The 144,179-nt window shown below is 48.0% G+C and overlaps 1 protein-coding gene across 2 annotated transcripts; it reads left to right on the top strand.

The window, feature by feature from the left end:
* Positions 1–39,760: 39,760 nt before the first annotated feature.
* LOC146822379 (uncharacterized) lies at positions 39,761–115,872 on the top strand. Of its 2 annotated transcripts, none has more exons than XM_085613466.1 (3): positions 39,761–39,818; positions 113,316–114,724; positions 114,809–115,872. In XM_085613466.1, the coding sequence occupies exon 2, from the start codon at positions 113,731–113,733 to the stop codon at positions 114,664–114,666; it is 936 nt and encodes a 311-aa protein (XP_085469592.1). In that variant the 5' UTR covers positions 39,761–39,818; positions 113,316–113,730; the 3' UTR covers positions 114,667–114,724; positions 114,809–115,872. The 2 variants fall into 2 exon arrangements, with proteins under 2 accessions (XP_085469592.1, XP_085469593.1); XM_085613467.1 differs by lacking the exon at positions 39,761–39,818 and adding an exon at positions 96,942–96,984.
* The last annotated feature ends 28,307 nt before the right edge of the window (positions 115,873–144,179 follow it).

The raw sequence follows: 144,179 nt of genomic DNA, 5'->3' as shown, positions 1-144,179 counted from the left end.
AAAATAAAATAAATAATGATATATTTTATTTATTTGTAATTATTATTAATTAATTGTTATTAGTTAGTTAAATATAGTAAATATAAATAATTGATTATTGTATTTTATTTGTTGTTATTGCTAATTAATGTATTGTTAATTAATAATTAATAGGTGAATATTTGTAATTTCGTAGTTAATATGTATTAATTAGTGAATTAATAACTATATTAATTATAAAGAATGTATTATTAATTGTAAATAAGAGATAAATTGATATTTAAATCTATTGTGTATTTTGTATGTGTAGTGTGTTGTGTGTTAAAGGGGGAATAGTGTGGGATGTAATTTAAATTTATTTATTTAAATATTTATTTTACATAATTGGTATTTAATAATAATTATTTTTTTAAAACATTGTTAACATGCAATTTTTTTATAACAAATTATTGAATTGGTTATAATGTTCATAGAATCACTATGCTATCTAGTGCTTTCCCAACTGTTTTACTATCTGGAGTGGGAATAGTAATTTTTACCCCTACGCTATCCAGCGCTTTCCCTACTGTTGCACTCTCTGGAGTTGGAATAGTAATTTTTACCCCTACGCTATCCAGCGCTTTCCCTACTGTTGCACTCTTTGGAGTTGGAATAGTAATTTTTACCCCTACGCTATCCAGCGCTTTCCCTACTGTTGCACTCTCTGGAGTTGGAATAGTAATTTTTACCCCTACGCTATCCAACACTTTCCCTACTATTGCACTCTCTGGAGTTGGAATAGTAATTTTTACCCTTACGCTATCCAACACTTTCCCTACTATTGCATTCTCTGGAGTGGGAATAGTAAATTTTACCCTTACGCTATCCAACACTTTCCCTACTATTGCACTCTCTGGAGTTGGAATAGTAATTTTTACCCCTACGCTATCCAACGTTTTCCCTACTGTTGCACTCTTTGGAGTTGGAATAGTTATTTTTACCACTACGCTATCCAACGTTTTCTATACTGTTGCACTCTCTGGAGTGTGAATAGTAAATTTTACCCTTACGCTATCCAACACTTTCCCTACTATTGCACTCTCTGGAGTGGGAATAGTAGATTTTACCCTTACGCTATCCAACACTTTCCCTACTATTGCACTCTCTGGAGTTGGAATAGTAATTTTTACCCCTACGCTATCCAATGTTTTCCCTACTGTTGCACTCTTTGGAGTTGGAATAGTTATTTGTACCCCTACGCTATCCAACGTTTTCCCTACTGTTGCTCTGTCTGGAGTGGGAATAGTAATTTTTACCCTTACGCTATCCAACACTTTCCCTACTATTGCACTCTCTGGAGTGGGAATAGTAATTTTTACCATTACGCTATCCAACACTTTCCCTACTATTGCACTCTCTGGAGTTGGAATAGTAATTTTTACCCCTACGCTATCCAACGCTTTCCCTACTGTTGCACTCTTTGGAGTTGGAATAGTAATTTTTACCCCTACGCTATCCAATGTTTTCCCTACTGTTGCACTCTCGGGAGTTGGAATAGTTATTTTTACCCCTACGCTATCCAACATTTTCCTTACTGTTGTTTTTGTTGAAGTTGGACTAGTAGTTTTATTGTGTCTGATATTAAATATGTTTTGTAATATTTTAGCTATTGTAATATATAATTAATAATACAAATTATTCAAATTAAAATTATTGATTATTATTTGCTATATGTAATTATTTAATATTTATTAATGTTATTGTTTTATGTGTATAGATGTATTGGTAATTTAAATAAATATTTAATAATTTATATGTTACAGAAATTATTATTAAAAGTAATTATTAAGTAAGTGTATATATTATATATTATATATATATGTTTCATTAAAGTTTCATTTAATTATATATATTTATTATACATTTTACATATTATACAATATATTTAATTATGTTTCTTTGATTTATAAGTATTATTTGGTTTATTTTACATATATTTTTAAACTAAAAAAAAAACGATATTTTTGAATTACGATATTTTTGACATCGATATTAAATTATCGATATTTTTGTACTTACCATGTTGTAGATAGGATGTCGATATTCTTGACCACGATATTTTTGTTGCGATATTTTTGTAGGTCGAATTTTTGTCTTTCGAAATTATGTCATACAATCGTTAGAAAGAGAACGTCTAAGTGATGGGTGTCAATAAGTAGTTGAATTTCGTTAGCGTGCTTTGGCAGTGATCTGACGTTAAGAAGACCTCCCAGGAGCAGACCCCTACTGGCGAAGTCATGCAATGGAAAGGCGGTGTCAGTAAAAGTAAGCTGACCTTCGTGCGCATACTCTCTGAGATTGAGCAAGGTCTCACGAGTATAAAGCGGGGGCCTCGTGGGGATCTGAGCAGAGTGGTCCGCGCTAGTCGCGCTCTTGTCGCGGACGAGCGCAGACGAGCTTGCCTTAAGCGCGCCTTCGGCGCGCCATCGTCGCGCCCGTTTGGGCTCGTCCGCTGCGCTTCCGGCCAAGACTCATGATTTATGGTAGATGCTCTGGGCGCTGGAGGGGGGGCGTGGCCAACCGAGGTGGGCGTGTCTCGTGGCTCCCTCGAGCAGGAAATGGCAGCAGAAGCGAGCGTTTTCAGCCGGAACAGCGTTCAATCTGCTGCTCGGCGAAAATATAGGTAGGTGCCAGGGGTCGGTGCAAGGGTTTTTAAAAACACAGTATCACAGTATATTAAAAATGAAGAATTACAATTCACAGCTCCCGGCTGTCCGCCTCAGGAGGTATTTAATCTAGCAATGCAGCGCTAGTAATCAGCGCGCACTATTTGTACCTGTGAGGGGGGGCGTGGCCAACCGAGGTGGGCGTGTCTCGTGGCTCCCTCGAGCAGGAAATGGCGGCAGAAGCGAGCGTTTTCGGCCGGAACAGCGTTCAATCTGCTGCTCGGCGAAAATATAGGTAGGTGCCAGGGGTCGGTGCAAGGGTTTTTAAAAACACAGTATCACAGTATATTAAAAATGAAGAATTACAATTCACAGCTCCCGGCTGTCCGCCTCAGGAGGTATTTAATCTAGCATTATTGTCATCCTCCTCATCCTCATCCTGGTGGTCTGTGTTCACCAGAGTCTGGTCAGCATTAGAGTTAGGGTCAGGGGAGTTTCCACCCCTAGACCCACCCTCAGGTGCTGCCTCACCCACACTGTCTAAATCATCAGGCCCACTAGGTCCTGTGATATCATCCCGTTTCAGTATATTTATGAGATGCTGGGTGGATGAACTTTGCCTGTCTTCAGCTTCCTAATGGAACATAAGGCCCTAAGCTGAGCAAAGGTGAGATCCTCATATTTATAGGGAAGGAGCTCACTGGATCCTGGTAGGCACCCACTGGTTCCTGGCTGGTTAGACATTACTAATGTGGTGTGGTGGATTGCACTACCTACACTAGTGTGGCCTACTAATCTCTCTTGAGTTGTAGAAAGGGTGTGCTATCCCTTAACACACAACTCTACGTTAAGTAGAACTTACTGTAGCTAAACTTGATATTATATGTACCTCAGGTACCTTTAGTGGTTTTCAGTTGATCAATTCAATTCAGATTATCTGGTAAAACAATAGCAAGCTGGAATCCCACACGCTGCACACCAATGTGAGAAGGTGACCTGATATATACTGTCCACTAGCTCTAGTGGGCACCTTGTATCAGTCCAAACAACCCCTTATGGTGATAGGTTAAAGACAACTTTTATTGAAAGCTATCCAAGTGGTAGCTATGGAGAGCAGCCTTCAGGCTAAGTCTTGAAGGAATGTAAAGCAGCTTGTTTTACCAGTCTATAATCTCTTGAATGATCAAATGAAAAGACAACCACACCAGGTATATATTCAAAATATATGTATTTAAGATAAAACACACCCCTCTAGTCTCTTTATGAGACTGGAGTTCAAAGTACTTAGTTTACAAGTCAGCAATTATCACTAATAGCACAAATACATGTTTGGGCCCTAGGGGCATACCAAACCATATACCAAAAAAGTGGTATAAGTACCACGACTGGAATAGACACTAGGCCTATAGCTTCTAGAATCGCTGGGACCCCAAGGAACCACCCAAGGTAGTGACACAGGTGACCCACGGGGACTGTACACAGTGTGAGAACACAACCCGGGTTCCCGTTATCGTCTATGGGCAATGTCGCGGTTGAATATTTAAAGTTTAGCGACACTTAGGATCAAGTCAGGACCAAACCGTTTTGGACTTAAGAAGTTCTAGGGCTAGCACCCACAGGAGCAAAGGAGTACTCGAGTTACCTCACCCAGGGAAGCCGGGTGCATAGGTGTCTTTTGATGTCGGGTCGCGTCGTCGATTTCAATGGGAGCCAGCATGAACTGCTGCTGCCGTGAAGAGGAGAAGTGTCCGCAGAGATCCAAGCCTGGATCTGGGATGGAAGGAACCTGAAATCAGCGGGGACAGAGTCTGGGTCACTTGCCAGTGACCTAGGGCATGATGGACCAATGCCCACAGATGTCGGGTGCTTCAGGTAAGTTGATGGGTGTCTTGACTCTTCAGCCACGAGGTCCAGGAGGCGTCGACGAAGTCCATGAGCCATATTCGAGCTGTCCCACGAAGTGCTGCGGTATCGGCGACCAGAATGGTCCCAACAAGCCTTGGTAGCGGCAAGTCACTGGAATTCAGAGAATGGACTGCGGTGCAAACCAGCAAGGTCTGAGGGACTCACCTTGTGAAGGAAAGTCAGGGCATGTCTGAAGCAACCAGGAATGCCCAATCAGAAAAGGAGTTGCCTTCGTGGGGACCTGCTTGCCAACGGGCTAGTGATCGCGAAGGAGCCTCAAGCGGTCGCACTTAAAGCAGGCCCACGGGTCACTCGTGGAGTCGAGGCCAACAATCTTTGGTGTAGGAGGTGATCAAGGATGGGGCTACTCGGAGCCCAAAGCACAACTTTAAGGAGGACCACAAAGATAGTGTTGCTGCAAAAGTTCACGGTGTACAGGGGTCACGGTTCCAAGTCACCCACGGTAGCCACTGGCCTCAGCTTTACTGTGGACTCAGGGTAGCCTCGGGGAAGTCTGGAAATACACCTCTGGTGATGCAAAGACTTCGGCGTCCGGCGTGAGCTTCAGTGATGCAGACCGGCCAGTTGCTTCTTTGGTGCCTGCCAAGCAGGGTAGTCACTCCTTGACCCCAAGGGACATTTCTTCAGTCTTCTAGTCAGGATAGAACATCGAAGGTCCAGGATATCTGTAGCAGAGTTTCGTCCATGGTAATATGAAGTCCTAGGGACTGGATTCCTATACTTATAGTAAGTTTAGGGGATGGACTAACTCTAAGGCCCCACCTATGGGTGGGCCTGGAAAGAGGGGTGGTCACACCCATTTCCTTTGTCCAGTTTCGCGCCAGAGTAGGGGCAGGTAGCCCCTGCAACCGGTTTGAACTGGAGTATGCACAGGGACACCAAGTGTGCCCCCAGTGCAGGACTTCAAAACACCAGAGAGTGCTCCCCCCCAGCCCCAATCCACATCAGCCCGTCTGGGGAGGTGGGGACACCTTCCCTCGACAGGAAACCTATTGTCCAGGCCTCCCCTGCCGGAGTTTCGGTCAGCAGCAGGAGGCCAGACCCGTGTCTGTGGCAGAGGCATCCATTTTGTGATGCCAGGGCTCAGGAAAGTCCTACCGGGTTTGACCAGTGTGAACATGTCTCTCCCTCTAGAAGGGTGGAATGCTACCCCCATCGCCAGACCTGGCGGGGGGCGGGGGTAGTATTCCAAAGCTTTTGAAACCAAACACGACATGTTTTGATGCAGCCATTCCAAAGTTAGCATTTACTGCGAGGTTATAATGCACTTAAGAGTATATGGTATGGCTGTATCACAGAACAGCCATAAGGAAGTATTTCTGAAAGCTGCAGAGGGGCTCAGCTCATGCTTGGGCACCCTCTCACATAAAACCAAGCACTCTGCCTTTAGGATTGTCAAGGCCTGCAATAGGAGTAGCTTATAGGTTTATATGTGTCTGTATATAGGGGTGGATATAGGTAGCCTATACCACTGTAAGGGGTGCAAGCACATCCTTACGCAGGCTGAAGAAGCAGACCTGTGGTGCCATTTTGGAGTGCTTCCCAGGGGTGGCATAATATATGCTGCAGCCCCTGGTAGGCCTCTGAGGTACCTATGCCCTAGGTACGTAGTATACGATATACTAGGGGCTTATAAGGCACTCCAGAATCCAATTAGATATGTACCTAATGTACATGGATACCATTTCCGAGAGGAAGCAGCTAGGCTGTGGTCCTGATTAGCAGGGCCACAACCAGACTAAGGTAAAAAAACAGTGAAACACCAGCAAAAAGTGGGGGTCCCATGTGAAGCAGATCCTTCTCTCTTACAGCATCGCAGCCATCGTAGCTGACGCTTTGCACCGCATCAAGAAAAGCGCCTGGCATCCTTGGAGAAGCGTTCCGCCGTCGGAGCAGTTGTCGTCGCATCGAGTAAAGGGGTGTCGGCAATGCAGCATCGGATCTAGCAGTAGCGTCTCGCAACGTCGGAAAGAGTGTTGCTGCCAAGGCCGCTGTCGTCTCATCGCGTAAAGTGTGTCGCCGCTGCAGCTGTAGCATCTAATTGAGTCTTCTTGCAACATCGGAGAAGCGTGCCGCATCTAGAAGATCTTCACGTCTTTATTTCTTTGCACCAAAATCTTCAACGCATCAACATCGTTGCAACACTTTCGTTGCCCTGCATGTCGCATCTAAAAGGTACATTGACTTAAAGTGTCGCATTTAAGAACTAAAGAGAACTAAGCAAAATTCAACCATCTAAAGTAGCAGTATTGTGTATTTTTTGTCGTTTAATGTTCTTGTGGTAAATCTATATAAAGAATACTTATTTTTTATATAAAACCTGTGTGGTGTCCATCTGTAGTGTTGTCACATGGTTACTGTATGTGTTCACAAATGCTTTACACACTGCCTCTGAGATAAGCCTGTCTGCTTGTGCCAAGCTACTAAGGGGGTGAGCAGGGGTTATTTTAGGAGTGTACCCCCTTACCCTGAGTAGAGGCGAGGGTCCCTATTTGTCACAAGTGCATACATGTGCCAACTACAGACCCCCAATTCTAGCACTACCTCTAATGCTGACCAGACTGGTGACAATGACCAGACTCTGGTGAACCCAGCTCTCCTGGATGATGATGAGGAGGATGACAATAATACTCCTTCCTTTATTCCTCCAGGTAGACCTGAAAGTAGGGCTAGAAGGGATAGATCTGTGCCAAGGGGATCTGTCCAGTCCAACTCCTCTATAGGGACCTCTGTCGCTTCACACAGAGGGAGGGAAACCTCCCAGAAGCGGAGAGAGAGACTGCTGAAGTATGAGCAAGACAAGTTCAACCTCAGAAAGCAGCAGATGGCCTTAAATAGGGAAGCCCTAGAGCTCTACAGAGCTAGTAAAAAGGAGGGACTAGAGTCCCTTCGTGGCAGCAATTTCGCTAGAGATAGGGGGAGGTCTTATGACCATAGAAACCTAAGTAAGATTGTCCCTCCCTACCAGAGTAGGGATGACATCCACAAATGGGTAACTGCCTTGGAGAGGGCCTGTAAAGTACAGAAGGTCCCTCAAGGTCAGTGGGCAGCAATCTTATGGCTCTCCTTTGCAGACAAAGGTAGATACAAGCTCCTCACTGTAAGAGAAGAGGATGCTGATGATTACAAGGTCTTGAAGAGCGCTCTGATTGATGGGTTTGGCCTAACCACTGAACAGTATAGGTTGAAGTTCAGAGACACCCAAAAAGCTCAGACTCAAGACTGGGTAGACTTTGTTGATTGTGCTACTAAGGCTCTGAAAGGTTGGATACATGGCAGCAAAGTGCATGACTTTACAGGATTGTACAATTTGATTTTGAGGGAGCAGATCCTTAGCAATTGTCAAAACCAGCTTTTACATCAGTACCTGGTGGACTCTGTCTGATTTGACCTCTCCCAAGGAATTGGGAAAGAAGGCAGACAAATGGGTCTGAACCAGGATAAGGCCTAAACATCAGGTTGGTGACCAGAATAAAGATTCTACCAAGCCCCAAGAGAAAGGGGGGGATAAATCTAAGGATAAGTCGACTACAGGGCCCCAAAAGTCCTCTTCTGGGAGTCGATCCCAAACTCCTTCCTCTCCTGAAAAGAAACCATATTGCCATGTCTGTAAAAAGCCTGGGCACTGGAAAACTGATCCCAGTTGCCCCAGGATTGGCAATAAATAAAATGTTCCTCCAACAAATGCTACCATTCCCCCTGGTACTACTAGTAGTAATCCCCCCAGGTGGTAGTAATGTACCCAAAAAGGTAAATGCATTCTCATGGGGAACAGAGGTGGGCCCTAGTATAGACAGGCCTCCCTCACAGGCCCCCTCAGTCTGTGATGGTGGCATGGGATTTGCCACTTTTACCATAGGTTCCAATACTTTGGGCAGGTACAGCCTGGAGCCAATAATCAATGGTCAGAAAGCTGTGGCCTATAGGGACACTGGGGCTAGTTTCACCATGGGGATAGAGAAACTAGTTCCCCCTTAGCAGCTTTTACCTGACTTTAGTTATCAGGTGACCAACATAGATGGTGTCAGCACAGATCATCCCATGGCCCTAGTCAATCTCAGCTGGGGAGGGGTCACAGGCCCAAAGAGAGTGGCAGTTTTCCCAAACTTGCCTGACGATTGCCTAATGGACAATGATCTGGAAATTTCTGCTGGGCTGAAGTTGAACACTAAGCCCATCTGAGAATGCTGGGCATACCTGAGAAGGGTAGGGAGGCTGTGATGGCCACAGCCGAACCCCGGAAGCCGTTTGGAGTGATGGAGCCTGAAATAATGGCCCACTCTCCTCCACAAGAGAGCACAAGGGTTGAAGAAAAGTCTTCTTACCCCCAGACAATAAGTAAGGGTCAGACTCCTCAGGGAACTTATCCTACCCCTTGTGAAGGAACTGCCCCAGAGGTAGTCAGGCCTGGCCTGGCAAAACTCCTGATAGCAGTGGACCCTTCCAAGGTGGTACCCAGTGTGGAGCAGGTAACCTGCCCTTCTCTACCCTGCCTCAGTCAGCCCAGAGCTGCAGAGGTCAGAAAGGTCACTGGACCCCAAAGGGCCCCCTGTCCAGAGGAACCCCCCCATCAGCAGATTAGGGGCTCCCATACTAGTAGCCCTAGCCAGGGAAAAAGTTCTCAACCCACTGAGGGATCCCCATTACCATTGTATAGGGACCTCCCCCATCAGGACTCTGTTAATCAAGGGCAAACATGGGACCCCAAGGTTCCAAACCTGCCCAGCCCCTCCAGTGTTCCATCCAAAGGGACCCAACCCCCAGCTGTAGGCAGCCAGAGGTTGACCCTTAAAGCAAAGAACAACTCAGTCATGGAAAGTAAAGCATCCATGGTGACAAGTGATCTGAGGAAGCTGAGGCCAACTTTATTAGGGCCTCACTTCTCTACTCAGACACCTCACCAGCCTTCTACTTTGCCAAAACACACCACAGGTAGTAATTCTCCATGGTGGAGATCGTCTGATGCCCTTAGGGTGAGGAATAGCTTAGGGGACCATAAGACATGGGGCAACCATGCTAGTGCAGGTGCTTCCTTATATGGCCACTTAGTCAATAAAGGCTCAACTGGCCAAGGTTAGCCTTATCTCCTTTCATTTGGGGGGGGGGGGGTATGTAGGAAGGTGGAATCTGACTGTATGGTTGTCCCCACTTTTGCCTGGTGTTTTGCTGGTTTATGACTTAGTTGGACTGGGATCCTGCTATCCAGGGCCCCAGTCTATCTGCTTTCTCTGTAAAATAGTTTCCATATACATTAGGTACATTTCTAATCGGATTCTGGAGTGCCATATAAGCCCCTAGTATATGGTATACTATGTACCAAGGGCATAGGTACCCCAGCACCCCTTACAGTGGTATAGGCTACCTATATCACTACCATTGCACACACATATAAAACCTATAAGTCACTCCTATGGCAGGCCTTAACAATCCTGAAGGCAGAGTGCTTGGTTTTTATGTGAGGGGGTGCCCCTGCATGAGCAGAGCCCCTCTGCAGCGTTCGGAGTATCTCCTCTGATGCTGCTTGTGGTGCAGCCTGACCATTAAACTCTTAAGTGCATTATAACCTCGCGGTAAATGCTAACTTTGGGATGGCTGCACGGAAACGCTTTGGAATACTACCCGCCCCCCCCCCGCCAGTTCTGGCAGCGGGAGTAGCATTCCACCCTTCTAGAGGGAGAGACATGTTCACACTGGTCTAACCCGGTAGGACTTTCCTGAGCCCTGGCATCACAAAATGGATGCCTCTGTCACAGACACGGGTCTGGCCTCCTGCTGCTGACCGAAACTCCGGCAGGGGAGGCCTGGACAATAAGTTTTCTGTCCCAGGGAGGTGTAACCACCTCCCCAGACAGGCAGATGTGTATTGGGGCTGGACGGGAGCACTCTCTGGTGCTTTGAAGTCCTGCACTGGGGGCACACTTGGTGTCCCTGTGCATAGCCCAGTTCAAACCGGTTGCAGGGGCTACCTGCCCCAGCTTTGGCGTGAAACTGGACAAAGGAAATGAGTGTAACCACCCCTCTTTCCAAACCCTCCCATAGGTGGGTCCCTAGAGTATGTCCAACCCCCAAACTTAGTATAAGTATGGGAACTCAGTCCTTGTGACTTTAGATTACCCTGGACGAAACTCTGCAAAATATATCCTGGACCTTCAACATTCTATCCTGACTAGAAGACTGAAGAAATCTCCCTTGGGGTCAAGGAGTGACTCCCCTGCTTGGCAGGCACCAAAGATGCAACTGACCAGTCTGCATCGCTGAAGCTCCTGCCGGACGCTGAAGTCTTTGCATCTCCAGAGGTGGATTTCCACACTTGCTCGAGGCTACCCTGAGTCCCCAGCAAAGCTGAAGCCCGTGGCTATCGTGGGTGACGTGGAACCGTGACCCCTGAACACCGTGAACTTTTGCAGCAACACTATCTTCCTGGTCCTCCTTGAAGTTGTGCTTTGTGTTGTATATGCTTTTACTCATGTTAGTGTGATTTCCGCGAGCGTGTTCCTTTCATGCTCGCGGAGATCACGTTGAGTGTTATGACTTGATTGCGAGATTCGGGTGTGGGCGGTTGAAGAACGGGAGTGGGGATTGATGTAACGAACTTGCCTGGGTGAAGCTGGATTAAAGTTTGCTCTGAACTACGTGAAATCATCTTTCTGTTTATTGCTACTTGGATATTGTGAGATACCTTTTCCCACATTGGCGACGAGAGGGCACGGATTCGCCCAATCGAGCACCATAAGAGACATTTAAAAAAAAAAAAAAGAAAAAGAGGGAAGGACAAGAGAAAAGGCACCGGAGCGTTTTGTCACCGCTGTTTTTTTTTCCGGATGTTGCGTCCTGCCTAACAACATTCCCTCCTTCATTTTTGCACAAAGGAGTATTTTTTTAATTTTTTTTGTTCGTTTTGTCGATTGGGACTCTGCATACAACATTATTTATTATCTACTTTCTTTCTTCTTTATGTTTGCGCTTCTCCAAGTCACGGAAGATTTATGGTGTAAAGCGTTCTGAAACGAGGAGGACCGCATGAACAAACATCGTTTTTGCGTAGAGATCAAGGAATTAGTAAGGAGTTAGTGACAGAAGAGGATTCGGAAATTACCCAAGTGTTGAAAGTTGGAACACTGCCATGTCTTGTTTTTCTTGGAACCGGCATCGGAGTTCTTTCCACTTTCATAACACGGAATAGAATCCTTGGGCTCGTCATCTCCAAGCGTCAACTTCAAGAGTTCTTAGTACGCATGCACGTCATTCTGCCTTATGTGAATGTACGTGCCCTCGCATCATCAATGAAAACCTTTGACCCTACGTGCCTCCTATTTGAACAAACCTTGTGAGTTATTTTTTTAATCAAATCGTCCAGCACTCAAACATTCACACCAAGAATTAAACATTGTGCGCACGCAAAGGAAACGTTCAGCAACGCGCATAACGCGTGTTGCAAGGTACCCTATTAATTATCAATCGGAAATAATTATTTCATTGAAACTTCGCATTGTTTTTTTTTATTTCTTTCTTTTCTCTCATTTCTTCACTTATTTCTATTTCGATTTTTTTTTTGTTTGTTTCTATTTTCCCTCATTTCATCTTCATCTACTAATACCAATTGATACTGGAGTAAATACAACAGTATTTAAACGTGGATAAACGTCATATGTAAAAGGGCATCAGTCATACTCTGATATTTAATGGCAATTAGTTTATATTATTGCCATTGCCACACAACATGTCAGGCATTGTACCTCCTCCTTCTTTCCTTACGTCATCAGGTGATCCTCCTATGCCATGGGAGGTATGGGAACCTGTGTTTTTGGCTTTCGTTGAAGTACTTGAAGGTGAGGCTTGTGAACCTGAAAGGAAATTATCCTTGCTAAAACATTGCCTTGGAGGGTTTGGTTTGAAAGAATTCAAGACTTTACCTGCTTTAATCAGTCCTGGGAGAATTAATGTATACCAGTATGCTTCTTCACAATTAAATCTTCGGTTCGGAAAAAAAAAGAATGTTGTACTGGAAAGATTCATTTTCTATTCACGTAAACAACGTCCAGATGAATCAATCGAAGACTATGTCTCAGCTCTCAGGTCACTTGCTTCCTCTTGTGATTTTGAACGCATTTCTTACGAACAGGTTTTGAGAGACCGAATTTTAATTCATACCAATAGCAAAAAAGTTCAGGAAAAATTGTGGTCTACCGCTGATTTATCATTAAATGCTGCCATTGATATAGCAAAATCCATCGAACATTCCGAGGAATTCGTAAAAGAAATTAGAGGAAATGAAAAAGGAGACGTGTTCAGCATCAACAAAGAATCTAAAGACCATGATAAACAAAAGAAAACCTTTAATCAAAGGGCTGATTATGTAAACAGAACTGAGAGTAAACATAAAAGTTTGAATGCGAGTGTTGAAAGACGCAATCCACCTTTACTTTGTTTTAGATGTGGTAACAACAACCATCTAGCGAATTTTAAAGGGTGTCCAGCTATTGATAGAGTATGTTCAAAATGCAATAAAAAGGGTCATTTCAGTAAGTGTTGTAAAACTATTGTTAGGAAGGTAAATTATATACAGTGTTCAGAAGATGATCATACTTCCTATTGTAATGATGAAAATGATATCAATACAGTGATTAACATTTGCAGTGATGATGGCATATCTAAATTTCCTTCTTGTTTCATCAATGTTGATGGAATAAGTTTAAAATTTTTAGTGGATTCCTGCGCTTGGTATTCCATCATCTCCTCAAACGTCTTCTATGAAAATTGGCCGAACAGATCCTTAATCCATCCTGATTTATCTCCTGGGGGTTACACTGGGCACAAGAGTGATCTAATTGGTTATTTTAATGCAAATTTAAAGTTCTCCGGCCACAATACCTTTAGTAAAATCTATGTGGCGAAGTCTGGGAAATCACTTCTGGGGTGGCCACACCAACACTAACTGGGCATCAGACTTGATCCCAGGGCCAATCCTCCTGTTTTCGCTATTGATCCTGTTTCTCATTATGACCCTATTTCAGTTGATAAATTAATTAGAGAATTTCCAGAAGTCTTCAGTGGAAAACTTGGGAAATATGAAGGGTTTGAGTATGTTATTAAACTTCATGAAAACACTACCCCCATTCGCCACAAGGTAAGGAATGTCCCACTTTCCTACAGGGATAAGCTGAAAGTTATGTTAAAAAACCTTTGCAATGAAGGCATCATAGAACCCATAGAATCTTCCCCGTGGGTTTCTCCCATAGTTATTTCGGTAAAATCTTCAGGGGAACTTCGGCTGTGTGTTGACTTGCGCAGTCTGCATCGTGCAATTTGGGTTGATGCACACCCTCTTCCCAATTTGCATGAAATGGTCTCCAGTTTAGCTGATGCACAGGTTTTTTCTAGCATTGATTTAGCAGGCGCGTATCATCAAGTTGTTCTTTCCGAGGATTCCAAGAACTTTACAGCATTTATCACTCCTGAAGGGCTTTTCAGATATCGCCGCATGCCGTTTGGTTTAGCCAGCGCTGCATCAGTTTTTCAGAGACTGATGAAAGAAACTCTAGCGGGATTATATGGCGCTATAGCATTCCAGGACAACATTTTGGTTTACGGCAAAAATGATGAAGAGCATGACCGTAATCTGTACAATGTAATAGCTGCATTGGCAGTAAAAGGTCTTACCCTTCGTTTGGATAAATGCAAAATTAAAGTAAGGGAAGTAGAATATTTAGGACACAAGATTAGTGCGAAGGGCATCAAACCAAAACAGAAACATATTGAAAGTATCATCAAGGCCCCTTTACCTACCTCGAAAGAACAATTAGTTGCTTTTCTGGGTCTAACTGAATTTTATGCAAAGTTCATTCCAAATTACTCCGTTAAGGCTGACCCTTTCAGGTGGCTACTTAAAAAAAATGCAAAATTCATGTGGTCAAGTGACATGACTGAAGCATTTGAAAATCTGAAGAAATTCATTATAAATGCACCTTGTTTGAAACCTTTTGTTCCTGGAAAAAAATGCATAGTTATGGTTGACGCTAGTAATTTGGGCCTTGGTGGAGTATTGCTACAAAAAGATAATTGCAATGAGTGGATTGTTGCTTATGCCTCTAGAGCGTTGAGAGATGCCGAAAGAAACTATTATCGAAAGAGAACTACTTGCTTGGGTATGGGGAGCAGAACATTTTAGAAGTTTTTTGTGGGGTACTGAATTCATTATCAAAACCGACCACAAACCCCTTGTATTTTTGATGTCCCCTGGTGGAGGTCGGTCTATGTCAGCACGGTTAGCCAGATTATCATCGAGATTACAATCTTTTCATTTCAGCATAGAATATGTTCAAGGGAAAGCGAATATGCACGCTGACTGCATGTCAAGGTTACCTATTGAGAGTGACAAAAATCATCAAGATGATGATTGTGAAGTGGCCTTCACCACTTATAAGATGTATGGATTTCTGAGATGGAAAAAGATATTGAATTAAAAACTGTTAGAAAGTACATTGTGCAAGGTTGGCCTGCATTAAGGAAATTGTCAGGTGATATGATGAGTTTCTCAAAAATTCACGATGAATTAGCGATTGAAAACGAGTTAGTTATGAGAGAGGATAAAATAATTCCACCTTTTGGACTTAGAGATAATATAATGGAAATTGGTCATGAGGGACATCTCGGGATTTCTTTCACTAGAAGACGTATCAGGGAAGCATTTTGGTGGCCTGGGATAGATTCTTCTGTTGAGCATTTTGTACGCAAGTGTAGGTATTGCTCTAGTAGTGATAAATCAGCTGTTCTCTTGCGTGTGGAATCTCATCCTGTTGACTGTCCTGTTGGTCCATGGAGGAAATTAGGTTTTGACATTATTGGTCCCTTTCAAGTTCTGCCAAAAGATAAGTGTTTCGGGATTGTTCTCATTGACTACTTTTCAAAATGGCCTGAGGTCAAGATGGTTAGAGAAGTCACCTCACAAAGTGTAATTGAGTTCTTAGATAAAATCTTTTGCAGGGAAAGGATTCCTCAAGAAATAGTTACGATAATGGACCTCAATTCATTAGCAAGGAGATAGAATCATTTTTTGAAAAATACAGCATATACCATAAGAGAATAGCTGTGTTCCACCCAGAGGCAAATGGGCAAGTGGAACGTTTCAATCGTGTGGTGAAGGAAGCAATCCAACTTTCGATTAAAGGAGGTCTTAATTGGAACAATGCTTTACAATCAATGTTACTTGCATATAGGACATCTCCAAATTCAGTTACTTTAGCTAGTCCGTTTGAACTTTTGAGAGGACGGAGGCCAAGTACCAAATTAGTTCCGTGGTGGTTAAAAAAAGGTTTGGTCGACAATAAATTAACAGTTATTGTCTATGATGCCGTTAAACAAAGAGTAAATATGTACAAAAAAAAAACGAAACACGTGATGGATAAAAAGAGAGGTTCTAGCAGTAAAATAAAAATTGTTATGGGTGATCTTGTTCGTTTGAGGAGAAAATAAAATGTTCCAAAAGGTTCACAGTGTCGGTCAGACCCAAAGAGAGTTACTGAAGTTTTCAAGAATGCAGTAAGAATAGAAGGAGGAAGCGTTTGGAATTTGAACAGGGTCACTCTGTTCAAAGGGGTTTCTAACTTGCTCAAGAATGCTAGCAAAAGCACATGTTCAGATATTGATCACAATGTCACTTCCAATGAACAGTTTCCTGGTTGTTCCAATTGGCACAGTGAAGCTCGAGCAAAACGTGAGCGTCACTATCCTGAGAGATTCAAATACTATGTTATAGACAAGCAATATTGTAAAAAAAATAAAAAATAAAAAATAAAAAATTAAATAAAGAGGGAAGATGTGTTGTATATGCTTTTACTCATGTTAGTGTGATTTCCGCAAGCATGTTCCTTTCATGCTCGCGGAGATCACGTCGAGTGTTGTGACTTGATTGCGGGATTCGGGTGTGGGCAGTTGAGGAACGGGAGTGGGGATTGATGTAACAAACTTGCCTGGGTGAAGCTGGATTAAAGTTTGCTCTGAACTACGTGATCGCATCTTTCTGTTTATTGCTACTTGGATATTGTGAGATACCTTTTCCCACACTTTGGGCTCCGAGAAGCCCCAGCCTTGAGCACCTCCTGCACTGAAGATTTCTGGCCTCCACTCCACGAGTGACCCGTGGGCCAGTTTCAAGGGCGACTGCTCGAGGCTCCTTCGCGATCGCTAGCCCGTTGGCTAGTAGGTCCCCACAAAGGCAACTCCTCTTCTAATTGGGCTTCCCTGGTTGCTCCAGACGTGCCCGGACTTACCTTTGCTGGGTGAGTCCCTCAGACCTTGCTGGTCTGCACCGCAGTACTTTCTCTGCTTTCCAGTGACTTGCCGTTGCCAAGGCTTCTTGGTTCCAATCTGGTCGCCGATATGGCAGCACTCGACAGACTTCGTGGGACAGCTCGAATCCAGCTCCTGGTCATCATCAGTGCCTTCTGGACCTTGTGGCTGAAGAGTCAAGACACCCATCAACTCACCTGAAGCACCCGACATCTATGGGCATTGCTCCATCCTGCCATCGGTCACTGGCTAGTGACCCAGACTCTGTCACCTCTGCTTTCAGGTTCCTTCCATCCAAGATCCAGGCTTGGACATCTTCGGACACTTCTCCTCTTTACGGCAGCAGCACTTCTTCCCCAGCTTCCATTGTAATCGACAACGCGACCCGACACCAAAAGACACCTATGCACCCGGCTTCCCTGGGTGAGGTAACTCGGGTACTCCGGTGCTCCCGTCGGTGCTAGCCCTAGAACTCCTTAAGTCCAAAAGGGTTTGGTCCTGACTCGATCCTAAGTGTCCCTAATCTTTAAATTTCCAACCGCGACATTGCCCATAGAAGCTAACGGGAACCCGCGGTTGTGTTCTCACACTGTGTACAGTACCCGTGGGTCCCCTGTGTCACTACCTTGGGTGGTTCCTTGGGGTCGCAGCGATTCTACAGACTCTAGGCCTTGTGTCTATTCCAGTTGTGGTTCTTATACCACTTTTTTGGTATATGGTTTGGTATGCCCGTAGGGCCCAAACGTGTATTTGTGCTATTACTGATAATTGCTAACTTGTAAATTAAGTACTTCCAACTCCAGTCTCATAAAGAGACTAGAGGGGTGTGTGTTATACTAAATACATATATTTTGAATATATACCTGGTGTGGTTGTCCTTTCATTTGATCATTCAAGAGATTATAGACTGGTAAAACAAGCTGCTTTACATTCCTTCAAGACTTAGCCTGAAGGCTGCTCTCCATAGCTACCACTAGGATAGCTTTCAATAAAGATTGTCTTTAACCAATTCATCATAAGGGGTTGTTTGGACTCATACAAAGTGCCCACTAGAACTAGTGGACAGCATATACCAGGCCACCTTCTCACAGTAGTGATATAGGTAGCCTATACCACTGTAAGAAGTGCAAGCACACCCTTACCCAGGTTGCAGTAGCAGACCTGTGGTGTCATTTTGGAGTGCTTCCCAGGGATGGCATAATACATGCTTCAGCCCCTGGTAGGCCTCTGAGGTACCTATGCCCTAGGTACATAGTATACCATATACTAGGGGCTTATAAGGCACTCCAAAATCCAATTAGAAATGTACCTAATGTACATGGAAACCATTTTAGAGAGGAAGTAGCTAGGCTGGGGTCCTGATTAGCAGGGCCACTGCCAGACTAAGGTCGAAAAACAGTGAAACACCAGCAAAAAGTGGGGGTACCCATGTGAAGCAGATCCTACTCTCCTACACACATTAATGTTATTAAAAACCTTAACTGAAAGTACAGAGAAACGCCAGTAAGAACAGGGCACTCTGCAGCCAGCCAGCACATGACTGTGGCTCCTGTAACACTACACAACATTCGGAATAACATAGAATTGCAGATGTAAAACAAAAAATAATGCTAATTTTCTTCTAATTCTTTTATGTAGTATGGTGGACGTGATGAAGACATTTCATAATGGAAAAGGCTGAGTTCTTAATGTAAAAAATATATTTTATTTAAGTTTCACTTGTCTTTGATTTTAAAGTGTAGGCACTGTTATTGTATATGCTGTCTAAAGTGAACTCTGCCTGTACCTTACATTTGGACACTGCGCACACAGATGCTGACCAGACATGACGGCCACGACGGGCTGAGCCAGGCGATCGCTACAATAATCTTCAAACTGGGGCCACACTGGGGGATCACAGGGGTGCAGACTGAGTAAGGTCTGCTGTTAGGGAGGGACGGATGGGTGGAGATTGAGGAAGGTCTGGTTTTAGGGTCGGACGGGTGCAGACTGAGGAAGGTCTGCTCGAAGACTCGGACGGGTGCTGACTGAGGAAGGGCTGCTCTTAGGCATGGACGGGTGCAGACTGAGGAAGGGCTGCTCTTAGGCATGGATGGGTGCAGACTGAGGAAGGGTTGCTCTTAGGCTCGGATGGGTGCAGACTGAGGAAGGGCTGCTCTTAGGCGTGGACGGGTTTTGACTGAGGAAGGTTTGCTCTTAGGCTCGGATGGGTGCAGACTGAGGAAGGGCTGCTCTCAGGCTCGGATGGGTGCAGACTGAGAAAGGGCTGCTCTCAGGCTCGGACGGGTGCAGACTGAGGATGGGCTGCTCTCAGGCTCGGACGGGTGCAGACTGGGGAAGATCTGCCCTCAGGCTCGAACGGGTGCAGACTGAGGACGGTCTGCTCTTCGGCTCGGACGGATACAGACTGAGGAAGGTCTGCTCTCAGGCTCGGATGGGTGCAGACTGAGGAAGGTCTGCTCTTTGGCTCGGACGGGTGCAGACTAAGGAAGAGCTGTTCTTAGGCTCGGACGGGTGCAGACTGAGGAAGATCTGCTCTTAGGCTTGGATGGGTTCAGACTGAGGAAGGGTTGCTCTTAGGCTCGGACGGGTGCAGACTGAGGAAGGGATGCTCTCAGGCTCGACGGGCTGAGCCAGGCGATCGCTACAATAATCTTCAAACTGGGGCCACACTGGGGGATCACAGGGGTGCAGACTGAGTAAGGTCTGCTGTTAGGGAGGGACGGACGGGTGGAGACTGAGGAAGGTCTGCTCGAAGACTCGGACGGGTGCTGACTGAGGAAGGGCTGCTCTTAGGCATGGACGGGTGCAGACTGAGGAAGGGCTGCTCTTAGGCATGGATGGGTGCAGACTGAGGAAGGGTTGCTCTTAGGCTCGGACGGGTGCAGACTGAGGAAGGGATGCTCTTAGGCTCGGATGGGTGCAGACTGAGGAAGGGCTGCTCTCAGGCTCGGATGGGTGCAGACTGAGAAAGGGCTGCTCTCAGGCTCGGATGGGTGCAGACTGAGGATGGGCTGCTCTCAGGCTCGGACGGGTGCAGACTGGGGAAGATCTGCCCTCAGGCTCGAACGGGTGCAGACTGAGGACGGTCTGCTCTTCGGCTCGGACGGATACAGACTGAGGAAGGTCTGCTCTCAGGCTCGGATGGGTGCAGACTGAGGAAGGTCTGCTCTTTGGCTCGGACGGGTGCAGACTAAGGAAGAGCTGTTCTTAGGCTCGACGGGTGCAGACTGAGGAAGATCTGCTCTTAGGCTTGGATGGGTTCAGACTGAGGAAGGTCTGGTCTTAGGCTCGAACGGGTGCAGACTGAGGAAGGTCTGCTCTTAGGCCCGGAAAGGGAAGACTGGGGAAAGTCTACTCTTAGGCTCGGACGGGTGCAAACTGAGGAATATCTGCCCTTAGCCTCAGACGGATGCAGACTGAGGAAGGTCTGCTCTTAGACTCGGACAGGTGCAGACTAAGGAAGGTCTGCTCGGATGGGTGCAGACTGAGGAAGGTCTGCTTGGACTTATGCAGACTGAGGAAGGTCTGCTCTTAGGCTCGGACGGGTGCAGACTGAGGAAGGTCTGCTCTTAGGCTCGGACGGGTGGAGACTGAGGAAGGTCTGCTTGGCCTCCACGCCACGAGTGACCCGTGGGCCAGTTTCTAGTGCGACCGCTTGAGGCTCCTTCGCGATCGCTAGCCCGTTGGCTAGTAGGTCCCCACAAAGGCAACTCCTCTTCTGATTGGGCTTTCCTGGTTGCTCCAGATGTGCCCTGACTTACCCTCAGTGGGTGAGTCCCCCAGACCTTGCTGGTCTGCACCGCCGTCCTTGCTCTGATTCCAAGTAACTTGCCATTGCCAAGGCTTGTTGGGTCTAATCTGGTCACCGACACAGCAGCACTCAACAGACTTCGTGGGATAGCTCGAATCCAGCTCCTGGTCATCATCGGCGCCTCCTGGACCTCATGGCTGAAGAGTCAAAACACCTGTCAACTCACCTGAAGCACCCGACATCTGTGGGCATTGGTCAATCTGGTCACTGGTAAGTGACCCAGACTCCGTCCCCTCTGCTTTCAGGTTCCTTCCATCCTAGATCCAGGCTTGGATCACTTCGGACACTTTTCCTCTTCACGGCAGCAGCACTTCTTCGCCAGCTTCCATTGAAATCGACGACGCGACCTGACACCAAAAGACACCTATGTACCCGGGGGAACAACCTTTACAACGCAACTTTTACAACGCACTACCTTTACAACGCATTTTTTACAACGCATAATCCATTACAACGCATGACATTACAACGCATGACACTACAACGCATTTTTAAAAACTACCTTTACAACGCATTCCATTACAACGCATACTACCATTACAACGCATACCATTACAACGCATAATATTACACTACACTATCCAACACTTACCCTACTGTTGCACCCCCTGGAGTTAGAATAGTAATTTTTACCCCTATACTATCCAACACTTACCCTACTGATGCACCCCCTGGAGTTAGAATAGTAATTTTTACCCCTATACTATCCAACACTTACCCTACTGATGCACCCCCTGGAGTTAGAATAGTAATTTTTACCCCTATACTATCCAACACTTACCCTACTGTTGCACCCCCTGGAGTTAGAATAGTAATTTTTACCCCTATACTATCCAACACTTACCCTACTGTTGCACCCCCTGGAGTTAGAATAGTAATTTTTACCCCTATACTATCCAACACTTACCCTACTGTTGCACCCCCTGGAGTTAGAATAGTAATTGTTACCCCTATTCTATCCAACACTTACCCTACTGTTGCACCCCCTGGAGTTAGAATAGTAATTTTTACCCCTATACTATCCAACACTTACCCTACTGTTGCACCCCCTGGAGTTAGAATAGTAATTTTTACCCCTATACTATCCAACAATTACCCTACTGTTGCACCCCCTGGAGTTAGAATAGTAATTTTTACCCCTATACTATCCAACACTTACCCTACTGTTGCACCCCCTGGAGTTAGAATAGTAATTTTTACCCCTATACTATCCAACACTTACACCACTGTTGCACCCCCTGGAGTTAGAATAGTAATTTTTACCCCTATACTATCCAACACTTACCCTACTGTTGCACCCCCTGGAGTTAGAATAGTAATTGTTACCCCTATTCTATCCAACACTTACCCTACTGTTGCACCCCCTGGAGTTAGAATAGTAATTTTTACCCCTATACTATCCAACACTTACCCTACTGTTGCACCCCCTGGAGTTAGAATAGTAATTTTTACCCCTATACTATCCAACAATTACCCTACTGTTGCACCCCCTGGAGTTAGAATAGTAATTTTTACCCCTATACTATCCAACACTTACCCTACTGTTGCACCCCCTGGAGTTAGAATAGTAATTTTTACCCCTATACTATCCAACACTTACACCACTGTTGCACCCCCTGGAGTTAGAATAGTAATTTTTACCCCTATACTATCCAACACTTACCCTACTGTTGCACCCCCTGGAGTTAAGAAAAGTAACTTTTACCCCTATACTATCTAATACTTACCTTAAATGTAATTTAATATTATGCGTTGTAATGGAAATGCGTTGTAAAGGTATTTTTTAAAAATGCGTTGTAGTGTCATGCGTTGTAATGTCATGCGTTGTAATGGATTATGCGTTGTAAAAAATGCGTTGTAAGTGCATGCGTTGTAAAAGTGTGCGTTGTAACGTCATACATCCATGTACCCGGCTTCCCTGTGTGAGGTAACACGAGTACTCCAGTGCTCCCGTGGGTGCTAGCCCTAGAACTTCCTAAATTCAAAAGGGTTTGGTCCTGACTCATTTCTAAGTGTCCCTAATCTTTAAATTTCCAACTGCGACATTGCCCATAGAAGTTAACGGGAACCCGCGGCTGTGTTTACACACTGCACATGGCCCCCGTGGGTCTCCTGTGTCACTACCTTGGGTGGTTCCTTGGGGTCCCAGCGATTCTACAGGCTCTAGGCCTTGTGTCTAGTTCAGTCGTGGTTCTTATACCACTTTATTGGTATATGGTTTGGTATGCCCCTTGGGCCCAAGCGTGTATTTGTGCTATTACTGTTGATTAATGACTTGTAATTTAAGTACTTCGCACTCCAGCCTCATAAAGAGACTAGAGGGGTGTGTTTTATCTTCAATACATATATTTTAAATATATACCTGGTGTGGTTGTCCTTTCATTTGGTCATTCAAGAGATTATAGACTGGTAAAACAATCTGCTTTACATTCCTTCAAGACTTAGCCTGAAGGCTTCTCTCTATAGCTACCACTAGGATAGCTTTCAATAAAAGTTGTCTTTAACCTATTCACCATAAGGCGTTATTTGGACTAATACAAGGTGCCCACTATAAGTAGTGGACAGCATATATCAGGCCAACTTCTCACATCGGTGTGCAGCGGTGGGATTCCAGCTTGCTATTGTTTTACCAGATAATCTCAATTGAATTGATCAACTGAAAACCACCAAAGGTAACTTACGTACATATAATATCAAGTTTAGTATACAGTAAGTTCTACTGAACTTAGAGTTGTGTGTTAAGGGATAGCACACCCTTTCTTCAACTCAAGAGAGTTTAGTAGGCCTCACTAGTGTAGGTAGTGCAATACACCACACCACATTAGTAATGTCTATTCAGCCAGGAACCAGCGGGTCTCTGCCAGATGCCAGTGATCTTCTCCCCTATAGATATGAGGATCTCTCCTTTGCACAGCTTAGGGCCTTATGTTCCATTAGGAAGCTGAAGACAGGCAAAAGCCCAACCACCCAGCATCTCATAAAGATACTCAAGCTGGATGATCTCCCAGGTCCTAGTGGGCTTGGGGGAGTAGGCAGAGTTGGTGGGACAGCAGCTGAGGGTGGGCCTAGGGGTGGAAACTCCCTGACCCCACCTCTAATGCTGACCAGACTGATGACAATGATCAGGATCTGGTGAACCCAGCTCCCCTGGATGAGGATGACGAGGATGACAACAATGCTCCCCTCTTTGTTCCTCCAGGAAGAGTTGAAATAGGGCTAGAAGGGATAGGTCTCTCTCAAGGGGATCTGTCCAGTCTACCTCATCTGTAGGGACCTCTGTTTCTTCTCATAGAGGGAGGGAAACTTCCCAGGAGAGGAGAGAGAGACTGCTGAAGTATGAGCAAGACAAGTTCAACCTCAGAAAGCCGCAGATGGCCTTAGATAGGGAAGCCCTAGAGCTCTACAGAGCTCTGGAAAACAGGGACTTACAATATGCTCTCCCACAATTGGATCACACAGCCCCCTAGCAGGGTTAACCAAACTATCCTTCACCTTACCATCCAGTGCCTCACACACGTACTCCACACCACTCTCCTGAGACTGGCAAGACAGTATCTGACTGCCTCTGTCACCCAACCCACACTCTTCTGGGCGGTCTTCACACTCACCCACCAGGACTTCAGTTTTGGGGGAACCCCTCTCCCTGCACCTCTCATCTAGAGCCAGTAGAGTGTCCCTCCCACCACTAGGACTATGAACCCCTGCGCCAGTTACCCTATTCCCTTCAGGGATACTGTGCACTACTGGAGCTACTTCATGCCCTTGAACCTCCTGGTGTATGTCAACCCCCTCCTTCAAGTCAGGTGCCACATCTCTGGGTGTGCGTACTACTCTTTCAGCACTATAAAATTCAATATTGCTGCCACCAGAGGGAGAGCGGTCTAAACTCTTGGCCTCGAGATCCAACTCCCTCATTTTTACTTCATGCTCCATGGCCAGCCTTTGTTGTTCAATTTCCATTCTCAGTTTTGCCATCTCCACTTCATGTGCTCTTGCAGCCCTCCTGTCGGCCATCTCCTCTGGCGACAGGCCACTGCCAGGCTTAGAAGCACCGTCTGGGGGTGTCACCTCCCGTGCATTCTCTGGGAACTTTGATTCGTGCCAGGCTCTCAGCGCTTTTATGTACTGATCCTTGTTTGTTAATCCAGCTTGCTTAATTCTGTACTTGGAGAGATATCCTTTCAAAACTTTGTTTGTGCACTTCCTCAGTGCCTCCTGTTCCCAATCTATGTCATCAATTCCAGAGAGTATCGAGGACGCTCCGCCTCCGTTGACTGAGCTAGGCATGGCTTCTTAAAGTGGAGAATCTTCTTTAGCAAACTGTCAATCAATCTGTGGCTGCGTTATGGGTCTGCTCTCGCTACGTGGTGATCGATAATTCACTGTATGTAAATCATAAATGCAAATTCGAAATCCCACCGCTGTCACCAATGTTAGAATGGGGAACCCCTGGTTGGCACGAGTGTTTACGTGTGACAAGCAGTGGTCCCTTCTTCTAGTCAGGGCAAGAGAATCACTCCTTCAGAACAACCCCTGCTCACCCTATAGGTAGTGTGGCGCGAGCAGTCAGGGCTAAACTTCAGGGCGTTACGTCAGTTAAGCATTTATGAGCACACCCAGTAAATCACCAGATCCCCCACAAATGGACGCCAGGCGTAAATTGTATCAAAAAGATGTATACTTTATATAAAAGCTTCTCTGTTGCAGACTTAGTACTTCGTAGCGCTCTTTCAGATCTGTCCAGCTACGGTGACACACAGCGCGCCCGAGGTACAGTGATACGGGGAAATAAGAACGGTGCGGACCCCGAGTCCGTGAGAGAGTTCACTGTACCTTGGATCGTGCGGCGGGCTGGACGCGTCTTTGGTGGGGGTGCAGGTTCTGCACCTCCAGGGACTCCGGATCTGGAATCAGCGGGCTGCTTTCGGGAGACAGGCGCGGCCCAGGGCCTCCGGCACGGATGGTGTGGGAGGTCACTTCGGGGGGCGGTGCGGTCTGAATCTTGCTGGGAGGCGAAGCGGGGCGGTCGGATACGTTACGACATACGGGCGGCCGTCCGGGGCTTTGAACTCGCAGTCCGAGCAGAAATCCGGCGGGAGGGCGAGAGGGCACCAAGCACACTCCAGTAGCAGGCGGGTGACAGGGAAGCGGGGCGGCCAGACTCGAGGGGTCAAGAGCGACTCAGGCAGAGCGGGGCTCTCGGCGAGTGGAGGCGGCAAGGCTTCTGGGTGCCATGGCCCTTGGAGGGAGCGAAGGGTGCGCAGAGCACTCCGGCGGGAGAAAGCACACGGCTCGATCTTCAGACGAGCGGAGACACGGCGAACCCACTGGTCCTGGGGTTCAATTCAGGGGGCAAGCTCAATCAAGCCCTTGGAGATTGTTGAAACAAAGTGCAAGGTCTCTTTTAGTCCTTTCCTCTCCTTTCTCAGCAAGGCACCCACTGCAGGCCAATCCCCCAGGTTAGGGAAAGTTACTCCTCCTTCAGCTTCTTCCAGGTCCTTCTAGTCGGGCAGAGTTTCTTCGTGGTTCAATCAGGATCTGATTTCTTAGGAGCAGGGCTCCGACATTTATACCAAGTTTCTTTTGTCTTTACAGGCCAGGGGGGCCTTTACATAATCCCAGCCCAGTTCCATTCAGTCAGGAGCACTTTGTTGTTGGGATTCTGGCTTCTTCTTTCAGCAGGCAGGGCAGAGACATCAGACGCTCCCCAGGGGGTGGAGCCAGCATTGTGGGGGCCGAGCACTGTCCTATTCAGAGTCAAGGTGCACTCCTCCCATCCATCCTGGTGTAATCTTTCTATTCACCACCTGGCAGCCCCAGCCTGTCTCCTGGAACTTCCCAGCCCTGTCACTCAAGCTATACACAAAGAAGATAGCCCTCCCCTCCAGAGGCGGGCTGAGATGGTTAGGCACGCAAAGGCTAACTTTCTAAAAGTCGCTTTTGCAAACCCAGGACATTAAAATAACCTTTACTAAAAGATGTACTTTATTATCCCGAGTTTAGGCATACTAAACATGACTTTTCTAACATGCTTCCTGAGCCTGCTAGTATTATAGAGTGTTATAATCTAGCAGCCCATTCTGGCCTATGGAGAGCAGGTAGCCTTCAATAGTGAAAGACGAAAATGGCTGTAATTCACTATTAAGACATGTCACGCACATCAGTGCATGTCTTACCTTATTCCTACAATGCACCCTGCCTGTGGGCCTACCAGAGGGGTGACTAAGATGTAGTTAAGGGAAGGTTTTAGGGACTGGCAAGTGGGGACACTTGCGCAGTCAGCGCGACAGTACCAGACTGCACGCAGGTTCTGCAATGGCAGACCTTAGACACATTTTACCAGGCTGCTTCTGTGGGTGGCACAACCAGTGCTGCAAGCCCACTAGCAGCATTTGGATATACAAGCCCTGGGCACCCCTGGTGCACTCTACTAGGGACTGATAGTAAACCAAATATGCCAAACATGGAAGTCAATTCACATAATACATTTTACCATAGGGAGAGCATATGCACCTTAGCACTGATCAGCAGTGGTAAGGTGCCCAGAGTCATAAAACAGCCAACAACAGGTCAGAGAAAATACAGGAGGAAGGCAAAAAGTTTAGGGATGACCCTGCGAAAAGGGCCAAGTCCAACAAAACCTAAGTAAGATTGTCCCTCCCTATCAGAGTGGGGATGACATCCACAAATGGATACCTGCCTTGGAGAGGGCCTGTAAAGTACAGAAGGTCCCTCAAGGTCAGAGGGCAGCAATCTTATGGCTCTCCTTTACAGACAAAGATAGAGACAAGCTCCGCACTGTAAGAGAAGAGGATGCTGATGATTACCAGGTCTTGAAAAGTGCACTGATAGATGGGTTTGGCCTAACCGCTGAGCAACACAGGTTAAAGTTCAGAGATACCCAAAAAGCACAAAATCAAGACTGGGTTGACTTTGTTGACTGTTCTGCTAAGGCTCTGGAAGGTTGGTTATTGGGCAGTAAGGTGTGTGACTTCAAAGGATTGTACAATCTGAAAAGGAGGGAGCATATTCTTAATAACTGTCAAAATCAGCTGTTGCACCAGTTCCTGGTAGACTCTGATCCAACCTCTCCCCAAGAATTGAGAAAGAAGGCTGACAAATTGGTCAGAACCAGGGTGAGGCAGAAGGTACAGAACCAAGTTGGTGACCCAAAGAAGCAGAATTCTAAGAACTCTGACAAGGGTGGGGACAAGGGTAAATACCAGAAGTCCTCTCAAGGGCCCCAAAAATCTTCTTCCAACAGTCTAACAAGAGAAAAGGCCAAAAGAAACCTTGGTGCAAAATGTCCAGAATAAGGGTGTAGTAGGGTTGACCCTGGGTTCTGAGATGGACTCTGGCCTAGTCAGAGTTCCAACTCAGGCTGTGCTTGTCAGTGATGGGGGTATGGATATGTCCCCCTTTGTGAGTCACAGTAACCTGGGCAAATACAGACAACAGCCTTTAATTAATGGAGTAGACGCTTGGGCATTCAGGGACACAGGAGCAAGTGTCACAATGGTGACAAAAGATCTTGTGGATCCTGGGCAGATTATACTTGGTGAAATGTGCCAAGTGACCAATGCTAGCAATGTCAGAACAGAACATTCTCTGGCAGTTGTTAACTTCTCCTGGGGAGGGGTAACTGGCCTTAAGAAGGCTGTGGTAAGTGCAGACCTACCAGTGCAGTGCTTGCTTGGCAATGATCTAGAGACTTCGGCTTGGGCTGAAGTGGAGCTCAGGACACATGCAGAAATGTTAGGGATCCCTGCACATGTCTTTGCTGTGACTAGGTCACAGGCCAAAATGTCTAAAGCTGGACGGTGTAGGAGAGTAGGATCTGCTTCACATGGGTACCCCCACTTTTTGCTGGTGTTTCACTGTTTTTCGTCCTTAGTCTGGCTGTGGCCCTGGTAATCAGGACCACTGCCTAGCTGCTTTCTCTCTAAAATGGTTTCCATGTACATTAGGTACATATCTAATTGGATTCTGGAGTGCCTTATAAGCCCCTAGTATATGGTATACTATATACCTAGGGCATAGGTACCTCAGAGGCCTACCAGGGGAAGAAGCATGTATTATGCCACCCCTGGGAAGCACTCCAAAATGTCACCACAGGTCTGCTACTGCAGCCTGGGTAAGGTGGTGGCTGCACCCCTTACTGTGGTATAGGCTACCTATATCACTACCATTGCAAACACATATAAAACCTATAAGTCACTCCTATGGCAGGCCTTAACAATCCTGAAGGCAGAGTGCTTTGTTTTTATGTGAGAGGGTGCCCCTGCATGAGCAGAGCCCCTCTGCAGCGTTCGGAGTACCTCCTCTGATGCTGTTTGTGGTGCAGCCTGGCCATATACTCTTAAGTGCATTATAACCTCATGGTAAATGCTAACTTTGGGATGGCTGCACGGAAACGTGTTGTGTTTGGTGTGAAACGCTTTGGAATACTACCCCCCGCCAGTTCTGGTGGCAGGGGTAGTATTCCACCCTTCTAGAGGGAGAGACATGTTCACACTGGTCTACCTGGTTAAGACTTTCTAAAGCCCTGGCATCACAAAATGGATGCCACTGCCACAGACTGCTGCTGACCGAAACTCCGGCAGGGGAGGCCTGGACAATAGGTTTCCTGTCCAGACAGGCAGATGTGTATTGGGTCTGGGCGGGAGCACTCTCTTGTGCTTTGAAGTCCTGCACTGGGGGCACACTTGGTGTCCCTGTGCATAGTCCAGTTCAAACCGGTTGCATTGGCTACCTGCCCCTGCTCTGGTGCAAAACTGGACAAAGGAAATGGGTGTAACCACCCCTCTTTCCAAACCCTCCCATAGGTGGGTCCCTAGAGTATGTCCAACCCCCAAACTTAGTATAAGTATGGGAACCCAGTCCTTGCGACTTTAGATTACCCTGGACAAAACTCTGCAATATATATCCTGGACCTTCGACATTCTACTTCAACTAGAAGACTGAAGAAATGTCCCTTGGTGTCAAGGAGTGACTCCCCTGCTTGGCAGGCACAAAAGAAGCAACTGACCGGTCTGCATCGCTGAAGCTCCCGCCGGACACCGAAGTCTTTGCATCACCAGAGGTGGATTTCCAGACTTCCCCGAGGCTACCCAGAGTCCAGAGCAAAGCTGAGGCCCGTGGCTATCGTGGGTGACGTGGAACCGTGACCCCTGGACCCCGTGATCTTTTGCAGCTCCAGCATGTTCCTGGTCTCCCTCGGACATGTGTTTTGGGCTCCTAGTAGCCCCAGCCTTGAGCATCTCCTGCAGCGAAGATTGCTGGCCTCCACACCACGAGTGACCCGTGGGCCAGTTTCGGTGCAACCGCTCGAGGCTCCTTCGCGATCGCTTGCTCGTTGGCTAGTAGGTCCCCACAAAGGCAACTCCTCTTCTGATTGGGCTTTCCTGGTTGCTCCAGACGTGCCCCGACTTACCCTCACTGGGTGAATCCCCCAGACCTTTGCTGGTCTGAACCGACGCCCGTTCTCTGATTCCAAGTGACTTGCCGTTGCCAAGGCTTGTTGGGTCTAATCTGGTCACCGACACCGCAGCACTTGACAGACTTTGTGTGCAGCTGGAATCCAGCTCCTGGACCTCGTGGCTGAAGAGTCAAGACACCCGTCAACTCACCTGAAGCCCCCGGCATCTGTGGGCATTGGTCTATCCTGCCCTTGGTTACTGGTAAGTGACCCAGACTCTGTCCCCTCTGCATTCAGGTTCCTTTCATCCTAGATCTAGGCTTGGATCGCTTCGGACACTTCTCCTCTTCACGGCAGCAGCACTTCTTTGCCATCTCCCAATGAAATCGACGACGCGACCCAACACCAAAAGACACCTATGCACCCGGCTTCCCTGGGTGAGGTAACACGAGTACTCCGGTGCTCCCGTGGGTGCTAGCCCTAGAACTTCCTAAGTCCAAAAGGGTTTGGTCCTGACTCAATTCTAAGTGTCCCTAATTTTTAAATTTCCAACTGTGACATTGCTCAAAGAAGGTAACGGGAACCCGCGGCTGTGTTCACACACTGCACACGGCCCCCGTGGGTCCCCTGTGTCACTACCTTGGGTGGTTCCTTGGGGTCCCAGCGATTCTACAGGCTCTAGGCCTTGTGTCTAGTTCAGTTGTGGTTCTTATACCACTTTATTGGTATTTGGTTTGGAACGCCCCTATGGCCCAAACGTGTATTTGTGCTAATATTGTTGATTACTGACTTGTGACTGAAGTTCTTCGAACTCCAGCCTCATAAAGAGACTAGAGGGGTGTGTTTTATCTTAAATACATATATTTTAAATATCTACCTGGTGTGGTTGTCCTTTCATTTGATCATTCAAGAGATTATAGACTGGTAAAACAATCTGCTTTACATTCCTTTAAGACTTAGCCAGAAGGCTGCTCTCCACAGCTACCACTAGGATAGCTTTCAATAAAGGTTGTCTTTAACCTATCACCATAAGGGGTTGTTTGGACTGATACAAGGTGCCCACGAGAACTGGTGGACAGCATATATCAGGCCAATCTCTCACAATGTGCACTCTGGTATTGTTGCCAGCATGGAACTGGTGGAGCAGGTAAAACAACATTTTGTATACCTTCTCTATTTTGCATGATATAATACTAATTACGTAACTTTCTAACTATTAACGTGTATTAATTGTTTGCCATGGTCTAATTAATCAACCTCACACCTTAATAAACACGAATTTCACGCAGGACTAATTGCAAATTGCATGGCAAATTATCCTAATGAATAACTGTGGTACGCATATTAACGGTAGATTGTGTTGATATAGAAAATTGCATGGTTTATATTGCTTTTGTGATGTTTTGCGTGCCTGCTGGGATGAAATGGTAAGTATTATTGCTTTAAATGTTGCTATAAGCTAGGAAAATACTAATATATAAAGGGATTAGTGTGGGTTTAAACATTAGAATCTTCATTTCCGTATATTAATTATTCTTTATGTTTGTTTCGCTTAAGTTGGTATTCGGGCCTACTAGGCCGCAACATCCAAAATGGAGTTTGGAAGTGGCCACCGTTGTGTGAGCGCGATGTCTACTGCGCAGACTCGGATGGCACTGAAGATCTCCAGGCGTTCTTTGACCGAGTCACAGTGTTGCTCGTCAAGGATAGGAACGTGGAGGACTGCCAAAGCCCGACTAGTGTGGCTGACAGAGAAGACAAAGGACACCTGTCTCTAACAGCCGAAATATTGATACTTCGGACCCTTTCGCATGAGAACTGTCCCAACCTTGGGATGACATCTTCAGTAGAGCATGAGAAACAAGGAACTTTGTGAATACTGTCTGAAATTGCAAATTTTGATGGCTTGGCCGATCAGAGCCATTTCCAATGTAGCAAATGTAGCATGTTACCCAAAATTCATTATAAAAGGGGGTTACTAGAAGGGTTGGGTGGTTGCGTTCCAGGAGTGTGATCCGAATCCCGGTGACCGATTTGCTTGCACGAGTGCTGGGTCCCCGGAGATCTTTGGGACTGCGTCGTGCTGAGCGAAATAACTTTTTCCCGGACTGATTGGGGTTGTAGCCTGCATTCGATTGGAGGGTTACATCGGAAGAGATTTGATTTTTGCAGGGCTAATAGGTTGTGGGAGAATGGTCGCCAAAATCAGAGATTAGGTCAATATAATTGTCATACTGATTTATGCCAATGTTATTAAGATTTTGATTGATTATAATGACGATCATGCCAATGAAGGTGAATTGATTAGATAAACCAAACATTTATTAATAGAGAACGAGTTTGTGATTCTGTAAAGGGTATTAATTAAAGATTCTGAGACTTTAAATGTGTTTTAGCTGGTTCTAAATCACCATCAACCAGTCCAACTAATTGGTCCATCGACCAAGTGGTGGAGTGCCTTGATGTTAAGGTTAGGATTCTAGAAGTGCAGATGTATAATATGTAAATACTGTAAATATTTCTTTCTATAGGTAATAAGGTACCCCCACATGTCCAGCGCTTCTCTTCCTCCTGTGTCCAGATTCGAGTGAGACGTATGAGTGTTGGTGTTATGGGCCCTCCAATGGATGCGTGCGTGAATGAGTTAGTGTGTCCAGATTCGAGTGAGATGTGTGAGTGTTGGTGTTATGGGCCCACCAATGGATGCGTGCGTGAATGAGTTAGTGTGTCCAGATTCGAGTGAGACGTATGAGTGTTGGTGTTATGGGCCCTCCAATGGATGCGTGCGTGAATGAGTTAGTGTGTCCAGATTCGAGTGAGATGTGTGAGTGTTGGTGTTATGGGCCCACCAATGGATGCGTGCGTGAATGAGTTAGTGTGTCCAGATTCGAGTGAGACGTATGAGTGTTGGTGTTATGGGCCCACCAATGGATGCGTGCGTGAATGAGTTAATGTGTCCAGATTCGAGTGAGACGTATGAGTGTTGGTGTTATGGGCCCACCAATGGATGCGTGCCCTGAATGAGTTAGTGTGTGGAGATTCGAGTGAGACGTGTGAGTGTTGGTGTTATGGGCCCACCAATGGATGCGTGCGTGAATGAGTTAATGTGTCCAGATTCGAGTGAGACGTGTGAGTGTTGGTGTTATGGGCCCACCAATGGATGCGTGCGTGAATGAGTTAGTGTGTGCAGATTCGAGTGAGACATATGAGTGTTGGTGTTATGGGCCCCACCATTGGATGCGTGCGTGAATGAGTTAATGTGTGCAGATTCGAGTGAGACGTATGAGTGTTGGTGTTATGGGCCCTCCAATGGATGCGTGTGTGAATGAGTTAGTGTGTGCAGATTCGAGTGAGACGTATGAGTGTTGGTGTTATGGGCCCCACCAATGGATGCGTGCGTGAATGAGTTAGTGTGTGCAGATTTGAGTGAGACGTATGAGTGTTGGTGTTATGGGCCCCACCAATGGATGAGTGCGTGAATGAGTTAGTGTGATGACGGGTCTGTGACGCAGGGAGGATATGCAAATGTACCCTTTCCCGCTGGAGCAGAAGCTAAGACTTCCTGCCAGTAACAAGTGGCCTGTCTGGGGTCCATGTGTCAGGATGGTTTGCGTCCTTCCATTTCAGGAGTGTAGCAGCAGTTTTACCATCTTTTTAGAGTTTCTTGCTGCTCAGATGGGTCTAATTTCTAATATTTATATGTTACAATCGTCTTCATTGCTCGGTTTTGCTCGCAAGAAAGTGTCACTCGTAGTCATTGAAATGTCACTCACAATTGCACTGAAATTATGAAAATGTCACACACAGCAACCTGAACCCTTGGCAGCTATGATTTACAGTCTGTAATCACAGCGCCAATGCTTGTTTGTATCCTCTTCTCACAGCCAGGAGTATTGGACTGTCCGTGGCAGAGCTGCAGCTGTGAGAGGGTAAAATATCCGCATCGGGAGCGCTCTCTGGGGGCTGTTTTCAGCTTTTCTTGTCTCTGTTCCCCCCGAGCAGCCGCCGAACATATCTCTGTTTCTCTTTTAGAAATGACCCGGGCTCACGCACGCCTGTCAATCAGAGAGTGAGGGAGGCTGGGGCGTGTTAGATCTGCCTTAATGTATCTTTAATGACACCTCAACGCTAATTCCTGAATTGTTTTTTAATAAAGACAAACTTTTTGTAGGCTCCGCCTCTTACCCTCCGTCCTGAAACCTGTTACCCGAAACGGGTTGGGGTGATTGGAAGGTGTGCTGAGGCTGCCCCCGTCTGACCCCTCCCCATGCCACACTCTGACATCACTGGTAATGGCAGGGTGGGGCGACCACATAAGCCCTGGATGCTGTAGTGTCGCGATAGCATCCCTGACGTGACACGCGATGGCGTGCGCATCAGGTCACGTAGATTCAGCCCCAATAAATATGACGTCACGCATGCACGTCGGCAGAAGCGCCACGGCAGCGGAGACGGAGCCATCACCACCACACTTGTCCCGAGTCTTTATTCGACCACGTGTGTCTGGCCTGCACAGCAAGGGTCTCTAGCAATAGCCCGACGACACCACAAAGTGGCGACGAGGGTGGGCGTACCCTCGCTCCTGCTCCGCGCGTTCGGTTGGTGTGGCGGCCGGTGAGCGGTCCTCGCTCGCGGTGCTCGTGCCCCGCCGGAACGCGCGCTGCTGTCCCCGCGTCCCAGGCCTGCAGAGGACATGCGTGGAAGCGCCGGAGCGCTCCCTTTTGGCTGAGTGTTCGCGCTGGGGCCGTCTCCTGCATCGGCGCCCCAGCGCGCTACAGTGACCTCGCGTGCCCCGCCCCCTGGCGTGTGGAGCGCGGAGCGCCCTTCGCACCCTGCCTCCTGCCTGCAGCTGCTGGGAATACTGGTGGGCGTTGCCTCTTGCCGCCAACAAGTCGTGTAGTCGTGGGGAAACACCACACACCACCTGGGTCACGTGCTGCCAGAAGGGTAAGATCTGTTGCCCATGCCTGCATGAGAAGCCCTCAGTCACGAAGGGCACAGCGCTGCCTGGTCCCCATAGCCCTGCTATCCCGGAGGTCCCCAAGGGAGTCTCACACAGCGCAAGGGGGAAGGTCCTGCCACCCACGTGGGAGCCATATCTGAGAGCCCTCATTGTCAAGGGGCGGAGGAGGTCTCGCCCAGCGCAAGAGCACACGTGAGCAGGAGGTCCCGCCCAGCGCAAGCCGCACACGTGCGACATGGCGACCATCCCGCCAATAGAGCCATTCTCTGTCGAGGGGTCCCCATCAACGGTAGCGGCCCGATGGAGAGACTGGGAGGACAGAGTGCGCATCTTCTTCGAGGCCACGAAGGTCCACAGAGATCAAAAACGCGCAATGATAATTCACTTAGGTGGGAAGGAGATTCACAACATAGTAAAGACGCTTGCGGAAGCCACCCCCAAGACGCACACGACGCTAATAGCGGCGCTCAACGAATACTTCGAGCCAATGGCAAACCGCGACTATGAACGCTTCATATTTCGCCAAGCGCGCCAACTGCCGGAGGAGTCGCTCGACAAATTCTACGCTCGTCTAAAGAACCTAGCGGCCACCTGCGGGTTTCGGGATGAGACGGAGGAGATAAGAGGCCAGATAATACAAGGATGTGCGTCCGTCAAGCTGAGGGAAAGGATCTTGGAGGAATCCGGTAAGCCCCTAGCTGATATCCTGACGATGGGCCGAACAAAGGAACTGTCCAAAGCGCACGCTGCGCACATGGAAGCGGCCCTACAGGTGCCAGTAAAGACCGAGCCGGTCAACGCAGTGGCAGTCAAGCCCAAACAGAGGTGGCCCCGACGAGGACCAGGCCCGGCCGCTCAAGAACAACCAAAGTCCTGTGGGTACTGCGGTGGCTCGCCTCACACCCCGTCTGAGTGTCCAGCGCGAGGGAGTAAGTGCAGGGGGTGTGGACGCTTCAACCACTTTGAGAAAGTGTGCCGGTCGAAGAAATTCCGAAAGCCCCGCCAAGCCGTCAACACGGTTGAGGAAGGAGGCCCGGGAGCTAGTGACATGGACGATGATGAAGAGGAGGAAAAGGTCATACACCGGGTACACATGATAGGCACGGCGGCCCGCCGGACTAGGAGACTGCCGCAATGCAGCATCCGAGTAGGGTCACAGGAAGTCACGACGGTGGTAGACACAGGAGCCAGCATCAACATCATGGCCGCCGCGATGCACAAATCCATGCGCCCACAGCCCGCACTCCAGCCCTCGACGATCACGGTGTTCGCCTATGGACAGGAGGAACCGTTAAAGGTACGAGGAAAGTTCAGGACGGTGATATCCCATGGGACGCGGTCAATCACGTCGAATGTCTATGTTACCGAAGACGGGCAAGGCATGCTCCTGGGCTGTCGGGCGGCAGAAGATCTGGGAGTGGTAACGTTCGCGTTTGGGGTACACCAAGAATCAGTACACCACACCTTGGAGGAGTTCGAGGAAATCTTTCACGGGATAGGCAAGTTCCGGGGCAAAGAGGTTCACCTACATATCGATCCCACTGTCCAGCCAATAGTCCTCCGGCATCGCCGCATAGCATTCCACCTCAGGCCACTGGTGGAAGCTGAATTGAAGAAGCTAGAGGCGGCGGGGATCATCGAGAAAGTGTCCGGACCGACCCCGTGGGTGTCGCCAATTGTCGTGGCGAAGAAACCCAAGCAGCCAGGCGCTGTCAGAATATGCGTAGACATGAGGCTCCCCAATGCCGCCATCAAAAGGGAGCGACACATCACCCCGACCATCGATGACATCGTCGGGGAGATGGCAGGCGCCAAATGGTTCTCAAAGCTGGACTTACGCTCTGGGTATCACCAACTAGTTCTGGACGAAGCGTCCCGGAACATAACCACGTTCTCCACACATGTAGGTCTGAGGCGGTACACAAGGCTGAGCTTCGGGGTGTCGAGCGCTGCGGAAGTATTCCAGAACGTAATACAAGAGCTCATCGCAGGAATCCCCGGAGCGATCAACGTCAGCGATGACATCATGGTACATGCCACAACCGTGGCGGAACACAATGAGAGGCTGGTGCAGGTGCTACGACGCATACGAGACGCAGGTCTTACCCTACATCGGGAGAAGTGCGAGTTCCTGTGCCGGAAGATCCAGTTCTTCGGCTACACCTTCTCGGCAGATGGTGTCAACCCGGATCCGGACAAGGTTAAAGATATCAAGGAAGCGGCCGCCCCTGCCAACGTCACGGAGGTGAGGAGCTTTCTAGGAATGGTGAACTACTGTGGCAGGTTCATCAAGGATCTGGCGAACCTCACGGCGCCACTGAGGGAGCTCACAAAAGAGTCCACCCCCTGGACATGGAACAGTGACCAGAATCGAGCGTTCGAGGAAATCAAACAGGCACTCTCAGAAGCCACGACGCTGGCCTTCTTCGACCCGGCCAAGCTGACGCAAATCGCCGTCGATGCCGGTCCAGTCGGGCTGGGCGCGGTCCTGCTACAACGGAAGACAAGTGCCGAGGAATGGATCCCGGTGGCATTCGCCAGCCGGTCACTCACTGAGACGGAGCAGAGATACTCCCAGATAGAAAAAGAGGCGATCGCCATTCATTGGGGGTGTCGTCACTTCCACCTGTATGTCTACGGCAAACCCTTTGTTGTGACTACAGATCACAAGCCACTGGTATCTCTGTTTGCGGGCACGTCCACTAAGCCGCCGCCAAGAATCGAGAAATGGATGTTGCAACTGCAGGACTATAACTGCAAGATTGAGTACCAGCCGGGTGCCCGGAACCCGGCAGACTATCTATCTCGCCACCCTCGCACAGCAACTCCAAAAGAAATGAAGGAAGCGGCAGAAACAGAAGAATACGTCCGCTGCATCACGGCGTGGTCATGTCCCCGGCCAGTGTCCATGGCCAGCCTGTCTCAGGCCACCAGCGAAGATGAGTGCCTACAAAGAGCAAGAGTGGCGGTCCGAGACAACAGCTGGACCCGCACCAGAGAGGAGTGGAAAAGCCTGACGCCTCGGGCGAAGCAAATAATGGAGAGCCCGTACCATGTAAGAACGGAACTGACGGAAGACGATACAGGATGTTTGTTGAGAGGCCACCGGCTAGTCATCCCGACGTCCCTCACCCAGAGAGTGGTGGATCTGGCCCACATTGGTCACCAAGGCATGGTCAAGACTAAGTCCAGGCTCCGAACCAAAGTGTGGTTCCCTCTCATGGACGAAATAGTGGAGGCCACCGTTCGAGAATGCCAGGCGTGTCAGGTAACCGGGGAAGTGCCCCGGCCAGCCCCTGTGGTGATGGAGCCTCGCCCTCGGAGGCCATGGTCGAAGATCAGCGTCGATTTTGGCAGCTTGCCGGATGGACGGCACACTTTGGTGGCCATAGATGATCACTCCAAGTATCCGGAAGTGGAAATACTGACTGTTCTGAGTGCTCAGGAAGTAATCCCGAAGCTTGAGAAAATCATGGCAACACACGGCATAGTCAAAGAGATCAGAACCGATAATGGGTCACCTTTCCAGAGCCAGGACTTCGCGGCATACCTACAGACTCTCGGAGTCCATCACCGGCGAATCACCCCCCGAAGGCACTCAAGCGAACGGGGAAGCTGAACGCTTCATGAGGACACTCAACAAAGTGATACGGATTGCCCACGAAAAGAACCAATCTGTGGAACTTGCAATTTTCACATTTCTCCGCAGCTATCGCCAAACGCCCCACTCTATTACGGGAGTGGCACCGGCACACCTGCTCACCGACTCCATACCGCATCACCCAGAATGGAAGCCCGAAACCCCCAATGACAGTGCCATTGATGAGCATCGACGCGGAGCCTTTGCCCAAGCCGACGCCCGCCGGCGGGCTGTGTCCTCACCCCTAATCCCAGGTGACAATGTACTGATCCGCAATCGGATGCCCGGGGGCAAGTTTCGTTTGAACTTTGAACCACAGCCATGGACCGTGGAGAAAGTCAGAGGCACGTGTGTGACAGCCCGGAAAGGCACCGAAAAGATAACGAGGAATGTTTCATACTTCAAGAAGGTTCCAGTGCCCCCCGGAGTGGATGAACGACGCCAGGACAATTCCACGAGGGACACGCCGCGAGAGGAGCGATTCCTAGATCTTGCGGACCAGGCGAGTGGAGGAGCGGAATCCACAGGTCATGGACTTGACCCACTGCAGCTCCAGCCAGAGCACACGCCACCCGAAGCAGCTGGTGTGCCAGAGACTGGAGAGAGCGGCGCAGATGGTGACTCCGGGAGTAGAGGCCGGGGTAGTGTGTCGGACCGTGGGGGAGTGCGATATGACCTGAGACCGCACCCCGAGCCCTCCTGTCGGTTACGTGACTACGTCAAGTAAGACTGTTTCAGTTTTTTCCTTGTTTGAATTTCAGACTGCAAATGTTGAGTGCAGGGTTGCGGGACACTTAGAGACCTGTTGTCCATGCTTTAACGTGCAGTCACATATCTTGGGTTATTGTTTGTTTTGTGTGTTGGAGAGGAATGTAGTGTCGCGATAGCATCCCTGACGTGACACGCGTGCGCGTCAGGTCACGTAGATTCAGCCCCAATAAATATGACGTCACGCATGCACTTCGGCAGAAGCGCCACGGCAGCGGAGACGGAGCCAACACCACCACACTTGTCCCGAGTCTTTATTCGACCACGTGTGTCTGGCCTGCACAGCAAGGGTCTCTAGCAATAGCCCGACGACACCACAGATGCCAGCCAGGGAGTTACTTTCATCCCGAAGTGCTGCGCCGTGTGATCTGCTGCAGGTGAGTTGTCGGTGTGGGAGGACTGGAGCTGGGGAAGGTACTGAGTGAGAGGGGTTTTGTTCCCCCCTTCTGTCTGCGATGTAATTGTGGCGTAAGGGCCTGATCTGCCAACTCTGGAGCTGGGAGAGCAGGTTGGAGTTTCGGCGTCTGTTCCATCTCCTGTGATTTTGGGCAAATCGCTTACTCTCCCCCTAATAAAAATGAATGTACCATTGTGTAATGTAACTGGTTCTCGTGGCGGCTGGTATTAAGGGGCGGAGGCGGCGTTGCCTTACCTACGGAGAAAACGAATGGGTTTCAAAGGGGGCGATAATGAATTGTCCCAGGGCGCGGTGAGCGGAGCGGCATTGAGGGCAAGGGTCAGGGCAGGGCAGGGTGGCAGACAGTGGCCTGAGTGCAGGGGGGGGGTAACACTTGCCGCACGCACTCCTTCTCATTTCTGGCCCGGGAGTGGCTCTCCCTTTAGTGTGTTTGGCCGCAGCTCCTCTTTCCGGCAGGGCTGGGTTTGTTGCCGGAAGAAGGCGCCCGCAGCCCTGGTTTCAAAGGACACGACACCGGTGCAGGTGCGCCTTTTCCCTTATCTGAACCCCAGGACTCGGCAGACCTGCTGTTAAAGGTCGGACCCTGAGTCCGGAGCCCCTCACTGCACACGAGAGCCCCTCACTGCACACAATCTACCTAGGAGCCCCTCACTGCACACGAGAGCCCCTCACTGCACACGATCTACCCAGGAGTCCCTCACTGCACTCGAGCCCCTCACTGCACATGAGAGCCCCTCACTGCACATGATCTATTCAGGAGCCCCTCACTGCACACGATCTACCCAGGAGCCCCTCAGTGCACACGAGAACCCCTCACTGCACACAATCGATTCAGGAGCCCCTCACTGCACACGATCTACCCAGGAGCCCCTCAGTGCACACGATCTACCCAGGAGCCCCTCACTGCACACAATCTACCCAGGAGCCCCTCACTGCACACAGGAGCCCCTCACTGCACACAATCTACCCAGGAGCCCCTCACTGCACTCGAGCCCCTCACTGCACACGAGAGCCCCTCACTGCACATGATCTACCCAGGAGCCCCTCACTGCACACAATCTACCCAGGAGCCCCTCAGTGCACAAAAGAGCCCCTCACTGCACACGATCTACCCAGGAGCCCCTCACTGCACACAATCTACCCAGGAGCCCCTCACTGCACACAAGAGCCCCTCACTGCACACGATCTACCCAGGAGCCCCTCACTGCACACGATCTACCCAGGAGCCCCTCACTGCACACGAGAGACCCTCACTGCACATGATCTGTTCAGGAGCCCCTCACTGCACACGATCTGTTATGGAGCCCCTCACTGCACACGAGAGCCCCTCACTGTACATGATCTATTCAGGAGCCCCTCACTGCACACGAGAGCCCCTCACTTGACACGATCTATTCAGGAGCCACTCACTGCACACGAGAGCCCCTCACTGCACATGATCTATTCAGGAGCCCCTCACTGCACACGATCTGTTCAGGAGCCTGGTTTCAAAGAACACGACACCGGTGCAGGTGCGCCTTTTCCCTTACCTGAACCCCAGGACTCGGCAGACCTGCTGTTAAAGGTCGGACCCGGAGTCCGGAGCCCCTCACTGCACACGAGAGCCCCTCACTGCACACAATCTACCCAGGAGCCCCTCACTGCACACAAGAGCCCCTCACTGCACACGATCTACCCAGGAGTCCCTCATTGCACTCGAGCCCCTCACTGCACATGAGAGCCCCTCACTGCACATGATCTATTCAGGAGCCCCTCACTGCACACGATCTACCCAGGAGCCCCTCAGTGCACACGAGAACCCCTCACTGCACACAATCTATTCAGGAGCCCCTCAGTGCACACGATCTACCCAGGAGCCCCTCAGTGCACACGATCTACCCAGGAGCCCCTCACTGCACACAATCTACCCAGGAGCCCCTCACTGCACACAAGAGCCCCTCACTGCACACAATCTACCCAGGAGCCCCTCACTGCACTCGAGCCCCTCACTGCACACGAGAGCCCCTCACTGCACATGATCTATTCAGGAGCCCCTCACTGCACACAATCTACCCAGGAGCCCCTCAGTGCACACAAGAGCCCCTCACTGCACACGATCTACCCAGGAGCCCCTCACTGCACACAATCTACCCAGGAGCCCCTCACTGCACACAAGAGCCCCTCACTGCACACGATCTACCCAGGAGCCCCTCACTGCACACAAGAGTCCCTTACTGCACACGATCTACCCAGGAGCCCCTCACTGCACACTATCTACCCAGGAGCCCCAAACTGCACACGAGAGCCCCTCACTCCACACGATCTGTTAAGGAGCCTGTTGGAAAGGCGTTCGCCAGAGGGGGGTTCGATGCCCGTCTTGCCCACCCCTTTGACCCACCTCTTCCCCGTAGGCCGAACTAGGCGCGCACACCCTGATATACACTACGAACAGAGTGACACCACACGTATTCTTTGTAGGACGATAGGTTCTTTTATCAATGATTTACACGGGATCTTTAGGATCCAAGATGCAAGTAGTACAGCAGTGGCACAAAGTACCACAAATCGTTCGTGGGGAATGGGGGTAGCGGGACAGTCTTTCAAGATAGTGTCTCTGCGAAATACCCTGCAGATAGCTCACAATCCTCGAGCTGGAGGGTGTCGATTCTCTGGGCGTTCTCTTACCGAGTCGTCCTCAAGGGGAGCGCCGCGAGTCTCTCAGCAGGCACAGGTGGTCGGAGTTCGGGAGCCGCGATTCCGTCAGCAAGGCTCAGATGGTTCAATAGCTGGGGGCCGCGAGTCACTCAGCAGGCCCAGGTGGTTCAGTGCTCGGGAGCCGCGACCTCGTCAGCAGGGCTCAGATGGTTCAATAGCAAGAGGCCGCGAGTCACTTAGCAGGCCCAGGTGGTTCAGTGCTCGGGAGCCGCGACCTCGTCAGCAGGGCTCAGATGGTTCAATAGCAAGAGGCCGCGAGTCACTCAGCAGGCCCAGGTGATTTCAGCGTTCAGGAGCCGCGACAGCGTCAGCAGGCTCGGATGGTTCCAGGTCTTCTCTACCTTCGTTTCTCCGGCACCCCTTGTTATACTCCGCTTGCTCTTTGAAGTCCGGGGTCCTCGCAGAGGGGGGCTGGGGTGACGGAGGGGGTTCGGCGGGATTTCCTGCCGCTCACTTCTTTGGTCTTTTCAGGTGGGTCGGGGAGGGACCCCAGACGCTCGGCAGGGGAGGCGCCTGCTCCCCAGGGGCCTGGTGGCCGATCGAGTCTTCCCGGGGAAGGCGACCCGAGGTGTGACTGGGCTGGCGCCTTTGGGTCTGGCTCGAGGGTTCCCGCTCCCTCCGTCGGTGTGAGACCGGCCTCACGGCGTGGCCCTCTCCATCATCCAGCCAACCTGCAACCACCCTCAAGACACGACACCTCCGACTACGGCCGCCCCAGCCACCCCCGATCCGCGGGCCGGCCAGAGGCCTGACAGACTCAACACCCTACCACGCATGCCCAACCGAGGGAGCGGGAACCCTCGAGCCAGACCCAGACGCGCCAGCCCAGTCACACCTCGGGTCGCCTTCCCCGGGAGGACTCAATCGGCCACCAGGCCCCTGGGGAGCAGGCGCCTCCCCTACCGAGCGTCTGGGGTCCCTCCCAGACCCACCTGAAAAGACCAAAGAAGTGAGCGGCAGGAAATCCCGCCCAACCCCCTCCGTCACCCCAGTCCCCCCTCTGCGAGCACTCCGGACTTCAAAGAACCAGCGGAGTATAACAAGGGGTGCCGGAGAAACAAGGACAGAGAAGACCTGGAACATCTGAGCCTGCTGACGCTGTCGCGGCTCCTGAACACTGAAGTCACCTGGGCCTGCTGAGTGACTCGCGGCCCCTTGCTATTGAACCATCTGAGCCCTGCGGACAAGGTCGCGGCTCCCGAACACTGAACCACCTAGGCCTGCTGAGTCACTCGCGGCCCCCAGCTATTGAACCATCTGAGCCCTGCTGACGGAATCGCGGCTCCCGAACTCCGACGACTTGTGCCTGCTGAGAGACTCGCGGCGCTCCCCATGAGGACGACTCGGTAAGAGATCGCCCAGAGACACAACACCCTCCAGCTCGAGGATTGTGAGCTTCCGCAGGGTATTTCGCAGAGACACTATCTTGAAAGACTGTCCCGCTACCCCCATTCCCCCCGACTGATTTGTGGTACGTTGTGCCACTGCTGTACTACTTGCCTTTTGGATCATAAAGATCCCTTGAAATCATCGATAAAAGAACCTATCGTCCTACAAAGAATACGTGTGGTGTCACTTTGTTCGTAGTGCATCTCAGGGTGTGCGCGCCTGGTTCGGCTTACTGGGGAGAGGTGGGTCGAAGGGGTGGGCAAGACGTGTATCGAACCCCCCTCCGGCGAACGCCTTTCCAACATTTGGTGGCAGACGACGGGATCCGAGCTGACACCGAAAGAGAGCGTGCAGTGAACGACTGACGCACTACCAAACAGAGATGGGAGGAGAAACCTCCCTGGGTGCCGCAGGTACCGAAGTAAGCTCACCGTTCCGAGAGGATCAATTGTACTATTACACGCATAGAGAATTAAAACAGTTTTGCAAAGACCTTGGCATCGCTACCACCGGACTAAGCACAAAGGAAGACTTCCAGAAAGTACTGAAAGCCTGGGTCGAGACGGGGGCGCCCCCGACCCAAACGGAAGGGGATTCTACCTATGAACCACCAAGCATCCCGGCGAGAAACAACGGGCCAGAGGGGAATCTGTCCCCCGAGGAACTAGCGGACCGAGAGAGAAGCCGCAACCACGAACTTGAACTGGCAAAACTAAAAATCGAGGGAGAGATAAAACTGGCAGAGAAGAAGTTAGCCGTCGAGCAGTTACGGCTACAAGGGGAACTCAAAGAGAAGAGACTCCAAAGGGAGCACGACGAAAAGAAACTCCAGCTAGAACATGAACGCGGCCTGAAGGAGATTGAGTGGCGGGCTAGAAACGAAAAGTCGCAGCCACCCGGGAATCCACCGTCCGCTCCCACCGGGGAAACCAAAGTTCACATCCCCAAGGATGTGGTAAAGGAGTATTATAAGAACGATGATATCCAGCAGTGGTTTAAGGCCTACGAAGTCGCCATGACCTCTCACCGAGTCCCGCAAAAGGATTGGGGGGCTGGCCTATGGGGCCGGTTCTTAAGCGAAGGAAGTGACACTCTGCTAGATCTGCCCTCCACGGTCATGAACTCCTACAGCCACATGAAGGAAGCCCTCGTGGGCCGGTACGGACTCACCCCCGAAATGTACCGACAACGGTTCCGAGATTGCAAGAAGATACCGGGCACCACGTGGGTAGAATACGTGAACTTTTACAGCCGAGCCTTGGACGGGTGGATCAAGGGCAGCAAGGTCTCCACCTTCGAAGAACTGTTCGATCTGATTGCCTGGGAACATTTAGCGGCCAATTGCTTTATAGAACTGCGCCAGCATCTCCTGGACAGTAAACTCACCGACCCTCGGAAGCTGGCCGCTGAGGCTGATCGTTGGGTAAACATCCGGGCCACCCGGGGCCCCGTGGGGGACTACGGCCGCCACAGTCAGGGTCCCCCCCGCCAGAGGGGCGGAGGGAACCACGGCCGACCAAGAGACTTCCCCGGGGGGTCCTCAACCAGCCCCCCCAGCAGTCCACCAGCGGCGGGTTCGGGACCGTCCCCAGCAAGCACCGGAGCCCCAGGACGACCAGGTCCACGAGCTAGGATCACCTGCTTCCGCTGCCAGCAGCCCGGACACTACGCCAATGTCCCACAGTGTCCCCAGTATCAGCGAACCACAACGACCAACCCCACGGCCCGGCAGATGGCCTCCGTGGCTCTGGGGGAAGAGATGGAAGACTCAGAGGAATGGGAACCGGCGGCCATGGCCCTGGTCTCCCTTGGTGATCGAGAAATGGTCCCCGTGACACCCTTGCCCGCCAACACAGAAAAGTACCGACAGCGGGTGACCATCAATGGCCACCGAGTCGAGGGCCTTCGCGACACCGGGGCGAGTGTCACCGCGGTCCACCGCAGCCTAATTTCAGAAGACCAGATCCTAACCGGGGCCCTCTGTCCGGTCGTATCCTCCGACAATTCTGAGAGCCTCTGCCAGATGGCGCTGGTGCCCTTCGAGTGGGGAGGGGTCTCCGGAGAACTGAAGGTAGCGGTCCGGACCTCGCAGCCCGTAGACTGCCTCCTGGGCAACGACCTGGAGAGTTCCCCGTGGGGGCAAGTGGAACGAAGAGCCCACCTGGAGATGATGGGCCTACCCGAATGGGTCTGCGCCACCACGCGCTCCATGACCGCACGAGTGCCTCCCTCTAAGGGCGGTGAAGCCCTCTTACCGAACACTATCCCCGAGAACCGGGACCCCCTCCCAGAAGCATACAACCCTCCTTCCGAGGGAGAAGGAGACACTAACTCAGGGGAAGGACCGGAACCTTCCGCCCCAGAGGCCCCGACGGAACTCGAAGAACTGCCCGAGTTGGCCCAGTGGCGCTGCGAAGGGGGGCCCTCCCACGAAGAGTTCTGCCAGGAATAGACCACCTGCCCCTCCCTCGAGGGACTAAGACAACAAGCAGAAGCCCAGGCCACCGGTGACCGAACTGGAACCCATTGGATCTATTGGGACAATGGCCTCCTATACAGCGAGCAAAAGTCCGCCGAGCTAGGCGCAGCACGAGTACTGGTGGTACCCCTGCGGTTCCGGAGCCTCCTCCTGGGCCTGGCCCACGATGTACCCTTGACAGGACACTTAGGCCAAGACAAGACATACCAGCGATTGGTGACCCACTTCTATTGGCCCCAGATGCGAGCGAATGTAGAAGCACACTGCAAGTCCTGCCTCACGTGCCAGGGCAGTGGGAAGAGTGGCGGAAAACGCAAAGCTCCCTTACAACCGTTCCCCGTTGTGAGTACCCCGTTTGAGCGGGTCGGCATCGACATCGTGGGACCCCTGGATCCGAAGACCGCCCAGGGCCACAGATTCATCCTTGTCCTGGTGGACCATGCCACCCGCTACCCCGAGGCCATCCCCCTCCGCACCGTGACGGCTCCCGTGGTGGGCCGGGCTCTCATGGGGATCTTCTCCCGTGTCGGATTTCCCCGCGAGGTTGTGAGTGATCGCGGCACTAACTTTATATCCCGCTACATGAAGTCCCTGTGGCAGCAGTGCGGAGTCACGTATAAGTTCACGACCCCCTACCACCCCCAGGGCAACGGCCTAGTGGAACGCTTCAACCGAACCCTGAAGGGAATGATCCTGGGCCTCGAAGAGCCCCTGCGCCGGAAATGGGACGTCCTACTCCCTTGCCTCCTGTTCGCATCCCGAGAAGTCCCCCAAAAGTCTCTGGGGTTCAGCCCCTTCGAACTGCTGTACGGACATCCCGTCCGAGGGCCCCTGAGCCTGGTCAAAGAGGGCTGGGAGACAAGCCCCCGGGGGACACCCCCTGACGTGTTCCGCTACATCCTGGCGCTCCGCAACCAGACGAGGAAGTTTAGAGAACTTGCAGAGGCTAACCTCGAGGCCAGCCAAGAAGAAATGAAGCGCTGGTATGACCAGAACGCCACCCTGGTCGAGTTCCAGCCGGGCCAGCAGGTTTGGGTCATGGCTCCGGTGAAACCCTGCGCCCTACAAGACAAATGGACTGGTCCCTTCAAGGTGGTCGAGCGGAAGAGCCAGGTCACGTATCTGGTCGACGTACAGTCCCCACGGAACCCCCTCCGGGTCCTCCACGTGAACCGTCTCAAGCCCCACTCTGTAAGGACGGAACTAAGTTTGCTACTGGCCACCGATGATGGGGCGGAAGAAGACACCGAACCCCTGCCCGATCTCCTGTGCACGAAAGAACTGGACGGTTCCGTGGAGGGGGTGAAACTGTCGGCCACCCTCACTCCCCAGCAGGCCGACGACTGCCGCCAGCTGCTCAGACAATTCGCAGACCTCTTCTCTCTCATTCCAAGGGTTACCGACTGGTGTGTCCACGATGTGGACACCGGCGACAGCCCGCCTGTGAGACACCGAGCCTACCGGGTGCCTGACCGGGTCCGCACCTGCATCAAGACCCAGGTACAGAAGATGCTCACCCTGGGAGTAATCGAACCCTCCGACAGCCCCTGGGCCAGCCCGGTGGTTCTGCTCCTGAAGGCGGCTTCCCCAGGGGTCGCCCCCGAACTAAGATTCTGTGTGGACTATCGGGGGCTCAATGCGGTCACCCGCGCAGACGCTCACCCTATTCCCCGAGCCGACGAGCTCATCGACCGCCTGGGGGCCGCCCGGTTCCTCAGCACTTCCGACCTGACCTGCGGATACTGGCAGATTGCTCTCACGGAAGGAGCGAAAGAGCGCTCTGCCTTCTCCACGCCAGATGGCCACTACCGCTACAAGGTCATGCCGTTCGGGATGAAAAACGCCCCAGCCACGTTCCAGCGGTTGGTGAACAAGGTCCTGGCCGGACTCGAGGAGTTCAGCGCAGCGTACCTTGACGACATCGCTGTATTCAGCTCTCAATGGCACGAGCATCTCCAGCACCTCCGACAAGTACTAATGGCCCTGCGCCAAGCCGGACTAACCGTGAAGGCCAGCAAATGCCAGCTCGGGCAAGGTTCCGTGGTCTACCTGGGGCATCAGGTGGGCAGCGGCCAGGTCGCCCCTCTCCAGCCGAAGATTGACGCCATCAAGTCCTGGGAGCCCCCCACCACGCAGACAGATGTTCGGGCCTTCCTGGGCCTTACGGGGTACTACCGGAGGTTCATTAAAAATTATGGTAGTATCGCAGGGCCCCTCACGGAGTTGACCTCCAAAAAGCTTCCGCAGAAGGTGCAGTGGACCACCCCGTGCCAGCAGGCGTTCGACGCCTTGAAGACCACCATGTGCACCGCTCCCGTACTCAAGGCCCCCGACTACTCCCAAGAGTTTGTGGTCCAGACCTATGCATCCGAACACGGCATCGGGCCGTGCTCTCGCAGTTCGACGACAAGGGCATTGATCAGCCCATAGCCTTCATCAGCCGAAGGCTGCTGCCGAGAGAGCATCGTTGGAGTACTATAGAGCGAGAGACCTTTGCCGTAGTCTGGGCCCTCAAGAAACTGCGGCCCTACTTGTTCGGAACCCATTTTCGAGTACAGACGGACTACCCGGCCCTTGCAGTGGCTAATGCGGATGAGGGGGGAGAACCCCAAGCTACTACGATGGTCCATCTCTCTCCCAGGGATGAATTTTACTGTCGAACATCGCCCCGGGACGGATCATGCCAACGCCGACGGCCTGTCCCGGTTCTTCCGCTTCGGCGAGGAGAACCCCCCAGTGGATGGGTAGTTCTCCACGCCTTTCAGCTGGGGGGGACGCGTGTGAGACCGGCCTCACAGCATGGCCCTCTCCATCATCCAGCCAACCTGCAACCACCCTCAAGACACGACACCTCCGACTCCGGCCGCCCCAGCCACTCCCGATCCGCGGGCCGGCCAGAGGCCTGACAGACTCAACACCCTACCATGCATGCCCAACCGAGGGAGCGGGAACCCTCGAGCCAGACCCAGAGGCGCCAGCCCAGTCACTTAAATCAATGAGGACATTGTTCCCTGTTGGCGGTGAAACAAAAATAACGATCACCTGCTCAACATAGGTAGAGATAGAAGAAAGAGTGTAAAAGGAGGGGGGGGAGAGAGGAGGAGAGGGGGGTAGAGGGAAGATGAAAAGAGGCAGAGAGAAATTTCCCCGGTCTCAAGGATCCAATCCCGAAGGGGAGGACTCTATGTAGCCTCTCGTTAGCCCTCACACACCCCGAGGGATGTCTTGCTTCATCATTGGGCTTGTTGTTGCTCCTCATCGGGCCGGCGCTGCAATGCCCGACGGTCCCCCGAAGGGTCTCTTTATCGGAGGTCTTTTAAAGAGAAAAGCCGTAAGGTGAATGCGGGTATGTGGGCTAAAAAGTTGTGAGGTGGATCCGAGAGGTAGGTGGTTGCGTGCGTGCAAGGTGTGTGAGATAAAAATGCCTAGGGGTGTCCAAAAAGTGAACTTTAATATTATGGAGCCTCTGGCAAAGTAAAAAGACCAAAAGGTCACGGGGTCACTAATCAGCGCAAGGTGCTAATGTGACTTTAGTAAAAGGTCGACATGTTTCACGCCTAAAAATGCCCGAGCGGGTCAGTGGCGTTTCATCAGGACCAAAGAAGAGTGAAAGGTTGTGCACGGTGAAGACGGGGGTGCCAGAGATTGGAAGGGTAACCCACGTCTAAAAAGAGGTTAAAAGTGGTACGGGGCTGCGGGGTACAATGACCTGGTCAGCAAGGACAAGAAGAGCGTACCAAACTAGTGTAACCTGTAGGGGAAATAAACGGGAGGGGAAAAAAAGGGGGGTGGAGAAGGGGTAGGTAGGGATTGGGAAAGAAGGGGAGTCGAGGAAGGAGGGAGGGGTGACAAACACACATGAATGGTTTAGACAGAACTGGTACATATAATCAGTCACAGTTTCACGAGAGAACACAGCGAGGATCTGTCTGTGACCCCGAATACCATTCGCTTAGAGATAGTGAGGTCACCCCGGTGACCATGTCAACAACAACGTACATAGGTGACGTGTCAGGCGTCCAACATCAGTGTCAGACACATTCAGCTAATTCAATGGGAGAGTGTTGCCCATGGGTTGAGGAGCGGTGCAGGGCGGGATCCAAACAGTTATAGAAAAAAATATATACTTATATATCTCAACATACATGCTGGAGTCGAAGAGAAAATAAGTGAGGTGGCAGTAGTAGCGCAAAAATGAGCGGCACACTGTGCGTGAATAGAACCCAGACATTGATAATCTATGTAAGAGATCTTAGTACAGTGGTCGAACAGTACAAACACACCACAGAGCAAGGTTACGGATCCACTGAACTCATGTGGAATGGGTCAGAGCAGAACCTGAAAGGTCAGACAGCGAGCGAACACTCTGTTTACGTATCACTAGATAAATACAGAGTGCGTGTGCCAAATTACATAAAGACATGAAAACACATACAACTGGTATAACGAAGAGCAAGGGGCCCCCCATCCTTACCCTCGTGTTTCTGAAAAGGGCTTCCTAGGTTCCGCCGAGGCTACCAGCGCCCTATTTGCGGAAGGGACCAAACAGAGTGTAAAGAGGTTAAGGGCGGGGACCCTACGTAAGGGTGGGCTGTGCATACACGATAGTCCAGCATCTCCCTGGTGGTTCCTGCCTGATAGTACTTACGGTTGCGTCGGGGGCCAGCTCAGTCAGCACCTACCCTCTGCCAGCGGCTGCCTGGAGATAGTGTTGGTCGCAAGTAGGTTTCCATTTAAGGCGTCGGAAAAGGGAGTGAACCACTTCCTGCTCGAGGGCCGGGGGAGGTGCGCGTGCAGTTTCTAGCGCATGCGTGGGCGAGTGTGTCCTGGGGTGTGCGCATGCGCAGAGTGAAGATTAGGAGCAAGCGGAGTGCGCATGCGATATTGATTCCACATAGTGCCCCGCTCGTAGGTGGTTTGCGCAAGTGTGATTCTAAAGGGCTCGTGAGCCCTAGCGGTGCCCCGGGTAGAGCCACAGATGGATAGAGTGGCGTGTACGGATAACCCGGACAGGAAGTGTCCTGGGGTGTGGTGCACAATACATCCTTGGTACCCACATAAAAAATGGTCTATGTCGCGGATAAAGGAGGAGGGTGAGGGGCGGTGAAGAAATAATATAAAAACACTGAGGGGACCACGGGCTCCTACTCCTGGGCAGCTCCTAAGTAAAGAGCCAGAGGGATCATACAGATACACAGGTGTAGGGAAAAGTGCCCACCCGGCCAAAAGGTTGTATAGATGCTTGGTTACAGTTCCCCCCAGTGTATCTCATCATTTGCTCAAGTTTAAAGAAATGTGCCCGCCGGAGCGCCGGTGTGTGTAAGTTGTTAGTTACAGTTCCACCCAGGGTATCTCATCATTAAGTCCTTGCGTGTTAGTACGGAGACGGAACACCCAACGTTGTTCCTGGCGTAATAAGGCTTGAGCATTCCAGAAGGGTCTGGACTCTAATATGGTCCATGTAAGTTGTTCGCTGGTATGCCCATGGTCAAGGAAGTGGTTGGTGAGTTTCGTGGCTGTCCGTCCTCGACGGATAGTACTCTTGTGTTCGCTGATGCGGATTTTAATAGGACGTGTGGTCATGCCGACATACCTAAGACCACATGGGCATGTGATGAGGTAGACGCAGTTCTTGGTGTTGCAATTAGTGTGTCCTCGTTGTTCCCATGTAAAGTTCTCCAGAGTGAGCTGCTTACTGTGCGTAGTCGTAGAACAAGCGTGGCAGTTCCCACATGGATAGTGGCCTGACACAGGGGTCAAGTTCCACAATGTGTTGTTGGGTTGGTCCTGTCTACGTTGTAGTGGTCGTGTGTTGACCAGTCTGTCACGTAGGTTAGCTGTTCTTTTAAATGCGAAACGTGGTAGTTCTAGATCCAGTGTGTCGGTGTTCAAAATCTTCCAATTCCGTTTTATGATTTGTTTGATTTTGTTGGACTGGGGTGTAAAAGTGGTCACGCATGTGATGGACTCACTGGGTATCTTGGTTCTGGTTTCCAAAAGTGTGTCCCTATGGTTATTTTGGGCTCTTTTTCTTGCGTGTCTGACTACCCTCTTGGGGTAGTGTCTGTCCAGGAGGTTTTTCTCAAGGTTATTTGCTTCGTTCTCATAATCCTGACTGGTTGAGCAATTCCGTCGTATGCGCAGGAATTGTCCGTACGGGAGATTCTCCCGGAGGGCTTTGGGGTGGTGACTGTTAAAGTCAAGGAGGCTGTTACGGTCCGTCGGTTTTTTGTGTAGTGTGGTCCTCAGGGTGCCGTCCTCGAGGATGATCAAGAGATCCAGAGGCCTGACAGACTCAACACCCTACCACGCATGCCCAACCGAGGGAGCGGGAACCCTCGAGCCAGACCCAGAGGCGCCAGCCCAGTCACACCTCGGGTCGCCTTCCCCGGGAGGACTCAATCGGCCACCAGGCCCCTGGGGAGCAGGCGCCTCCCCTACCGAGCGTCTGGGGTCCCTCCCAGACCCACCTTAAAAGACCAAAGAAGTGAGCGGCAGGAAATCCCGCCGAACCCCCTCCGTCACCCCAGTCCCCCCTCTGCGAGCACTCCGGACTTCAAAGAACCAGCGGAGTATAACAAGGGGTGTCGGAGAAACAAGGACAGAGAAGACCTGGAACCATCTGAGCCTGCTGACGCTGTCGCGGCTCCTGAACGCTGAAGTCACCTGGGCCTGCTGAGTGACTCGCGGCCCCTTGCTATTGAACTATCTGAGCCCTGCGGACGAGGTCGCGGCTCCCGAACACTGAACCACCTAGGCCTGCTGAGTGACTCGCGGCCCCCAGCTATTGAACCATCTGAGCCCTGCTGACGGAATCGCGGCTCCTGAACTCCGACCACCTGTGCCTGCTGAGAGACTCGCGGCGCTCCCCTTGAGGACGACTCGGTAAGAGATCGCCCAGAGACACGACACCCTCCAGCTCGAGGATTGTGAGCTTCCGCAGGGTATTTCGCAGAGACACTATCTTGAAAGACTGTCCCGCTACCCCCATTCCCCCCGACTGATTTGTGGTACGTTGTGCCACTGCTGTACTACTTGCCTTTTGGATCATAACGATCCCTTGAAATCATTGATAAAAGAACCTATCGTCCTACAAAGAATACGTGTGGTGTCACTTTGTTCGTAGTGCATCTCAGGGTGTGCGCGCCTGGTTCGGCTTACTGGGGAGAGGTGGGTCGAAGGGGTGGGCAAGACGTGTATCGAACCCCCCTCCGGCGAACGCCTTTCCAACAGTCGGACATGCGTAGTAGGGTGTCGAGTCTGTCAGGGCTCTGGCCGGCCCTCGGATCTGGGTGGCTGGGGCGGCCGTAGTCGGAGATGTCGTGTCTTGAGGGTGGTTGCAGGTTGGCTGGATGATTGGGAGGGCCACGCCGTGAGGCCGGTCTCACAGAGCCCCTCACTGCACACGAGAGCCCCTCACTGTACACGATCTATTCAGGAGCCCCTCACTGCACACGAGAGCCCTTCACTTGACACGATCTATTCAGGAGCCACTCACTGCACACGAGAGCCCCTCACTGCACACGATCTATTCAGGAGCCCCTCACTGCACACGAGAGCCCCTCACTTGACACGATCTATTCAGGAGCCCCTCACTGCACACGAGAGCCCCTCACTGCACATGATCTATTCAGGAGCCCCTCACTGCACACGAGAGCCCCTCACTGCACGGAGTGCACGCACTGCCTGCTTCTAAGCCGCACACTGTTCTCCTGCGGCTCTCACTGCACACATCATCATCGTTTAATCCCGAGAACCTCACTGCACACACAGTCTACTGCGGATCCTCTCACTGGACAAATAATCCAGAGCCTCTCGCAGAACACGTGCACTATCTGATCTGAATCCTTTCACTGCACACACAGTCTACCGAGTCCCGAGCCTCCTACTGTATCCACCTACTGCTACTCCTTCCTCCAGGTTTCCCTGCATACATGTTTTACTCCCCCAAGTCCCTCACTGCACACAGCGTCTACTCCCAGTCCGCTCACTGCACATACCTACCATCTGGACTTGTAACTGCCAAAGCGCACCTCTGCCCCTCTCCCTGCCCATACAAACTGTGGCACCACCCTGCCAGTGCCACAGCCACCTCAGCATGAACTGGCATCCCTCCCTGCACACCCCGTCATAACTCCCTGCGCATGCGGTACCTCTCCCTTCAAACGCCAGCATCAGCCAGTGGCGTGTAAAGGAAGGGAGAGGCACCGACATGTACGGAGGGGTCAGCCCCACAGGGCCCACACTGGTGATGGGGTCACTGGGGGTGCCCCAGTTGGCAAAGCTCTGGGACCGTTCCTGCAGCTCCTTAGACTGGTGGGGCCGTGCACTTCCTGCAGTCACATATCGGCTAGAATCAAGCTGCTTCCCGCAAAGCATTTGAGATTCAGGCAATAGTCAGGGGTGGATATGATGGCGATCTGTGATTGTGTCTAGATTAGAGTGTCCTGCGCAGGAAAGCATGACTTTTCTAGCTGTCCTGGGAAGGGTAGGAGACAATTCCTTTTTAGGTCTCGCCTGGCTATCGCGTAAGCGATCGCAGAGCAAGACTTATGTAGGGGCTTAAGAAAATGCTCCCAAAGGCTTCCCAGGCGGATCGGGTGGCGGTTACACGCACAACCACACGCATTCCATTTGCCACCAGCTACTTCCTGCGCGTGCGCCGCCTCACGCATTCAGAGAGATTTAGTAAGGGGCACAAGACCTTAGGAATGCGGTTTATGGCCAGTGCATGTGAGGCATTCAAGCGCAAAGCTGGCATCAGACTTGAAAGCAGCAGACTGCTTTCGCAAGCGCGCGCTCGGCCTCACTTCCTGCATCCCCTCTTACAACAATTAACTTTCGTTATAACTCACACCCCATATGCTCGTTCCCTCCCACCCTTCCTTTGATGTCCGCTTTTCTTGTTGTTTACAAACCACGCCACACACTGCTGCATGCCACACACTGCTGCATGCCACACACTGCTGCATGCCACACACTGCTGCACACTGCTGCACGCCGCTCACTGCCGCACGCCGCACACTGCTGCACGCCGCACACTGCTGCACGCCGCACACTGCTGCACACTGCCGCACACTGCCGCACACTGCCGCACGCCACACACTGCTGCATTACACACTGCTGCACGCCACACACTGCTGCACGCCACACACTGCTGCACGCCACACACTGCTGCCCGCCACACACTGCTGCATGCTGCTGCATGCCGCACACTGCTGCACGCCGCACACTGCTGCACGGCACACACTGCTGCACGCTTCACACTGCTGCATTACTCACTGCTGCATGCTGCACGACACTGCTGTACGCCGCACACTGCTGCACGCTGCACACTGCTGCACGCCGCTGCATGCCACACAGTGCTGCATGCCTCGCACTGCTGCACGCCGCACACTGCTGCACACCGCACACTGCTGCACTCCACACACTGCTTTTATGCGAGTTTATGCTACTGACATTGTAAATGACAATGCCTTTATTTGTTTTAAAACCAAAACATAAATATAAGGCATTGTAATTTTACAATGCCAATAGCTCAAACTCTTATAAATGCGAGACCTATTGCATTGCAAATGCTTGTTTACTAAGGAACAGGTCTTCAGATTTCAGTCCCACTTGGATCAAAGCATCATCTCTGAAAGTGTGTAAGGTTTTCATTTGGATGACTCAATCTGTGACATTGTGATACATACCGGCAAGATTGGGGTGGGTGGGGGCGGGGGGTCACACTTCGGCCTATCCTGTAGAAGTCTTGCCAACATTACACAGGCAGTCCTAGAAGCGTTATTAGGGAATGAAGTGCCCTTCGGAGCATGTGGAAAACTCAATAATCCGGAATCCTTACTGCACCAGAGACTTCTATCGAAGCATCCTACAGAAATAGTCCGCGGCATCTTGAAAGGAACACCCTGTAGTTGGCATTTTGTGATTTCTGATACAAAGCACACAGCATAAGAACAATTTCACTTGTTCTGCTGCATCTTCGCAGAGGTTTGTAACATTAACTCTTTCTGAGTTTCTTAGCTTCTATAAGACTTTCTACATGTAGTGTATTCACTTGCTTTACATGTGATTACTCTCCAACTGCAAAAAAAAACAATCCTTCCTCAATGCCTCAGGCACAGACTATATCTCTGTAGTGCCATTTCAAGCACCGCTCCCTTGCAAGATGTAGCTGTAATATAGAATCCAGGGCTTAGGGTAGAGAAGGCCAGCACAACACAAAGGACAGACTTCTAGGCCCAGAGAGGCATTTACAGCCTGACAGCCACAAGTCATGCTGCTGTGAAGCAACAGAGGGCCTCCCCAACCTATCTACTCTAAGCAGGATTTATTTGGACACATTTACATTACTATGTTCGCTTTACTCTGTGCACTTTTAAAAAGCCCATTACAATGCACCGCATAAACACACTCTCCAGCCATACCTGCACCTTTATTTATTTACCCCTCCCGGTACATTTGAGGTAACCATTCCACAAACCTGCCTTATCTTAGTGTGCAGTGCACCAGGCTCTTGTAGGAATGTGGCTTATCAGCTTCCAAATGAGGGCACTGAGCCTCTAACCCAGACTCACCACCACTTAGCCACATTGTGTGATCCTGGCAAGTGTTTTATTTTTCTGGTCCTCCATTTCCTAATGTTGCAAGATTAGTAGTGCTGACTTAACCCCTTCAGCGCGGCGCGGATTACCGCGCTGTGCTGAAGGGTTAGTGCGCGGGCGGGGCCGCGACGGAGTGGTTCCGTCAACCGCACAGCGCGACCGACGCGCATGACGGAACCACTCCGTCACGTGCATCGAAGGTGTTAAAGGTTAACTCATTTAAATAAGAGCTACCTAAAACAAAAGTAAGTTTCTAAACAGCACAGGAGCACTGTTATTAACCCTAACTTTAATAGTGTTTACAGGGGGTAGTAGGGACAAGAAAAGCTTTCAGAGACTTCCCTGTTATTGTTGTAAATTAGGTAAAATGTGGGATATTGAAATGGCTGCAGGCACGCCTGTTGTCAGTCACACCAGAGCTATAGACCGGGCCACTGGAATTATGTGGCAAGAGCGGACATAATTATGTGGCAAGGTTGAGTAAATTATGCAGCAAGAAAAAGCAAATTCACGTAACATAATGCAGCACGTTTTGTAATTGTATTCATTATTTCATCATTTTTAAGCTTGGTGACACCCTGTGGGCATTGGTTGCAACTCATTAGTATAGGTTGAACATCCAAATACAGCAATAAGCAACAGAAAGGAGACCAGTCCAGCTTTGCAAAGAGTCTTCCACTGCGCAGCAAAACGCATCATCACATTTTTTGTAACTTTTTTAACCATTTGAGCTAGAAACAAATGTTGTTTTTGTTAAAATCTGGGTATTATGAAGCAGATGATGGATTATGTGGCAGATGCGGCAAATATATAATTATGTGAAAATCGCCGCAGATGTTCAATCACATAATTCCAGTGGCCCTGGCTATTGTCTCTGTGACGGCGTGTGGTCGCATCACATAGCAGATGTTAATGGATGGCTTTTGTCCTGACATAAAGAAACTCCCTCAGTCTAGCGCCCCAGTGCTGCTTTTAATTCATGCTTGGCGCTGCACAGAACAGTATATAAAGCCTCTCATAGTTTCAAGTGCAAGATTTTGGTGATATTGTATCGCAGATAGTACGGCTTAAGTTTTTTGTTTGTGGTAAATATATCCCTGCAATCCTGCCTTCTAGCAAACTCTGCCTCGCCCCTTCTGTTTTCTTTTTCTGGCCTCTGAATCCTGGGTGCTTGTGAAGGAATAAATGCAGAGCCATAGGGGGGAGAAAAGAGCGTAGTGCAGGCACTGGTTTAGAAATTAGAGGCTCGTGAAAATGAAAGCAATAGGGGTGGGCCTGTGGGATGCACAACAGCCCCACAGGGAAAGTAAGGGCTTTGATGTAGACGTGGTTGAGACAGTAGAGATGGAGCCATCAAACACAGACGGCAAGCAATGTGTGATGGGAGGGGCCCAAGAACTGCATGACAAAAGAAATCAGAGTACTTTACTGCAAGCGTATGTGAGGCAAGGGGGAGGGGAGGGGAGCGACCTGGGTTCAGCACGAGAGGCCCAAGGGTGGAGCCAAGAAAGGGCAGGATCAGAAGGGTGAATAAAGTTAAAGTCTGATAAAAGCAAGAAGGAGAGACCTGCCATTGCTGGGAGTGTTCTCGAGCTGAAAAGCTCCATAGCATCGCCATTGGCACCCCTCAGTCCCCCCTCCCCCAGAATACATACCCAATAACACACACACAGACTGTTAGGTTGGGTAAAATTTTGCTGCAGGTTTATTACATATTCCAATATGTAATGGGTGGGTTATCTTACGGGCGATCCAAGGGCAGGCAACCAACTGGGCCGCCTACCCGCCTGATGAGCCGGTCAGCACTGGGGCGAACCCCGCCTTTGCTGCCATCCAGGTGATTCTCTTACAGGATCACGTGCCGTTGGAAACTTCTACTCACGCCCCTTCAGGGGCGGAGCGTCGCATAGCAAACCCCCGGTTGTTCAGGCCCACAACCGCCCGCAGGACTAGCGGGGCGCCGACACGGCTTCCAGGACCCTCCCCTGAGGCTCCTCGGATTTGGCTCAGGCACCCCCTATGGTGCCTCGCAGAGGTACCCTTGGTACCGGCCTGCTTCCAGATCACCCTGAAACTCCGCCACAGCCCTGGAGGTGGCCCCCCATCGCCGCCAGGGCCCCTCACCACACAGTAGTCTACCTGCAACCCCTCATCTCTAACAACTCGCTCAAGTCTAGGAGAAATAAATCCATGCCCACTTGCGACAGGTGCACCCCATCTCTATCAAAGTACCCCATCACACTTTCTTTGATCATCTCATGTCGTATAAAACCTAAGCCCCTTTGGTCCGTAAACTTCCGCATTGCCCCGTTGATGCACCTCCTGGAATGTTCTACTGCATCTGCTGATTTGGCCCCTGCCAGGTTCTGCGTGGGATAATCTCTGACCAGATGACCTCACACTGCCCTACGCGCTTGCATATCGCCCCAGGTCTCTTTTCATGGCTTGCAGCAGCAGCCTCCTACCTTGGGCAATGAGATCATTCCCCCCCAAGTGAATCACTAAGGTATGGGGGGGGGGAACCCTGAGCGACCAGACTCTGCTCCAGCTTGTTCCGGAGCTCAAACCATCTCATGCCGGGGAAACCCATCCACTCAAAATGTGTCTGTGGGAAGTGTCTCATCCAGTTCCGGTGCGACGCCCATTGGGCCACCCTGGAGATAAATGAATGCCCGATCACCCACACCAGTCGCCCTAGTAAAACAAGAGACACGGTTTACACTCCTGGTTATTTAATCAAACAGTAAATTATACACGCAATAATAAATGCCACTACAAATCACTGCACACAAAAGAATTAGCCAAACACGTCAGGGGCAAACATACCGTTTGTAGCAGTCTGACTCCCACCGCCCCACTTTTTTCACCATGGCGGGCTCTAAGCCTGCCAGGTGGGCCGCCGTGGCTGCCCCAATCCTAAATGAGTGGCTGGAGTATCTCTTCTCCGGCTGGTCCAAACCTGCCCTGGACAAGCTGGCCCTGATCATTCTTTCTATCTGGTATCTGGTCACCGGGGCCTGGTCCCTGTGTACCAGCAGGTAGCCCGGGGCGGTGATGGACACGTCTGAGATAGCTAGAGCATCCCCCGAATTGTCAGTCTTGGACCTAGCCACCAGCTCACTGATTTGGAATGCGCCAAAAAATGCGAGGCAGAAAGCAGCAGAGAAAAGAGTGGCCTCGTATGGTGAATAGGTGGCCCCCTCTAGCACGCCCAACATGCCCCTGAGTATGTCAAAATCAATGGGGGCTCTGCTGTCCGGCACCCTTGGCTCGTCCCTTGCCCATCCCTTGAGCCCTTATGGCAAAAGAATTGGTTGGGTCTGCCCCCTCAGACAACCTGGTATCCTGGCTCACCGCCGCCAAGTGGCTACCCACCCAAGAGTGGCTTTTCCTCTGCTCCCTTGCCCACACCACAAGTGCTCTGACTCTCGTCTCCATCGTTGCACCTGAAGTGCCCAGCGCCAGGGACACCATCCTGAAGGTGGCCACGTGTGTACCATAACGTTTCCTGGTACCTGGGGCCAGTGCTCTCTCCCCCATGGATCTCAGCTGCTGTCCCACTGCAGGATCCTCCAGAGGTGCGCCGGGAATGGGGTCATCTGTGCTCTCGCCCGCAGCCAGGCCTCCCTGAAGCGGAGCCACTGAAAACGAGAAAGAGCATCAGCTGCCACATTTTTTACACCTTCAATGTGCCTGGCCCTAAATTCCACATTGGCGCGCAAGCAGATCCTAACCAATTCCCTCAACAGGCATAGTACCAAACGGCACCTAGCTGTCTGCCCATTGATAGCCTGAACGACCGCCATGTTGTCAGACCAGAATAGGACCTTTCTGTCCGACAAGGTTTCGGGCCATAGGTGCAAAGCAACTACGATGGGGAACAGCTCAAGTACCGTGATGTTTTTTGTGACCTTGCGCCTGCGCCACACGTTGGGCCACTCCTGAGCACACCAGTTTTCGCCCAGGATTGCCTCAAAGTCCTCCCTACCAGAGGCATCCGTAAATAAGCACAGCTCCTGACTGTCCACCCAGGGTTTCCGCCATATCACAGTTCCATTAAACTGTGAGAGGAAGTCGTCCCACACAGCGAGGTCCTGCTTCAAACCTGTACCTAGCGTGACCCAATGGTGCTTCTTTTTCACCCCCGCTGTGGCCCTTGCTAGTCTTTGAGCAAAACCCCTCCCCATGGGGATGACCCTGGCTGCAAAGTTAAGTCTTCCTAACAGGCATTGGATGTCACCCAGAGTAGCCTTGTCCCTCTCGAGCAAACTGTGAATAGCCTGACGCAGGGCCTGTACCTTATCCTCAGGGAGTCTGGACTCACCCTTAACCGTGTCCAACTCGATGCCTAAAAATGTCAAGACCTGCGCCGGACCCTCCGTCTTGCCCGGAGCTAAAGGCACACCCAAGTGTTCTGACAAGTCCTGGAAACACTGCAGTGCTCTGGCGCACTTCTGCGTGTCAACCGCCCCGATGAACAGGAAATCGTCCAGGTAGTGGGTCACTCCCTCTACCCCGTACCTGCTCATTAGGGCCCATTGAAGGAAGGAGCTGAAATCCTCGAAGTACGCGCATGACACTGAGCAGCCCATGGGCATGCATCTGTCATAGAAAACTTTGTGCTCCCACTTGAAGCCCAAGAGGTGTTGGCTCTCGGGGTGGACCGGCAGCAGTCTGAATGCCGACTCTATGTCTAACTTGGCCAGCCACGCTCCCTTGCCTGCCCTCCTGATCATGTCTACCGCTAGGTCTAGGGAGCAGTACAGAACACCGAACACCTCCCCTCCTCTAGCCAAAAGTTTACTGAGTCCCCCTCCGGGTACGACAAGTGCTGTATCAGCCTAAAAGCCCCAGGCTCTTTCTTTGACACTACCTCTAGGGGGGAGATTACGAAATGCGGCATGGGAGGGTTGTTGAACGGACCCGCCACCCTGCCCAGGGCCACCTCCTTCAATATTTTGGCCCGCACTATCTCAGGGTGGTCCCTTGCGGATTTGAGGTTCTCCGCATCCCTGCTCACGAGGGGGCCTTGGTATGGGATGTGGAAACCTTCCACAAAGCCCTCCGCAATGAGGGTACCGTCTTTGCTATTGTGGTACCCATGGAGGAGGGGAAGGAGGTTGGCTATCTTAACGGCGGAGGGGCCTTTTCTCGGGTCGGGCGGAGCAGGGGACAGTACGCTGGGGGTTGCGTCAACAGTGGGGGGGGAACAGGGAGTTGTGAGGGGGGGGCTTGGACCTGCCGGGGCTTGCTTGTCCTGTCTGGCCATGGGTCGCAGTCATACCGGTACCAGCCCATGTCCCCACTCTTAGCGGCCTTCTCCGTGATGACACTCGCATGCTGAAATAGCCCTGGCCCTTCGTCTGGGAACCTTTCCATTTTTACCGCTGCCAGTATGGCGAATGCCTGGCCCCAAGTGACAATGTTCTTTTCGGGCCAATTTTGGAAGCGCACCTTCTTGTCATCCTCCTTGGCGCCCATCTTCCTGGTGTCCACCCCCTCAGCCCCATGCATGAGCAGGGTGAAAATATCAATAAATTCCCTCCGCCAAATACCCTCCTTGGCCGCCAAGGGAACTTGCCACCCCAGGGAGCAGCGGCCAGATAATAGCGGTGCAGTAGTTACTAAAGGCTTAGGTGCCACTGCGAGGGTTTGCACTGCTGGTGGCACCGCCCGTGGGACCGCCTTGGGTAGGTTGAGTATGCTCGACGCCAAGTCTGACACTGTCTGCTGCGGGGGTGGTCGCCGGTGGGGGAACCCCCACAACTGTGTGCTGTACTCCCAAGGGCGGAGGGATTGCGGGTGCCAGTCCTCCCCCCTGAGCCAAGGTGGCGCTGGACAGACTGCCCCCCTCCCCCCAAACTTGTGTGAACTCTGCTGGCACTGTGGCACCACTGGGTGGTGCGGTGGCGGCGGGCACAGCCCCCGTGAGCGGCCTGGCCAGCATTAAGCCCGTTCTGACCTCAGCTATAAAGCTTCTCAAAGTGTCCGAGAGCTTACCGAGGTCTTCCGATGTTGCGAAAGCCACCGGGTTAGGGCAGCTGGAAGGTGCCGGTGATGGTCCGGCGCACAAAGCCAGGGGGGCCTGAAGGGGGGTTGCGGCCCGAGGGGAGCAGCGGCTCTGCCCCTCGCCGGCGGTTGCCTGCCGGAAAGTCTTTGACTGTGGGGCGACGTATCCTCTTGGACCTAGAGGGGCCTGCTTCGTCGCTGTGCTCCCGCTCTACGGGCGGGACCTCACTGGCGATTCCACAGTCTGCGGGGTTGTTGGTTCTCAAGAGTTCGGTGGCCCAAGCCAATCCCTTGGTCTTGGCCAAGTCGAGAAAAGCGGCAATACGTGCGTCCTCGGAGATGCCTGTCTGGGTCTCTTCAACTTGGGACCTCATTGTAAACAGCGGTGGGGATCCCTGACTATCCATCTGATTCAGGGCATGTGCCTCCCAATCTGGAAGGAGAAGAAAACACATATTTTAGCCACACGCGTGCTCCCCCCCCCTGGTGCTCTCGTCACGCTCCCTGGCCCGGGGAACCAGCTCAGCCCCCCACCCGACCCGTACCTACTCAACAACTACCGGGCAAAGGCGATGGGCGTGCTGTCCAACAGTCGTGCCAGCGGTAGGCCGCACACAATAGTCACTCTGGGCTCCTCGTCAACCTATAATCCTTTGCGCAAGGCTGCTGTAAAAACAAACAAATGTGAGGCATGGAAAAAAGGGGGGGGAGGGAACTCCTTCACCCCCGGCGGATATCTTGACGCAGCATAACAGGTGTCCATTGTCAACCACCCTGGCACAGGGGCTGCATGGACCCATCAACCACTGAAACCCGTGATCTGGCAGTGGGGCGCCCAGTCTCCTCGCTTGCCCTACCCCCTTTTTATTCCCGCTACAGCGCAGTTACCACTAGCACGGCTGGAGCATTTTGTTCTTTGGGCAGCCACAGTAATTCTCCCCGCAAAACACTGCCTGGAGCGCTGGCGCATTGGCAACCACCTCCCGCCTCTACCTGCGACTACAACCCGTGCACATGCGGGTCTTCTAATGTGGGCTGCCAAGCGTGCGTGTGGGCGCCCTTAAGGGCTGTAGTACACGCGCGTCGCCACGCATCCTCCGCCCAACCCCCCCCTGGTGCCGGAGCCGGGGGCGACGACAGAGAACGCATGCCTTAGCAAGCTTGCCTGCTCATCCCCTCCCACTCGGTTCCGGAGCGGGGGCAACACAAAACGGCATTCCTTCACCTCATGCGCAGCTGGCACCGCTCGCCATCCAGTGCGGGGGGGAGGAGGGGGGTGGGACATGCGGTCTGGGCACCTGATGCACGCAGCGCGGGGACCCAGCGCCTGCCGCCAGAACGTGCCGGGCCCCCCCCCAATGCACCCCTCGCTGCGTGCCCCACCGCAAAGCACCCTGCTGGGCCTCGCGTGCTAGCAGGCAATATCGCGCACCTCTGGCAGGCGCTACCCCCGAACACTTTGGTTTTCTGCTTTGTTTTAAAATAATCTGGCGCGAGCTCGAACCGAAGGTAATGGAGCAGCTGTGCATGGAAAGAAACTGAGTCATCCTTGCAGACATAAATACACCTGCCTTACCCAGCAATAGCGCAGTACTACCGCGAACTCGGGGGCCTTGAGATTTGAGAGCCTCTGCGCTCATTCTGTGGGTAATGCCAGCGCCGTTCTTTCGCCTGTATCTACATTACACATTCAATCACGGGGGGATGGCGTGATTACCCGGAACCACAAAATGGATGCGACCTCGAGGCTCGAAGCCTGGTTTCCGGCGCCGACGGACCACATACAGGCGATACCCCTGAACATTTCCGTTTACCGTTTTGCTTTAAAATACGCTGGTGCGCGCTCGACCCGAAGGTATTGGAGCAGCTGTGCATGGGCCCATATTTTCATTACACACTCAATCACGGGGGGGGGATGGCGTGATTACCCGGAACCACAAAATGGATGCGACCTCGAGGCTCGAACCCTGGTTTCCTGCGCCGCCGATGGACCACATGCAAGCGCTACCCCCGAACACTTCCGATTTCCGTGTTAATTTAAAATAGGCTGGCGCGAGCTCGACCCGAAGGTATTGGAGCAGCTGTGCATGGGGTGGCATGATTGCCCGGAACCACAAAATGGATGCGTCCTCGAGGCTCTAACCCTCATTTCCTGTGCCGGAGGTGGCAGCGCCGGCGACGGACCCCATACTCCTTGGGGTGTACTGAGTACCCGCCGGGCATACCTGCCCAGAGGTGGGCGGCACTCTCTGGCACTGGCATCCTCTGAAACCCCCAGGCCTTGTGGGAGTTGCCTGGCAGGGGCAGGCCTGGTGAAGGCTCAGGATTGCATGAGGGGGACCACGTGAATTACAGCCTACACAGGTAAGTGTCGGTCATTCCCCAGTGCACAGCGCCAAAGACTAAAGTGGCCTGAAAGTCGGGTCATCCGTGTGCTTCGCTTCAAGCACGGGGGATAGAGGCCTTTGCCCAGCTCCCAGTTGTGGCCCCTGGTTTCAGCCTCAAGTCGGCAGTCTAGCCGCCGGACCACAGCCTCTCCCCAGCCCCCCGCGACCATCTCCCGCCCGTGACACTCCCGCGGGTTCCCGACCTGGGCAAACGGACGGTCCACCTGAGCCCGGGTATGCCTCACACTTGGCCTTACGGCTCCACTCCCGGCTCACGCTATTCGCGTGCTCACCTCGCCAAAGCTGGCCTAGTGCCTGTGTGGCTCGTGCCCCCCCCACCCATGGCAATCCGTGCCACAGGGCCCCGTTCACCTGGTACTGCCCAGGGACAGGGCCGGGGCGGGGTGCATCGGGACTCACCGTTATCTAGATCACGAAATGACACGAACGACCCTGCGGCGCGTGGACCAAACAGCCCTTCTGCGGCGTGCAAGGCGAACAAAGAGGTCGCCAGCAGGGTGGGGGAAGGCTAGATAGCCTCCCCCTCGCCACGGAGGCCCGGAAGTGACACGCCTTCGTGTCACTTCCGGGTGAGGGAGAGAGGAGGGAGACACCGGCCGGCTTCCCCGCCCCCTGGAGGGGGGGCGACCAGTGCCCAGGCGACACTAGGGCTCCGACCGCTCTAGTGGCCCCCTGCGGGGGCCGCGGTCGGCGGCATGTCCGCCCCGTGATCTAAGGAAATACTACAGACCATTCGCTCTTGAATGTGCTGGTTTTGAAAATTCCGAGCTACACAAAGTTCATGCTGTGCTTTTACATTGTGAACACACTGCACTTAATTGAAAAAGGTCTCAGATCGTTTGTGTAGTTACGTGGTTAACCCGAACGCAAAGAGAGCTCGACTTTTTAAACTCCATGTGCACACTCATCACTGTGATTTCCTGTGTTTTAGATCCAAAAGCTGTATACAATGCACTATAAGCGGTAAAGAATCCCCGCCTGCATCGCACCTCACAATTTACTACAGCCGGTACCTGTGGTGAGCAGAGCCATTTATCACTCATTTCACCTGGCTTCGCTCGATAGCCCAGGCGGGCTCCATAATCGAAAACAGGCTCTCTGCATCCTGCTGTAAACTGTGTCATGTGTGCGTGGGTTACAGGATTACACTGTGGACGACACACACTGCCAATTTGAAGAGGTCTCAGTTGAGCATAATTTACTGCCTACTTGTCCTTCGGACAAAACAGTAATTAAAACTTCTTGCCCTTGCAATAAATCTTAATGTCTCGGGCGATATGAATTACCCACCCCTGCATTTTGCCACCTCTGTGCATTATGATTTTATTTTTCCTCACTGAGGGAGGTTTACTGGGCGAGGTGGGACTGTAGTCCTAGCCAGCAGGGAAGAAGTGATTGGGGCATTCAAGTGCGCATGATGATGTAGCCGGCCGTCTTTGGTGACAGAAGCGTTGTGATTGGCTTAGGGGAGCCTGTGTGTGCTTCCTGCTTCCGGGAGGAACAGAAGAGGACGGAGCTCGACTGAGGTGGCGGCCGGCAGCCAGATGAGTATTGTTATTGATTTTTCTACCCCCGCCCACCCGTACTTTTTGGTGGCAGCTGCCACTGTATTTTTGCATTAAAAAATCTTTCCCTCTCAAATACCTTATGAATGAAGCTAGATGTGCTTGGAGGATGTATACAAGGAGGGGGAAGCATGCATGGGTCATTCCTGGATGTAAAACAAGAAACAGAACTACTTAAAAGCATCAGAAAGCAGCCTATACCTGGCACTAACCTTTGGAGACCTCTTTCAATCTGCATATGGTTGGTTCATCTGAAAGGTCTGCAGGTCTTGGGTAGTGAGCTGCAATCTGCCTCCATCTCTGGCAAACTGTATCTTTACAAACCCAGGTCTGTTTAGGATCGAGAGAGATATATCTGTATATACGTTAGTATTGCGCCACCCACGTTTTTTTTTGGGGGGGGGGTTCCCAACACCTTTCCTGTTGCGCACTCCACCACTGTTATGGCATAGAAGCATTTCAACCCCTTAGCTGCTGAGGCTTTTCTGCCCCAGTGATTGGCTCTTTTTTTATATTTGGGGAAATTTGCATAACTCTTTTTCCACATAAAGTATCCATGCCAAATATGCATCCTTTTTTTTCCCCAACATCCTCTGGATCATAAAGATACTCAGGGTTTGAACATTCCTCTCAAGTCCACTGTGAAAATAGCCAAAATAAAGATGCTTTTTGGTTTCTTGGGGAGCAGGGGAATTGGGGAAATGTGTTGGATAAGAAAACACTGTTTTGTCTAAAAATGGCATCAATTAAATATTTAATATTTCAACTTCCAGGAACAAGCAGTGTTGTATCAAAAACAGTTTTACCACAGCTTTTGTATTTTTCAAAGAGCTGATCAATTTCCCTAATCTTTGTGGTTTTAAACAACTTGCATTTTGGGATGGAAACAGATTTAAAAAACATGGGTGATCTTGGAAAGCTATATATTTCTGAAAAGAAGAATTTAGATTTTTTTTGTATTTCTTTATTGATTTTTACAAATTAACAACCAAGATGTTTGCACATCATTCATAAGGGAGAGGTAAAAGAGACATAATTATATCACCAACAACTTAAATGGTTAAATATTCAATACTCGGTTAGACATTTCAGGTATATGTGTGTTGCCAGGTCATAGCAGTAGTAATCTGGAAGCATGCAGGTACATCTCACATAGGACATTAGTCAGTCTAGTACGGTCATCGAGTGGGGCCTTACTCAGTAGTTTCTGGCTCTATGGACCGGAGGTAGACATGGGAAGGTGACCAAATATCCCAGGGTACGCGACGAGAGGCTGGAAGTGTGCATAATCGTCACACACTCTCTCACATTGGCTCATGCTCCCAAGTCAATCCAAGACAACCGGCGTCCAAGCGCTTCACCAGTGCAGTGCTATCTTCCGCTTACCCAGCAGTTATGCCAGGGAGACCAGCCCACGATTAGAACATGATATATTGAGCGTGTAGCCCAGCAGTGCCACCACGGGGATTGGGCACGAGTTCAATGTCGGTCATGGCAGAGTTATGTTCAAACACTGCTACCCATTAGGCACGTACAACCGGACAAGTCGAAGTAAGGTCGGCTCCCTCCCCCTTGCACTTCATGCAGTTATCAGGTCTAGTGTGGTTGAATGTTGTAATAGCAGCAGGTAATAGGTAGTAACGGTGCAGAAATTTAAAGTGTAAGAGATTGTGTCTCTGACAATGATGTGCGCCGCGTTTGTGTGCAACAGTTTGTCCACATTTTATCAGTTATCGTCACCCCTAGTTCCGCTGCCCATATCCCTCGCACCCGCTCTGTAGTGTCAGGCCTCAATACAATACATGCTCAATATATTCTTGAGGTCATATGGTCTCCCTCAGTGTCTACCATGGTCAGTGTTCACGGAGAGAAGTCTTTAGTGGATAGGTGGGTACCAGCGATCTCAGAGTGTTACGAAGGCATCTAAAAATAAAACAGTCCATGTACGACATGTCCCTCTCCCATGGGCCCTCCACCAAGGGCGCAACATGCCTATATGGGAACAGGTCCCCCCTGGTGTATTGGTTATGCCGGTGTAGTGTACATTGTACTAGTTTCTCCCGGGTGAGCGGGAGCCAAGGATTGTCATGCAGTGGAATAGAGGGGGCCGTCCCCCAGCATACGTCGCAGGCGCCGCCATGCCCAGCATGTGGGTGATACCGTCTGTATGTCTTCAGTGTCTAGTGGTATGCCTTGGGTAAGATCTGAGAGTGTAATATTCCTTCCAGCAGTGCCCGCTCTGGGCGCAGGTAAGGTATCAGGGCATGAGCAGCCCAATGCCACCACACATATCGCTGGTACCACTCTAAGTAGTAAAGGTGTAAATCCAGGACTCCAAGGCCTCCTTGTTCCAGGGGAAGTGTGAGTGTATCCCACTGAATACAGGGGCGAGCTCCCGCCTTGATCAGTCGTATTAGGATTCTGCAGAGTGTATGGAAGAAGAGTTGTAACTGGGGTACAGGGATGTTAGTGAAGAGGTACAAGAAAGGGCCAGGACAATCATTTTTATGTCTCGCAGACCTGCGTTGCAGCGCGCATGCAAGGCTAATTGTAATCGAGCTGATTTCAGAAGTGAAGTGTAGGCTCCGCCCCTTCTTTTCATTGGCTGCCGTCATAGTTCATGCTAAACGCTGGCTTTCGATTGTGAGGCTTTTTAGTCCCTCCTTATTACCGCCCTGTCTCCTTTTGGCCCCACTCACCTGGACTGGATCTTTCACATGTGGGTAAGCACTCTTTTGTGTTCATTCCGCGCTTCACGGGCCACCATGTACCACGCTATAACACAGCGCTTGTTTTTTTTTTTGTTGTGTAATGTTTTTTATTATTTATTTACTTTCTTTTCACTGCGGCCATATTAAGCTAAAGCGCGGGTGCCGCGATTGTTGAAAAAGTGAAGAAATAGATGTTTTTCTATTTGTTTACTTTTGATACAATCGCGGCACCCGCGCTTTACTTTAACATGGTTAAAGGTAAAGCGCGGGTGCCACGATTGTAGCAAAAGTAAACAAATAGAAAAAAATGTCAGGCCACTTTTTTTTTCTATTTGTTTACTCTTGTTTACAATGCCATAGGTTGCAAGCTCCCAATTGCGACACCTATAGCATTGTAAATGCTTGTTTCTTTTGCCTAGGTCTCACCACAGGGCAATGTGCACGTAACAAATGTATAGTGGTAGGATTTGATTTTGCTAAAAACTTTCCACTACTCCTCCTCACCCCACACCCCACTTTGTCAAAGACTTCTGCTTTCCCCAAGCTTGACTTCCCACTCTGACTCTCTACCTGCAGTAGTGCCCGCCCCAGTTTGCCTAGTACCTCTATGCCCCCCACATACATTAGCCCTCCTTACCCCTTTCCCCCATGTTATAGAAAACCACCCACCCGACCTCCACACCAAAATAATTTTTCCTAACTGGCCCTTCACTTTTCATCACAATGTTCTACCCATGGCCTGACAACTGCCTCCATTTCCCATTTCCCCTCCAAACCCCCTAGTTACCCCGCTGTCATCTTCTCACAATCGCCAGCTCAAATTTTGCAGCCTTTTGGTGGCTTAACCCCGTGCCATTCTCTGGCATCCTACAGACGGCGTTAAGCAGGCTGTAAAATATTCATAGGCCAGAAGCAGGCCGACTATGTGATCTCCAGAGCTGATGTCATCTGAGATCACTCTGAATACGAAGGCTGTAGCCTTAGCACGGTGCTGCTTCTATTGGTCCAATAAAAGATTCCCCGGACGGCGGATCTTATTTTACCACGCTCCTTGTAAAACGCCTGACTGTGTTCATGATGGCAGCGGCGGGGCCCAGGGGCCACGGTCTGTCCAGATGCTTCAATTGCGGTTTCATGCGTCGCTATTGATACTTGCCAGTGCTTGTCTCTACTGGATGATTTTAATATTCGAACCTTCCAGGCTTACATGCGAGACGAGATAGCTTCTACTCCCAAACGTTTTTTTTAATTTTTGGGGATGTGTGAGGTTTTCCCTCATGTGACTGAAGAAATGAAGTCCGATCTTGCCATCGAATGATGTACCATTTTCTTTATTGAAAGTCAAGAGGTTAGGTTTGGACAATTGTCCTTGTCATTTGATGTATATTGGTCAGACTTTGCAACCCATTAAGGTGCGGGTCAGTCAACATCTCAGCAGAAGAAGATGCAGAGTACTGAACTCACCCTTGGTAACACACATTCGGACAATGGGCCACACTGCTGATGAGATCAAATGGCAGGTGATCGACGTGGCCCCCATACTGGAACGAGGTGGTAATATTACAGAGATTCTCCGAAGACTAGAATGCCGCTGGATAGAACGGGTGGATTCTATTACCCGTTGACTCAATACCATTGAAGAATTGTGTGGTTTTGTGACCACTCTGAGCAATTAGATACATTTACCAGATGGACAATTCCAAATCATCATGTACCTCCCCTTCTCTCTCACTCCCTTTTTTGCCCTTTTTCTTCCCCTCTTCCCTGATATGGATCCAACAATGTGGCAGAAGTTTTACGATCTGATAAGTATGGCTCATACTTGGTGTTCACAACCTGCCTAAAAGTAGCTGTACTCTGATATGCAATATGTAAATTATGACAACAGCAACATGATAAGCCTTCTCTGGTCACAGGCTGTGAACACAATATTGTAGCGGAAGATTCACTGTCTGAGAAGCATAGCAAATACTAACTGTATACAACCTGCTTATCAATAAACGTATCCAAATATGTGAACTATGCAAAATTGTGACTACGCAAACACACTGGCTGTCATCATCATATGCAAACTATATGATGATGTTTTAAAATGTATACGTTTTGTAATCTACAACTAAACCTAGTGTTTCTTTTGATTCTATAAGACATATTGGCCCCACGCCTCCCCTACTATTCTACCACAGCTCTGTCTATCCAGACGTAACTCTTTTATACAAATATTGTCTTATGGGTCAAGACTTTTTACTATAAACTCTACTCATTTTTCTATGCTTCCTTCATTCTGGGTTCCATATAGAATTTATCCCATCCCCACACCGCAATGGACAGTGACGCGTCACTCCACAGTGGCCTTTTGGCGCAGCTTCCTAATTAGTGAGAAGCGCGCGCACCGGCAATTGACTCATTGCAGCATCTTCTGCGGGGGAGAAAGATGCTTCACTGCCCTCCTCTCTCACGGCCGGCTGACATCTGCAGCCGCCCCTGACATGGCATATCTGCTTAATCAGGCAAGCCTCTTTAGTTCAGATTTCCAAATGGCAACTACATGCCTCTCATTCCTGCTTGTGGGGGTTGGGGAGTATCTTGTATATCAGGGGGATTCGCCACGTTCTATATTCTTTGAACTCAGGCATCCAGCGAGGCTGACATCTACACGCCGGTCGCCTGGTTACATGGAGGGAGCGTTTTTAACATGGATGTAACAACGGGTTGGGAGCAATGCTCCGAGTTGTGATTGTGTTTTTTTATTTTTTTTTAGCTTAAAGGCACACACATAGAGGTTTGCGATCTCGGACCTCCATTCTCCCTTTGAATAATTGCCTCACCACCAATGGTTTTACCAGCCACATAGCGTCCACAAGTAGACAACGGGCAGGCTAATCATAATAAATACAATTAATGGGCCTATATGGATCCCTTGATCTGTACTCTTCAACGGCTGCGCTGCTCACGGATACTGTACACTTTTAGAGCCCTTTTCACCGTATACCTCTATACATCATTAGTATGACTTTTTGCTGCAACGGTGTTTGTGTTTATTATTAAGCTGCTAATGACCCCCCCTACCCATGAGAGATGGTTGTGGTTGTTTCTCCGCACCTCCATCACACAGCTTATCAACCACAATTGTGGTAGAGATGGTCACTCCCTATATCGCCTTTCACATAGGTCTGAATCATGTGACTACTGCCCGTGCAGTGCTGACCCTTCGTATCTATGACCAAGGTGGGACTTTCCTGGTTGGGAGGTAACCGACCCCATACCACGATTGGAGGGACCTTACGCAAATACCGAACATGACTGCTACTCCCCCCTCACCATGGGTGAGTACCTCCGATAATAATATATATCTGCATGCGTCATCCAATATAATTCCTATACTAATCTAAAGCATCAATTGCTTGTATTACTTCTTCCAAAGTTAGCGGTTCACACAGGAATTGCCTCTAGCTGTCTGGATGCCATACCACTGCGATGTCTGCGAGATATGAAGATTTTGCATCGGGGTCATAGGAGGTACAAGAAGCGTAAAATTCCTGGTAATATCACCAGAATCTAGCCATAATGCGCTCCCCACCCGTGACAGTCTCCCTGTCCTTAGTTCGGAGCTCCACCACATAGTTAAGTGACCAATTGGGGTGCAGTGTACGTGCCACAGTGCAACCTGGTCTCTCCCCTTCTCCATATCGATCCACTTGATAGTGTTTGCCCATTTATGCGATTTCTCTCTCTGCTAAGTCCCAGTATTTGGCCGGGAGCACCAACCATTTATGCAACTGGTGATCCCCGTCGGCTATTGCCTTAAGCTCCAGGTCCCGTATTTCCCCCTGAACTCAGCCGAATTGTGTGCGGATATCCCTTAGGATACCCACATGCTTGGAACTACACAAGTCTCCCTCTCCCCGGACAAATGCCCTGAAGGCCTCCCACATGGTTGCCTGTGTGGATGCAGTTCCAGCGTTGATCTCAAAGTATTCAAGGTTGGAGCTTTGCAGTTCGCTATGGAACACCTGGTCCCAGAGCGCATCGCCATGGAATCGCCAGCCGTATTCAAAGCAACAGCCATGTGGGAACCGGAGTTTCAAAAGGACAGGGTTGTGGTCTGAAAGTGTCCGTGGGAGCACGGTGACACCCACATGTGGGCAGTGGCCGACAGGAACCACTAATCTAACCATAACCAAACCGAGCGGGGCACCCAGTAAAATGTGAATCTGGGAGTAGTGGGGTGATGGGTCCACCATATGTCATATAGTGCATAAGTATCAAAGCTATGCCTAAATACCTCCTTAGCCCAAGGTTTATCTGTTGGTTGTGTGCTAATGGAGTCAGTTCGCAGGTGGTGTGGCATATTAAGGTCCCGTCTATTATTAGATGCTTCACTTCGAAACCATCCAGTCGGGTATAGAGGTCTCTGGAAAAAATCGAGGTCATCAGCGTTTGGAGCATAAATGTTTACGAACAAAATGCTTTAGTCCCAGAGTGTTCCCTGCAATAACAAATATCAGCCACCTGGTTCAGAGTAGTGGGAATGACCGAGGAATGGTATTGTTCTGCGGAATAGACTACAGGTACCTCAGGAGTATGAGCTATAACATGAAGAATAGCGGTGTGTGCCCCAATCCTTGGCGAAGATGTGCTCCGAGCTGGAGAAAATGTGTCTCCTGGTAAAAGGCACTTTTAATGGAGTGCCTATTAAGCTAGGACAGTACTTGCTTCCCTTTTCGCTGGTTATTGATGCCACGTGTGTTCCATGAGATGACTGATAAGTCAATTGTTTTATCCATACTATGAAGCAGATTTTTAGAGATGTATCTCGGGCCTTAAGCCCGAGCAGTATGTGGCGATGAGGGCATTGTGTATAAAAACGTGATGTGCATCGTCAGTTAACCTTTCAACCCCAAAGAAGTTACCCTCTAACAGTTTTCCCCCACTGCAGATTTAAGAACATCCAATGAATCCCATTTAACCGGTTAAAAAAGAAAACATAACCCCCGAGTAGTAAGAGTTGGTAAACACCAAGAAGGTGTGGTGACAATACGGACATCGGCAGTCCCAAAAAGAAAAGGTGTATATACACTAGTATAGTGTAGTCGCCGTTGTAGGGTACGTTAACTTTGGCTGGGTGCAATATCGTGAGTAACCGTGCCTGCACACGTGTGTGTATATATCTTCAACATTCCCAGTTTCTCAATATAGTCAGGCCGTTTCACGTAGCTTCATCTCAAGAGGTCGATGGAGGGCTCACATCTCCCGGGTTCGTCACAGCCACAGGTCGCGGGGTATCTAGCACGGATAGATTGACAGAAAGACTCTGCAGCAGCTGGGGCATCAAGGATCTTAACACGCGCCTCGTGTTCAACCCTTTAAGCGAGCCGGTTAGAGCATGGAATAACGAACCCCTTGCTTGTGAAGTGCATTTTTCACATTGTTGTATTTCCTCCTAGTTTCTTGTACAGTTGGGGTGAAATCAGGAAACCTAGAGATGTCTGAGCCCTGCTACTGCAAGGGCCCCTTTTCCTGGGCCATCCGGAGTGCGAGATCTCTGTGTCTATAATTAAGGAGGTGGACTATAAGATATCTAGAAGGTGCTCCTTCAGGGGGCGCTGTCCCAAGGAGCGATGCACCTGCTCTACCGCAAAGGTTGCCGAGAAGCTAGAGCACTTGAAGAGGGTAGTTAGGAGTCGCTCCACAAAGTCCTCTGGTCGTCCCATGTTGGTAGTTTCCGCTATACCAGAGATGTGGATATTGTTTCATCTGGAGCAGCCCTCCAAATCTTCATTTTCTGATTGCTACCTGTTTCAGGATCCGCTCCATTTTATCTAGGCGTTTCTGTAGCATTGTGGTGTTATCTTTCAGGCTGGATATTCTTTCCTTTGTGCCATCGATATGGGCCCCCTATCTGTCCATCCGCTCACGCATCTTGTCTAGGCGGCCCGCCAGTGTGTCAAACCATGCTTCAATGGCACCAAAGCCCACCCTTCGTTCAGTCATTACTGCGGATCTGTCACACGGGGGCCTCTGCAGTGTCACGGCTATAAGCCTCTTCAGAATCCGACTGGCAACACAGGGTTCCGGCAGTGCCCGCGTGGTCAAAAGTGAGCCTTGTCTGTGTAGGGTCTGAGCAGCCAATTCTGGTGTCCCAATGCAGCAACGCCCTAACAGTACAGGGAATGGCACATGAGTAGTGGCAGGTTTTACTCTCCTCTCCTGCCCCACCTGCGCAAAGAAAAGGATTGGGGGACCAGGCTGCGAGCCTAGCCCCCGACGTTCAAAGGAGTGCACCTCTGATGAGCAGCTATCCTGCCTGGGGGTTAAATTGTCTTGTACCCCCACTTGGGGCGGTGTTAATGGAGAGTGGGCAGTAGGTAGATGCAGCGTGTACAAACACAGACATTTCTGAATGTAGACACCTTGGGAAGTTCAGGGAGGTGTGATTTGCATTGATTCCATGATGCTTTTGTACCGTGGGCCCTGCAAACCTCAAACATTGGCTGCAAACACCCATTCTCCTCAGATGTCTGTGAGAGAAATTATCGGGAGCTGCGGGGACCTATAACTTCCTACCACTTGTTGTTCCCACACATCTCCCGATAAAAACAGTACCCCACTTGCTTGGATGGAGCTAGCACCCGCAACTAAAAATGCCTCTAAAAGCAATCTGAAGAAATCACTTTTTGCCTTTTAAAATCCACACTTTATTGTGGTGTGTGTAGCTGCGGAATTTGGGCCCTAGCTCAGATGCCACCCAGGGAAACATATCAAACGCAGACATTCATGAAACGTAGATACCCTGGGGAGTTTAGGTTGGTGTGACGTGTGGATCCCACAGTTTGTTTTACCCCGAAAGGCCTTACAAACCTCACTCTGGGCTGAACTGCTTGGAGCTCAAGCTGTAGTAAATTCTACCACCCCAAAAACTTATATTTTTTTTATTTCTATATTTCCAAATTGGAGATCTACATCAAAAGAATATATAAAGAACCACTATTCCTTGAAAATAGGTATTTCTAAACATGCCCTAATGACTATCATATTTAGTGCAGAGTCTAAGAGTAAAGTGTGTTTCAAAGGGCAGGAAATGCGCATCTGAATAATATTGTGGCCATGGATAAAAAAACAAGTTAACACAATAATATTAATGAGTGCCATCTGCACAGATGAATTTGCTCCCAAACTAAATGGATGCCTTTTGATTTTTTTGCAGCGAGATGTAGAGTGACAAGTCAGCATGTAAAGCTCACAGCATACAATCACCAAACACAGGATGCAGTGCGCTCACCTAGAGGAGTGTATTGGAAGCATTAACAAGCGGCATACTTTGTTAAACAAACATTTCCAGAAGTGGTTCAGAAATTCTATCCTGTGCTGGTGTCTTAGGACAAGACCCGATATCTGTGAGCGGCTGGGTGCTAGACAGAAGAAAGAAAGAGAGGGAGAACGGGAGAGAAAAAGAGCGAGAGAGAGAAAACAAGAACATGGTATTTGTTATACATCAAGAGAGTGTTTTGAATTGTCTGCTTTGCCTGTGGACTGGAACCATATGTAGGGTTATTTATTTAAGTGAAGAGCATAAACCAGCGCAGGCAGACAAGAAAAACTATTTTAAAGAGTGAAAACTGCTAAAACACCACTTGACCTTTCAGGGTTGAAAGCTCTTTGCATGTTTGTGTGTTGAAAGGCAGCTGCTCCATTTGCCGCCATCTAAATGAGGGTGGTGTTGCAAAGGACTGTGGGTAGTCAGATTAATCTAACATTATACAAGGAGGCCTAAACCTGCACCTAAATAATCCTAAAGACCCTACAATTCAAGCCCGATTCACCCTCCTGGAAGCGAACAATCTTATCCAACACTACAACAAACAAACGCACTATAAGGGCTCGAAACTTGACGCCGTCATCTCTAAGCACAACACTCTAGCCCTCCACTCTATCCAACCATCCTACTGGACTGATCATCATCATCTAATTCTATTCAATCTCAATACCAACCAACCAAAGGTCCCCCCCAATCTAGCCGTCCCAAGCACTGGGTGAGGAACATGCGTTGAATTCCTCATACTGAATTAGAAAAATTGGTCAGTTCCCAAATCACACCTTCACCCATCTTCTCTTCTGCCGAAGACTTTACCATCTACTACAATATGGAAAAACTTGTCGAGGCATTCGCCCCCCTAAAACTCAAGAAACCAAGAAGCATCCCCTCCAGATCTTGGTTCAACACAGACCTTAACAAGGAGAGACGACAACTCCAATTAGTCAAAAGAAATTGGAGACAGCAGCCCTCGCTAAACAATCACATGATCCTACGGGCTGAATGCCTAAAATAAAAAAATAAAACCTCTTCAGTAGGGGTGGGTGGACATGGCGGAGATATACTATGCGGAATTTTGCAGAGTTGTGAGGAAATAAAAATTATGAGGCCTATGTGTCCCCTATGTGTTCCCCGTCGGTTATGTGCACATGCATGTATGCCATGCATTTTCCCTCCATGGCCTGTCAACCATGATGCTTATGCTATAAACGTGGCCTGCCATCATCAAGTCTCCCATGAGAGAAACGATAAATCTGCACTGAGGCCTACACGTTTTGCATTATGTTTTCCTGCACTCGTGTCATTTTCATGAAAGCCCATTTTTGTGGCTCAGCCAGAGCCGAAAAGAGGTTTCAGGCCTCAGACGCTCTGAGAGCTGCAGCTGCGTATCCTTGGCCTCGCACACTTGGGCCTCAGCCAAAGGGGCCCTGTCCGGAGTGCCAAGACAGTATTGAGCACGGTTATCTGCTTACTCCTACTGAATCACATTCCTGCCTGGAAAAGGAGGAATAAACAAACCCGCCTGCAAAGGATAGAGCCTAGCCTTTCTGTCTCCTTTTGTGTGATTGCAAAGCTCACGTCAGTGAAAAGCCCATAGCCCCCATGTAAGGCCTACGCAGTGAATGAAGAAATAGATACCACATCGGCTCTTGGTGATGGGCAACCTATGTCACAGATCAGTCCCTGCTCCGGATTTTAGATATCAGATAATACAAGATGTACTGGTCGTCCTGACACTGAAGGTCTCACTTCCAGACTTCCCGATTGCACAGCAGCCTTCCCCCAGTCACACGTCAATTACACGTCATGCTCAAGTTGAGCACAAGTAAGGCAAAGTTCCAGTAAAGTTCCAGCTGATCACGCAACCCCCTCCAGGTACCCACCCACCTATGACACTCACCTATGACTCATCAAGTGGACGCCCACCTTCACGCCTACTTACACGCCCACATGCTCTTATCTCATTCTCTCTTGCTCTGCCTGAAGCGCTCCTGCTTACGTATAATATTGAATGTATATATACTGTACTTTGTGAATAAAGTGCGAGAAGACCCTTCCTGATCCCTTGTAGTGATGGAACCATTCTCCCTATAACTCGAGTTATTGGAATAAAGCCCTTTTGAACCTGATACCACGGACTCAGCCTCTTGCTTTGCTGCATGATCCTATAGAAATTATGAGTGCGTAATACTTTATTTACGACATTATATGGCGCCCGAATAGGGACAAATCTCCTTCCCCACGCGCCGGAGATGAAGGTCCAGTTTTGCCCCCTTCCACAGCCGTGACGGACTTCAAGTGTACACGTCGCGGGTTTTTCCTGCAAACTCCCTCAGGCCCACGAAGGAGACGGACTGCGACCAGGCATCCATACGAGGCAGTGAGGATTGCGGATCGTCCCAACCCAGAGCCCACCTGCGAGAGAGCTGTGTCCGAGGTTTCTAGAGATCCACCAAAGATACGCCATTCCCTGCGCAGCGTCAAGTGTCCGAGGCCTTCAAGTTCTGCTTCCCGGTGAGTTTTCATGGGGGTTGCATAAAGACGGGTTCATTTATTTTGAACACGGTAAAGACGTGTCTCACTTGTGAGACCGGTATGATTGTGCTGTATTCCAGTGCATAAAGTTTTCAAGTATTCAAGTATTCAAGTATTCAAGTATTCAGGTGCACCGATTCAACTGTATGAATGTTACTGTCTTAGTCAGGTTCAGTTAGGTTTGAATGTGTCAGGTTTGTATGTAAGTTTGTTTCATTGTAATTTTTGTTTTTGGTTCATTGTGATTTTTGTTTTTGGTTACATTCCAACATGCCGTTGTTTTCGAAACTGCGTAAGATATGTACCAGGAAAGGTGTACTAGAGGAACCAGTTAACATTCCGCCTAGAGACACGCCCGGACATTTCATGTACTGTAAACATGGTTTAGATGCCGTGTTGTTTTTAGAGCTATGGGTGGATTACACAAAGAATTTAGAGACACAGTATAGATGGCCTATCACAGGAACATGGGATGCGGAATGCATTATGAAGGTAGAGGAAGAGTTATGGAAGAGAAAATGTAGACCTGCTCAGAAGGATGCCATTGAGTTTTGGCGCAAGGAGTCACATAGAAGAACAGAGAAAGAGTTCCACAAAGCAGAGAGAAGTAGACAGGAGTCTGAAAAAGTCAAAGAAAAGAAGTTACAGGAGGAAGGGGAGCGGGTAGAAAGAGAACAGGCTGAAAGAGAAAGAAATACTGTCGTTGCTGGTATTTATCCCGTCCTTTCAGAGGAACTAGCAAGAGTGGCCCCAGTAGAAAGACCCGATAGAGTGCCACCGCAAGTACCCCGAAAAATAAAACCAACAGCATCCGAAGCGTTTATTAACACCTACCTAGAGGAATCCCCACCAGCATACGTGGACGGATCTTTCCCTGCACCCCCAACACAGGCCCAGCTCCAGGAGCTCGAGGACGGCGGGGAGGGATCCGGGACAGCATCAGGAGGGGGGCCGACAGTAAAAGTAGACATCTCCGAATGTATATATGATCCAGATCCAGGAAAGGACAAAATGCTCGTGATTTCACTAAGACTTAGACAAGCAGTCGCAGATTTGGAAAAATTACCAGATATGGATAAACATCTAAAGAAAATGTACAAATTCATAAGAACGGGGGAGGGTCCTGAGTGCATAGTAGAGGCCACACAAAACAGAAAAGTAATTATTAAGAACTATATCCTTCGCTTCCTAATTAACTGTCTGATCAGGGAAAAAGACGAAGGTGACGGGGACGTAGACCGTTGTTATATTGGTTGGAGTGATCGCATAGATGCCGGTCAGCATGATAAATCAGGACAGACAGACAACATGTTGACCAAAATCCGAAAGGCAATAATAGCCTCACACAAAGCAGGACCGGACGGGAAGGCTGAGTCATCCTCTGATGACGAAGCCGGGGACAAAGACAAAGTACTATACGTGGGCCATGCCCGACGGTTCGAGAGGCCCAAGGGCCTCAATTACCGTAAACAGGGAACGGCTATAAAAGAAAGATATTGCCTTGAAAGTTTATTCCAAATTACCGAAAAAGCGGTGAATAAATGGATAGGTAACGATCAGCCCCTCACCCCGACCGAAAATGAATTAGCACGGTCAGCCACCCTGTGGGTGTCCCAATATGATACATATAATAATGATATCGTAGCACAAACGTTCTTGAGCCTTCCACCGAACGAACAGCGCATAGCTGGTGTTTACATGGTCCAACATTTGATTACGTTGTATGAGAGTCAATATTCTGGTCCCAGTCTATTGTATAAGTTGCTGGACGACATAATACTAGACAGGTGGATGAACATGGGTACTGAATTGATTAATGTCATCCTAGACCAGCGACACAAATATATAGTATACGTGACTAGGTCCCTGCTTCCCGCTCCACCCCAGGATAAGGGACAGTTATACGACAAACTGAACCCCCTACGAGAGGTTCATCCTGTAAAAAATGCAAACAATGAGCTACAACGGGTGTATGTCTACACCCCCTTGTCGAAATTAGAGATACTGGAAATGAAAAAAATGTTGCCCTCCCATGATAAAGACCCGGGGGGTTTTCACCGAGAACTAAAAGACATTCTCCGCTTAGGAGAATATACATATGCTGACATCCTAAAGTTATTAAAAGTACTATTGCCTGCTGGTATTTACGAGAAGCTTAAAGAAAAGGACTGGGAGGTGGGAGAGAAAAAGATTAGCTGGGATCTGTTGGAAACAGAGGAAGAAGCCAGAGGCCCGGGGGTTGGTCTGGGTCCCCGAGCTAAAGACTTACCTGAACTCCTTGTACAAGTTTTGCCTAGATTATTATTTACTAAGAAGGAAGACTGGGATGCTATTTCAGCCTGTAAACAGAAAACAGACGAGGACACAAGCGATTTTTACTCTAGGTTTGAGAAATGTTTTACTATCAATAGTGGCCTTAAGCCCGGTAGCGATTCATATCCCCATCTTTTCGTGAGCAAACTAGTAGAAAATTCCCTACCCGAGGTAAAGTATAGGGTACTGAAGGTTGAGAGTACTTGGCAAGCAAACAGCCCTTCCCAAATGTTACAAATGTTACAATATCACCAGAACAGAATTAGAGAAGAACACGACCAGGAAAAGAGACGCATGAAAGACACAAAGATGAAGATGCTGGTGGCCCAATCGGCACCGGCAAACACAAACACGAACAAAAGTAGCGCAACACCAGTTAAAGGGAACTGTAATTATTGCAAGAAGCCAGGCCACTTCGTAAATGAATGTGCAGTCCTGAAACACAATATAGCTATAGGTAAAACAAAGCCACGTCCATATCCTCCCAAGGAAAATAACACGCATCAGACATCAGATACGTTTCCACCGCCGCCACCGCCTGTCCATGCACCTGCACCCACCCACGCTACAGCACAAATGTATCAGCACGCTCAACCTAACTATCCAGAATACCAAGCATATTCATGAAGAAGCCTAGAGAGGGAATTCGACTTGCCCCTTATTCCAGTTCCTGTGGACCAAGTTTTACTAATCTGAGATTGGAAAAATAAGATTACGATCCCCTGAAAACAAATTGTATATCAAAAACAATTTTTCAATAGGGCGTATTATTGCAGTTTATGTGGAATTGGGAAGACTTTTTGTCTTTGACAGCTTCGGAGTGAGGAGAAGGTGGGGGCTAAAGAGCGCAGAATGTGATGCAGAAATCGAAGGCAGATTCTGACCTTGAAGCCTGTAAGGTGGGGGCTAGGAAAAGGAGCAGAAAACGGGAGGTGAAATCACTGCTTAGAAAGCTTCTCTGACATAGCGTCTGTGTAATGCCTGCAGCCGGAGAGCCTTGAGGGCCAGGAGTAGATAGAAAATAGATGGCTGGCGGCCCAGGCTCAAGCCGGGCTAAGGGGCTATTTTCAGCTTCTCTGATACAGACAGGGCAGCTGAGAAATGAAACTCGAGAAGCCTTCCCTTGTTCTATTCTGTGCAAGACTAGTGCCCCGAGGAAATGTCTATGGAAGACTGTTGTTTTTCGTTCTTAACTACTGTTGAATTGATTCTAGAACAACAAGTAAAATGATGCTCTTGCTTGAAATTTTAAGGGCTATATGCCTATATAAAAACGATTTTCAAATTCAGTCAATTTTCACAGTGGAAATTGTGGCCCAAAGATGCCACAAGTTGGATTGGCAAAATGATCCAATGGTTACAAGTATGAGAAGAAAGATGAGATATGCGCCTTCAAATAGGAAATAAGGCTACATTGTGTTGAAATAGATGCATAACACCTTTCCAAAAAGAAATGTTCGTGTGTTTTTCATTTTTGATTATTCTTGCTGGTCCTGTGTGTCAGAAATAACACAGTCAGTCCAGCTGACAGCTGCTCATCATTAAGATGACCTTCTGTCAGATGGGGGGTGAGTGAGGCAGGAAAGGAAAATCAGTTATTGATTATAAGCCTGACAAATTAAGCAGGCCAGACTGTTCGCCTCTGAGCTGTAGGTACAGTAATTGCGCATCACTGCTCATTTATATATGTTATTATAATTTATCTATGCTTTCTGTGCTTGGTATACCAATGGCTTGGCATATGTATTTTATATATGTTTTGTTTTTGTGTCGTATTGACCAGTCTGTTTAGCATTAATACAAGTTCTCCTGTGCGGTACAGAGATGGTCGTGACGACGTCAATCTTTGCGCAGCGCTTGACTGGAACTTGTTCACAATTACTAAATTTCACAGACATGATATTACCATTATCATGCTGTTAAAATAGCAGACAACACGTTATCAGTGTATGTCTAATTGGTATTGGAGATGAATAAAAGAAAAAAAAGGTTATGCAAGACTAAAATATGTATCACATGACTGCCCTTCTCTTATAGACAGGCAGCCTTGGTCATATGTTTCCAGATTGGACATTTTGAAACAATTTTTTGATCTGTACACTCGCATCTTAACACTTGAAATGCCTGTTTTACATAGGGACTGCCACCCCAGAGTGACAACTCTGCCTTTTAAAATGTTGTAAACCGGTTTCCACAAATGAGGCTCGGTATTTAGGGTAATGAGAAAATAGTTGCTACACACAGGGATTAATAGTGTTAACAAGACACAGGGTTTGATAGTGTTTGACAGCAGTGAAATCTGTTTCAGATTTCCTCCTGTCAAAAAGGGGGGAAGGTGGAGAATATTGGCTTCCTGAGGAGAATATTGGCTTCCTGCTGGCCCCTGAGGAGGTTCGCTTCCCGCTAGCCCCTTAGAAATTAAGCCCCTTGGAAATTAAATTACCCCCCTTAGAAATTAAGCCGAGGAAATAGGTATGCTGCTCTTCCCTTTTCTCATGTTTTATTGTGATCTTTCAGGGGAATTAGTTGTGGGCAGTGGGCGGGAGAATTAGTGGCAGCGTATGCAGTGACCACTGCTACTGAAATCATAGAGACTAAAAGAATAGACATACTGTCAGCACAAGCAGCAGAGCTCATCGCTCTGACACAAGCATGCGTAAGAGCTAAGCACTTGAGAGTAAACATTTACACCGATTCACAATATGCATTTGGGGTAGTTCATAATTTTGGAGTACTATGGAGAGAAAGAGGTTTCTTGACCTCTCACGGGGCCAAGATACAGCATGGCCCCCTTATTCAAGCCCTTCTGGAAGCGATACATTTACCGACAGCCATAGCTATCCTGAAATGCAAAGCACATACGAAAGCCACAGATACCATTTCTCAAGGCAACGATCTGGCAGACCAAACTGCTAAACAGACAGCTCAGACCCCACTAGACATGACGAACTAACAGATACCATCAATGACCAAAGCCATGACAGTCAGGGATCCTTCCAGGGATGTACAAGACATACAGACACATGCTACTCTAGACGAATTAAAGAAATTGTCGGAACAAGGAGGGGTACTGACTGATCAGGGTTGGATGACTAAGGGCAAAGCAACATGGTTTCTTCCTGATTCGATGGTACAAGTGATCATAAATACCACACATAGTCCTGCACACTTAGGAGAGAAAGCAATGATAGACAGCTTACAGAATATCTGGTTCAACAAGCACCTGCGTGCAGCAGCAAAACAAAAGGTCAGAACATGTATGATCTGTTGCCAATTCAATCCAGGTAAAGGCCTTCCGATGGAACAAGGTGGATTCCATCCACCTGACCATCCTTTTGAAGTCCTCCAAATGGATTATATCCAAATGAACAGATGTAGAGGTTACAAATATGTCCTGGTAGTCGTATGTTCACTCACAAGATGGACAGAAGCTTTTCCAGTCCCTGATTATACTGCTGTAACTACCGCCAGACAATTGGTGCGAGAATTTTTCCCACGCTATGGATTACCGCGCGTCGTATATTCCGACAACGGTCAGCCTTTCTCCTCTGAACTCATGAAGCAGGTGTCCCTTCTGTTAGGGTATACCTGGAAGTTTCATTGTGTGCGACATCCTGAAGCAGCAGGCCTTGTAGAAAGACACAATCAGACCTTAAAGACAAAACTAGCAAAGATTTGTGCAGAAAAAGGTGTAGATTGGATGGTAGCCCTGCCGGTTGCCCTCTTTTACATGCGAATGGTAGCCCATTCTAGAACAGGCTTATCTCCTTACGAGGTGGTCTTCGGTAGACCACCGAATATGTGGGGCACTCCGATGCCTAAAAAGATTACTGATGTTGATAGTAACATGCTGACAGATTACCTGGCTTCCTTGATGTCTGCACTACTCTCTTGTCGTTCGCAGGTTGCTGCCGCCTTCCCTGACAACACCCAGGTCAAGGAACACTCCATCGCTCCTGGGGATTATGTCCTAATGAGGAACTTTGATAGATCAAGCCCTCTTGAGCCGAGGTGGAAGGCGCCGAAGTTAGTGTTATTAACGACGAGGTCAGCCGTTAAATTCGAAGGACGGAAAGGATGGGTTCATCTTCATCATTGTAAACGCTACTTCGGGAATAACGATTCTTTTAAAAAGGACACGAACATTTCAGACTTTGAGCCCCCTTTACTAGAGGAGACTCCTCAGCAGGAGTACAAAGCTAAACTTAGATCTAAAAAGTCAGACCCCGTTTGATCAATTAAGTCCACTAGGTGGTGAAGCGGTTGAACATGTATTCTGGCTTGCATAAGATCTCGGACAATGATAATGATAAAAAGAGCAAGATGAAAAGCAAATACTGTAAAATATTACGTGGTAGATGTATAGTGACTTTGATTTTTCTATCTCTTCTGTGCATCACGATAATATGTATCAGCTTAATACTACATGCTATTTTTCCTCCTATTGCCTCACTCTTACACTCCTTCACTAATGATACCATAAAGCACACATTTAGTGATCTGCCATCCCATGAGCTATCATATCGACTTGCCCTGCGCAACAATACCTTTATTCAGATGCTGCACCATTCACATCAGACTAGCAATGCTACAGACTGCTGGGTCTGTGGCCGACTTCCCCCGTATCAGAAGGTGAAGGGAGTGTTGCCTCTTTTCCCTTTTCCGTTCTCCCATAATGGTTCTTGCGGAGCATGGTTTGCCTTAATGACATCCATCAACGGTGATGCCAAAGAATGTCAAGACAAGGAGTGTAGGGGTGACTGGGTATGGGGTAACTTGAATAAAGTCATGAATGAAGCATGTTTCCCAGACGAAGAAGGTCTTCCCCAAAGAAAAGGTACAGATCTAGAAAATGAAGAGTATCAGCAAGGAAATGCGACCCTCGACTTTATAATGTTGAATGTCAAGCCCATACACAATGTAGGTCCATCCTCAATTACAGTCCTGCCAGTAAAAGGGGACTTGTGTGTCAGAAAAGAAGGCTCAGTACATTTGGGGCACAGCGAGTGTAATACTAGAATAGTGTTTAAAGACAAAGGAAAGTCCTATTTCAGAGCATCACGACACACCTACTTTATTTGTGGCCAGACAGCCTATGTACAGCTGCCCTTAGACTGGGGTGGGACGTGCTACATATCATGTCTTTTATTCCTAATAACGCACCATCTGTATACAAAGCAATGACAAGGCTCCACAAGATTGCCCAAAGCATACATCAAAACCCGGGCACGTGGACTTGGTCCAGTTGGCTCTGGGGAGTAATATCGGCATGGGGATGGAAAGTGTTGACCGTCTGTGGGTTAATACTACTAATGGTATTCAGTTGTTGTCTATGTCTGCAGTGTGGCCCGGCCATTTGCGGCCTGTGTGCTACTGCATGTGTTCCACATCCCCATTTACAAAGCATTGAAAATGGAAAAATAATGCTGCAAGAACAGATCGACTATCTCATGAGAATAGATGTGACATGAAGGGTCCACTAGGGGACAAGGAGGGAATGAGGAAATAAAAATTATGAGGCCTATGTGTCCCCTATGTGTTCCCCGTTGGTTATGTGCACATGCATGTATGCCATGCATTTTCCCTCCATGGCCTGTCAACCATGATGCTTATGCTTATGCTATAAACGTGGCCTGCCATCATCAAGTCTCCCATGAGAGAAACGATAAATCTGCACTGAGGCCTACACGTTTTGCATTATGTTTTCCTGCACTCGTGTCATTTTCATGAAAGCCCATTTTTGTGGCTCAGCCAGAGCCGAAAAGAGGTTTCAGGCCTCAGACGCTCTGAGAGCTGCAGCTGCGTATCCTTGGCCTCGCACACTTGGGCCTCAGCCAAAGGGGCCCTGTCCGGAGTGCCAAGACAGTATTGAGCACGGTTATCTGCTTACTCCTACTGAATCACATTCCTGCCTGGAAAAGGAGGAATAAACAAACCCGCCTGCAAAGGATAGAGCCTAGCCTTTCTGTCTCCTTTTGTGTGATTGCAAAGCTCACGTCAGTGAAAAGCCCATAGCCCCCATGTAAGGCCTACGCAGTGAATGAAGAAATAGATGCCACATCGGCTCTTGGTGATGGGCAACCTATGTCACAGATCAGTCCCTGCTCCGGATTTTAGATATCAGATAATACAAGATGTACTGGTCGTCCTGACACTGAAGGTCTCACTTCCAGACTTCCCGATTGCACAGCAGCCTTCCCCCAGTCACACGTCAATTACACGTCATGCTCAAGTTGAGCACAAGTAAGGCAAAGTTCCAGTAAAGTTCCAGCTGATCACGCAACCCCCTCCAGGTACCCACCCACCTATGACACTCACCTATGACTCATCAAGTGGACGCCCACCTTCACGCCTACTTACACGCCCACATGCTCTTATCTCATTCTCTCTTGCTCTGCCTGAAGCGCTCCTGCTTACGTATAATATTGAATGTATATATACTGTACTCTGTGAATAAAGTGCGAGAAGACCCTTCCTGATCCCTTGTGGTGATGGAACCATTCTCCCTATAACTCGACTTATTGGAATAAAGCCCTTTTGAACCTGATACCACGGACTCAGCCTCTTGCTTTATGCATGATCCTATTGATACCTATAGAAATTATGAGTGCGTAATACTTTATTTACGACAGTTGAATAAAAACTCCATGGAATTCTGCTCCGCCGTAGGTCTCGGAGGCCCTGCTACATGAATTAAAGAAGGCTTTCATGCCTTTGTTTTCCTGCCTTTACTCTGTCCCTCTTGCTGCTCCAGGTGTGTGATCTGCTCCCGCTGTGGCAGCCAGTGGACGGCGCTTGCTGTTCTTTCCCTACCATAACCTGTTTCTCAGAGGTCACTTGTCCCTCGCAGTGCAACAATGAGTGAGGGAGGGACTGGCCTCGTGCAGCTGGTCCTCCGACCACCAGCTCCGTCCGGTCTCCCTGCAACAACAGCTCATCTCGATGCCTCCCTCAGCAGGCCTGGATGAAACAAGCGCAATGCCCCATCAAAACAAACACAAACCACAAGCACAAACTGTGAAAAAAGACCAAAACGAGGCCAGCCCTGCACAAAATGAATGTAGATTACAAAATTAAACATGGACATATGCAAATGACTCACTGTGACAAACCATGTTTGTAACTGCTAACAAATTTAATGCCTGGGAAACGGCCGTAGTGTGATGTTTTGTGCTGGCGCCAGTAAACTCCGTTCCGCTACGCAGGAGGCAGAGTTTTCCCCTGAACTCTACATTTCAAGTAGAGCGCAGAGTAAAAAAAACTTTGCGCGCTCTGTCAGTGGAGTGGAGTTCACCACCTATCCCTAACCTTCAGAGAAGAAGCCTTGTTTTTCTGAGACCAACTTGACCGGTCTAGAAATAGACCCAAAGACCTCTTCAACATCAAAGAACAAATCTCCTCTCTGTCCCAACACTCAACTTCTACGCACTGCAAAGAATTCCTAAAATATTTCTCTAATAAAATCTCTAACATTGAACACTCCCTTGAGCCTCCCAACCCTTTACCCTGCACCAAGGATGACCCCTTCACACAAAGGGCCTCATGTAGGTAAATAAATTTTACCGGTTCATAAATACCGAGCCGTACCGAATCGGTAAATTAGAACCGGTAAGTTATATGTAGGTAAAAATTCGGTAACAGTTACCGATTCGGTAACATTCGGTAAATACGAATCGGAAGTCACCGAATCGGTAAATATCGAGGTGGTATCCACCGAATCGGTAAATACCGAGGTGGTATCCACCGAATCGGTAAATACCGAGGTGGTATTTAGCGAATCGGAAAATACCGAGGACACTACCACCTTCCCTTAACTAAGTAGCCAATATCACAATCATGTCATTATAGAAGGTCTCTCAGGCTTGAATAGGGGACCCCATACCTCAAAGATCAGCTTAGTGAAATCACATCACAGGAGCATCAGGAGTCTCCTCGCAGGAAGGCTCGTCTTCGGTCTGAATAATAAACATGACGTCTGAGAAATGAAAAGCACCAACTGTCAGGTATGTGCAGCTGCGCGTGTGCCATGGCTAAATCGTGGGTCGAACAACCTAGAGTGGAAAACAAGCATTGTGTAAAATTCCAGACTGTGTGTCACAGCATGTACAGACCAAGGTCGCAGCGCAGAGCTTGGGATGGGAACAACAGAATGCACTCGTCTGAAGGAAGTCTCGAGTCAGCAGTTTATTCAAGACAGAACATGTAAACGCAGTGTCGTGTGCAAAGACACAAATATGGCTACATAACATTCAACGTGGTAATGCCAACTGAACAATGCATGTACGTATTCAGGGAGAACTCACTACACGCCCCCTTGAGCGAAGCAATATGTAATAGGCACGAAAAGAGAGAACGCAGAGTTCAGTTTCGTCAGAGCAGAACAGGGCGTAACCAATGCAGCGCCAAAGTCCTACAGTCCAATTAATTGCAGCATACAATTCCAAAAACACAATGCAAGTATAGTAAAAAACTCAAGCAGACCATCAGGAAGAGAAAAACGAGAACTAAAAGAAATAAATGTTGCGCCAGGGTGCTGTCCAGTAGCACAGGCGCAATGGACGACAATCCAGTTAATCCATGAATGTATAGGCAGCATATGTGGCCACGGCTTCCAACAAGCAATCGTTTTCAGGGCCACTAAAAGTCTCAGCCATCCAATTGAGTAAAGAAAAGGAACATACGTGTTCTCCAACCAACGGAGCCTCTAGCACAATCAGAGGGCACCCGGAATGTTCCTCCAAATAGCTCATGGACAAGAAGTCGTAGGCTGCCGCTGAGATGTCCCAATTACCCAGGATACCATGCGCCGCTCCACACGCCATGATCCGGACACCAGAACAGGACAACTCGTGAGACACTAAGGGCCTCATCAGTCGATCGAAATCCGGCACCGGAGACACCATGTTGGTCAAGCACAAATCCAGAGGCCATTCAAAGGGACAATCCAGGCAGTGCAATACAGGTTGTACGCAGGTGAAGTAGGAATACCTGAAGGATAATCCATAAGCCAGGCTCAAAGTCGCCAATGGCAAAGTACCATAGAAGTCAAGCATCCTATCACGAAGAAGATGCAGACGGGACAGGTGCTCGTGTGGCACAGAAGGAGCAGCCATTCCGTAGTATGAAAAGTAAAAGCAGCACACCTGCCACCAGCGCCAGAAGCAGCGGAACACCTCCAAAGATGCTCGAGAACAGTGAATGAACAAATGCCGGAATTACACCACAAATTGTTTGGAAAGAGGTCACGAGACCCGAGCCCCACATGTTAGAAAAAATTGAGCCAGGCCGGTCGTGGACGAGGCATTGATAATACTTTGGATCAAAGAGCCGAAATGCAGGGGGAGGTCAGTATTCAGAGGCGCCTGTTCCTCAGTGCGCGTAGTAGCAACGTGAAGGACAAATATTTTAACGAGAGGAAGTCAAAGGCACCTCTTTGTGGGACAATGGCGCTCTATTCTGCTCAACTTGTTGGACTCTGCTTTCAAGGTTGGAATCGAAGGCCAGATGGAAACATCCCGCCGCCCATGCGGGGGTGGAAAAAGAACAGTATTGCAGCAGACAACTTCATGCGAGACAGTTATGTACGGGATTACCACTCACATCCCGCAGCAAACTTCATTAATCATTATTAAATGAATACCGTTTGCAAGCACAGTGAAAGAAGGTGTAATCACAGGCACTGGGATACCTCGTAGGACGCACGCCAAAATCGGGGCTTGTACATTGCATGCGCCGTGTACTTGCATGTGCCTATTGTCTCATGTATGAATCCTAGAAGTGAGAGTGCTAGAGCTAATATCTATAACGGCTTAGGCCTTCTCCATGTTTGCTTGGTCAATAGCTCTCAGTCTGGAAGCCGCATCACTGTGCGGCAACTTGCAGACCTCGTTGTAAATAGCATACGCGCACCTTTTGGTTCTGCCACCCACGGGACCATTCACAATATCATTCCATTCGGTATGCACATTGATGGAGTGGGTGGACTTCCTGATCCTGTAGATGTGCTCTGTGTCAGCTGGTGGACAGAGTGGGATGTGTGTCCCATCAATGCAGCCAATATAATGGGGGAAGTAATTCCTGAAGGAACGGGACAGGCAACTCTGGGATACACCACCCACCGCAGCTGTCACCACCTGAGAAATGCCGGATGCCAGCAGATGTGGGCTGCAGAGCACCTGCACATGTGGGGGTATGGCGTGCACCCTTCTCATTGGCTGGTCCAGGAGTGGGTGCGGGTCCCTGATTGAGTCCATGATGGTTTCGGGGTGTAGCCTGTACCTCTCATGTATCTCTGCATCAGTCAGCTGGAATAGTGTGATGCGCTGTCTGTGGATGCGTTCCTTCCGTCGCCAAACCCTCAGTCCTGCTGCCTCTAGACGTAGGCGCATTGCAATGACGTACATAGCTGCCAGGGTGTCCACGCTGTTGCATTTTGGGATTGCTTAGCTGCACTGTTGTTGGTTACCACCTGCTTTCAATCCGTGTTAATTACCGACTCTTATTTACCGATTTTCTTGGATTTCTTAATTACCGAGTGCTCCTACATGTCATTTTAACTTTTTACCACTTCATATTTACCACTTCATATTTACCGATTCGTTAATTATGTATTCGGTATATATGAATCGGTATTTACCGCCTCATATTTACCGAAAAGTGGTTTTTGGTCTCCTACATCTCACTTGTCTGAATACCGGTCGGTAACGGAATATTTACCGAAATTGGGCCGTTACCGACCGGTATTTCGCTACCTACATGAGGCCCATAGTGTTTTAAAGGACAAGGGTACCCCTTATGCGAACCTGGGGTGATATAATGTGGAAGAGAACAATGGTTCGGGATTGCCTGAGAAGGTCCGGTGAAATGAAAAACCCTTTGGAGGGCGAGATGATTTAGTATAGGTTCAAGGACTCATATTGGAGAGTGATACTTAATATAGAGAAACAGGGGACAGGAGAGGTCAATGTATGACACTTATTTATTGAACAAAGATTGAATTCAAGTGCTCACATATTTAGTGACAAGAAAGCGTGACATGCAGGTGAGGGTGGACTCTTTAAAAAGGAACATCGCATTGGCAACAATAGAGAACCATTTTTTCTTAGTAAAATTAGTACAAAATAGGTTTGAGTTGCATAGGGTCGACGGCGTTTCGAACTCAGTTATTTGAGTTCATCATCAGGACAAAATGTGAGCATATGAACTTGAGCATATGAGCGGTAAAGTGACGGGGTAGTCGTCAGTAAAAACCGCGCTCGTCGCGGTAGTGAACGTCTTGATGTGAATCAATAGCTGAAGTAACACACTAGGTCCAGCCTTCTCAATGAATGGATGCGCGGTGTCAGTGCCGAAAATTATTCAATCAGGTATCAGGAGGAAGTTGCTGAAAAGAGGAGTGTAATCATGCCTGCTCAGCGAGTTGAGGCGGGTTTTCGATGCCGAGAATCTTAATTTAATCCATGCGGCACTCGATGCAGTCAATGGGGGTCACGGTGAGTGGAGCGAATCCTGGGTGCGTGCAGCTACGCGCGGCTGCGCATCACTCTCCAATATGAGTCCTTGAACCTATACTAAATCATCTCGCCCTCCAAAGGGTTTTTCATTTCACCGGACCTTCTCAGGCCATCCCGAACCATTGTTCTCTTCCACACCCTTCACACAAAGGGCCTAATCAAAGCCCTACATTCAAAGCGCAGCTGTCCCCCTCTCAGCAGCACAGTCCACCAACGCCAATCCCTTGCAATTGGAAAATGACGTAACCTGGACCAAATTCAACCTTATCCCGGAAGAAGAAACCCCAAGTAACTCGCTAGTATAAAGCCGACCTCGCACATATCCGACCGCTTCCTTGCGACGCTGGTTAAAAAAACTCAGCTATATCATCTCTCCTATTCGGACTAAAATCATTGTCTCCCTATCGAGCAGCTCCATGCCGACCCTCTTTCCCCCCCCCTCCCCAACTCAGCCAAGTCCCCCCTCATCAAAAAAACAGACGTGGACCAGACCGACCTTAATAACTACAGACCTATAGCTAACCTCCCTCTCCTCGCCAAAGTCATTGAAAAATGTGGACTTGCACAACTCAAAAGCCACATAGAAAAATACAATCTGCACGACAGCTCGCAATCGGGAGTCAGGAAAGGCTGCAGTACCGAGACTGCGATACTGAACATCATAGACAACCTACACAGATACCTAAATGATGGCCAGGCCTGCCTTCTAGTCCTCCTGGACCTATTGGCTGCCTTTGACACCGTCCGCCATGATACCCTCATAAACATCCTTGCACAGTGTGCAGGCATCAATGGAACAATCATTAAAGGGTTCACATCTTTTCTTGAGGCAGGGCTTACAGAAACTTAACAACTTGAATTCAAAGAAACACCAGTCCCACAAGGACTATGTATTATATTATAGTCCTGGCTGACAACCAACCACCTTAAACTCATCCACAACAAAACCGAACTCCTTTTCATCCAACCCAAATAAAACTCCTTTCCCGTAGAACTCTGACCCGACAATTTCACCGCATTAAACTGAAAACTATCGAACTTCAATTCTATGAAATCCCTGGGGATTACATTTGACCGTCATCTGAGCATGAAGGAGCATACAAACGCCTCAGCCAAAAGGTACCTCTTGGATGCTAAAATCCCTATAAAAAGTCAAACCTTTCATCCCCTCAGTAGACCTGAAGACTGTGGTGCAAATCTTCGTCCTCCCCAAGTTAGACTACGGCAGCGCAACGATCATGGGCACTCCAAAAACAGACCTTGCACCCCTGAAAGTCACACTCCACGCATAGGCCAGACTTCTATCCAGGGAGAGTCGCTTCGACCACATCACTCCTGCTCTCAGGAATCGTAACTGGCTACGAACTAAGGCAAGAGCTACAATCAAAACTGTGTGCATAACCCAGAAAGCTCTCTACACTGAAAACCCAATCTACCTCACACATAAATTAACAAAAGCTGTCCAAAAGAGACCCCTCCGAAGCTCTGTCTACTCCTGATTCCACCAAAATTTAAGAGAGAGAAATCCTGCACACGTTGTTTCTCAGGAAACGCCCCCAGAATTTGGAACTCACAACCTCAAGATTTACGGGACAATCAGTCATTCCCTCACGTGAAGAAGAAACAAACTGCTACTCTTCGACAAATACCTAAACTCCCCCCTAAAGCGTCAGTCTAAACTGTTTGCCTCCATCCCCCACCTTCTAAACAAATCTGAGCATTACCACCTTCGAGTAGGACAAAGCCCCGCTCTCCCCACCTTCACTACGCCATACCTTGGTTAGCTCAGACCTTACATTGGTCATCTACACTACAGTTCGTCGTCTATAGCGAAGATTAAATTCCTCTATTTATTGTTATTATGGACTCTTGTCTACTACTCATGTAACCTTTGTTTTCGCTGCTGGTCTAATTCTGTCTAGCGATTTACATATATATATATATATACCTTACTTACCTCCAAGAAGTGTCATCAACGTACTCTCATGTCTACTGTGCACGCCCTTTACGTATTGTCACTGTATCTTTATCCACACCTAATACAGCTCACGTCATGGATTCTATGCAAATTCTATGAAGCCCTCTAATGCCTTCAGCTCAAGTCAGGATGTCACCTTACAGCCAGAGCGGGCGACCTCGAAGCTGGGCAACCGGGTTAAAGTCTCAGCAACAACGCTCAACATCCTGTGATTCTGGGCAAATCACTTAATCTCCCTGTGCCTAAAACAAATGAATGTGTCCATCTGTAACGAAACTGGTGCTCATGTAAAGCGCTATGACGCCTGATATCTTCGAGTCGAGTTCAAGCTAGATTTTTAAAAAAGCATTAAAAAAAAACTCTACAAAATAATTTTCAAAAAAAGTTGACGCAAACACTCCACAGAACCAAGGCGTCGATGCGTCCCACCCCTGGGGAAGTCAGAGTCCGCCATGGGCCGTGCATCTCAACCCCACTCCACCAAGCGCTCAGTGCCGCAGCCTGCAACCTCTGAGCGCTGCAAAACCCCACCTTCTACCACTACATTGAGACTGTATCCACACACACACACTAAGAAAGGCGACAGAAGAAGGGGATGCAGGGCCTGGGAGGGGGCCCTTCCTACGGGGCCCGCGGATGGAGAGCCAGCCCCAGAGGTGGGATGACCAGGCGTCCTGGATTTGCCCGGACAGTCCTGGGGTTTCACCAGCTGTCCTGGCCGATTTTTGCAATTTTAGCTCATATCCCGTGTTTTAAAGGGGGTCGACTGAAACTAGTGAGAAGTGAGATTGGGTGTTCTAAAGTTGTGCTAGTTAGCAGCTGTTAAAATGAAGCAATTTAATTAACAGGTAAGCTGCTGGTTTTAGAAATTACATTTTATTTTTGTCTTAGTGCTTCTTCTGTGTTCCAATGTTGATAAGAGTAGTCCTTCTGCGCAGCATTGTTGATGTAAAATTGTAGTCCTTCTTCTATTTTTGCAAAATGTCCTGGTTAAGATCTGGTCACCCTACCCACAGGCCTTCTCTGGTGGGCGAGCACCAGTCCTCGAGCTGGCACAGTCCAGACACTGATGCATCGCTGCCCATGCAGGGGGCATGGAATCTCCTTTCATACCTCCCGCACCTTGCATGGCATTTCCTCCATCCCTAGCCCTCCAACTCCCTCCTCCCTCCCCTCTGTAGAAGAGGGGGGCCTGTCCCGCATCTGTGGTTAAATACCCCCACCCCCCGAGCCACAATCCTGTGCTTAACTTTATGACTGGGCTGAACCCAGTGTCCTTCTGCCCGTCCCTTCCCCGCCTTCACTCCCCTTACCCCCGCCCAGTCCAGGCCGGTTCTGCTCGGGGGGTGAGGTCCAGTAAGGCGCCCGGTCCAGCCACATCCCCCCCCCCTCCCTTCGGGAGGGGTGCCGAACCAAAGGGCATAGCAGTCGGCCATTAACATCAATTATCCGTAGGGTGGGGGTGACTAGAGGGTGTTTGGATGAGGCACTTCTGACGTCGCTGGTAATGGCGGGACGACCACATAAGTCCTGAATGCCAGACTCCGGCAGGTTAGTTATTTTCAGCCCGGAGTGCTGTGAGGTGAGCGCGCCGTGTGATCTGCTGCAGGTGAGTTGTGGGGTGGCAAACACAGACAATTATTTTCACCCTGAAGTTCTGTGGTTGTACTTCATGCAGTTTTCAGCTGTATGTTCCAAGCCGAAGTGTGATGTTTTAAGTAATAGACGTGGGCAGTGGGTACATAAAGACTGTTATAATTACCGCCATGTGGGGGGTCCGGACGGTGTGGCCGCCAACGCTTCTTTCAACTCCTGTGACCTCTCTCACGCTGCAGCGACTGTTTACTGACTGTATTCTATGCTCATACTGTTTGCTAGCGGCCGGCCCGAAGGTTGTAGGCCCATCTTTGTATATCTTTTGAATTCTGTAATAAAGGTTTAAAAAAAAAAAAAAAAAAAAAGACTGTTATAATTGTAGTTAAACAGACAGTCTGTACTATGGCAAGACTTGCTTTGTTTTTAACCTGGCTAGTCAGGACCTTGTCTCTAATCCGGTGCTAGTAGCGCGCCTAGCCCTATGAGAACAGTTCAAGAGTATTATTAAACAGTAACATTCCCAATCTCCCTCAGATGTCTATAAACAATTTAAGTTGAAAAATATCAACGCTCAGACTGTCACTCCTGTTGGGTACTCGGGTTGAAATGGAAAAGTGGTCCCCAGAGCCCCCAAAAATGGTGGCCCTTAGTATACCACGTGATGAAGTTAGGGGCAGTGTCCCTGGATTATAACACATTGGTGTGTTTACATCGAAATTAGCTTAGAATTGCACGGCACCTATAGAAATACTGTGCAATGAAAGTACAGTAAAAATAAAGAGCAAGGCACATTGGATTGTTCGACGCTAATCGTAAATGATATGTTTAACAACATGGCTGTAATGTTGGGGTTGGTTCATTAAGCATCAGAGCAGCGTTCATTTGATAATCAAGCAACTCGCATGACTGTCAGAGTGCTTAACACTGTATACCTTACTCCCACTCGGAGCACATATTGGGTGTACCCTACTCCCACTCGGAGCACATATTGGATGTACCCTACTCCCACTCGGAGCACATATTGGGTGTACCCTACTCCCACTCGGAGCACATATTGGATGTACCCTATTCCCACTCTGAGCACATATTGGGTGTCCCTACTCCCACTCGGAGTACATATTGGGTGTACCCTACTGCCACTCGGAGCACATATTGATGTATCCTACTCCCACTCGGAGTACATATTGGCGGCAACCTACTCCCACTCGGAGTACATATTGGATGTACCCTACTCCTGCTTGGAGTACCTTTTTTTTTTTTTTTTTTTTTTTTTGTATTAGAGATTTTGAAATAGCACGAACTAGACCAGAGAACTTTACATGAGCAATAGTTTTGTTACAGAAGGACACATTAATTTTTTGGTAGGCATGGGAAGATTAAGTGATCCACATATTTTGATGTCAGACTTTTTTTTATGGATTTCCCTCCACCCAAGCTATTTATTGCCGGAGTAGTGTACATTGATCGTGGCAGTAGGTTGGCTGTGAGGACCAGGGGTGTGTTCTTGTCGGGGCTTGCATGCATTCTCTGCTGTTTGTGTCGTTGGACGGTTGTCTGTCACCTGGCTGGTTGTGTACACACTCCATTGTCCACCACCTGTCTCTATGCTTAGGTGTGAGATGGTCTGATTGCCATGTTCTGTCAACTGTCCATGGCATGGTGATGAGGCCCCTGTTTTAATATTGGAGGCATCAATCAATCAGGTGTTTGTTAAGCACAACTACTCACCCATAAGGGTCTCAAGGTGCTGGGGGTGGGTGGGTGGATGCAGGTTCCGGTCCATCAAGGAAGGGGTCTGTTGAAAAGCCAGGTTTTGATGTTTCTTGTGAAGATTGGGAGCGATGTTTTCTATCTGAGGTGCAGCGGAAGGGCGTCCAGGCTCCGGCCACGATGAAGGAGAAGGAGCGGCCTCCCGATCTGGTGTGGGGGACCACGGCATAGGAGAGCTGGGCTGATCGTAGGGTCCTTTGGGGTGTGTGGAATTTGAGTCGGCTGTTCAGGTGTCGTGGAGGACCTTGTGTGCGTGGGTGAGCATCTTGAAGGTGACTCTATCCTCGATGGGGAACCAATGGAGTGTGCGCAGGTGCTGGGAGATGTGGCAGTGTCTTGGCAGGTTGAGGACCAGTCTTGCGATGGCATTCTGGATGTTTTGTTGCTTGCGTGTGAGGTTTTGTTTATTCCGGTGAAGAGTGTGTTGCCGTAGTCGAGTCTGCTGGTGAGGCATCACTTTGTGACTTTTTTAGTTGTCAAGTTTATTTTGAGTTTGTTTACTTTAAGTAGGCTCCCCTCCCCACCCCCATTGACAGCTTGTTTATTGAAAATTTTAAGTGAAATCATAGACTGTCCTGTTTATCTATAATGAAGAATCATTACTAAATGTTATTGCCAGAACGAATAATTTTAGACCAAGTTTCCTTCATTAATTACCCACCCCTTATTTAGAAGGGAGAAATTCTTCGATCTGTTTCCCGCAAGTTGCGCTGATTGAGACTAGAGTTTTAAGGTTTTGATTAACGGAATGTTGATTGAACAGGAAATCTCACCAGAATTATGAGGAATGGTCATGGCGATGAAAGCTGTATTTCTTGAGTTCCAGTGAAATGTTTAATGTTTTTAGGTCGAGCCTGGGCAGCGCAAGCGCTGCTCTAGGAGACATGCTGTATTGGAGTATGTAATTGAAGCCTCGCCCATATTTGTCATTGGCTTGTCATTGTCCTTCGTAAATATGGCTTCTGATTGGTTAATAGTCTTGTTAGTCCCTCCTTTGTCCTGCCCTGTCTTCATTTGTAACCTCCCACGGCAACTGGCCCTTTTACTTTGGTTGTTACATGTATGCTTTAATTAGACCCTGGGGGCACTATTTTCTTAATTGGTTTTCTTCTGCCTAATGTTGCAGGTAGGACATGTTCTCTCTCTCAATGCTTTTTTTAGGTCGAGTTAGAAAGCTCAGCTGTCTCTTCGAGACCCCCTGCAATTGGTCTGTGGACATGAAGTCCAACTCCTTTCTTGAAATTGCTTTTTTGTTTTTCTGTCAGCGTCCTTTAAAAATCCCTGCTTGCGAGTGGTCAGTCCTGCCTCTTTGTCCCTCCTTTCTCTCTTCTGCTCCTCCTACAGAGGAGGGACATAGTACGGTCTCATTCCACTATGGTTCTTTATCTTTTCTTGAGGGACTATTTTTTTTTGCTTGAATTCCTGCTCTGTTACTTTTTGTCTGGGTTGAACTTCAGCTCCCTACCTGCTTATATTTAAGTATAAGTGTTAGTCCTTTCCCATCTCAATGCCACAGTTACATTACTGCTGCCTCCCCTGCCGTGCTTCCCACTCTGTTGCTTGAATTTTATTTAGCTTTATATAAATTGTGGCACTTGTAGAAGTTCGCCGTCAGTTGGTTTTATTTTGGTAGGATAGCTTGGTTTGGGCTTCCTTCTAAGGTGGGATTGGTTAAAAAAAAAAATCCTGCCTGCCTCTGCTCACTTCTCATTCGTCTGTGCACTTAATATTCCTGTGCTCTCCACCACCCCCTCCGATATCGATCAATGCTTTTTAGTTGGTTTTGTTAGTGCACTTTAGGGCGAAGAACATTTCCAGGATCATTTCCAGGATGTTGAACCGACTGCCGAGGCTCAAACACGAATCCCCAGCTCCGAAGTCTGCAGCTCTGACTGCTGAGCCACATTGTCAGGAACCTGGTGAATGCCCTTACCATAGGGAAGTGTAATCCCAAGAAACATAGGGTAGTAATCAAACCCTCTACTGTAAATTATTGGTTTAATGTAAAGCCGGCGAAAAAGACCATTTCAAGATGGCCGCCGTGATTTCAAGATGGCCGCCGTGTTGCCCACAAAGTACCAGAGCCTCTGAAGTTGATGTTCTAGTCTTGAAGGCTTTTCGGAATGATGCAGCTCGCGAGCGCGCTCAACTGCGCACTTCAATTCGTATCTGAGGAAGAGAAGTCTGAATTCGAAGCGCGCTTCTTTCTTAAGTAATAGCTGAGCGGCGCTTACTCATAGATATAATTTCACAGAGGGAATTATTTCCCCTTCAGCAGCGCGGAGTACTAGTGTCCTATTCTTATTTTGGGCATAGTTAATTCCGCATTGTGAGGGGCCAGTTGTTGAAGCCTTCCAGGAGACCAAGGTTGGTGTGCCCTGATTCTTCACAGTCAAGTAAGCCAAGAATGTATCCTGCATCTGCGCTAAGGAGACTGCAAGTTTGGAGCAGCGCGTTTTGCTTCTGTACCCTTCCTTCCTTGCGTGCTTCCCTTTCCTTTCCTTCCATTCTAACCTTCCTTGTTCCTTTTTGCGCGTACCTTCCAGAAGCTATTTATCCACATAATATCAAGGAGAACAGAACAAGACTTAAGGAAAAGAGACCTTCATTTACTTAGACTAAAATTCTGAACTTTGGATGAGAACCATAGAGATAGATCTAGCTACCATTTAGGTAGGAGAGGTCCACTTCCCAGTAATAAGAAGAAAGGTTGAAGGTTGTGCTGTGATATTAATGTTGTATCTTCCATATATATTAGGAAGCAGCAGTTCCAGGCCAGTAGGGACTGAGAGACCTCAATACAGAAGAGGAGCCAAAACTCCAGCCAAACCTGGTAGGATAGAGTAAGAAGTGAACCGTTAGTAATGATCAGGACTGCAATGTGTATTTGAATGCTTCTGTTCCCTTCTGTGCTTTAGGAATCCCAGAAGACTGAAAATCAGAAGACAAGGGAGTTCAGGTCCAGCTCGAGTGTCTTTCTCTTCTCTGTCCACTCCCCTTTCCCCCTGCTTAGAGCAGCTGCTAAACGCAGTGTGTTCTGAGAGGAAGGAATTGGGAATAAGCTTCTTCTGCCTCTGTGGAGAATCGACGGCTTTGACAGATTGAAGTGCCCACGACTTTACTCCACCCAGGCAGAATGGCGGAGGGTTTTAATCTGAAGGCGTTAGGGGACATGTTAGAGAGAATTCAGCAAGATTTAGGACACCTTAGTGCTGAGAATAAGAGTCTAAAACAAGAGATGGTAGCTTCGCGGCAGGAAACAATGATGCTATCCCAAAGAGTTAGTGAGATGACGTCCCCAGCTTCTCCTCCTTCCGTAGCAGATTTAAAGGGTTCCTCGCCAGATACTAATCCCCGAACTGTGGCCCAAGTTGTTCATTCGGTTTCCCCTCTTATTCCATTAGCATCACCTGAAAGGTTTAGCGGGGATCCTCAAAAGGCCCAACTGTTCCTCACACAATGTTCCCTTCATTTCATGTGTCGCCCAACCCTATTTCCAGACGCTCAATCCCGAGTGGATTTCATTTTGTCTTATCTTAGTGGGGATGCCGCCAACTGGGCTATGCCTCTGGTTTCCCGAGATGATCCTTTTTTATATGATTTTGATCGCTTCAAGACTGAGTTTCTTCGTATCTTTGACAGGAGAAGAATTTCCCAGGCCACTGACAACGAACTTTTGGAACTGCGCCAGGGATCCAAAGATCTCCTCACGTACTTGACTCAATTTAACAAACTGTTGGTGGAAACAAACTGGCCACAGGAGAAGAGGGCTGCACTGTTTTATAGAGGATTACGAGACGAGATTAAGGACACGCTAGCCCAGATTCCAAACAGACCTACTGATTTTACAGAATTGGTAGATTTAGTGTTAGAAATCGATTTTCGCTACGCGGAACGGAAAGGAGAAAAGAAGTCTAGAGATTTCAAATGGAATTTTTCACGTTTTGAAAGACCTAGAGTTGAAGGGAGTAAAACTAATGGATCCACATCAGAGAGTGAACCAATGCAGATAGGCACGGTGAGGGGTCCCTTAAGTAAAGAAGAAAAAGAGTCGAGGAGAGCAAAGAAATTATGTATGTACTGTGGAGCAACAGGAGATTTCGTGAAAGAGTATCCAAAAAGACCCAAGCCTGTTGTGCCGGGAAACTCTCAAAACCATCTGTAGGAGGAGCCGCTCAGATGGCGAAAGGTGAGAAGAAGGTTCCAGAATCTCATTGTATAATGAACACCCTTCAAACTCAAACACCACATTTGATTCTACAGATGACGTTGAAGTTTCGTGAACAAGAAATCACGGGAGTGGCCATCATGATTGACTCAGGAGCTACTGGGAACTTCTGTGACATCAAGTATGCGAAGATGATGGAAATCCAAGCGATTTTAAAAGAAAAGAAGGAGTTGGTTCGAGCAGTAGATGGGACCAACCTCTCTTCGGGTCCCATCACCCATCACACTGAGTTGTTAGAATTGGTTCAATCAAATGGACATCGAGAATATCTTCAGTTTAACCTGATTGATGCCCCACAGTTTCAGATCATTCTGGGTATTCCGTGGCTCTCCACACACAAACCGACAATTGGCTGGGAGAATCGGACTGTTGAGATGACCTCCTTGTTTTGTTCTGAACATTGTTTCTCTTCATACAAGAAGAATTTGGAACCTTCCACAGCAACCTTGTTGTCTTACGGTGGAGATTCCATTGGGGTTGTCGAGTCTATTCAGGTTCCGGATGAATACAAGGAATTTAGCGATGTGTTCAGCGAACGTGAAGCGGAACGATTGCCTCCCCATCGCTCTTATGACTGCATCATCGACCTCGAACCCGGGGCCGTTTTACCCTGCAGTCGGATATACGCACTAACGGAGGCCGAGAACCTGTATTTGAAGGATTATTTGGATCGTTACTTGGCTAACGGGTTCATTAGACCATCCCAGTCTCCGGTCTCCTCTCCATTATTCTTTATTCCAAAGAAAGAAGGGTCTTTGAGGACTTGCATTGATTATCGAGCAATCAATAGAGCAACGGTTAAAAACCGTTATCTGTTACCTTTGATTTCCGTTCTTTTGGATCAGATCAAAGAGGCTCAGATATTCACGAAATTAGATCTTCGGGGAGCTTACCATCTTATCCGAATGAAGGAGGGCCACGAGTGGAAGACTGCCTTCAGGACCAAGTACGGGCTCTTTGAATATCAGGTGATGCCCTTCGGGCTGTGCAATGCTCCTGCAGCCTTTCAACATTTCATTAATGATGCCATGGGAGACTTGTTGGATAAGGTAGCGGTGATCTATTTGGACGACATCTTGATTTTTTCTAAGAACCCACAAGAACATGCGGGGCATGTGAAGTTAGTCCTCAAAAGGCTTCGACAACATCAGCTCTATGTAAAATTAGAGAAGTGTGCGTTCAGTGTTCGTACAATAGAGTTTTTGGGGTTTGTACTGTCGCCGGACGGAATCACCATGGATACCAAGAAGGTGCAGGCTGTGGTACAATGGCCATCACCCACAGATGTTAAGGAGGTACAGCGATTTTTGGGATTTGCCAATTTTTATCGTCGATTCATTCTAGGTTTTTCTCAAAAGATTCTCCCCATCACAAGATTGTTAAAAAAGGGAGCAAAATTTCAATGGACGGAAGAGGCAGAACAGGCCTTTGTCTATCTCAAGACCAGTTTTACATCGGCCCCAATTCTCCTTCATGCAGATCCTTCTGAACCTTTCTTTGTTGAAGCGGACGCCTCAGATCAAGTCATCGGTGGAATCCTGTCTCAGCGACACCAATCTACTGGACAATTACATCCAGTAGCTTTCAGGTCGAGAAAGTTGAATGCAGCAGAGCAGAATTATACTATTGCGGAGAAAGAACTGCTAGCAGTAAAGGATGCTTTCGTGGAATGGAGGCATTATTTATTAGGAGCCAAGCATACTGTCACAGTTTTCACGGATCATAAAAATCTCCAGTTTCTGAAATCAGCCAGAACTTTGACTCCCCGTCAACTACGCTGGTCTCTTTACTTTGTCGACTTCGACTTCGTGATTACGTATCGCCCAGGCAGTAAGAATGGCAAAGCGGATGCACTGTCCCAAATTCAAACCGAGGCCACAGAACATCTGGTGGAACCACATCCAATTATTCCTGAATCCAAGATTTTCTGCACACTTAGTTTCACAAACTATAAGGAAGAAATTGGAAGACAAATGACTACCGAGGAAATGTCGGAATGGGCGAATCAAGAAACTGATCGAGAGGTTGTCAACTCTTTGCCTTATCATCGAGGTGCGTTATATTTGCCCACCCAAGCAATCCAAGAACAAGCCTTGAAAGACTGTCATGATCAACCATTAGCAGGGCATAAAGGCATGGTCAAGACTCTTGACTTAGTCCAACGATACTTCTGGTGGCCAGATATGAAAACTCATGTAAAACGTTATGTGGAATCTTGTGATCTCTGTGCTCGAGGGAAAACCAGAAGGCAAGCGCCCCAGGGATTTTTACAACCCCTACCTACTCCCACAGAACCCTGGCACACCGTCACATTAGATTTAATTGTAGACCTCCCAGTAAGCAGGGGTTATGATACAGTTTTAGTTGTAGTGGACACCTTCACTAAAATGAGTCACTTCATTCCTATCAAAGGGGTTCCCACAGCTAGAGAAATAGCCAAACTCTTCAGTGAACACATAGTTAAGATTCATGGGGTGCCTAAGATCTTGATATCGGATAGGGGCCCTCAGTTCATCTCTCGATTTTGGAAGGCCTTCATGCTGGGATTAGGGGTATAAGTCAGGCATTCTACCAGTTGTCATCCCGAGACAGATGGTCAAACTGAACGGGTAAATCAAGAGTTGGAACAATACCTTCGCCTGTTCCTTTTGGCTCGGAATGGTGAGTGGTCGGATTTGCTGTGGATGGCATAATTCGCTCACAATAATGTGAAGAATGTCTCCACTGGGTTCACTCCATTTTACCTCAATTTTGGAAGACATCTGAATCCCTTCAGTTGTGAAGAAGAGTTTGGGGTTCCTGCAGCGAATCAGTATTTGAAAGAATTATCCCAAGCTCACAAATCTGCGGAGTCCAATATTCTAAAGGCTAAGGAGAGTTACAAGCGTCAAGCAGATAAGCACAGAAAAGAGGCCCCTAAGTATCAGGTGGGAGATTCTGTGTGGTTATCCTCTCATCACCTGCGTTTGAAGGGGAATAGAAAATTTCAACCACGGCATATTGGTCCCTTTCCAGTAGAAAAGGTGTTAGGGCCAGTGACAGTTCAGCTAAAATTGCCCTCGCAATTAAAGATTCACCGAGTTTTCCATGTATCCCTCCTTAAACCAACAGCCCCCCATCTTCGCAAGGGTACTCCACCCCCCCAGTGAGAATCAAAGGACAAACCGAATATGAGGTCAAGGAAATCTTAGATTCAAGAAGGATTCAAAGTAAGCTATTTTACTTGGTGGACTGGAAGGGCTATGGACCTGAAGAGAGATCTTGGGAACCTGCCGTAAATGTACAGGCTTCCCAATTAGTTAAACGCTTCCATTTGCAAAATCCTCTCAAACCTAGACCGATAAATTGGTCATTGGGAGGGGGTACTGTCAGGAACCTGGTGAATGCCCTTACCATAGGGAAGTGTAATCCCAAGAAACATAGGGTAGTAATCAAACCCTCTACTGTAAATTATTGGTTTAATGTAAAACCGGCGAAAAAGACCATTTCAAGATGGCCGCCGTGTTGCCCACAAAGTACCAGAGCCTCCGAAGTTGACGTTTTAGTCTTGAAGGCTTTTCGGAATGATGCAGCTCGTGAGCGTGCTCAACTGCGCACTTCAATTCGTATCTGAGGAAGAGAAGTCTGAATTCGAAGCGCGCTTCTTTCTTAAGTAATAGCTGAGCGGCGCTTACTCATAGATATAATTTCACAGAGGTAATTATTTCCCCTTCAGGAGCGCGGAGTACTAGTGTCTTATTCTTATTTTGGGCATAGTTAATTCCGCATTGTGAGGGGACAGTTGTTGAAGCCTTCCAGGAGACCAAGGTTGGTGTGCCCTGATTCTTCACAGTCAAGTAAGCCAAGAATTTATCCTGTATCTGCGCTAAGGAGACTGCAAGTTTGGAGCAGCGCGTTTTGCTTCTGTACCCTTCTTTCCTTGCGTGCTTCCCTTTCCTTTCCTTCCATTCTGACCTTCCTTGTTCCTTTTTGCGCGTACGTTCCAGAAGCTATTTATCCACATAATATCAAGGAGAACAGAACAAGACTTCAGGAAAAGAGACCTTCATTTCCTTAGACTAAAATTCTGAACTTTGGATGAGAACCATAGAGATAGGTCTAGCTACCATTTAGGTAGGAGAGGTCCACTTCCCAGTAATAAGAAGAAAGGTTAAAGGTTGTGCTGTGATATTAATGTTGTATCTTCCATATGTATTAGGAAGCAGCAGTTCCAGGCCAGTAGGGACTGAGAGACCTCAATACAGAAGAGGAGCCCAAACTCCAGCCAAACCTGGTAGGATAGAGTAAGAAGTGAACCGTTAGTAATGATCAGGACTGCAATGTGTATTTGAATGCTTCTGTTCCCTTCTGTGCATTAGGAATCCCAGAAGACTGAAAATCAGAAGACAAGGGAATTCAGGTCCAGCTCGAGTGTCTTTCTCTTCTCTGTCCACTCCCCTTTCCCCCTGCTTAGAGCAGCTGCTAAACGCAGTGTGTTCTGAGAGGAAGGAATTGGGAATAAGCTTCTTCTGCCTCTGTGGAGATTCGACGGCTTTGACACACGTCCTCTCGCTCTGGTGATCCCTTCTGGAGTCGCACTTTGTTTGCCTCAAGCCACGCATTAGCAGCAGCTCGCTCTCGGGCTTGTTGTTTCCTTCCGTAGTGCTTTGCAAAAGAACCAGCTACGTTACACATTTCAGTTTCATATTTTTGGTTCACACTGGAGATTACTTGGCAGCTCAGGACATTCCTTGTCTTTAACAGGAGCTGCCGATTATCTCCTCATGTCTACAAAAAATATGAATGTCATTGGGTAATGTTACTGGTGCTCGGTGCTTAGAGGAAAGGCTCTGATTCCTTGCCAGGCTCTGTTTTTATCAGAGGGTGATGTCAGCAGCACAATCAACGACAGAGATCAGATGGCTGTTAAAATGTGCTCAAGATCAAACTGGAGCCATAGTTTAAAGATCTTCAAAGGGACAGGGGTGCTTGTTTCAACATGTAGGGGGTTGATGGGGGAGGAGGCAAGGGAAAGTGGAGAAGACTATTGGTAATAACCCATCAGGGTTATTGGCTACACTTATCCGTATTCTATTTTTTGTTACATTTACTATTGCGAATCTGTTATGGAGCGCATATCACCAAGACTGAGCACTATATAAATTAGAATACAAATACAGTGATTGTGTTTTATTTAAATTTTATCAAAAGATTTACTGTCCCACTTTCACATAAAATAAATGTCTGCTATAGATTCATTTTCTTTTTCTTGTGTGTGTTTGCTTGAAGGGAGGGTGGGTGTAGTTTCTCTTGCCTGACAGTTGCGTGAATTCAGAGGAGGCCGCATGTTGTCACTGCTGCCTCGGCCTGGCGTGTAAAGATGGACTCCTCCATTCATATGGGGTCAGAGGGCCATCTGTTCATTGTCATGAGACTCCGGCTTCCGTGGCAGGAATTCCAAGGCACGTCACTCATTCTGCCAGACTGAGATGCTGCTTGTTGACATCCTTCTCCAGCGTTGCCCACCCTCGAGGGCCATCACTGACCTTCCACATGAAACATTCAAAACATGCGCAGAAACACAAACCTGTACCCGGGTCATTTTTGGATTCCTCTTTGAATAATCCAGTACATTTCAAAATCTAAGTATTTTTAGTGTGTGTTTTTATTTTTTTCACATACACTGGTAGCTCCTCCCAGTGTTGGTAAACACTGAAAAAACAAGACACACACCACTGTGAGGACTAGCGTGCTATGAGGACCGATACCCCATAGCGTTTGCATGTGTGCGTGTGCTAATTACAGCACCCTCTTAACACGTTTGTGCAATCAGCCTCTCACTAGCAGGAAAACAGTTTTGCAAATAAATAGGAGCAACTATGAAAACAAGCCTTATTCTTGAAGACCTGCAGATTTATTCATTTATTTACTTGGGTGTATGGACCACCTGGCACATCTGCAATTGCCCCTGCTTATATTAACTGACACGGTTAACGTCCATTTGCTTTACCTCAAGATCTGAAGCTTCCTCTCTGAGTCAATCAGCTGTCATTATAAGGAATTCCTATCTGTGTTTTTTTTAAACAACACTTGATTCAAGCATTCTGTTGTATGGTTTTGTTAATATGAGGCATTCATCTATTTGGGTGCTGTACACGACTGTACCATGCAGAAGGCGGAAACTACTTATTGTGGTAAAGGAATTTGTAACCGAATATACCAGAACACATTTGCTGACATATTTAGAAATGTGTGAATACTTTGTGAATAATTTACAGTATAAACTACCTCCTGGTTTACGTTCTAAGGCAATTGCAAGATAAAGTTATGGATCTCCCAGTGACTTGCAATATACTATTTAACATAAATAAAATATCCCTACCATATGTGTAGTTCTTGATCATGCACTCCATCTTCTTTCCCTCAGTGCTCTTTTAAACTTTTGTGGCACCTTTTTAATGTAAAATGTGAGATCTTTAGTATTAACAATCAGTTGTTTTTCACTTGTAGCCAACATGTTATGTAGCTTAAGTATCAAAACCGTGTATATGATGTCCGGTAACACCTTGATATATTCATGTTGTCGTATAGCAACTCAAGCGGTGCAGTAAGTAGACGTGTTTCAATAAGTGCATCCTTATCAGCTATTGGAGAAGAATTTCCAGGGGAAAATGATCTGAAGAAAGAGAGAGGGGTATGTCAAGTCTCACTTTATTTAGGCGGCAGCGACATTTCTGTCCAGCGACCTGCCTTTCATATTCTGTGCAGTATGTTGCTGGGGGCACTGTGACGTCTCAGCTGGAATCTAATACATTATTACAGTAGAGTAGATCTGTTGTTTTCTAATTGCAGTTGGCCACAATTAGACAGTAATAACTTATTACAGTTCAGTTGTGATATTATGCCTGCTGCCAGAGCCAACAGCCAAGGTGAAAGGCATGTCAAAGAGCACCATTGCAGGTGCAGTTTAAACAAAGAAAAGGAGAACTGCCTTTTTAGGCCGAGCTTAGGCAGGGCATGTGCTGCTCTGCGAGACATGCTGTATTCGAAAATAGACGTGAAGCCCCGCCCATTGTCTGCCCATATTTGTCATTGGCTTGTGTCAATGTTCTTCGTAAAAGCTGACTTCTGATTCGTTAACAGGCTTTTTTGTCCCTCCTTAGTACCGCCTTGTCTTCGTTTGTAACCTCCCATGAGGACTTACCATTTTACTTCTGTTGTTACATGGTATGCCTTATTTAGTCTGTAAACACTACTTTCTTTAATGAGTTTCTCACACTGCAGGCACAACATGCTTTCCTGCAACATTCAGCGCATCATATGCTCTTTCACTTTCCAAGCAGCCCGGGATAATGGCGGCCGCTTCTTTGAAATTAAGCAGGTCTCGCATTTACAAGAGTCTGAGCTATTGGCATTTTAAATGACCATGCCTTTTATTTGTGTTAATTATCAAAACAGATAAATAAAAGGCACTGCCCTATACAATGCTAATAGCTTAAACGCTCGCGAATGCGTTACCTATTGCATTGGGTTGTATTTTGTTGACCGTGGTTATGCATTTTCATCACATTCCAATACAACTCACTGTTTTTATATTTAAAAACAATGTATTTGTGGGGGGAGACCCCCCACCTTAACTTAAATTTGTGCTATTGGTATGCGATGTAAATGTATAATCGCGGTAAAAAAATGTGAGGCAAATGCATGCGATGTATTCACCTCGTTGTAAAGGCTGTTTCCCATTGCATTGCAAATGCTTGTTTAATTTGAGCAGCACCGCCGCTTTAGCTGGGATAACGGCAGAGTTGTGCAAACCTGGCGAGCGCTATGCATGCAGCTTCAAGGCAGAGCGTGAGTAAATATTGAATGAGTCTCAGCCAGAGAGCTACAGCAGGGAAGGAATCTTGTGAGTAAACATTGAATGAGTGCTGGCCAGAGAGCGACAGCAGGGAAGGAATCTTGTGAGTAAACATTGAATGAGTCTCACCCAGAGAGCTATAGCAGGGAAGGAACCTTGTGAGTAAACATTGAATGAGTGTTGGCCAGAGAGCTATAGCAGGGAAGGAACCTTGTGAGTAAACATTGAATGAGTCTCGGCCAGAGAGCTACGGCAGGGATGGACCATGCTACAACTCCCCAGTGAGCCGGTGGCGGGTCAAAGAGACGTCTAGACATCAGCTGCTCCTGCAGGACTGATGAACAGCAGATGAGTATACTGTGTGCGCTCTGTCTGCCTGCACTTACTTACCACTGGGCTCGTCTGGCTGCAGTTTGGGGGCCAGGGCTCCAGGCACATGGTCCCCTCTCCATTCCAAGCCCACCAAAGTCTGGGATGTGCTTGCATCCCCCTCCCCTGTGCCACGCAGTTATCTAGAGGCCGTGAATGGCTGTTAAAAGCCTGACTGGCTTTGGCACTCAAGTGTGAAAATACCAAACGCTGTTTCCTAAAAAATTTAATTTTCCCTCGGCATAAAATGAACGGGAGAGCTGGCGAGATTGAACCGCAAATAAATGTGGGGTGGCATTGAAACGCAATCCATGTGTTTTTTGTGGTTAATTTGAAAAACATTGGGGACTTTCTAAAAATGGTCCCCTTTTGCATGCGCGCGCAGTTGTGGCTTTTTCTATTGCAGAAAAAAACCTCAGCACAACATATGTTTGAATTTACAGACCATTTTCCGCATGTTCTTACGCTTTAAAAAATGTTCCATTGCTCTCGTTGTGTGATTATGCCCTTACTCATTCCTTAATCTGTCCCTCTGAGAATAAAAAACAAACATGACGTCTTTAATTATCAGTCATATGATGAACGTACATTCTCCCACAAGCATAAACATTCTCATGAAATTTTACGGCACAGACTTCTGTGGATTTGGCTAATATGAATTATGGTTAGCTAAAGCAAAACAGATGCTGAGTTTACTCACTTATCTATATATCGTATAATGTGCATAGAATGTAATTATCTTTTGTAAAATAAGTGTTATTCTCAAACAGTTGAATGCCTATTTTAGACTTTGAATTGACACGTTGCCCGCGCTCCAAGTCTGAGGAATTCGGAATAGTGGTAAGCGTATGTTATTTATAAGTTATCCCGTTCATACATCCAAATATCACTCTAGTGTTGTAATATTACATCCAATAAATACTGCATCCTGCGGTATTACATTTTTTGTACGAAGTAAGCATTTCTCCTCTTCTTTTAAGATTTTTGGGAGTTCCCCCTAGGGTTGTTGGAGAGGGGCATTGGCTGCACTCTTGTGACGCAGACGCTAGCTTCCTGTGCGGTCTCCCCATTACTGAATGTTGATACCGGAATGAATATAACCAGTTGTATCACCAAGCCCAGGGGATAGTACTCCACCTGACGTGAGTAAGAAATTTAAAGGGGGAGTAGTTTTTCTCCTCAATGAGGTCCTGACGAAAGCCAGCGAACCGGCAAGGGCGCATGCAGGTTGAAACATGTTGGAAAAGTGATGTGAAGGACATATTGCACGTCCCATATTTCACATCCACTGTTTTTAATCTTACCCTATAATTTTTTAGAATAAATTGCACCACATGATAAAAAGGTAATTTTAAATTTTCTATTCTGCACAAACTAGATCCTAGCCGGTTTTTGAGGATCTCCTCCTGGTGGAGGCCAACAAAAGACCCAGTGATGATGCTATCAGCCAAGATTACGCCAATGGCAACAGACATACCAATGGCGGATAGTGGCTGTTGAGGGTCTTCTACATATTTGTGCCAGATCCTTCGAGGCCTCTTTGCTCCACTCCTTTTTGATTTAGTGATATATATCTGGAAGCTGAGTTTGGTCCCCAGAACGCTTCTACTCCCCCCCCCCTTTTTGATATAGAAGCAGTATTATCACAGCCAAATTTGCATGACCTTTGAAACGTGGGTCTTAGTCGGCCCCACTGGTGTTCGAACCATTTGACCTCTGAAGTGTGCTCCGTTCTCTGAAGTGGGCTCTTATTCCTCACTGGTTTGTTAAAAACTCAACTATGTAAAATGAACCCTCTGTAGAGTTGTCATATGCTAAATCCCTTTCAGTTCCAGGAGTCGGGTACTTTTCTATTAGTGGCGACACTTGAGGAGGAAGGACTAACCAGCACTCTTGGCAGGCAGCTTGCCTTCTCAAAATGCTTGTATTTTTAATAAGACAATAATCTAGTCATTTAATACATATCAATAACCCATGCCTTCCTAGTAAGAGTATTTTTTAAAATGTTTTTTTTAATAAAAGTGAGTTTAATTTTAGATATAATTATTAGCATCAAATGTCTCATTAAATGCCAATTGATTTTTGTGACAGACCCACCATTTAAGCTTATCCCGTGTTTTTAAAAAAAAAATTCCAACAGGTGCAATAAAAGCAGTAAAGAACAAAAAAGATGAATGCATTAATCACTTGCGTAGAAAGTGATGTAAAAACAATACACCTCAAAATTTCTTCCCTTGAAGGCTAATGCCTCGCCAAAGTCTTTTTCTACAGCAGAAAACCCAAACTGCCCAATGTGGTCTGAACTTGGCTCTTAGCGATCACCTGATATACATTGATGAAATAACACACTGACTTACTGAAGCAAGTCTGATAAGGTTCTCATTACAAAGGAAGAGCTAACCTGGATCAGAAAGAACACACAGAAGAGAAACCGTATGAATATCTAGAAAGTGACAACACATTTATTAGGGAGAGAAAGAGCAAGTGCAACATCAAAAAATCATACTGGAGAAGAACCATATTGATTGACTGACTGTGTAAAAGTTTTCTTTGCAATGAAAGACCTAATGCAGCATCAGAGTTTCTACGTAGAGGAGAAACCATATAAATGTACACAAAGTGATAAGGCATTTATAACACTTGGAGAGCTAAAGCTACATCATAAAATCCACACTGGGGAGAAACCATATAAATGTACAGAATGTGACAAAGCATTTGTAAGAAAGGGAGCGCTAAAGCGACATCATAAAATCCACACTGGGGAGAAACCATACCAATGTACAGAATGTGACAAGGCATTCATTAGAAAATCCCATCTAATGGAACATCAGAAAGTCCACACTGGGGAGAAACCATATCAATGTACAGAATGTGACAAAGCATTTATAACAAATGGACAGCTGAAGCGACATCAAAATATCCACTCTGGGGAGAAACCATATCATTGTACAGAATGTGAAAAAACATGTATAACAAATGTAGATCTAAAGCTGCATCATAAAATTCACACTGGGGAGAAACCATATAAATGTACAGAATGTGATAAAGCATTTAAATCAAATGGAGACCTGAAGCTACATCACAAAATCCACACTGGGGAGAAACCATATAAATGTACAGAATGTGACAAAGCGTTTATAAGAAATGGAAGGTTAAAACGACATCACAAAATCCACACTGGGGAGAAACCATATAAATGTACAGAATGTGATAAGGCATTTATAACACTTGGAGAGCTAAAGAAACACCAGAAAACCCACACTGGAGAGAGATCATATCAATGTACAGAATGTGACCAATCATTTAAAACAAATGGAGACCCAAAGCTACATCATAAAATCCACACTGGGGAGAAACCATATAAATGTACAGAATGTGACAAAGCATTTATAAGAAATGGAGCGCTAAAGCGGCATCATAAAATCCACACTGGGGAGAAACATACCAATGTACAGAATGTGACAAGGCATTCATTAGAAAGTCACAGCTAATGGAACATCAGAAAGTCCACATGGGGAGAAACCATATCAATGTACAGAATGTGACAAAGCATTTATAACAAATGTACAGCTGAAGCGACATCAAAATATCCACTCTGGGGAGAAACCATATCAATGTACAGAATGTGAAAAGGCATTTATAACAAATGGAGAGCTGAAGCAACATCAAAAGGTCCACACTGGGGAGAAACCATATCAATGTACAGAATGTGACAAAGCATTTAAAACAAATGGAGAGCTAACGCGACATCAGAAAATCCACACTGGGGAGAAACCATATAAATGTACAGAATGTGATAAAGCATTTATAAGAAATGGAGAGCTAACGCGACATCAGAAAATCCACACTGGGGAGAAACCATATCAATGCACAGCATGTGAAAAAGCATTTACAACAAAGGAAAGCTAACACGACATCAGAAAATCTACACTGGGGAGAAATAATATCAATGTACAGAATGTGGCAAAGCATTTATCAAATATAGTCAGCTAAAGGAACATCAGAGTTCACACTGGGGGGAAACCATACGAATGCACTGAATGTGACAAAGCATTTATAACCAATGGAGAGCTGAAGCAACATTTAGAAAATCCCCACTGGAGAGAGACCATTCAACTGCACTGAATGTGAGAAGTCATTTATTAGAAAGTCGTATATTATGCAACATCAGATAGTCCACGTAGGAGAGAAACCTTATTAATGTACATAATGCAACAATACATTTATTACTAGGGAAAGATGAATACTACATCAGAAATTCCACACTGGTGAGAAACTATATGACTGTACTGAATGTGTCTTAGCAGTTATTACAAAGCAAAGTTAAAAAATACATCAGAATGTTCACACATGAAAGAAACCATATAATTGTACAAAATGTGACAACACCTTTATTCCAAATGGAGGGTGACCATTCAACTGCACCGCATATGACAAGGTATTTATTATAAAGGGAGAGGTAAAGCAATGTCAGTGTGTACACTGGGGAGAAACCACATGAATGTATAGAATGTGACAAGGGATTTATTACAAAGCAAAATATAATACAAGATCAGGAAGTTCACGCAGGGGAGAAAACCTATGTATGTACTGAATACCACAAAGCATTCATAATAAATGGAAAACTGAAGCGACATCCGAAAATCTACATGGCAAGAAATCCAATGTATGTACAGAGTTTAATGAAGTCTTACACAGGAAGAATAAGCTAATGCTGTATAAACAAATCTACACTAGGCAGAAACCCTATTAATGAATAGAATGTGACAAAGGATTGATAACAAAATATATATCAGAATGTTCCCACAGGAGAGAAACTCTATAAATGTATTGAATGTGGCCATACATTCGTAAATGGAGAGCTAACTCAACATCAAAAGTCAACCCTGAAGACCGCACTGAATTTAGCAAGGCTTTTATTGGCAAGGGAGAGTTAAAATCGCATCAGAAAGTCTCCACTGAGAAAAATCTATATGAATGTACAGAATCAATCAATGGGTCTTAAGCATAGCAAATCATCAGTGAGTTGCTCAAAGTGCTGGGTGAGGAGTTGTCCAGAGGGGCCGATCAGTTGAACAGGGGCACCTGTTTTAGGATCTCTAGGATATTCCTGAGTAGGCCAACCTATTGTAATTTTACATTCTGCCCATAGATCTGCTGGCACAGTTATGTCAAATAGACTGTTCAAATCAATCCACAGTACTTTTGATAATTTGACAAACCTATCTACCTGCCTATACCATTCCACCTGCTTCTCGCGAAGTCGGGGGAAAGTCATTTGTAAATGATAAAATGTCCTGTCTGGTCCAGGGAACATGCACGTAGCCTCCTCCTGGGATCTCTCTCATGGGACACTCAGTTACCACTTTCTCCTTTTCTCTTACTGGGAATGCTGCAAACGTTTTGTCTGTTGCATCGTCTCGTTTCCGAAACCACCTGCTCTTCCATTTATATACATCGCCCCATTTTCTTAGTAAAACAATTAGCTCTTTAATTTGAGTTAATCTTCCTGCAGTATTCAAATTCTCAATGTCTTTTTCAGCAAAGTCTACTCTGTATGGTTTCTGTAATGACTTTATTTTCTCAAAATCGATACCCATTTCAGTTGCCGCTTTTTCCAATTTTTCATGCAAATTTCTTGCTCTCAATGTTATACTTTTACATAGAAACATTTAGTTCTTCATCCTGATATGCTTTTAACTTTTCTGTTGGAATAGTTCCTACTATTAATTCTTCCAAAGTTATTATTAATTTTGCCACATCTAAAGGTCTAGGTTTGGTATCTTTTTGCTGTAAACTTCTTAACCATTCGCTTAGTTCATCAGAAGTGGGACCTACAGGAATGGTTTCATTCCTCACTCGTTCTAGACTCTTTGGTGATCCTGGTACTGATTCTGTCGTCATTAGTGTTTTATTCTTTGGACTCTGATTTACTGTCAAATTTTTAGGAGTACTTAATCCAGAAGTTCCTACCAATTGTCCACATTTTTTCCTGAATTCCTTTTTCCGGTTTCAGCTTGTTTATTACTGTTATAAGGGATCGTTAGACAATGCTCACTATCCTTTTGCTCATCAAAAACAGGCATCACTGGTCCTATTGTTACAGGAACAGTTACAGCTTCCATATTTTTGGTCAATTCCCTAATCTTTTCAGTTAACTCCAGGGTAGTTCTGGCTAATTCAGCTGAGTTTTCATTTGTCATTCTACCGGGCTGTGTATTTTCTGATTCTCTAAAGGGATTATTTTTCCCTACCTCAGGTGGCGTTGGCTCAAATGTTATATTTTGTGGTGCCTCTTTTACTGGCGCATTTGGAGTCAACAGCGTAGAATTTGGTTGGTACGGGGGAGGAGGATTTTTATAAAACATGTCCTTGAGTACATCATCCTCCGACTCATTCATACCATACCTGTAGCCTTCTGATCCTGTATTGTTTCTTTTTTCTGTTCACTTTCTACTACTAGTCTCCTCAGCATTTCTCATAGGGAACATCCCATCAGCCATATTCGCACTCCACCATCTCCTCATTCTGTCATCATGATTTTCCTGTCCACACGGTCTACCAAACATGTATTTATGCCTTCCGCCACTCCGCTTGAGGAAATTTGATTACGGCCCCATCTTGCGCATTGACTCCATTACGCTGTTGCCCTCACTCAGGCACCGACAACCTTCGTAGCGTTTCTTTCATACTCTGTACTGTAACATGTTACATGACCTTTTCCTGTCTCTCTGAGCAAAGTACATTCTGAGACCCGGCTCGAAGCAACTAATCCCCGAGATAACCATCTATTGACCCTTGGTGATCCCACTCTGCCTCTCCAATTGTTTTACGAATCACCATCTGCAACACGCAAACACGTCCTGTTGTAAATTAATTTAACTAAGGAATGCCCATGCCACCTGACCTATAGGGTCAGGTAGAGAACACGACTCTAGGGAAGGAATTTCTATTACCCATTATCCTGTATCTTGTACAAAGAATGTTTTCTAGTGGATGATTTGTTTGTTTTTTTGCACATTGAGGGGGTTGTTGCTTTAGGGGATTCAAGCGCTACAAAAGACTGTGAGCCACGAATTGAAGTGGCAGTCTCCTGAGAACCTACCACTGATGTACTTCTAGGACAACTGTACCTAGCTGCAGCTAATAAATTGAAGTTCCTATGCAAACAGAGTGTTCCGTGTCTCTGTACATTTGGAAGGCAAACTCAGAAGATTTCAAGCGTACCCTGCACCGCCAGGCTTAATTTAGTCTTGTTCTTCAATTGGTGCCCTCTGTGAGGCCTGCTTCAGAGGTCATGGGTCCAGTCCGAGGATCGTGAGGAGCCCCGCAAGGAAATTCCGGAGGACGCGCACCACGTGATCTACCCCTGCATGTCGTAAGTGGACCGAAGGTCTTTACCGTGTGGCTTCTCCCTTCCAACGGCTGTGAAGACCTGCTGCTCTGACTGCGGCCACGCTTTGGCTCCCTTGGTGATTGGTATTGCGAGACATTATACGAACCTCTGTTGGCGTAGGAAAACATGTGGTTAAGTTAAGAATAGTGGCCACTCCTTTGTCTTTGTTTTGTCTTTGTTCGACTTTTGCAAAAGCCGAAACCGAGGGGTGAGTGCAGTTTTTGTACTATAAAGTGACTAATTAACCCCTTGAAGTTTGTAAAGAAACTAGTGTGGTAGCGATGCCTGGTTTCAGTAAGTTTGGAAGATGGTTTTGTTGTAGTCGCGATAAGGATTCCCGACTGGAGGACTCTTGTCCAATTCCTCACGCCGGAACTCCCACTTATGAAGTATATTCTAAGCATGGTATTGGCCCCATAGCCTTTAATGAGGCGTGGGTTCGCTATACTAGGAAAAATGGTATTTTACGATGGCCGCAGAATGGCAGTTTTGAGCTCAATATCTTAGGTAATTTGGAGGACACTTTGTTTAAACGAAAAGCCAGGCCGGCTATGTTTGACTCTTTTCGCTTATGGCCTAAGGAGGCCAAACAGAAAGAAATAAAACAAGCTGAAAGAGATAGGAGGGATATGTCTATTTTACAAGCTGCGCAACAGTTTAAAAATAATGAAACCGATCATGCGATTGAGGTCTCAGATAGGCAACATCGTATGGCGGTAGAAAAATGTTATCCAGTGTTGCCAACTTCCCCTACGGAGAAAAATGTGGACCCTGAGAAGGATCCTTTAATGTCCCATCTGTTAAGATTACCCCCGCCCTATGCGCAGGGGGTAATGTACCTTTTGGATTGCCGCCTGCCCCGGGAGCGAATGCACCTTTATTATTAGCACCTGCCCCACCTGTTCCACCTGTTGTTTCACCTGTCGCTCCGCAATCGGTTCCTGCACCCCCATCACAGCCTTCTCCGGTATAACCGAGCTCTCCCTTACCTTCGTCTCCCTTCGTACCTGTTACTCCCTCTTTTGCCCCGCCTAATATTCTGTCTCCTGTCCTAATGATGAATTCTCCCTCCGCTCGGAGGCGAATGATTGATACCGTTTCTGGCCTTTTGTCCCCTCTCAAATGCCCCTGTTCCTCCTCGTAGACAAACTTGTAGTCAGCTCCCAGGTCCAGAGGAACGGGAAGTGCTAGCTCTTCTTGCCCAAAGGTGGATCACGAATGGCCCCCAGTATAGTGTGCAAGATATTATGGTCACCTTTCAACAGTGGGAGGCACCAATGCAGAGATATGTTTTTGATACTATGTGTAACATTTTAGGTCAAGAGTGGGAGGATATGGGATTGGGACCAGCCCTTCAGGACCTGCTCAATGTTCAGGCCGAGTTTGATAAAGGGCTGATTGTGGGCACAGAGGTTGAGGATGCGGTAAGAACGCTTGTGACATTTAGAATGATGTTTGCCTGCCGGTCTTTGCCAAAACGCGATTCCTCCGTCAGGCAAGAGTTAAAACACTATCCTATGAGAGAGGTTCCCCCAGTGTGGAGAGAGGAGGTTGCAGCTCAGGGTGGTAATCCTATTATACCTGCTCACTTTCAACGTGTATGGGTACACGTTCCTTGGAAACGATCTGAGGTATTGGCCCTTAAACAGTCCTTACCGGACCCCCGTAAAAATCCTGCTGGGTACTACAAAGAGTTGTCCCAAACTGTCGATGCATGTATTATAAATTTGGCCGATATAGACATGCTAATGGGTAATGTGGTCCCACAACCGTTATGGGCTAGGATTAGGAAGGAGGACCATCACGGGGAACTGAGGGGTGATTGGGCTGCCATACTCGCCGCGGACAGACTCCAAGTGGGTGGTGCCAAACCTGAGGCTCTAATTACAGAACTCCCAGCTAGGATCATTGCCTTACTGAAAACTATGATGCCCCCTCTGCGAGTTAATTGGGATAAGTTAGCAGCTTGTAAGCAGAAAGCGGATGAAAACGTCTCTGATTTCTTCACTCGTTTTGAGGAGACGTTCATCGATCATAGTGGTCAGGATATGAGCACGGAAGGTGGCCAACGGTTGTTTGTAGACAAATTTGTGTCAAATTTGGTTCCTGAAATATCTAATAAATTGAAGAATTCCGAAAGTGCGTGGGCGGTCTCCTCTTTGGCCCAGATATTGGCTACTGCTCAGTATTATGAAAATAGGGATAAAGAGGAAAGAGAGAAACTTGATAAAAAGATTAAAGAGCTGAAAACAAAAGTTCTTTTGCAACAAGCTTATCCTCCTCGCCCTGCCCAACGTGAATATCAGCCGTCTCCACAAATTCAGAGACAGTTGCAGAGGCCTGGGCCTTTTGTTCCCCGACCCCACCTGGGCCAAAATCAATGCGCTTACTGTAAAGAAGAAGGCCATTTAAAGTATAATTCCCCGGTTTTGTTACAGCGCACGAGCGGTAGTCCCGGGTCACGAGGCCAGGGTGGTTATCAGTCAGCACCCAGAGGCGGAGGACGAGGTACGCTGCCTAATAACCAACGTTCCATGCCTCCTGGAAACTCCACAAATTATTTTGATCAGCAAAATGTTCAGTCTACCAATTATTACAATGATGATTATTATACCGAGGGTGAGAGTCAGAATTCCCAACCTAGCTAGGACAGCCATGGACAAAGTAAGGGAGTAGTATCAGTTCCAGTGGACCAAAGCGGGCCTTATGTTAATGTGGTAGCACTAGGTGTTACATAGCCATTCCTATTAGACACTGGTGCGACGAAGAGCTCTATGATTCACTCTAAACTCCCTGGGGCACCTTTGTCTGGCTGTACAAATGTTTCTGTAGGTTTTTCTGGCGCCCCAGTTCAAAACCCAGTTTCACGCCCTTTGCCCATTTCTATAGGTCCTTACAAATTGGAGGCCCCGCTCCTTTTAACAACTGGTTGTGGTGAAAATTTGTTGGGCTTGGATTTATTGAAGAGATTGTATGCGACATTACACTGTTCCCCTTCTGGTGTACGTCTTACCTTAGGTAAGAAATTGACCTCACCGATGTACTTGTCTAAAGATCAGCTTCCCCCTGAATTACAATCTCTTCCCGCCTCCCTTTTGGGCCACCGGCCCCAATGATGTGGGCCTCCTGCGGATCCCTCCCTACATTGTAAACCTCAAGCCCGATATTAAATTTCCTCGCATTACACAGTATAAAATTTTCAGTGACGGCGAAAAAGCTCTTTTGACTATAGTTCATGATTTGGAACAAAACGGTGTGGTTGAAGAGACTAGGGGAAATGTATGCAATAGCCCTGTTCTGCCTGTTTTCAAACGAACCAGCCCCTCTCAGCCACCTGTCTATCGTTTTGTGATTGATCTCAGAGAGGTCAACAAGATTGTGGTACCTCAATTCCCTGTTGTCCCGGATATTAATGCCCTGTTGACAATGATACCAGCCTCAGCTTTCTGGTTTTCAGTCATTGACCTCAAAAATGCTTTCTTCAGCATTCCCATTGCTGAGGAAAGTAGGGATATTTTTGGCTTCTCCTTAGCAGGCCGAAGCTTCCGGTTCAAGCGAGCTCCTCAAGGTTATTGCGAGAGCCCCTCCATATATAGTCAAGCATTAAAATCACAGCTCGATACTTTGTCTTTACCACCAAGTGCCACTCTCATCAAATATGTGGATGACCTGTTGGTTGCAGCAGATTCTGAAGACACTTGTAAAAAGGCTACCATTTCACTGTTACACCACTTATGTGACCACAACCACAAGGTTTCACCATCAAAATTGCAATATTGCTGCCAAGAGGTTACCTACCTAGGACATCTTGTCAAAGGAGGGACGACGATTGACCCCAGAACCTATCCAAGCAATTGCCCAAATGCCTATTCCATGTACGCAAAGAGAGGTGCGTGCCTTTTTAGGTATCACCTCTTATTGTAGACAATGGATCCCCAATTTTTCCCTTCTGGCGAAACCCTTGTTGGTACTCACTCTTAAAGATACACCACACCCGCTTCCATGGACTGCGGAATGTCAGACAAGTTTCACTGATTTACGCACCGCCTTGTGCTCTGCTCCTGTGTTAGGTACTCCTGATTACAGTAAGCCTTTCACACTCTATGTTCATGAAAAAGAAGGTTGCGCATTATCAGTTTTAACGCAACGATTTGGGGACAAGCAATGTCCCTGTGCCTATTTTTCGGCCACGTTAGATCCAGTGGCCAAGGAATTACCTAGCTGTTTGAGGGCTACAGCAGCAGCGGCAGTTTCCATTCGCCAGTCTGCTGGATTGGTATTAGATAATACCCTTATTGTCATGGTGCCGCATGCAGTAGACACCCTCCTAAATAGAACAAAGACTCAACACCTCACGAGTGCATGCCTTTCGGGGTACGAATTGACGCTCTTGACTAGCCACATACACATTAAGCAATGTAATGCCCTGAACCCGGCAACATTACTGCCAATTCCAGTAGAAAATGACACTCAGGAGCAGCACGATTGTTTCCTCCGCACGGAGGCAGAGACAAGAGGCAGAGTTGATTTAAAGGACACTCCACTCCCGGACCCGGATGGGATCCTATGGGTGGACGGTTCTTGTTTTAAGCTTCCCAATGGTGAAACAACCTCAGCCTATGCAGTCACTACCTTATACACTGTTGTAGAAACAGCGCGTATTATATATAACTCAGCCCAGGCAGCTGAATTGATAGCACTGACTAGAGCTTGTGTGTTGGCTGAAGGAAAAAGGGTGAATGTGTATACTGATAGTCAGTATGCGTTTGGAGTGGCCCATAGTTTTGGCCGCCAGTGGAAGGAAATATGGTTTCTCACATCCCATGGCACTAAGATACAGCATGGCCAATTGGTAAATGACCTTCTTGAATCACTCACCTTGCCCACTCAGATAGCGATTGTGAAGTGTAGTGCACATAAGAAGATCACTGATGATGTAGGTCAAGGAAATGCTTTCGCAGACCAGATAGCGAAAGAGACAGCTAGAGACACTACAAGCCGCATGTATGTTGCGGACTCTGCTAGATGGGTTGCACAAGGAGGGATGTGTGAGAATACTGTGGACAGTGTGAAAATGATCCAGGCAGAGGCCACAGAGAAAGAATTGAGTACGTGGAAAGAAAGTATAGGAAGATTGGATGTGACAGGGTGCTGGACAGACTTGTCAGAACATCAACGCTGGTTGTTACCAGATGCTTATGTACTCCCAGTAGTTACCATGGCACATAGTCCAGCCCACATTAGCGCTAAACGTATATGCAAACTTCTGGCTCCGGTATGGCAGAATGTGGGGATCCCTAAATGTGCAGACAATCTGGTTAAGCATTGTATTGTATGCTTGATGCATAACCCGGGGAAGGGAACACCAACACCGGCAGGCCACTTTGCTCCCCCAACTTACCCTTTTGAGGTTTTGCAAATAGATTACATTCACATGGAACGATGTAACAATCTGAAGTATGTTCTTGTTGTGGTATGTGCCTTCTCCCGATGGATAGAGGCCTATCCCCTGAAAGATAATACTGCTCTATCCACGGCAAAAGTCCTTTTGAAGGAGTTTCTGCCGAGATTTGGGTTACCCAGAATTATTTGGAGTGACAACGGAAGTGAATTTGTGGGTCAGATCATGCAGAAAGTATGTACAGGCCTTGGCATTAAACAAAAGTTCCACGCAGCAAACCATCCTCAGTCAGCAGGTTTGGTGGAATGCTATAATGGCACCCTTAAGCTTAAACTGGCAAAAATACAAGCCAGCACGGGTCTTGCCTGGCCTGATGCCTTGCCCTTGGCTCTCTTATCCACCAGAACAACCACCCATTCCCGTATGGGGCTTAGTCCTTATGAGGTTGTCTTTGGACGCCCTGCAAATGTTTGGGGAGTCCCAAGGCCAAAGAAATACTCAGAGATAGAACACCCATTGTTGATTGACTATTTGCATGATCTCACCACTAAGTTATGTGTCCTTCACCAACAGGTACAAGATACTTTGCCTCTGGCTTCAACGGATCCTGGTCACACCATACAGCCCGGAGACTGGGTCTGCATTAAAAACTTCCAGAGGTCGAAGAACTTGGAACCTCGCTGGAGAGAACCACGTCAAGTACTTCTAACGACGTGTACTGCAGTGAAGGTGGTCGGCAAAAAGAACTGGGTACATGGGGTACATTGCAAGAAAGGGCCCCTACCATTGCCTTATGATCAGTGGGTTCATAAACGAATTGGCGATTCTGAAAGCGAAAGAATACCAAGATTTGGACTATTTAGCGATGCACATCTAGACTTTGCCAGAGCAGAAAAGGACGACGACGAGGTCCTCCAAACAGCTATACCACCGGCAGTGAAATTGGACACTACTAAACCACATCTCCTTTTCCAAGAACAGACTGTACCTGGTTCCCAGAGGTACGATTTGAGGCCCAGACTAAACAAAAATACCTCAATAGTGCCTCATTGACTTTGTCTTTATCCCGATTTCCACATGTTGCAGGGCCGTGATCGTAGTCTCAGAATTGTGACCCAAGGTGTGGCTCTAGGTCTGTGGGACTTGTAGGAAAATAAAAGAACTACAGACAATCACAGCTGAGTGAAGCAACCTCCCGTCACGGGCAATATTTGGAGCTGGAAATGACTGTTCAAAAGGGAATGGACAAAATACAAACAATGAGCACGAAGCATTGTAAATTATTGCATAATCGTTTTGTAGTGGCTTTAATAATATTGATTTTAATGTGTATTATATTGTCTTGCATAGGATGGGGACTACATGTAATTTTTACGCAGCCTATTCCCAAAGTTACCGTTGAAATGCATACACATGTCGCTCTACCACCTCATGTTGAGTCAAGAAGGAGTGAATTCCGTAACAACACATTTGTTTCCATGCTACACCAACATCAATTGGCTACTAATGCGACGAACTGTTGGGTTTGTGGTCTTCTGCCAAGTTCGGTGAATACTGGAATACCATACATTACCCTTCCTTTTACATTTAATGGCTCTTGTAGTGCATGGTGGGAGTTGAGTGCCAGTTGGGTATTTTCTGGAGATGGCGATATCCGAGAAGTAAGGAGCTTGGGAGTACATCTATACCATTTATGTTGGCGGGACAGAAAAAGGATATATGGGACGAATAGTGAGAAGTCAGAATATGCTGATCGCCAAACCAGATCTACGGATTTGTATTTTCTACCCTCTAATAAAACCTCTCGAAAAGGACAGACTTTTCTAGTGGTACCTGGACAAGCACCATTCTGAATTAGGAAAGGAGGGTTAGAATATAAAGGTACAAGCAAATGCCAACATATTGTGACCTTGAATGGGACAGATTGGCCTCGCATGGTTCCCTCACGTAATACATACTTCGTGTGTGGAAATAAGGCTTACACTTCTCTACCTGGTAATTGGAGAGGCACTTGTTATATCGCTTGGTTGTTGCCCCCTACATATATAGCAGATGCCAAGCATTATTTACAGAAAAGAAGGGTGGTGTCTGACCAGGATACGTCAGGACAAGGAGTCGGGGATGTCTTGAAAGGACTCCTTCCATTCTGGGGCCCAATATCCAACAGTAGAGACATAAGACAACTAATTCGAGTTGTAGAAGCCACTGTCAATGAAACAGCTGGAGCTTTGAGTAACCTCACTGCAGAACTCGTTGCTGACCGCCTTGTCACGCTTCAGAACAGGATGGTATTAGATATTATCCTTGCTGACCGTGGGGGTGTATGCAGATTGATCGGATCTAGCTGTTGCATTTTTATTCCAGACAACGCCCCTACAGTATACCAAGCCATCTCTAAGCTACATAAGATCGCTGAGTCCATTCACCAGGATGAAGGGAATTGGTCTCTGATTGGATGGTTTGGGGGACTACTGTCTACGTGGGGATGGAAGATTCTTACCTTTGTCGGAGCGACTTTGGCTATTCTCTTCTCATGTTGCCTTTGTCTACAATGTGGTCCCGCTATATGCGGGCTCTGCGCCACCCTGTGTGTTCCAAATCCGGTATCCCAGAAAGCAGAGAACACGAAGATAATGCTGCAACAACAGCTTGAAGATTTCATGGCTATTGAAGTCGATTCTGATTAACTACAGCCTCTCATTTTTTTTGCCTGAGTAATGGCAAAAGGAGGGTCTGAGGAAATTTGATTACGGCCCCATCTTGCGCATTGACTCCATTACGCTGTTGCCCTCACTCAGGCACCGACAACCTTCGTAGCGTTTCGTTCATACTCTGTACTGTAACATGTTACACGACCTTTTCCTGTCTCTCTGAGCAAAGTATATTCTGAGACCCGGCTCGAAGCAACTAATCCCCGAGATAACCATCTATTGACCCTTGGTGATCCTTCTCTGCCTCTCCAATTGTTTTACGAATCACCATCTGCAACACGCAAACACGTCCTGTTGTAAATTAATTTAACTAAGGAATGCCCATGCCACCTGACCTATAGGGTCAGGTAGAGAACACGACCCTAGGGAAGGAATTCCTATTACCCATTATCCTGTATCTTGTACAAAGAATGTTTTCTAGTGGATGATTTGTTCGTTTTATTGCACATTGAGGGGGTTGTTGCTTTAGGGGATTCAAGCGCTACAAAAGACTGTGAGCCACGGATTGAAGTGGCAGTCTCCTGAGAACCTACCACTGATGTACTTCTAGGACAACTGTACCTAGCTGCAGCTAATAAATTGAAGTTCCTAATCAAACACAGTGTTCCGTGTCTCTGTACATTTGGAAGGCGAACTCAGAAGATTTCAGGCGTACCCTGCGCCGCCAGGCTTAATTTAGTCTGGTTCTTCACGCTGTCGCTCTCTTTCATACATCTCATCTTCCCATTCTATCAATGCGTCAAACTGAGAAGGTCCAGGTCCTAATCTCATCATCCTTTCTCTTAAGTTCCTTTATACCGCTAAATTAAATGAACCATGTTCTGGAAACACTAAAACTCCATAATCTTTTGTATACTTTGCCCAATTATCTAGCCAAATACATGTATGATACCCATATTTCGCAACCATGAAGGATGCGGGTGATTTTGGTGGAGGAAGCAACTGTCCCTCTCTAGTCACAATCGGCTTATCTTTTTTAAATAAATTCTTAATCTTCCCAAACCAGGACTTTTTCTCGTTCTCTGGTGGATCGTAATACATCATTTTCTTTATTTTGTATCGTTAGATTTCCTCTACGACTATTCTGTGGTCTTATTCAATCGTAGCGCGACTCATACTAACGCACCAATCAGGGGTGTCTGTCACTTTTGCAACTCTCCAATCTCAGCGCGACTTATACTAACGCACCAATCCGGAGCATCTATGTCACTCTGTAATTCTCCAATCCCAGCGCAGTCTTTCTGACGCCAGCTTGTCTCGCTACTCCTGCTGACCCCTCCTTTACAACATTTATCGGAAACATTTCTCTTACGTTCTCTTTCACTCAAAATCTGTTAGTAACAACATAAAACACCACCATAGTCCGCTTGGCTAACCAAAGAGATAGTTTTTACCTTTTTTACAAGAATTCCGTATTTCTCAACAACAGCGCTTACCTCTGCCCTACCACGGAATTATTCCATTCGCCGATAAAGTAGCACTTCCCTCTACCTTACCCTTCTAACAAGCATTAGCTAACCGTTTCTCTGGAGAGAAGACACATGTGGAGACTACACTGGTCCTGAGAATTAAGGCCAGAGTTTCACGATAAAACTGAATGCTATTTCACTTACACACATTCATACGGAAAAATGTAGTTCTGTATTTCTCGAAAGCAGCTCTTATCTCTGCTCTTCCACAGAATTGTTTTGTTTGTTGATAAAGTAGCACTTCCCTCTACTTTACCCATCTTACAAGCTTAGGGGAGACCTATTACCTTTCCACTGATAAGCGTAATCAGAGCTCACAATTGACTCCTGTTCTTAAGACCGAAATTTCACAGGAGGCCTTCGCTACCCATACACCACTTTCACACAGAAATGCCCCTAACGATAACACACGACTATGTTACTAATTCAAACCCAGACAATGCGTTGTGCGACTCCAATCGTCGCACGTGTTCCCCGTGTACCTACAGGGCAACAGACAATACACCGTGCAACTTCACTTGCCACACGTTTTCCCCGTGTACCTACAGGGCATCCAACTTCCTACAGCCCAGAAGTCTTCAAAAACAACATAGAATGCAACGCAACTCAACATCGAATGTTAGAACATAAATCAATTATCATCCAAACATCCATCAATAACCAATAATCAGAAATCAAAATCAATAAGCAATAATCACCAAACAATAAAACCATCAAGCAATAAAACCATCAATCTGCTACCAGAAAAGCTGATCCAGAGGAAACGGGCAAAGGCGGGCGAACAATTTTACCGATCCTCCCTACGTCACAGATTCGTCAACCGCACTTATTCATTCGCACACGCATTCATTGGTGGGGCCCATAACATCAACACTCACATGTTTCTTACACTAAATCCACACGCAGGAGGACGATGTATCCACTAGACATGTGGGGAGGTACCTTATTACCTATAGGGAAAGAAAATGTATTACAGAATATACATTTTTACATCAACACCTATAGGATCCTAACTTTAAAATCAAGGCACTCCACCACTTGGTCGAATGGACCAATTAGTTCAACTGGTTGATGGTGATTTAGAACCAGTTAAAACACATTAAAGCTTCAGAAACCTTTTAGCAACCTACTTGAAGAACCACAAACTCATTTTCTGTTAATCAGTATTTAGTTTATCTAATTTCTTGCTCGCAATTATATAATTAGCATTTTGGTCAATCAAGTTTGAATTTCAATCAACACAAATTGCATGACATTTTATATTTACCTATTCTTGCTATAGGGGTTCTTTTCTAATTCAATTGGCTCTGCCTAACCCAAATTCTTTGCTCAATCGTCCCAAACGAAAGCAGGACCCGATTCAGTAAGTCCAAAAAGTTCTCTTGCTCAGCACAGTCCCAAAGATATCCAAAGGACCAAGCAATCGTGCAAGCGAATTGATCACGCAAGTTCTGTACACTCTCCTTCGGACACGATCTCTCTGAGGTGGCCCTTTCAAACGACTAACGATGAGCACCCCACACCTGTATCTCTCCCCTCATCAAGCTACCCCTCCCTATTCTACTACCCTTTTTATAATAAAATTCTGGGTAACATGAAACATTTATTGAACTAAGAAGAAATGTGATTGGTCCTTTTTGCAAAACTTGTTATATGGTCCAAGTTTCTCACTGTCTTGGGTTCTCAGAGAACTTGCTTGGTCACATCCTCAGTCTATGTCATGCTCATGCAACATTGTTGATTATTGATTATAGGTGACTATTGTTTTCTCCGGGTAATTTCACTGACTGAAATCTGGCAGTCTTCCATGCTCCTGTCCTTGACCAGGAACACTGTGCTCTGAATTGAGGATGCCAGGAGGTCTTCGGAGCTATCCGAGTCTGCACAGAAGACATCGCTCTCACAAGACGGTGGCCACTTCCGAACTCCATTTTGAATGTCATGGCTTGGTAGGCCCGAATGCCAACTTAAGCAAAACAAACACAAAATAATAATTAATATGCGGAAATGAAGATTCTAATGTTAAACCCACACTAATCCCTTTATGTATTAGTATTTTCCTGGCTTATAGCGACAGTTAAAGCAATAATACTCAACATTCGGCATCAACAGGAACGCAAACGTCACTAAAGCAACATAAATCATGCAATATTCTATCACCACACATACTACTATTAATAGGCTTACCACAATTAGTTATTAGAGTTATTCTGCTATGCAAATAGCAATGAGTCCTGCATGTAATTTGTGTTTACCAAAAAAGCACGTTGTTGGTTAATATATTACAGCACACAGTTAATTCAAATTAATATATAAATTGATTACGTCATTAGTATTTTCATGCAAAATAGAAAAGGTATACAAAATTTCGCTTTACCTGCTCCATCACCGGCATAGAGGGGATTGCTCCCGACTGGATGACATCCTTCCTACAAAACAGAAATATTGTCATCCACTCCCCCCTTTCTCATCCAAGCCTTACTTCACAAAAGCAGGGGTCCCTCAAGGCTCTATCATCTCACCCATGCTTTTCAGCATCGACATGAAGTCATAACCAGCACTGATCAATGAGTTTCACCTCACATGCTATAACTATGCAGATATCACACAAATACTCCTTGAACTGGAAAGCCCAAGACATTGAAGCTCACAAATTTTTAGCTGCTTCAGAGCCATTGATCAATTTATGAAATGGCACCATCTCAAATTGAATGTTTCCAAAACAAAAATACTCACATGTGGCCATTAAAAATATGATGACCTACTCGCCTCCTGGCCTGACGATTTGGGAACACAGCTTTAAGTATCTAAGGAAGTAAGAAACCTCAAAATGATCATGTACTCCAAGTTATCAATGAATACCCAAGTGGACAAACTAGCAATATCAAGCTTCATTACTATAAAAACTCTGTAACACATCTTTCCCCAGTTGGAATTTCCATACAGGGTCCAGGCTACTATCTCTCTTGTACTGTCTAAACAGGATTACTCCAATAGCCTCTAACACGGATCATTATTAACAACAATGAAAAGATTACAACGGATTCAGAACTCTGCTGCTAGACTCCGCCTGCGTGTAAAGCCACAAGCCCACAACTGCCCTGCCTTGCAGGCCCTACATTCAAGCTGCTTTTTATCACCCAGAAGGCGATACATGAAACAAGGCCGCTCTTCAGGAATAATATCATCAATACCAAAGACCTCTTCAACGTCATGAAGCAGCAAGCCTCCTCTCTCCGTCAACACTCATGCAATGATTCTACCAAGTGCTGCGATCAATCTGCAGCATTCTTCTCTTAAAAATATCTAACATTGAACTCACTCTTCTGCCACCCTCCCCCCTGCGCTGCACCATGATTACCCCCAGAACACTGAGGATCCACCTAAGGCCCTACATCTAAACAACCGCTGTCTCCCCAATCTCTGCCCATCAGCAATCTAGAACCCCAACCACAACCTTTTACAACTGAAAAATTATGCAATTTGGACTGAATTAGACTGTTTCCCTGAAGAAGAATTCAGAAAACGACTCTCCTGCATGAAGCTAACATTGCACATCTCCAACCACCTCCCTACTGCACTTGTCAAAAGTCTTAGCTACATCATCTCCCCCGCATGGACCAAACTCATCAACTCCACCCTATTGAGTTTCTCAATGTCAGCCTCACCTTAAACCTGGACAAATCACCCCATCATCAAAAAACCAGATGTCAACCTGAAATACCTTAATATTTACAGACAGATAACTAACCTTGCTCTGCTCGGCAAAGCCATCGAAAAATTTGTGTTTGCACAACTAAACAATCACATTGAAAAAAATACAACTTTCCAATCCAGATTCAGGAGAGGTTGAAGTACAGAACTGCAATACTGAACATCACAGATGGCCTTAACAGATCTCTGGATGATGGACAGGTGTGCCTCCTAGTCCTCCTGGATCTCACGGTGGCCTTTAATACTGTCAACCATGGTATCCTCCTGAACAGCCTCTCAGCGTGCAGGCATCACTGGAACTGTCCTTCGGTGGTTTGCTTCTTTCCTGGACCAGTGTTCACAGCTAATCAAGCTAAACAGTTACACCTCCAAACAACACCACTCTCACATGAACTCCCCCAAGGATCAGTTCTGTCTTCTGCACTATTCAATCTCTACATGGAACCCCTCATTATGGTCCTCAAATAAGCCAGAATTGGGTATCATCTGTATGCAAATGATGCCCAACTCTACATTACAATCTCCTCAATGAAAGACATCCATCGCTTAAACTTTACTCCCTCGAAGGTTCAATCCTGACTAACCAGTACCATCTCAAGTTCAACCCCAACAAAAAAAAACTCCTCCTCATCCAATGGAAAGACAAGTCCTTTCCCGCAGCTATTTAGCTCGACAACCTCACTGCAATAAACTGCAAACTATCAGTCTCTAACTCAATCAAATCGTTGGGGATTACACTTGACACAAACTTGAACATGAAAGAGCATATTAATGCCTCAACCAAAAGTGTGTTCTACATGCTGAAACACCTTAAAAAAGTCAGACCCTTTATCCCCATCAAGGACCTAAAGACAGTGGTTCAGTCCTTATTCCTCTCCGGGCTGGACTACGGTAACTCAACATGTCACAGGCACCACACAAACACATTTCGCAACTATGACAGGTACACTCAACTGAGCAGCCAGGCTACTTTCGGGATAGAGTCGCTTTGATTACATCGCTTACACTCAAGAAACTCAACTGGCTACCAATAGAGTCAAGATGTATACTCAAAACTGTCTGCATAACACACAAAACTCTCTACAGGGAACAAACGCTCTACCACACAAACAAACTTTCCAAAGCCGGCCTTAAGAGACCTCTTCATAGCTCAAGCAGCCTACTCTTGATTCCACCCAAACTGAAGAAAGAAAAATCTTGCACCGGCTTCTTCTCCCGGAAATGCTCCAAGACTGTGGAACTCGCTGCCACAGGATCTATGTGACATTCAAACATTCCAACACTTCAAGAAGAATCTTAAACTTTTACTTCTCAACAAGTTCCTAAACCTCGCCCCCCGCCAAGCCACCGGACCCTCTAAATAAATCTGAACTTGACTACCTACTACCTCAGGAAAAACTGTACCTCCACTCCCAACCTTCACTATACTCTACCACAACTACCTCAGAACTGTTTTGTTCAACAGGCCTCTGAAGTTCCACTCATCAGGTGTTAAACTAATGCATTCCAGTGTGGTGGTGCGCATCACCGTACTGAAATGCATTGTCACGCCTGATAGCGCCTACTCAGATTCCCAGCCAGAGAGCTGCTTAAGTACTACTGACTGGTAATTTGGTTTTAGCTGACATCGCATTGCTGCGGCAGGCTTTGTGGCTTGGAGGTTTGGTTCAGGCAACTCGCTCTGGCCAGTCAGGGTTGTCTACAATGTGCATCAGTCACTCTGCTGCTAAAGTCAGTGACTTGACATCAAGTCTTGTGACTTAATTTGGCCAATCAACAGCCGAGGCCCGAGCCGTGCGCAGTTTCAGTTTGCAAAGCTAGGAGCTTGCAGGTGCTGCTGAGCTGAGCTCACAGGGCCCGATTCACAAAACTAACTTAAGACAAAATCCTAAACTTACTACCATTTTGGTATTCACAGAAGGCACTTACTCATTTTGGTATTCACAGAAGGCACTTACTTACTCATTTTGGTATTAAGACGTGTGGTGCAGCGGCCAGGGCAGCTAACTTCGGAGCACAGGATTCACGGTTCGATCCTGCCTCCTGTGGCAGCTCAGATCAGCACCATGTGACTCTGGCCAATAGCTCACTTAATTTCCATGACGGCCCCCAGCGCCTTGAGACCCATAAAGGTGAGTAGTTGGCGCTTTACAAATACGGATTTACATACAAATTTTGAGTAACTTACTCATTTTGAGTAACTTACTCATTTTGGTATTCATAGAAGGCACTTACTCATTGATGAGTAAGTGCTTTCTGTGAATACCAAAATGAGTAAGTTACTCAAAATGAGTACGTTACTCATTTTGGTATTTTCAGAAGGTACTTACTCATCAATGAGTAAGTGCCTTCTATGAATACCAAAATGAGTAAGTTACTCAAAATGAGTAAGTGCCTTCTGTGAATACCAAAATGAGTAAGTGCCTTCTGTGAATACCAAAATGGTAATAAGTTTAGGATTTTGTCTTAAGTTAGTTCTGTGAATCGGGCCCACTGAGCGGCCCCCATAAGATCATTGGGACCTGCGCATCCATTGAGGGAGAGTCAGTAGTGCAGCCATGAATGCAGTCGGAGTGTGACCGCTGTCGCTGCTCAGACCGGCGGACCGGACGCAACGGGCAGCGCTTGCTGAGTCTCGAGTGAGTGTCACTGTGTCGATTGGGCTGCTGAGATCAGAAGCTGAGGCCAAGTATCCCAGTATTCTCTGACTTTGAAAGAGACAAGCTGCTGTCTCTGCTGCTTGTCGTGTTGCTTCTTTGAATCTCCTGCAGCGATAAGGAGGAACCGGCGCCTCTCTGCACTTAGCTGTAGTGGTGCAGAAGATGCCCTTTTCTGAGCCACAATGCGCTTGGATGCTGGTGCCTACAACTTGAGACCCCGTACCCTGTTCTCCGGGTGTGCTTCTCAACTCTGTAACTGCCTCAGAAATAGTATGGTCTATAACCCTTTGCTGCTGTCTTCAGCAAGTTACGTTTACTTTATATATGCATGAAAGGCCCTTTTCCCCCCACTCTGGTACATGCAGGCTGCAGCCACATGAACGTAAGCATTCCCGGGCCCATAGATGTTGACTGGCAGGGCTGCAGTCTATTGGGCATGATTAGAATGTTGCATGTTGTGTGCTTGCTGAGCAATTTGAAAGCCCCATCATCCGTCCTCTCTCCATTCCTGCACCAATGTCCTTGAACGTCAATGCTGGCTGTATGAAAAGAGGCATTTAAAAGTGCTGCCAGCCCAAGGCCTCAGAACCTGCAGCAGCGATGGATCGCCCAACTGGCCGAAGCAGGGTAGGTAATGCGCGCTGCAATCATCACTGCAGAGCACCGCCTGTCCAATCAGCCCTGTCCGCCCCAATGAAGAGCCCCTGGCTCCCATCCTGGCAGTAAATCATTGGGCAGCACTTGTCCCTGGGGAGTTGTGCTGTGAATGGGTCAAGGTGGAGTGGAATAGGCTAGAAACCTCGCCACATTTCCCAGTAAATTAGGTTGTAAAATGTTTCAAAGACCCGCACATGATAACCTGGAGTTCATACAAGATAATCCGCATTCATTTTTAACACTGCTTTGCTTCATTTGTTTACTTTATCAGCCAGGGACCATTAAAACAGCTATGTAACACATTTTATGGAAAAATTATCTTTAGTTAGATCTGTTAAGCTTCGACACAGCTCACGCCTACAACCGTTGGCCGGCAGCGTCTGACATGAGTGAAGTAGTAAACAGTCTTATGCCTACAACCCTGGGGCAGGCGGCGTGTCTCCCAGTTATGCGTTTTATATATGAGATAAGAACTAGGAAGTGAACCAATGGTACAGAGAGGCCAAATATGTCAGTAAGTGGAAAGTCACAACAAAGGGATGAACACCCACCCCAATCTCCTCTGCACCTTAGTGGCTTCATCCCAGTGTTTGCCGGGACATACAGGCTTGTATCAAAATTAAGGATATTGTTCGTTCAGACAGCGGCCTAAGTGGACTCCCTTACCTTTTGTGACTCCAATCACAGGATTTGCAGGTATTATGGGCAGGTCACTTCTCTGAATTCCTTCGATAAGATCGTAATGAACAGGGACCATAATTCTGGATATTCATCTGTCGTATTATCTATCATCAATGACATGCACTCCATCGCCAGCACCACCCACAGTTTTCTTAACCATGCGGAATGATCAGGCATCACCTCTGCGCCCCAGCATGCTGGACTGACCTTTCATGCGGTGTTTAGAGCAAGAGCTATATGTCTGCCCCTAACTAATCACACGGGGAAGGTTAGGGGGTTGGAGAGACCCAAGATTGTGTATGCAGGAAAGAGGGGGATGGCCAGGTTAAAAGCTTGATCGTTATTATTCCGGATCTGCTCCCAATAACGGACTAGCCTGGGACACTTCCAGAGAAGATGAAGAAGTGAGCCCGTTTGCCCACATCCCCGCTAGCAAAGTGCTGAGCGATTCCTGTTCCAACTATGAACTCGAGCAGGTATTAGGTACCAATAAGAGGCAACTTTATAAGCCAACTCCGCGCCCGCCATATTGTGTGCTGTGTGTTGGGGTCTGAAATGGACGTCCTGCCATTCTTTTCTGGAAACTTAACACTCCAGTTCCTCCTGCCACCTAAACTGACCCTTGAACCTGGAGGGTTTGGAGTCTGCCGATGTGAAGGCATAAAGCTCAGAGATAATACGTTTGTGCCCCTCTTTGGATATGACCCATTTTTCAAAATGGATCATTGGGCAAGATGTCCCGGGTCCAATGCCAGGGGAGGACACCCAGTGTGTCACCTGCGTGTATGGGAACAAGTCCGTTGCTAGTAGCGAGTAGTACGGTCGCAGCTGATCAAAGGGAATGATCCCTTTGGGGTTGAATAGCGAGCCCACCCGTATGCAGCCTATTTCACGCCAGCGCTGAAAGACCTCTGATCTACACCCCAAGGGGAAGTCCAGATTGTTAACTATTGGTGTCATCGGCGAGGGAAGTGTTGTGAGGTTGTGCCGAAGAGTTACAGCATCCTAGATCTTCAGAGTCCTGGCAGTCACCTGTGAGGAGTAGAGCTCCTACCCCCTATGCTTGCAAAGTAGCCATATCTTCCTCCAGACATTGATTCCCGCAATAGTGTGATCCATAAAGGACCAATGCTTTTCTGATAACGGGTGGTTTAATTCCACAATAAAGCATAAGTGCGTGCCCTGAAAATACCTTATGATCAGGGTTAGCCCCATACCACCCTCCGCTTTAGGTTAAGTGATGAGCTGTTGACTATGGTGCGGTGTTTTGCCGCTTCAGACGAACCGATTAATGGCAAGTTGTATGTTATGTAGAATCGATGGAGGCAATGTCAGAGGTATGGTCTGAAAAATGTAGAGGCTACGCGGCAGAACCATAATTTTGATGGCTGCGATACGGCCATCCCATGACAGGCTGGCGCGTTTCCAGGTAGCTAGCGTCTTGGTGGTCTGATCTAAGAGGGGGCTATAGTAGAGCCACCATTGTCCTCGCTGGCATGGAGGCCAAAAGGATTTCCAGATATGGGATCGTGTCTGTTGCCCACTTAAAGGGGAACTCTGACCGCAGTGCAGCAATTAGGGCTGGAGTGACTGAGACGTTCATGATCTGAGATTTGGGGAGGGTCACCTTGAACCCGGAGCTGACACTGAATTTCACAAATTCCTCCATGAGAGATGAAAGTGAGGTCATTGGGTTTGTCAGGGACAGAACAACATTGTCTGCATACATGCTAATTGTGTGCGTGTCTGCTCCAAGCTGTATCCCTGAGACCCACAGACTGTCCCGTACCTTTTGCGCCTTGGGCTCTAGTTAAAGTGGGAAGAGGAGCAGGGAAAGGGGACAGCCCTGTCGAGTCCCACATGCTATGGTGAAAGACGCAGACCCTAACTGTCACCCTGGGAGGGCTGTAGATGCAGAGCATCCAGGAGATGAACCTTTCCCCAAACCCAAACAGACAGAGCGTAGCACACAGATACGGCCAATGGACCCTGTTGAACGCCTTTTCAGCCTCGAAGGAGAAGAGAATGGGTTCTCTCTGCGATCGCTGGATGAGGTCCGTGAGGTGGATGAGGCACTTCCTATTGTCTCCTCAAAAACAACAGACGCCTCACTAGTAGGCTGGGGAGCAGTCTTACAAGACCTTCAGGTAAGCAGCCGCTGGCTGCCCCAGCATCGCCTACTCCACATCAACCTGTTGGAGCTCAGGGTGATTCATCTAGCCTTACAGGCCTTCCTTCTGCGGATTCAACGATCCTCTGTCCTGGTCCGTACGGACAACGGGACAGCCATGCATTACGTAAACAAGCAGGGAGGTACAAGGTCTCGTCGACTATCCAAAGAGGCTCAGGAAATTTGGGAATGGGCAATACAGCACGAGATATCGCTCTCAGCGGAACACCTTCCAGGTGCCCTCAACAAAACAGCGGACATGCTCAGTTGCCTGAAATCAGTGAGCCACAAGTGGGAATTAGACCACGACACTCTGGAGGAGATTTTCAGTCACTGGGGCACTCGGCCCATAGATCTCTTTGCCACTCCAGAGAAGAAAAAATGCTGACTCTACCCAAGCAGGCATCACCATCTGGGATCGTTGGGGAATGCGCTTTCGATGGCCTGGTGAGGTGCCTTTGTTTACGCTTTTCCTCTGATCCCACTAATTCTAAAACTTCCCCGGAAGCTCAAGGCGGAACTCTGCAGAATGATTCTGGTGGCCCTGGCGTGGCACCGCCAGTTTTGGTTTACGGAGCTTCTTCTACTCTCCCTGGACCGTCCAGTTCAGTTCAGTTCAGTAGAGTGCGCCCGTACTTGGTGACAATATTGGATTGCGCTGGCAATCCATCGAGCAATACCCTGCTTTGAAAGAGGGAAGCCTTTGCGAGGAGAACTGAAAGCGACAAAGAGCTGTGCTGATCTTCTGAACTCTTTGGTACGTTGAAGATAAAATTTCAGACATCTTTGAACATCCAGAGAGTGGAGAGCCCTCTCCGCTGGAGTAGTGGGTCGAGGAAAAAAGGATTCGAGAATAACTGGTTCATTCAAATGAAAGTCTGAAGGCACCTTCGGGATAAATTTGGCATTAGTTCTCAGAATCAAAGTCTCTCTTTTAAACTGTAAGAACGGTTCTTGAATACTGAAAGCGTGCAGTTCCCCATCTCTTCTGGCAGATGTTAAGGCGAGAAGGAGAGCCACTTTCCATAGAGGAATTTAAGGTCCGCCCTATGAATTGGTTCAAGAGGCGGCCTCATGAGTTGAGTAAGAACTAAGTTAAGCTGCCACAGAGGCGGTGGAGGCCTAACTTGTGGGAAAACTCTAAAAAGTCCTTTAAGAAATTGCTTACAATCCTTGCCAACCAGAGGGAAGGTCCAGAAGAAGTCCATCTGAATCTAGAGATGGCCGCAAGGTGCCAATGATAGAAGAATGAGCGAGACCTGATTTAGCCAATGCCAGAATGTACAGCAAAATCTGATGAGGAGCAGAAGAGTAAGGATGAATCTTTTCTTGCCGGCACCAAAGGCAGAAACGCTTCCATTTTAAGCGATATGTCTTATTTGTACTCGAGCTTGAGCAAGGACCTCTCTGCACTCTGCTGAGATATTCGGATCCTGAAATTCTCGGTGCTCAGGGGCCTCGCTGATAACTGAAGAGAGCTCGGATCCGAGTGTACCACCTGGCCCTGGGACATCGTCAGCAGGGAAGGAATTGGGCGCAGATGAACTGGACGGTCCAGGGAGAGTAGAAGACGCTCCGTTAAACAAAAGTGGCAGTGCCACGCCAGGGCCACCAGAATCATTCTGCAGGGTTCCGCCTTGAGTTTCCGGAGAAGTCTTGGAATTAGTGGGATCAGAGGAAAAGCGTAAACAAAGGCGCCTGACCAGGCCATCGAAAGCGCATTCCCCAACGATCCCGGATGGTGATGCCTGCTTCAGTAGAGTCAGCATTTTTTATTCTCTGGAGTGGCAAAGAGATCTATGGGCGGAGTGCCCCAGAGACTGAAAATCTCCTCCAGAGTGTCGTGGTCTAATTCCCACTTGTTGAGGGCACCTGGAAGGTGTTCCGCTGAGAGAGATATCTCGTGCTGCATTGCCCATTCCCAAATTTCCTGAGCCTCTTTGGATAGTCGACGAGACCTTGTACCTCCCTGCTTGTTTACGTAATGCATGGCTGTCATGTTGTCCGTACGGACCAGGTCAGAGGATCGTTGAATTCGCAAAAGGAAGGCCTGTAAGACTTGACGAATCGCCCTGAGCGCCAACAGATTGATGTGGAGTAGGCGATGCTGGGGCAGCCAGCGGCTGCTTAACTGAAGGTCTTGTAAGACTGCTCCCCAGCCTTCTAGTGAGGCATCCATTGTTATTGAGGAGACAATAGGAAGCGCCCCATCCAGCGATCGCAGAGAGAACCCATTCTCTTCTCCTTCGAGACTGAAAAGGCGTTCAACAGGGTCCATTGGCCGTATCTGTGTGCTACGCTCTGTCCGTTTGGGTTTGGGGATAGCTTCATCTCCTGGATGCTCTGCATCTACAGCCCTCCCAGGGTGACAGTTAGGGTCTGCGTCTTTCCCCATAGCATGGGGGACTCGCCAGGACTGCCCCCTTTCCCTGCTCCTCTTCCCGCTTTAAATTGAGCCCATGGCGCAAAAGGCACGGGACAACCTGTGGGTCTCAGGGATACAGCTTGGAGAAGACACGCACACGATTAGCATGTGTGCAGACAATGTTGTTCTGTCCCTGACAAACCCAATGACCTCACTTTCATCTTTCATGGAGGAATTTGTGGAATTCAGTTTCATCTCCGGGTTCAAGGTGACCCTCCCCAAATCTCAGATCATGGACCTCTCAGTCACTCCAGCCCTAATTGCTGAACTGCGATCAGAGTTCCCCTTTAAGTGGGCAACAGACACGATCCCATATCTGGATATCCTTTTGGCCTCCACGCCAGCGAGGACGATTGTGGCTCTACTATAGCCCCCTCTTAGATCAGACCACCAAGACGCTAGCTACCTGGAATCGCGCCAGCTTGTCATGGGCTGGCCGTATCGCAGCCATCAAAATTATGGTTCTGCCGCGTAGCCTCTAAATTTTTCAGACCATACCTCTGACATTGCCTCCATCGATCCTACATAACATACAACTTGCCATTAATTGGTTCGTCTGAAGCAGCAAACAACCGCACCTTAGTCAACAGCTCATCACTTAACCTAAAGTGGAGGGTGGTATGGGGCTACCCCTGATATCAAGGTATTTTCAGGGCACGCACTTATGCTTTATTGTGGAATTAAACCGCCCATTATCAGAAAAGCATTGGTCCTTTATGGATCACACTACTGCGGGAATCAATGTCTGGAGGAAGATATGGCTACTTTGCAAGCATAGGGTGTAGGAGCTCCACTCCTCACAGGTGACTGCCACGACTCTGAAGAGCTAGGATGCTGTAGCTGTTCGGCACAACCTCACAACACTTCCCTCGCCGATGACACAAATAGTTGACAATCTGGACTTCCCCTTGGGGTGTAGATCAGAGGTCTTTCAGCACTGGCGTGAAATAGGCTGCAAATGGGTGGGCTCGCTATTTGACCCCAATGAGATCATTTCCTTCGATCAGCTGTGACCATACTACTCGCTACTAGCAACGGACTTGTTCCCATACACGCAGGTGAGACACTGGATGTCCTCCACTGGCATTGGACCCGGGGCAACTTGCCCTATGATCCATTTTGAAAAATGGGTCATATCCAAAGAGGGGGACAAACGTATTATCTCTGAGCTTTATGCCTTCACATCGGCAGACTCCAAACCCTCCAGGTCCAAGGGTCAGCTTAGGTGGCAGGAGGAACTGGGGTGTTCACTTTCCAGCAAAGAATGGCAGGACGTCCATTTCAGACCCCAACACGCAGCACATAATATGGCGGGCGCGGAGTTGGCTTATAAAGTTGCCTTTTATTGGTACCTAATACCTGCTCGAGTTCATAGTTGGAACAGGAATCGGTCAGCACTTTGCTAGCGGGGATGTGGGCAAACGGGCTCACTTCTTCATCTTCTCTGGAAGTGTCCCAAGCTAGTCCGTTATTGGGAGCAGATCCGGAATATTAACGATCAAGCTTTTAACCTGGCCATCCCCCTCTTTCCTGCATACACAATCTTGGGTCTCTCCAACCCCCTAACCTTCCCCGTGTGATTAGCTAGAGGCAGACAAATAGCTCTTGCTCTAAACACAGCATGAAAAGTCAGTCCAGCATGCTGGGGCACAGAGGTGATGCCTGATCATTCCGCATGGTTAAGAAAACTGTGGGTGGTGCTGGCGATGGAGTGCATGTCATTGATGATAGATAATACGACAGATGAATATCCAGAATTATGGTCCCTGTTCATTACGATCTTATTGAAGGAATTCAGAGAAGTGACCTGCCCATAATACCTACAAATCCTGCGATTGGATTCACAAAAGGTAAGGGAGTCCACTTAGGCCGCTGTCTGAACGAACAATATCCTTATTTTTGATACAAGCCTGTATGTAGGTGCAGAGGAGATTGGGGTGGGTGTTCATCCCTTTGTTGTGACTTTCCACTTACTGACATATTTGGCCTCTCTGTGCCATTGGTTCACTTACTAGTTGTTATCTCAGATATATAACTGGGAGACACGCCACCTGCCCCAGGGTTGTAGGCATAAGACTGTTTACTACTTCACTCATGTCAGACGCTGCCGGCCAACGGTTGTAGGCGTGAGCTGTGTCGAAGCTTAACAGATCTAACTAAAGATAATTTTTCCATTAAATGTGTTACATAGCTGTTTTAATGGTCCCTGGCTGATAAAGTAAACAAATGAAGCAAAGCAGTGTTAAAAATGAATACAGATTATCTTGTATGAACTCCACGTTATCATGTGCGGGTCTTTAAAACATTTTACAACCTAATTTACTTGGAAATGTGGCGAGGTTTCTAGCCTATTCCACTCCACCTTGACCCATTAACAGCACAACTCACCAGGGACAAGTGCTGCCCAATGATTTACTGCCAGGATGGGAGCCAGGGGGTCTTCATTGGGGCGGACAGGGGTGATTGGACAGGCGGTGCTCTGCAGTGATGAGTGCAGTGTGCATTACCTACCTTGCTTCGGCCAGTTGGGCGATCCATCGCTACTTCAAGTTCTGAGGCCTTGGGCTGGCAGCACTTTTAAATGCCTCTTTTCATACAGCCAGCATGGACGTTCAAGGACATTGGTGCAGGAATGGAGAGAGGACGGGTGATGGGGCTTTCAAATTGCTCAGCAAGCACACAACATGCAACGTTCTAATCATGCCCAATAGACTGCAGCCCTGCCAGTCAACACCTATGGGCCCGGGAATGCTTACGTTCATGTTGCTGCAGCCTGCACGTAACAGAGTGGGGGGAAAAGGGCCTTTCATGCATATATAAAGTAAATGTAACTTGCTGAAGACAGCAGCAAAGGGTTATAGACCCTACCATTTCTGAGGCAGTTACAGAGTTGAGAAGCACACCCGGAGAACAGGGTACGGGGTCTCAAGTTCTAGGCACCAGCGTCCAAGCGCATTGTGGCTCAGCAAAGGGCATCTTCTGCACCACTGCAGCTAAGTGCAGAGGGACGCCGGTTCCTCCTTATCGCTGCAGGAGATTCAAAGAAGCAACACGACAAGCAGCAGAGACAGCAGCTTGTCTCTTTCAAAATCTGAGAATACTGGAATACTTGGCCTCAGCTTCTGATCTCAGCAGCCCAATCGACACAGTGACACTCACTCGAGACTCTCAGCAAGTGCTGCCCGTTGCGCCCGGTCCGCCGGTCTGAGCAGCGACAGCGGTAGCACTACGACTGCATTCATGGCTGCACCACTGACTCTCCCTCAATGGCTGCGCAGGTCCTAATGATCTTATGGGGGCCACACAGTGGGCCCGATTCACAGAACTAACTTAAGACAAAATCCTAAACTTATTACCATTTTGGTATTCACAGAAGGCACTTACTCATTTTGAGTAACTTACTCATTTTGGTATTCACAGAAGGCAGTCACTCATTGATGAGTAAGTACCTTCTGAAAATACCAAAATGAGTAACTTACTCATTTTGAGTAACTTACTCATTTTGGTATTCACAGAAGGCACTTACTAATCAATGAGTAAGTGCCTTCTATGAATACCAAAATGAGAAAGTTTCTCAAAATGAGTAAGTTACTCAAAATCCGTATGTAAATCCGTATTTGAAAAGCGCCAACTACTCTCCTTTATGGGTCTCAAGGAGCTGGGGGCCGTCGTGGAAATTAAGTGAGCTATTGCCCAGAGTCACATGGTGCTGATCTGAGC

This window comes from Triturus cristatus, chromosome 6 (assembly GCF_964204655.1).
Source record: "Triturus cristatus chromosome 6, aTriCri1.1, whole genome shotgun sequence".
Lineage (NCBI taxonomy): Eukaryota > Metazoa > Chordata > Amphibia > Caudata > Salamandridae > Triturus > Triturus cristatus.
This window is presented reverse-complemented; position numbering and strand designations above follow the sequence as displayed.

Bases quoted from the DNA above. Each gene is read 5' to 3' on its own strand.
- LOC146822379 (XM_085613466.1), top strand. From the start codon at position 113,731: ATGAAAGACCTAATGCAGCATCAGAGTTTCTACGTAGAGGAGAAACCA.